Consider the following 144,179-nt stretch of genomic DNA (forward strand, 5'->3'; position numbering starts at 1 on the left):
CTCCAGATGTCAACCCCATAGAAAATCTTTGGAGGGAGTTGAAAGTCCGTGTTGCCCAGCGACAGCCCCAAAACATCACTGCTCTAGAGGAGATCTGCATGGAGGAATGGGCCAAAATACCAGCAACAGTGTGTGAAAACCTTGTGAAAACTTACAGAAAACATTTGACCTGTGTCATTGCCAACAAAGGGTATATAACAAAGGATTGAGATAAACTTTTGTTATTGACCAAATACTTATTTTCCACCATAATCTGCAAATAAATTCATTAAAATGTGATTTTCTGGATTTTTTCTCATTTTGTCTGTCATAGTTGAAGTGTACCTATGATGAAAATTACAGGCCTCTCTCATCTTTTTAAGTGGGAGAACTTGCACAATTGGTGGCTGACTAAATACTTTTTTGCCCCACTGTACATTTGATTTGAGACTAGTCAGGATCAAGGGAAAGATGAACGGAGCAAAGTACAGAGAGATCCTTAAAGAAAACCTGCTCCAGAGCGCTCAGGACCTCAGACTGGGCCAAAGGTTCACCTTCCAACAGGACAACGACCCTAAGCACACAGCCAAGAGAGCACAGGAGTGGCTTCAGGACAAGTCTCTGAATGTCCTTGAGTGGCTCAGCCAGAGCCCAGACTTGAACCCAAGCGAACATCTCTGGAGAGACCTGAAATCAGCTGTACAGCAACGCTCCCCATCCAACCTGACAGAGCTTGAGAGGATATATATGAGAGGATCTGCATCGAAGAATGGGAGAAACTCCCCAAATACAGGTGTGCCAAGCTTGTAGCGTCATACCCAAGAAGATTCAAGGCTGTAATCACTGCAAAAGTGCTTCAACAAAGTACTGAGTAAAGGGTCTGAATATTTATGTAAATGCAATATTTTAGTTTTTTTTTAAATTATACATTTGCAAACATTTCTAAAAAACTGTTTTTGCTTTGTTCCTTTGGGGTATGGTTTGTAGATTGATGAGGGGGAAAAAACTATTTAATCTATTCCAGAATAAGTCTGTAATGTAACAAAATGTGGAAAAAGTCAAGGAGTCTGAAAACTTTCCGAATGCATTGAATTGTCAAGGGGGCAGCAGGTAGCCAAGTGGTTAGAGTGTTGGACTAGTAACCCGAAAGGTTGCAAGTACAAATCCTTGAGCTGACAAGGTACAAATCTGTCGTTCTGCCCCTGAACAAAGCACTTAACTCACTGTTCCTAGGCTGTCATTGAAAATAACACTTTTTTCTTAACTGACTTGCCTAGTTAAATAAAGGTAAAATACTGTGGAGGTATTGGAAATAAGACTTTGTTCCTGAAATAGGGTCACAGCAGAGCCGTTGCACATGTCTTTGTTTTAGGGATAGCGGAGGAAATGGAAGGAAACGTTGGTTGCTTGTTTCTTTATAGTCCTTTATTTTTCTCTCTCTTGCTTTCTTTGTTTGTCTCTTCCCTTTTCTCTCTCTTTCACATTTTTCTTTAGAACTGGAACTTTCTTACTTTCTTTCTGTCATCAGATGTGTATTTTTCAGCATTGGATGGTGTTTAGACTCTCCAAACGACTCCAACAGACTCTAATCTATACCAAGCTCTGCTTGTAGCAGTCTGGTTGTTACATGAGGCAGAGAGTAATGCAGCTTGTCCCAGCCTTTAGAAAACAGTCTCTGAGCCACAGCACTGAATCCATCACGTTATTGTTCTGCTGTGATGGGTCTTCATGGGGGAGTGTGTGTGTGTGTGTGTGTGTGTGTGTGTGTGTGTGTGTGTGTGTGTGTGTGTGTGTGTGTGTGTGTGTGTGTGTGTGTGTGTGTGTGTGTGTGTGTGTGTGTGTGTGTGTGTACATATGTAATATCTGATGTTACACTTCTTCATTTCAATAATGTGCTGACTAGGTATACACAGTGGGCATTTCTGCCACATTGACTGACTTTCCTGTGAGGGTATTATGCACCATGTACCTACAGTAGGCCTGGTTGTGTTGTCTGCTATGACCAATGTATTATTATTCCAATCTCTCCCTGAACCCAAGTCAAAGAGATACAGGCTGCAGAATACACCATTTTGGATTGGGAGGAATGTTTACTTCAAGAATTTAGTTTGCTGCTGTTGGATTGCATTGAATTAACCAACTAAAGGAAATGTGCCCAAGTTAGCATTTTGTCATTGATATTAGCTCATGTTTGAACTGTCATAATCTTTTAAAGCATATAGTTGCCCTCACAATACTAAGAGGAAACATAAGCCTACTAAGGGGATATACTAAGGGGATACATAGGCCTACTAAGGGGATATACTAAGGGGATACATAGGACTACTAAGGGGATATACTAAGGGGATACATAGGCCTACTAAGGGGATATACTAAGGGGATACATAGGCCTACTAAGGGGATATACTAAGGGGATACATAGGACTACTAAGGGGATATACTAAGGGGATACATAGGACTACTAAGGGGATATACTAAGGGGATACATAGGCCTACTAAGGGGATATACTAAGGGGATACATAGGACTACTAAGGGGATATACTAAGGGGATACATAGGACTACTAAGGGGATATACTAAGGGGATACATAGGACTACTAAGGGGATATACTAAGGGGATACATAGGCCTACTAAGGGGATATACTAAGGGGATACATAGGCCTACTAAGGGGATATACTAAGGGGATACATAGGCCTACTAAGGGGATATACTAAGGGGATACATAGGCCTACTAAGGGGATATACTAAGGGCATATACTAAGGGGATACATAGGCCTACTAAGGGGATATACTAAGGGGATACATAGGCCTACTAAGGGGATATACTAAGGGCATATACTAAGGGGATACATAGGCCTAGGCAGGTAGCCTAGTGGTTAGAGTGTTGGACTAGTAACCAGAAGGTTGCAAGGTTGAATCCCTGAGCTGACAAGGTGAAAATCTGTCATTCTACCCTTGAACAAGGCAGTTAACCCACTGTTCCTAGGCTGTCATTGAAAATAACAATTTGTTCTTAACTAACTTGCCTAGTTAAATAAAGGTAAAAATGTAGCTCTGTGCACAAATAATGATACACACACTTGTGTGATGGTGCTTTTTATTCATAGTCCTACTATATGCAGCTATGCTGCTTGAATGCAGTCCACATACATGAAAGCACTATTATACACTTGCCATAATAACAGCTATCGTTTATTGCATGGGGGAAGTGGATTAAGTCTATTTCAACACAGTCGGGATGAGAAGTTTTATTTTTTGGCTGCAATCTCTCCCGCACTCTGTCATCTCCTACTCTCCACTGCAAGTGGAGGAGCTCAGAATGATGGAGGAAAGACTGGGGCATAACCCACCTCGGCATTGTGAGGGACTGGAAGCTCTACTCAAGACTCTCTCACCAGTTTTGGTCTTTAGAGTATACAACCCCATACTATTTCTGGAAGTTTCCTGCAGACGTTATGGCCGATAACAAAAAGACTGCAAGAAAACCTTTGCATTTCAAGGAAATAAAACTTCCTAATTTCAAACACTGATATACTAAGGCTTACTGTTTTGCTCTTGTAGAAGAGACGAGGAGATGTTGGAAAAGGAGAGCAGAGAGGAGGAGAGGGCCCGTTGCTGTGAGATGCTCCACTTCTTCATAGTAATCGTCACCTCCTGTCGGAGTGAACAGCCAGTGAAGAGGTCTGTCTGTCTGTCAGAGAGTGATAGAGAGGTGCTAGGACAAAACAGGCTGTGAAATTGGCTCCTGTTCACACTTTGCCAAAGCAAAACTCCTTCAGATAAATGAAAGACGGGAGCGAGACAGTTCATCGCATAGCTCCCTGGGAAATGAACTCTAAACGGAACATTTGTGGCTCTCAAGAGGAGAAAGAAGATCTCCTTTCTGAATGATCTCCTGTAAGTACTGGACTGCGGTGTACAAATTGACGGAGTGAATACACGTGCCTAAATTATTTCATGGTTTTAAAATCCCCACACTCTGTGCTTTTGGCTATCTATCTAGTGAAATACATAGAGAAGCTCTGGCTCTGGTTCATTTCCACTGACAGGTAAAGAGCTTCTTTGGAGATAGGGCAAAAGACTTCTGGGGTGAGAGAGTGGGGTGAGAGAGTGAGGTGCAGGAAATTAGGTGGAGGAGAGAAAAATTATCACTTTCATGCATGACTGACTCCGCAGCCGTAATGAATTGAATGGAATAAACCTTTGATTAAAAACCTGAAATTAAAAACCTGAAATTTGCCAAGAAAAACAGACGAGTGGAATCGTTTTCTTTTGAATCTGAGGCTGAAAGCGTTTTAACGATACAGCCTATAGGATTTTACTGCAGTGCACTCATCAGAGCAAGTAATAGTAGGCCTTGGTTTAAAAGCGAACATGTAATGAAATGTCAGTAGTTACTGTATATTTGACTGTGTGTGTGTGTGTCAGTGTGTGTGTGTGTGTGTGTGTGTGTGTGTGTGTGTGTGTGTGTGTGTGTGTGTGTCTACAACATACAGTGGCAAGAAAAAGTATATGAACCCTTTGGAATTACCTGGATTTCTGAATAAATTGGTCATCAAATTTAGACAAACATAGTGTGCTTAAACTAATAACACATAAATTATTGCATTTTTCTTGTCTATATTGAATACATCATTTAAACATTCACAGTGTTGGTTGGAAAAAGTATGTGAACCCCTAGGCTAATGACTTCTCCAAAAGCTAGTTGGAGTCAGGAGTCAGCTAACCTGGAGTCCAATCAATGAGATGAGATTGGAGATGTTGGTTAGAGCTGCCCTGCCCCATAAAAAACACTCACAAAATTAGAGTTTGCTATTCACAAGAAGCGTTGCTTGATGTGAATGATGCCTTGAACAAAAGAGATCTCATAAGACTTAAGATTAAGAATTGTTGACCTGCATAAAGCTGGAAAGGGTTACATAAGTATCTCTAAAAGCCTTGATGTTCATCAGTTCATGGTAAGACATTGTCTATAAATGGAGAAAGTTCAGCACTGTGGCTTCCCTCCCTAGGAGTGGCCATCCTGCAAAGATGACTGCAAGAGCACAGCGCAGAATGCTCAATGAGGATAAGAAGAATCCTAGAGTGTCAGCTAAAGACATACTGAAATCTCTGGAACATGCTAACATTTCTGTTGACGAGTCTACGATACGTAAAACACTAAACAATAATGATGTTCATGGGAGGACACCACTCAAGAAGCCACTGCTGTCAAAAACAAAAAACGTTGCTGCATGTCGGAAGTTTGCAAAAGTGCACCTGGATGTTCCACAGCGCTACTGGCAAAATATTCTGTGGACAGGTGAAACTAAAGTTGAGTTGTTTGAAATGAACACACAACACTATGTGTGGAGAAAAAACGACAGCACACAAACATCAAAACCTCATCCCAACTGTAAAGTATGGTGGAGGGAGCATCATGGTTTGGGGCTGCTTTGCTGCCTCAGGGCCCGGACAGCTTGCTATCATCAAAGGAAAAATGAATTCCCAAGTTTATCAAGACATTTTGCAGGAGAATGTTAGGCTATCTGTCCGCCAGTTGAAGCTCAACAGAAGTTGGGTGATGCAACAGGACAACAACCCAAAACACAGAAGTAAATCAACAACAGAATGGCTTCAACAGAAGAAAATACACCTTCTGGAGTGTCCAGTCAGAGTCCTGACCTCAACCCGATTGAGATGCTGTGGCATGACCTCGAGAGCAGTTCACACCAGACATCCCAAGAATATTGCTGAACTGAAACCGTTTTGTAAAGAGGAATGGTCCAAAATTCCTCCTGACTGTTGTACAGGTCTGATCTGCAACTACAGAAAACGTTTGGGTGAGGTTATTGCTGCCAAAGGAGGGTCAACCAGTTATTAAAACTAAGGGTTCACATACTTTTCCCACCCTGCACTGTGAATGTTTACACAGTGTGTTCAATAAAGACATGAAAATGTATAATTGTTTGTGTGTTGTTAGTTTAAGCAGACTGTGTTTGTCTATTGTTGTGAACTAGATGAAGATCAGATCAAATTTTAAGACCAATTTATGCAGAAATCCAGGTATTTCCAAAGGGTTCACATAGTTTTCTTGCCACTCTGTTTGTACATGCATAGAGCTGGCTACGCTATTTGATTGAGAGTCACTGGCTGTATGCTCACCTATCCAGTCCTGACTGTATACCAGTCCCATGTTATCTAGATTACCATCTTCCTGACTGTGTACCAATCCCATGCTATCTAGTTTACCACCCTCTTTAGCACAGTAGCCACAGGCTTCCCTGAGAAAAAGTGCAGCAGCATAATGAATAGTGTTTCGCTATCGCTCCTCCTCGCTACTGTATCCTAATGGGATCATTAGCATTGTAATGCCATGCGATTTGTGGACATCCTGTCGGGTAGCATCCTTAGTCAAGAATGAATCAATTACTGTAGGTAGACAGTGGAGGTAGATGCAACACAATGTACTGTGGAAATGCTGTTAGATGTATTTAAATACTGTACACATCTCTCTTTCATATGGCCTTTCGCCTCAACTCTCTGGTTACCATTACATGTCTGAAAAGTAAATGAATGCTTTGTCTCCACTAGGGAATCTGTACTGCAAGTTTGATGCTTTCAGATATTTTCCCTACGTCTTTCTACAGGTGGATTTAAAGGGATATATAACTCCTCAAGCCCCTTAAAGCCCCATAACACCCAACGAATAGAAAAGATAACCAGGAAATTATATGGTGCTTATCTTTTCCCATTGATTTGGGATCATGGTATATAGCTGGATCTACACAACAGATGGCCAGGGACGTGAACTTTATTTCAAAATAATACCACCTTTTGAGGTCTGAAAACATTTGACAAATCTTGTTTTTGGAGTGTAATGTTCCTCTAAGGTCATCGTACTTCCACTGACCACAGGTTGACTAATGGATATGTAATCACGACCGCAGGTTGACTAATGGATATGTAATCACGACCACAGGTTGACTAATGGATATGTAATCACGACCGCAGGTTGACTAATGGATATGTAATCACGACCGCAGGATGACTAATGGATATGTAATCACGACCGCAGGATGACTAATGGATATGTAATCACGACCGCAGGATGACTAATGGATATGTAATCACGACCGCAGGTTGACTAATGGATATGTAATCACGACCGCAGGTTGACTAATGGATATGTAATCACGACCGCAGGTGACTAATGGATATGTAATCACGACCGCAGGATGACTAATGGATATGTAATCACGACCGCAGGATGACTAATGGATATGTAATCACGACCGCAGGTTGACTAATGGATATGTAATCACGACCGCAGGTTGACTAATGGATATGTAATCAGGTTGACTAATGGATATGTAATCACGACCGCAGGTTGACTAATGGATATGTAATCATGACCGCAGGATGACTAATGGATATGTAATCACGACCGCAGGTTGACTAATGGATATGTAATCACGACCGCAGGATGACTAATGGATATGTAATCACGACCGCAGGTTGACTAATGGATATGTAATCACGACCGCAGGATGACTAATGGATATGTAATCACGACAGCAGGTTGACTAATGGATATGTAATCACGACCGCAGGTTGACTAATGGATATGTAATCACGACCGCAGGTTGACTAATGGATATGTAATCACGGTTGACTAATGGATATGTAATCACGAGCAGGTTGACTAATGGATATGTAATCATGACCGCAGGATGACTAATGGATATGTAATCATGAGCGCAGGTTGACTAATGGATATGTAATCACGACCGCAGGTTGACTAATGGATATGTAATCATGAGCGCAGGATGACTAATGGATATGTAATCATGACCGCAGGATGACTAATGGATATGTAATCACGACCGCAGGATGACTAATGGATATGTAATCACGACCGCAGGTTGACTAATGGATATGTAATCAGGTTGACTAATGGATATGTAATCACGACCGCAGGTTGACTAATGGATATGTAATCAGGTTGACTAATGGATATGTAATCACAACCGCAGGTTGACTAATGGATATGTAATCAGGATGACTAATGGATATGTAATCACGACCGCAGGATGACTGATGGATATGTAATCACGACCGCAGGTTGACTAATGGATATGTAATCACGACAGCAGGATGACTAATGGATATGTAATCACGACCGCAGGTTGACTAATGGATATGTAATCACGACCGCAGGTTGACTAATGGATATGTAATCAGGTTGACTAATGGATATGTAATCACGACCGCAGGTTGACTAATGGATATGTAATCACGACCGCAGGTTGACTAATGGATATGTAATCACGACCGCAGGTTGACTAATGGATATGTAATCACGACCGCAGGATGACTAATGGATATGTAATCAGGTTGACTAATGGATATGTAATCACGACCGCAGGTTGACTAATGGATATGTAATCACGACCGCAGGTTGACTAATGGATATGTAATCACGACCGCAGGTTGACTAATGGATATGTAATCACGACCGCAGGTTGACTAATGGATATGTAATCAGGTTGACTAATGGATATGTAATCACGACCGCAGGATGACTAATGGATATGTAATCACGACCGCAGGATGACTAATGGATATGTAATCAGGATGACTAATGGATATGTAATCATGACCGCAGGATGACTAATGGATATGTAATCACGACCGCAGGATGACTAATGGATATGTAATCAGGATGACTAATGGATATGTAATCATGACCGCAGGATGACTAATGGATATGTAATCACGACCGCAGGATGACTAATGGATATGTAATCACGACCGCAGGATGACTAATGGATATGTAATCACGACCGCAGGTTGACTAATGGATATTGAATCACGACCGCAGGATGACTAATGGATATGTAATCACGACCGCAGGTTGACTAATGGATATGTAATCACGACCGCAGGATGACTAATGGATATGTAATCAGGTTGACTAATGGATATGTAATCACGACCGCAGGTTGACTAATGGATATGTAATCACGACCGCAGGTTGACTAATGGATATGTAATCACGACCGCAGGTTGACTAATGGATATGTAATCATGAGCGCAGGTTGACTAATGGATATGTAATCATGAGCGCAGGTTGACTAATGGATATGTAATCACGACCGCAGGATGACTAATGGATATGTAATCATGAGCGCAGGTTGACTAATGGATATGTAATCAGGTTGACTAATGGATATGTAATCATGACCGCAGGTTGACTAATGGATATGTAATCATGAGCGCAGGTTGACTAATGGATATGTAATCACGACCACAGGTTGACTAATGGATATGTAATCACGACCGCAGGTTGACTAATGGATATGTAATCATGACCGCAGGTTGACTAATGGATATGTAATCACGACCGCAGGTTGACTAATGGATATGTAATCACGACCGCAGGATGACTAATGGATATGTAATCACGACCGCAGGTTGACTAATGGATATGTAATCACGACCGCAGGTTGACTAATGGATATGTAATCACGACCGCAGGTTGACTAATGGATATGTAATCACGACCGCAGGTTGACTAATGGATATGTAATCAGGTTGACTAATGGATATGTAATCACGACCGCAGGATGACTAATGGATATGTAATCACGACCGCAGGTTGACTAATGGATATGTAATCACGACCGCAGGTTGACTAATGGATATGTAATCACGACCGCAGGTTGACTAATGGATATGTAATCACGACCGCAGGATGACTAATGGATATGTAATCACGACCGCAGGATGACTAATGGATATGTAATCACGACCGCAGGATGACTAATGGATATGTAATCACGACCGCAGGTTGACTAATGGATATGTAATCATGAGCGGTGCTAGCAGAATATACTATCAATGTGAGAGTCTAATATCAGTCATTAAATATAGATGAGAGGTCTATGATATGCAAATGTCAGTAATACAGATCAGATTGGGTTTTGATTAATGTGTCAAATGAGGTTGCTTAGTGTCACGTCCTGACCATAGTAAGATGTTATTTTCTATGCTAGAGTAGGTCAGGGCGTGACAGGGGGTGTTTTGTATTTTTCTATATTTTGTATTTCTATGTTGTTTTTTTGCGGATGATCTCCAATTAGAGGCAGCTGGTCCTCGTTGTCTCTAATTGGAGATCATACTTAAGTAGGGTTTTTTTCCACCTGTGTTTGTGGGTAGTTGTCTTCTGTTTAATTTATGTACCTGCGCTTTTGTTTTTCTCTTTGTTATTTTTCCTTTAGTGTTTTCAACACGCTGCGCTTTGGTCCCCTCTCTACGACAGTCGTTACACTTAGTGACTGATATTGTCACGACACCGACGGATGGTGGCGCCCCTCCTCGGCCGGGCGGAGCTCGGCGGTCGTCGTCGCCGGCCTACTAGCTACCATCGATCACTTTTTGTTTCACTTTCTGTTGGTTAGGTCTAGGTAGGCACGCACCTGTTTTGGGTTAGTCATTAGTAGGGGGGGGTTATTTAGTTTAGCGTAGATTGTCTGTGTTTGTGCGTGATTGTGTTTCCTGTCCGGTTTATGTGCTATAGGAACGTATGTTGGTTTTCCTCTGCCTGTGGTTGATTTCATTGTGTACACCACCGCAGAATAATTTAAGGGCTGCGTCCCTATATATTTTTTGGCGACCACCTCCAGTTTTTCTTGAATAAAGAAGTGTGGTCAAGAACTCTCTGTCTCCTGCGCCTGACTCTACCTCTCCTGTTTTTCCGAGCCAGCCCGTGACAGATATATAGAAGCTCGGTCAATGTGTACAGATCATCACAATAAATACATTCATGGAGCTGACCAACTATTGGGAATATGTCTGTTCGAGGCATTTTAGAGCCTTTTACAATTATAACTTTAATGACTACTCCTTTTATATAATGTCATCCACTGAATACAGACATTGAATACAGGAACTGTAGTTCTCTTGCTGCCTCATGTACATTCATGAAAGGCACTGTGGAGTAAGTCTAAGAAATACAAGCAACGTGCTGTGCACAGTGTGCAGTCTGAACAATGTTGACATGATTATGAAATACTGTAGGAAGAGCTTTACCCCATGAATGGTAATTATAGCCTGACCTTTAGAAAACATAAAGCTTTGAACATCTGCAAGTTGCAACTTTGAACATCTTGATTTACAATATCACTGCTTTATCTGAAATAAAATCAGTGTGCTTGCGACTTGCTATACTGTCAGAATGAATGAGCATGTTTGTTGTGACGTCTGGGTAAACGAACTCAAGAATATTGGAGGGTAATTAGTGGACTGTGTGTGTGTGTACGTGTGTGTATGTCTTGTCCATATTTCTCGACTTTGCGTCCGGATGGGACCATGCAACACTGATTTAGCACAATACGCGTAATGAGTTTGGTTTGGCCAATTAGAAACCCTAATCCGCGTGGTATGAGAACACAGAACGGCCAATCTCAGCGTAGACAGGTGATTAAAGTGTTCCGTGATCACCATATTGATTGTGAGGAGCACTTTGATGTCCCCAGAGGCCTATTTCATTGAAGTGTTACAGGAATGTATAGGAATCTATAGAGAAAGAAGACACTGCTCAATAAGGATGTTCAACTGTTCCAATTGTTTCATTTAATTGAGGATCAAGAACACAGAATCTTTTTTTCACAGTGAACTACTGTGACTCATCACATACGCTGCTGTTACTTTTCATTATCTACCCTGTTGCCTGGTAACCTTTATCCCTACCTATATGTACATATCCACCTCAATTATCTCGTACCCCTGCACATCGACTCAGTACTGGTACCCCGTGTATATAGCCAAGTTATCATTACTCACTGTGTATTTATTCCTTGTGTTATTATTTTTCTATTATTTATCTTGTTTTCTCTCTGCATTGTTGGGAAGGGCCCGTAAATAAGCATCTCACTGTTAGTCTACCTACACCTCTTGTTTACAAAGCATGTGACAAATCAAAATGTTACATAGTAGCGGATATGAGTTATATACAGTACCAGTTAAAAGTTTGGACACACTTACTCATGTGGTGGTTAATTTCTGTATTATCAAATGAGGAGAGACAAACTTATCACACAAGTCAGAGTTATACTTAAACTAAATCTTCAATAGTGAGAGCTTTGCAATAGCAATTACTTGTCAACGATACACCCTTTTCTAATGGTCCGTTGAGAGTCACAACACAATGGCTACTGAGATCTTTTATAGCAAAGATCCACCCCCTAGTCGACATAAACCACAGATATTAGGAACAGTTCACAAAGTGAGACTTTATAAATGAGAAAGGAGTATCCCATAGCCAGATAGCATTTGCTATAAATTATCATTCAGTTTGGCCCATAAGATGAGGTTGCTATCTTGTTCCTGTTACTCCTAGCACAAAAACACCAACTCATCCAATGGCATAAATCAATTGTCAACTCCAGACACTACCACACACATCCCCCAAGGCCAAAGGAGGGAGTGACTGGCACACAAACATTGTGGAAACCAGTAATTGGTTCCCCATTAATCACGCCATTAAGAGTCCAAAGGGATACATTCTAATAACAAGTAAATCACATAAGCATATTATGCAGATAAGACATCTTAATTATCTATGTTACCCAACTAATTCTGATTCATCCGCCACACTCATTCAAGGGTTAATCTTTATGTTTTATTATTGTCTACATTGTAGAAAAATAGTGAAGACATCAAAACTATGAAATAACACATATGGAATCATGTAGTAACCAAAAAAGTGTTAAACAAATGGAAATATATTTTAGATTTTAGATTCTTCAAAGTAGCCACCTTTTGCTTTGATGACAGCTTTGCACACTCTTGGCATTCTCTCAACCAGCTTCATGAGGCAGTCACCTGGAATGCTTTTCAAAAAGTTTTGAAGGAGTTCCCACATATGCTGAGCACTTGTTGGCTGCTTTTCCTTCACTTTGCGGTCCAATTCATCCCAAACCATTTAAATTGGGATGAGGTCGGGTGATTGTGGAGACCAGGTCATCTGATACAGCACTCCATCACTCTCCTTCTTGGTCAAATAGCCCTTACACAGCCTGGAGGTGTGTTGTGGGTCATTGTCCTGTTGAAAAACAAATAATAGTCCCACTAAGTGCAAACCAGATGGAATGATGTATCGCTGCAGAATGCTGTGGTAGCCATGCTGGTTAAGTGTACCTTGAATTCTAAATAAATCACTGACAGTGTCACCAGCAAAGCACCCCCACACATCACGCCTCCTCCATGCTTCACGGTGGGAACCACACATGCAGAGATCATCCGTTCACCGACTCTGCGTCTCACAAAAACACGGCGGTTGGAACCAAAAATCTCAAATTTGGACTCATCAGACCAAAGGACAGATTTCAACCGGTCTAATGTCCATTGCTCGTGTTTCTTGGCCCAAGCAAGTATTTTCTTCTTATTGTGTCCTTTAGTAGTGGTTTCTTTGCAGCAATTCAACCATGAAGGCCTGATTCACGCAGTCTCCTATGAACAGTTGATGTTGAGATGTGTCTGTTACTTGAGCTCTGTGAAGCATTTATTTGTGCTGCAATCTGAGGTGCAGTTAATTGCGGATTTCTGAGGCTGGTACTGTAATTGTAATGAACTTATCCTCTGCAGCAGAGGTAACTCTGCATCTACCTTTCCTGTGGCGGTCCACATGAGAGCCAGTTTCATCATAGCGCTTGATGCTTTTTGGACCTTGAAGAAACTTTAAAAGTTCTTGACATTTTCCAGGTTGACTGACCTTCATGTCTTAAAGTAATGATGGACTGTCGTTTCTCTTTGTTTATTTGAGCTGTTCTTGCCATAATATGGAATTGGTCTTTTACCAAATAGGGCTAGCTTCTGTTTGCCAACCCTACCTGTCACAACACAACTGATTGGCTCAAACGCATTAAGAAGGAATGAAATTCCACAAATGTACTTTTAACAAGGCACACATGTTAATTGAAATGCATTCCAGGTGACTACCTCATTAATCTGGTTGAGATAATCCTAAGAGTGTGCAAAGCTGTCATGAAGGCAAAGGGTGGCTACTTTGAAGAATCTCAAATATAAAGTATATGTGTATTTGTTTAACACTTTCTATGGTTACTAAATGATTCCACATGGGTTATTTCCTTTTTTTGATGTCTTCACTATTATTCTACACTATTATTTCAGTAAAAAATAGTAAAAATAAAGAAAAACCATGAAATAAGTAGGTGTGTCCAAACTTTTGACTGGTACTGTGTATCAGGACAGTTGGACACTGATTGGTTTTGCACGCAGTCATAAGAATTCTAGTACATACTGAATCATATATCTGTGTGCATTAGTTAAATTGTTCTCTCATTACTGCATTTGCCATGCTCTATAGGTCATGCCATAAAAAGTCTTAGCTCTAATATGATTTAAGTGTACTTTGAAAGGCATTGACAATAAATCAGCTTTTATGATGAAGTAGTGAATATTGACTATGCATACATTTGATTTCTTCCTTGATACAATTCCAACAGGTACTCCAGCCAAATCCTGACTTCTTTTCAACATTTTAACCAGTGGAGGCTGCTGAGGGGAGGATGGCTCATAATAACGGATAGAATGGAATGGAATCAAACACATGGAAACCATGTGTTTGATGTATTTGATACCATTCCACCCATTCCGCTCCAGCCATTATCACGCGCACATCCTCCCCAATTAAGGTGCCACCAACCTCCTGTGATTTTAACCTTTCAAAGTCCTATATCTATGTTCCATTAAAATATAATTAATTTATCTTACTTACCTCGACACTTCTCAACTTTCTGTTGCAGGTTTTGCTCAACACCAATGATGCAGTTCACTTCAATCCACTTTATTGTAGTGTTAGCATAATGATATCCTTTTTGAAATATTTCTTAAGGCTTTACAGAATACACCCTTGTATGTAATAATACAAGCACCACTTTTACTTCAGTGCGTGCCATGTTGCGTTATGCTATGTGGGGCAATGTAAAGTCCATCTGTTCCTTGTTTGGTGATGTTCTTTGTGCAGCCCATTTCCTATTGTTTGTCTGATGGAGATTCTAATGATGATGCATTGTCACACAATCAGCCATCGATCTGAATGGGGAACCCTTTCAGACAGGCAAAATTGCCATGAAAATTGCTGTCATCAATTATTTCCGTACAACTACAACTACATGAGCTGGTTCTGGGTTTGATCTGCTATGGGCAGTTTCCAGACATAGTCAGACATAGGACGATAGGATAGGACAATGCATGTCTTTTTTCAGTGAATTACATTCAAAGATGTTCCGTTGTTATAGCCACATTGAAGCAGAACAGATTAATGTTCTCAAAGAGGCACAGTATTCAAAACCTCTCTCTCTACTGAGTGGAATGATTGGCCGAGGTAAAATATAAATCCCAAGATGTTCAAAATAAACCAGCCTACGACAGTGACAGTGGACTTTCTCAGCAAGCAGCCTGATACATGATCTTTCCAAGGGGGTTATAGCACAATGCTCTCAAGCTGAGGTACTCTGTTATTATTAAGTGAATCACTAGAGGGAAACAGACAACATGAAAACATAGAGGAGCTTTTCAATTCCACCACGTCACCTCACCTGTCATCACCCCTCCTCTGTCCTCTGTCCCAGTTTTCAGTTAGAATGTGACTACTTTGAAAAGTGTGTATATTTAGATATTTACACTCCTATTCACAAAATAGTTCAGACATTCATTGATATAGGCTAGTCTAACTACAGCGAAGGAAAAACTTAAGCACTATGCTTATGCATAATTTGTAATAGCCTATTATGCTAATATGCACCCTCCATCATCAGTGGCAATGTTAGCATGTCAATCTTGGTGGGGCAAAACACATTTTTTGGGGGGGATGCATGCCAGCAAAGCCACTACACAACACAACACTAAACAATTAATTGCACAATAACGGTGACAAAAGGTGCCCGCAAACGTTTAGGACCTACCTGAAGCTGTCCCGACACCTTACCACCGCTACACCTGGCTATCAGCGGAGCCTTGTCTGGCAGTGAAACAGTTCATTCAGCCTCATTTACTGCCTTTTTAAAAAAACATAGCGGATATGGCTGACTTGCTTAAACAAATGTGGTTTCTACTGACAATTGAGATGTACAAACTATGGCATAAGGGTACGATGAGCGGATAAGAGGCAATCCGTAATTTCGATTAAGACATTAATGAGCTAGCTAGGACGGACGTAGTCAATATAACTATTTGTTTAGCACTTTTGAAATGTACAGTGACAGAATTCAGAACATGGGCCGTTCTTACAGTATTCTCCCTGTACACCAAGTCAGAACCATAGGATAAATAAAAGGGGTATATACGCAGACAGTGAAAGCTCGTACAATATTCGATGAGGAAATGTCTCTAAAACAGGCTACCACCAAGTCAGAACAGTAGGCTAAGTTATGAGGGGGAAAAGGACCAAATTATTAGGGTGAGGGCACATGGGCTACTAACAGCTTCCTACATAACATACACTTAGTATTACTTTCTTAGCTACAGTATACATATCTCCCTGACAAGTTACATCATTTATGCAGCAGCATACAATACATTTTTGTTGTGCTATGCTCACTTGAACAGCAAAGTGGCGCGGTGGTCCTTCTTGTAGGCAAATTTTGTCATCAAACTGGATTTATGTCATCTCTGGATTTATGGTGCTTTCAAGACAACTGGGAACTCTGAAAAAAACAAGGTTGAATCATGACGTCAGTGATCTTGAGGTCGGAGCTCTAGAAAGAGCCCGAGTTCCCGACTTGGAATTCCGAGTTGGATGAACTTTCAAAACGTATTTTCCCAGTCAGAGCACATCATTTTCCAAGTTTCCAGTTGTCTTGAACTCACTGAAGTCTGAGATTGCCCAGTTCCGAATGTTCAGTTATTTTGAACGTGGCAGAAGTCATGGCCAATGTATTCAACCTTTTCTAGACCAAGGTGTTGCATGTGAATGTCGATCATTTTAAGCTTGGAAAAGAGACCCTTAAACCCAGACTTTAACCACACACCTTTTCCACTGAATAGCAGGCTGGTGATTGCTTTGCAACACTTGCAGTTAGCCACTGATTCCTTCCAAACCAGTCATTGTTGAATTTGCGATTTCCAACTTGTTGTGTAATATTTATGTCTAATGACCGATGAGCACCGTTATGATTTATCTATATTTTCTCTTCATATGACAATGATTGAAAAGGATTTGCCAGTAGATTGTCGACTTGATTCCTGATGATGACTGATTGTCTAGCTTGTTATTTGATCATTACAATCAAAGCTACGGTAGATATAACATGATTTGACATCATTTTATTTGTGACCTTGAGCCTTCTTGGATGGGCATTTCTAATATAAATCTATGGCAGCACCAATGGGCTTGAAGTTTTAGAACTCATCCTGTAGATTTTGCGGAGACGTAGTGTCCCCATGAGTGACAGAACACTGAGCCAATCACGGCGCAGCTAGAGAACATTACCAACCCCTATGCTCTGTATGTTCTGCTGGCTGCCCCTCCCACCACCACAGAAAGCACGGAGCTAGACTGAAACACCTGCATTTTGGAGCTGCTTTACTCAAGAAAGCAAAAAAGAGACCATGTTTGTATGCGGCTTTATTAACCCAATTATTATTATTTATTTATTTACATTGTTTGTAAACTGATATGTGACTAGTGTTAATGCCAAAATAACATGCAAAACAGGCGACAATAAAAATATATATATACATATTTATTTTAGCTAAACAGGTGGGGCTCAAAACAGATGGGGCTGCACCTGCCCTGAATGACGGGTCGCCACTGCCCATGATAAATAATAATGTAAACTGTTTCTCTGCTGGGGCTGTGCAATGCTGTAATCTACTATTCTGTCTCAAGTTATTTCGAAAGGCTAGAAGAAGAAGAATTTTTTGCCAGAGAAAGAGATATTTGAATAGATCATCTTCTAATATCAAAGGATATGGTCAGTTTCAGTTTTAATCACACACGATTTTTCATGATATAATGTTATGCACGTGGTCAGTTTAAATGGCACAGTTCAATTGCAGCGGAATAGCGGCTTTTTAAATACTTGGGTTGACGTCATTAAACTTTTCAAGAAGCGGTGCGCGCTGCCTGCGTTTGTGAAGAGAGACGGAACAGAGCCGTGCATGAACGAGAGAGCTGGGCGACAAGGAGACCGTACAAAACAAGGAATCTTTCACTTCATTCGGTGGGTTAATGTTTTCTCTCTCTCTTTTCTCTGTAGCATATTAGGAAAAGGGGGAATACATAGGCTACTTTTTTTGTGCAGACTTTTAAGTTTTCCAATGAGTTAACATTGTTAGTTATATATAGGCTATGGCAATTTTGTTTCATTGAATTGTTGGTTCGATTAAACTGAACACAATGTCTGCTGTTTTTGACTGCGCTGCGTTAATATACGCGCTGTTTTTGTTATGCCGGGATTTATTGCTGAATGGATTCTGCTGGAATAGGCTACATTGCGTTTTTACTTCCTTATTTGTCCAACTATGGCAGGTGTCGTTTAAGCGATATTTCATGACTGACTTGAGACACGTTCTTAGAAGAGCTATACGCGTCCTTATTTTAAATACTCAGTATTTACAAATGTGTTAACAGCCAGAGTTAAAAGAAACAACGTTGTACTGTATGTCAAGTACTGAAAAAGGGGGTTCATTTGTAGAACGGGCGAGCAATTAATGTAAACTACTTGGGTCACATGTAATGTTTCAATAGCTATAGGCTATGTTCAATACACAGGTTTTTTTTTAAAGACCTTAATGTATTTCTAAGGGAGCATCTTCTTTTTAGCAAGGTTTGTAATGTACTGGTGTGTGAGCAGATCTGGCCATTCTAGGTCACTGTGGGTTATTGTGTTCCACAACATTTTAATAGAGCAAAACGTTGTATTTTAAGTATGTCTCTCTCTTCCCCCATTGTTTGACTGAAGCAGAGCTGGCCCGTGACGATAAAAGTTCTGCTTGAGGCAAGAACTTGAATTAGAAAATGTTCCCTTAACTGTATTCACCCAATGAGAATGTTCTCTTTAACCCCAAGGATAAGGCTTTATAGCAGAAGTTAAAACAGCCAGCAGGAAAAATGCAGAAAGAGGAAATGATAATGAAGAGTTCCAGTGCTCTAGACATGGAGCTTTGCAGCACCATGCTGTGCTAGCTGATATCTGCAACAGTCCTACACACTAATAGACAGAGTGCTGCTTCTCCACTTTCTAACCGAACCACATTAAACGCTCCCCTCTCTAAAGCTGCCGAACTTCACTTTGTTGATGCCAGGACTGCTTTACTAGAGTCCACATGGACCACACTGGTTAATCAATCAATCCAATCAATCAATCAGTCAAATGTATTTATAAAGCCCTTTTTACATCAGCAGTGCTTATACAGAAACCCAGCCTAAAACCCTAAACAGCAAGTAATGCAGATGTAGAGACATGGTGGCTAAGTCTAGTTTTTACCTTTTTAATCAGCGACTGGTTCAGAATAAACTTAGTTTTGTGGGCTGGCTCTATGGCCAATTTATCAGACAATTAGGCTACAAGGAGTTATTGATACCAGCAGAAAACTCAGACAAGCACTGGAGTCGAACACTACATTTATTTACAGATATTGTATGCTGCTACTGTTAGTACAGTCCCTCACTGTCACATGGAATCAGTGCTCTGCTTTGTCTTGTGCTGAGGATGGCACCTGCTGCTGGACCCCTGTTTCTCCTCTCTTTATAATCATTAGCAGTACTCTAAGGCTCAAGTGAACCTGAAGCGGTGGCCAGGGCAATCCCATGCTGCTTGGTTAGCGCCTCACTGTCAAATTAAACTCCTCGTTTGCTTCGTGGTCTGTCCTGACCACGGAGACGTCAATCCACCTCCCCTCTACAAACACACATTTCCAGGCATCTCCCAGGGGTTGTAGTGACCTTTTTCCCCTGAGGCCCCTTCCTACTTCCTGTGGGGCTTCTGATGCTGCTGGATCTACCTGCTGCTCTCTAGGAGAAGAAGCGTCACACAATTCTGTCTGTCTGACAGCAGCACCCTACTCAGCTGTCAGAACACATTGATTCCCAAAGCAGGAGGAAGCTTAAGCACCCTGTGAAGAAGTTGCAACTCAAGTGAATCCATAGTAATACCTACTGGCTAGTTATGGCTCTATACTTTTATGTAACAGCATTCATTTCTTCCATATTAAGGTGGACTTCATAGACCAGTAAATGGATGCTGTTTTTACAGCGCAATACACCACATAGCTCCATTATACTTGTCTGGACTTGCAGGCTGTACTATACTGTAGTTTTGGCATTCTCATTAGAAGGATAGCGGTTTAATTTGCTGAGCTTGATTAAGTGTTATTTCATAAACTGATATTAATTACGGGCCGCTGTACAGTTTGGCGATCAATGCTCTATAATGAAGATGCTTATGCTAATTAATTGGTCATATCGACTGGTGAGAGACTCGTTCTGAAATGAATGATAGTAAGAGTGATGCTCGATGGTGTCTGGCCAGCAGCCAATTTGAGCACCCGTATTAAACGACTTTCTCACTGAAAAGTATTTTGTCACCCAGCCCAGAGAAAATGGAATCAGATCAGTTTGTATTGAGACTGTTTGGTCATGAAGGCCTAGAAGGCCTATTTCTGTGTGCTTGAATCTGTTTTTTCCTGATTGGAAAGACGTGGCTAGTGTTAGTCAGCAGTATCTATATCTCTGAGTGATTTCTTTGAACATTTTGAAGTAAAAAAAAAAAAAGATTGACATCACACAGCGCTGTTAATTCAGACTCCATACTCAAGTTCTAATATTTAGTTCTTTGCTCATATAGAACAATTTGTGACTGGCCATAGAAATATGATCTAGAGATTCTATTTCTATGTGATTGGCTCTCTTTCTAGAGTCTGGAGAGAATTATGCTTCTGCATATAAATTATAGACATTTATTCATCTCCATTTTCCACTTCATTGGAAAGCTTTATTGATTAAAAAAACGAGCAGCACAAAATGGGACATTTCTCATTTGATATGAATTGACTTGTTTTAATGGCGGCAGCATCTCATTAAAAACGCCTCAACTTCCTTCAGACTCATTCATTATGGAGACTGCTGCAAGTTTTTTGAAAATGTCAGTTTAAATAGTTATTTAAAGTTAAAGAAATCAAAGTTCAAAACAAATCTAATAAACTTTTTTTAAAGTACTCAAAAAGGTTCCACCAGGCTCAAAGTTCATTGCCTTTAAAACTAATTCCGTAAATAAAGACAAACTCTGCATCGATTTGATTGAATGAGTCCCCAGAACTCTGTGGCTCCACATTGACCCTGCTTTAGGGAAATACAATGAGTGTTTAGACTTGACTAGTTCACCATCCATGCATGAATGGAATTGGATGTCGTTTTCCAGTTAGCTTATGCGACTATGTTGGGTTTCCCAGTGAGTGCTTTGAATTAGATTTGAATTCCACAGTAGGCCGACATCACTGTCATGCACATATTTCACTGTCTGGGAGACAGTATGTAGACTGATCTGCTCCAGAAGTCAGAAGTGTAACATTTATGCAATAAATAATGAGGAACTGTATGTAGCGTGTGTATAGTGTGTTCAGCCCGTCTGTTTTCTTACGCATACTTTTGATACATAAACATTGTATCGATCATAAAAGATAAGCTATATATCAATGTTTAATATCGGAGGAACTAACATGCAGTAATTAAGCAATAAGGCACGAGAGGATGTGGTATATGGCCCTTGGTATATGACTCTTTTCACGATGCAACGCGGAGTGCCTGGATACAGCCCTTAGCCATGGTAAATTGGCCATATACCATAAACCCCCGAGGTGCCTTATTGCTATTATAAACTGATTACCAACGTAATTAGAGCAGTAAAAATAAATGTTTTGACATACCCATGGTATACAGTCTGATATACCACGGCTGTCAGCCAATCAGCATTCAGGGCTCGAACCACCCAGTTTATAATGGTGACTAATGTTGCTTTCTCTCAGTCTCGACCATAGTTGTCAATGAGGTATGAGCGCAATACTATTGTTCTACTACTGTATCCTTAATCATTCAAATCAAGAGAATATGTTGAATCAAATCTTTATTTGAAGTGCATTTTAAATTGCAACACACTTCACATTAAAACAACCAAATGAAGGAGAAATTACCTGTTTTTAATATTGGTGGTTTCCAGTCACCAGTGTAATGATCTAATTCATCCTCATGGTATAGTGAGTCCCTGTACACTGCTCAGTCATAATTCTCTCCTGAGACAGAAGCACATTAATCTCCTCGTTGCTTTGGTTTGGCAGGTGTCCTTCCTATGACACACACAGATTAGTGATTTAAATAACTCCATGTATTTGTGTAGAGTGGGCTAAAAAGACCGTGTCCCAAAGTAGGCAGAGAAAACAAATGAAATGGAAACATTGACAGAGAGAGTAATCTGTTAGAACATTAAACTGGCCACTTCACTCTTGTTTTATATTGTTAAGAACAGTTCTAATTGTTTTGTTAGTGAGCATATTGAGTCTGTGGTCCCACTTTGCTGTAGTCCAATTGGCTTTTCTTCTAAACAGGTCGGCCATATTGTTTGAGTGGAAAAGCCTGAAACCCCAAATCCTGCCCTCCTTTCACTCATATCATTCTAACCAGACTGTTTTTCTTCTAGTGTCTTCAGTATGAAGATGATGATCCTGACCAGACTGTTTTTCTTCTAGTGTCTTCAGTATCAAGATGATCCTGACCAGACTGATATTACTCTAGTTTCTACTGTATCAGATGATCCTGACCAGACTGATATTGCTCTAGTTTCTACCGTATCAGATGATCCTGACCAGACTGATATTGCTCTAGTTTCTACCGTATCAGATGATCCTGACCAGACTGATATTGCTCTAGTTTCTACCGTATCAGATGATCCTGACCAGACTGATATTGCTCTAGTTTCTACCGTATCAGATGATCCTGACCAGACTGATATTGCTCTAGTTTCTACCGTATCAGATGATCCTGACCAGACTGATATTGCTCTAGTTTCTACCGTATCAGATGATCCTGACCAGACTGATATTGCTCTAGTTTCTACCGTATCAGATGATCCTGACCAGACTGATATTGCTCTAGTTTCTACCGTATCAGATGATCCTGACCAGACTGATATTGCTCTAGTTTCTACCGTATCAGATGATCCTGACCAGACTGATATTGCTCTAGTTTCTACCGTATCAGATGATCCTGACCAGACTGATATTATTCTAGTTTCTACCGTATCAGATGATCCTGACCAGACTGATATTGCTCTAGTTTCTACCGTATCAGATGATCCTGACCAGACTGATATTGCTCTAGTTTCTACCGTATCAGATGATCCTGACCAGACTGATATTGCTCTAGTTTCTACCGTATCAGATGATCCTGACCAGACTGATATTGCTCTAGTTTCTACCGTATCAGATGATCCTGACCAGACTGATATTGCTCTAGTTTCTACCGTATCAGATGATCCTGACCAGACTGATATTGCTCTAGTTTCTACCGTATCAGATGATCCTGACCAGACTGATATTGCTCTAGTTTCTACCGTATCAGATGATCCTGACCAGACTGATATTGCTTTAGTTTCTACCGTATCAGATGATCCTGACCAGACTGATATTATTCTAGTTTCTACTGTATCAGATGATCCTGACAAGACTGATATTGCTCTAGTTTCTACCGTATCAGATGATCCTGACCAGACTGATATTACTCTAGTGTCTTCAGTATCATGATGAATACCTACTCTTTCTTTGATACACACTCTACCCCTGCATCAAATGCTTAAATAAAGTAAAGAGGTACTTGAAATGGAGATATGGCCAGCAAGATGGATGGCAGAGCACTATGGAACACTTCTCTAGGACACTCAGGGAAGAGGAACAAAAGAAGTTCATCCTTGAGCTGAGTCATGTGCATATGATGTACTAGTGTTGTAAAAAGGAACTCTAAGGGCCAGACATCGTACTTGGGAGTCTGAAGTACAATGATGTTTCATCCAGTGTTGCTGTAGTTCTCCAGGTACAGGCTAGATTTAAGTTTAGCCCCCAGTGGTTTAATGTAGGATCTCGGCAGAGGGGGCTCTGACCCAAGACCCATTCATTAGAGTGCAACTTCTCTTTGAAGCACATATGATGACCTAGGAATGTTGAACTTTAATGATTGGGGAAAAAGCTGACCTTAGACCAGAGTGCTCTGATTGGTTTCCCCTCTGCCTGAGGAGTGAGGAGGGCTTAAGGTTGGGATCTGGGTAGAGAAAACTGATCTAGGGTCAGTTAAATGTTTTCTTCTCTCTTTGAAGAATGAGATGGGCCAGGAGTGTTCTCAGTCGTATGACTTTAGGGTCACATTCCCCTTATGACGCTACATGACCAGAAGTATGTGGACACCTGCTCGTCGCACATCTCATTCTAAAATCGTGGGCATTAATATGGAGTTGGTTCCCCCCTTTGCTGTTATAACAGCCTCCACTCTTCTGGGAAGGTTTTCCACTAGCTGTTGGAACATTGCTGCGGGGAATTACTTCCATTTAGCCACAACAGCATTAGTGAGGTCGGACACTGATGTTGGGCAATTAAGCCTGGCTCGCAGTCGACGTTCCAATTAATCCCAAAGGTGTTCGATGGAGTAGAGGTCAGGGCTCTGTGCAGGACAGTCAAGTTCTTCCACACCGATCTCGACAAACCATTTCTGTATGGACCTCACTTTGTGCACGGGGGCATTGTCATGCTGAAACAGGAAAGGGCCTTCTCCAAACTGTTGGAACAAAGTTGGAAGCACAGAATCATCTAGAATGTCATTGTATGTTGTAGCGTTAAGATTTCCCTTCACTGGAACTAAGGGGACTAGCCCGAACCATGAAAAACAGCCCCAGACCATTATTCCTCCTCCACCAAACTTTATTTGGTATTATGCATTGGGGCAGGTAGCGTTCTTCTGGCATCTGCCAAACCCAGATTTGTCCGTCGGACTGCCAGATGACGAAGCGTGATTCATCACTCCAGAGAACACGTATCCACTGCTGTGTGGCCTACCACTTTGCGTCTGAGCCGTTGTTACGACGAGATGTTTCCACTTCACAATAATCGCACTTACAGTTGATCGGGGCAGCTCTAGCAGGGCAGAAATTTGAAGAAAAGACTTGTTGGAAAGGTTGCATCCTATGACGGTGCCATGTTGAAAGTCACTGAGCTCTTCAGTAAGGCCATTCTACTGTCAATGTTTGTCTATGGAGATTGCATGGTTGTGTGCTCTATGTATACACCTGTCAGCAACAGGTGTGGCTGAAATGGAAAAATCCACTCATTTGAAGGGGTGTCCACATACTTTTGAGTATATAGTGTATCTCCCAGCACCCACCTCACCCAGACCTCTGTTTGCAACACTGGGTGGGGACCACTGCTTCACAGAAAAACACTGAGGGTGCACTTCAATAGCCATAGCTTGGCAGTGTGTGGATACAGACCAGGGTAATGTTGAGGTATGGGCAGGTCTAAAATAGATCAAATGACTTCACAGTGCTGTATTTGTATTGATGAATGATTAGATCTGTTATTCTGTTCATAAAATAGGACATTACGTGATACACCAGATCAGTATCTCAGCAATTACAATGCTTGTTTTAGACTGGGTGGTGTGCGTGTTGCTCAATTTCCTTTCGCGTTGGAGAAACAGGAAGGGATTTCCGGGGGCTGACAGAAATGGGACTTGGGTCTGATTTTCACCAATATCCCATTTGCCTGTCTACTGCAGGATATAAAATCCATCTTATCATGGTCTGTCTGTGTGCTTTGATCCAGTTAATGGATATCAGTGGCTTGGTAATGTTTCACAATAGTCTCATATACTGCTTTCACATAGGATTTATGTTATTTTGTCTGTAAAAAAAAATTGGGCAAGGTTTATATGAACCTCTAACAAACAGGCCCATTTTTACCACATTCTTGCCTGCATATACCTTTTAAACCTCCGTTGTGGTGGTTATAGTGGGGGTAGTGGTGTGCAGATGTGGGTGGGAATCTATTTGAATAAATCCATTGAATACTGTATACACCATGACATTTGTTTAGGCAGGTCCTAAGAAACATAAGACTAATAAAATGTATTTTCAAAACAATAGAATGGCATATTTTGAGTTTGTTACATCCAAAATAATGAAATCAATAGTTATTATTTTGTTCATTAAATAGACAAGACACACCGACCGGATCAGTCAACACACATATTTTGTAGTATGAATATAATGAAATATAACAGAATAAAATACTACTAATATCTTTCCCACCTAACATCCGTCACAGCAACGTGTGTAACCGCTGTCATATAAAAAGGGATATTTTGAAACAGAGCCCGAGGCAAGCCCATTCTTTTTTGATCCGATTAGTAAATAATAGCAATCTATATTTTCAAAAGTATGTGAATCTCATGTTCATATTTCACAACCTCTGCAGGCTTTTGGAGTTGCCTTTACACTATCGAGCAAAATAATAGGCCTACGCTTGATTTAGGCTACATTATAGCATGCTAAATGTTTCTGATCAGTGATTTAGGCTACATTATAGCACGCTAAATGTTTCTGATCAGTGATTTAGGCTACATTATAGCATGCTAAATGTTTCTGATCAGTGATTTAGGCTACATTATAGCACGCTAAATGTTTCTGATCAGTGATTTAGGCTACATTATAGCATGCTAAATGTTTCTGATCAGTGATTTAGGCTACATTATAGCACGCTAAATGTTTCTGATCAGTGATTTAGGCTACATTATAGCATGCTAAATGTTTCTGATCAGTGATTTAGGCTACATTATAGCACGCTAAATGTTTCTGATCAGTGATTTAGGCTACATTATAGCATGCTAAATGTTTCTGATCAGTGATTTAGGCTACATTATAGCACGCTAAATGTTTCTGATCAGTGATTTAGGCTACATTATAGCACGCTAAATGTTTCTGATCAGTGATTTAGGCTACATTATAGCATGCTAAATGTTTCTGATCAGTGATTTAGGCTACATTATAGCATGCTAAATGTTTCTGATCAGTGATAGCTATACCACCTCCACTTATTTGCCCAGCCAGAGAATTAACCACATGTACAGACCGAGATTGCGTGAAACAAAATCGCATCGATTGGCAGAAAAACGTGTAGGTTAAGGAACACATAGTTAGTCATCACTTGTAGGCTATTTGCTGCTGTTTTTCATTAAATGAACATGACATCCACTGTCCCACTACTAACTTTACCATCGAATCTATATTCAGATGGGTTGATGGAAATGGTGTGTGTTTTCAGTGCATGTAGACTACAGTATGTCCAACAGAGAACACAGAACACTGCTCAAACAGAGCCCTTCTCCTTTGATCTCGTTGGCTGTTGTCCGTCAGTCTGTCAATGTAGTCCAGCGCAGAATCCGCAGGGTTCTAAGGCATTGTTGGATTTGGAATGTGTGACTGTTCAGGCCAGTGGAAGCCTTGTGTATGGAATCTGCTGTGTGATTGTCTTGGTAACGGGCTTAGTTGAGCTTGGTGTTTGTGCAGGAGCTAGATAGCAGGGGCTGGAATAGGACTTTGGTTGGAGCCTTGGCATCCATTAGGAGCTCAATGTTACTGTCCTCCTTCCAACTCAATGGGTTTCTGTCGTGTTCCTACTGCAGTTATACACTACAGTATAACTGAAACATGAGTCCTTCTGGCATACGTACCGGCCAAAAAGGGATTCTCTCTCGCTCCTGCTTTTGAATTGTTTGTATTTTCCTGTCCACTCTGACGAGGGGTGAGTTTATGCGTGATCGATATTCGGCTGGAGTGGGAAGGAACTGCATTACCGAGATATGATAGTGTAATAAAGCTGTCATCTCTGTGGTAAATGTGTTATGGAAAGCATTGTGGCTGGAGAAGACAAAGGAAGCAACCAACGCTGTGTTATGTAGGCACAGAGATAAATGACCTGGTGAAGCTACAGTTTCTTACAGTTAGCTTTTTATAAGGAAAATATAAATCTATTGTGTGGAGAAATACAGAGCTATATATAGCCTTAGTTTCCCCCTCACAGTGCTACCTTACTGTAGAGTCCTTTTTATTGTTCATCTAGACAAGACAGGTATGATACGTCTGGCATATTGATTGGTCTCAATGCTTATATCCGAATTTAATATTATTGGGGAAATATTAGTTTGCATAATAAACATGTTTGCATAATAAACATGTAATAGAATCCCCCTAAATAGTCTACATACAGTACAAGTACTTTATATTCCAGTATAACTGGCCAAACACCATCCGTCAAGATAACTGACCAACATTTGTAAACAAAGGCGAGAAACATTATTTTCATTGTTTGGTGTGTGTCGCCCCCCCCCCACTGTGCTTAGAGAGGGTTTTATATTACTGTGTTATTAACAGTGCTTAACAGTGGAAATATAGGTCAATCTCTACAAAACCAGACTCTTTCCAACGCTCTAGACATGATCATAAATCCTGTTTTGAATAGCTTACTTGTCAATGTTTAAGGTGGCTTATGAATCATCATTGTAAGGGAAAGGGATAATTGAGGTAAGTTGAAGTTAGGGTTATCGCTAGGGTGAGGGTTGAGCTGGGGTGTGGATATGAAGCTGGGGTGTGGATGTGAATCTAGGTTTAGGGTTGAGCTGGGGTGTGGACATGAAGCTGGGTTGAGCTGGGGTGTAGACATGAAGCTGGGGTGTGGACATGAAGCTGGGTTGAGCTGGGGTGTGGACATGAAGCTGGGGTGTGGACATGAAGCTGGGGTGTGGATGTGAATCTAGGTTTAGGGTTGAGCTGGGGTGTGGACATGAAGCTGGGTTGAGCTGGGGTGTGGACATGGAGCTGGGGTGTGGATGTGAATCTAGGTTTAGTGTTGAGCTGGGGTGTGGACATGAAGCTGGGTTGAGCTGGGGTGTGGACATGAAGCTAGGTTTAAGTATCTGCTTCGACTTATCTTGACTGTCTTCAGGTGACATGGGTAATCGATCAGTTCTGTGTAGAATGGCTCTGGCAAAAAACAATTTTTCATACAGAAGTGTACCTAAAGATTTTCTCTGACTTGCACCATCCAATTACATTTATTAAAAGGGAATTTTCTGTCCAGAACCATTAATCTGTTAAGAAGTAGACAGTTTTGTCATTATAAATGAGAGACTTGTGTGTTAGAAGGTGCAAAGAGAGGGTCTGGCTGGGTGTATTTCCAGGGTCCCCTGAGGGGGTTGACCGGCTACAAGGAGCGGGCCTGGCTGGGTAGGTTACATGGTACTGGCCACAGGAAGGGCTTTGGTTGCTTGGCACAGACTTATCTACCCCCAGACAGAGCACTGCAGATCAGTCTTAACAGCAATAGGGGATGTCTCAATTGGAAAATTGTCCTCTGTGCTGAGCTGTTGTTTTCAGAGATGCAGCACAGGTAAACCAATAAAGGTATTCATGGGGCCTGGAGTGTTCTGGTCCATGTTGGAGTGTGAGGGCAGAGTGGATGAACCAACAGGCTCCGATACGACAGCTTCTACCACCAGGCCATCAGACTGCTGAATAGATAACCCTAGCTGTCTGCCTGCACAGACCTGCACCTTATAGACTCTTTCCACTCTCACTACACATCCAACCCATACACACACTTAAACACACAAACACCCACACTTAAAAGTGATTCATACTTTTAAACAACATCAACAGAGACATTGCTTAACCAGGACAACCCGTTTCTGGATCAGATTCCTCCCATGTAGAATGTGCTCCAGGACAACACGTTTCTGGATCAGATTCCTCCCATGTAGAATGTGCTCCAGGACAACAGGTTTCTGGATCAGATTCCTCCCATGTAGAATGTGCTCCAGGACAACAGGTTTCTGGATCAGATTCCTCCCATGTAGAATGTGCTCCAGGACAACAGGTTTCTGGATCAGATTCCTCCCATGTAGAATGTGCTCCAGGACAACAGGTTTCTGGATCAGATTCCTCCCATGTAGAATGTGCTCCAGGACAACACGTTTCTGGATCAGATTCCTCCCATGTAGAATGTGCTCCAGGACAACACGTTTCTGGATCAGATTCCTCCCATGTAGAATGTGCTCCAGGACAACACGTTTCTGGATCAGATTCCTCCCATGTAGAATGTGCTCCAGGACAACAGGTTTCTGGATCAGATTCCTCCCATGTAGAATGTGCTGCAGAATACACATAAAGAAGAAATGAAGATGGAGCCAGTCATTTCTCTCTCCACACTGTTAACTTGCATTGCTGCCTGATTGATCGAATGGACACACAAATCATTTCTCACTGCCTTAAAAACCATACGCTCCATTAAGAGTATTAGAATGTATACAGCTATGAGAAATGTGTCTAATGTATCTTCCATCACACACAAGCTAAATGATGGGTATGTCAGGAGAAGGGGATAGTGAACCTTAGCCTACTCCCTGTTTTTGTCTTTTAAGCTTGTCATGCAAATAACTGTCAAGTCTCCTGTCAGAAGCTGATATGAACACCAGCCCTGTTTTCACATTACTGAGACGTCTCCTGTCAGAAGCTGATATGAACACCAGCCCTGTTTTCACATTACTGAGACGTCTCCTGTCAGAAGCTGATATGAACACCAGCCCTGTTTTCACATTACTGAGACGTCTCCTGTCAGAAGCTGATATGAACACCAGCCCTGTTTTCACATTACTGAGACGTCTCCTGTCAGAAGCTGATATGAACACCAGCCCTGTTTTCACATTACTGAGACGTCTCCTGTCAGAAGCTGATATGAACACCAGCCCGGTTTTCACATTACTGAGACGTCTCCTGTCAGAAGCTGATATGAACACCAGCCCTGTTTTCACATTACTGAGACGTCTCCTGTCAGAAGCTGATATGAACACCAGCCCTGTTTTCACATTACTGAGACGTCTCCTGTCAGAAGCTGATATGAACACCAGCCCTGTTTTCACATTACTGAGACGTCTCCTGTGGGACATTGTGAACTGTATGGATAAGCACAGTTAAATGTTTCTGAGAGTTTTGTCTTTGAAATGGGGGGAGAGGGCGAGCGAGCGAGCCATATATGTCCCTATAGCCGCTTTCCCTCAACCTCAACCTCGTCCTCTCCCCCCTCCCCTCAACCTCGTCCTCTCCCCCCTCCCTCGTCCTCTCCCCCTCCCCGCCCGCTCGCGCTCTCTCTCCCCGCCCGCTCGCGCTCTCTCTCCCCGCCCGCTCGCGCTCTCTCTCCCCGCCCGCTCGCGCTCTCTCTCCCCGCCCGCTCGCGCTCTCTCTCCCCGCCCGCTCGCGCTCTCTCCCCCCTCTGCTGTCATCCAAGCTGCTCCTACTTGTTACTACGCAAGAACAGACGGCCCAACAATCCTTTTCTTTCCTTCTCCTTTCTGTTGTTCCAAATGGAGCTCTCTTGAGTGTGTCAGTTAGTGAGCATTCTTTAGTCCTGTCATGTTCCCTGATTGGTCACATAGATGTAGGATTGTAATTTGATCACCCTTTTCAAGGAGAACTTTGCTCCAATGCATGACATTTAAAACTAGCAGTGTATTTGAGGTTTAAAAAGGCTTCTGAAGTTTGTAATTTCCACTTTTAAATTTCAGACTTTAAATTTATCAACCCCTACAAAAATGTCCATGAATTATAATCCACATAATAATTCACATTTCCTCTTGCTGCAGGATTTCTTTTCCTGCTTTAGCAAACAGGCTCAAATTTAAGATCCGACATACAGGTCTTTATTTAATTGCAGTCCGGTACAGTATGTGTTACATTAATACCAAGGTCAAGGAGCTGAGTATGTCTTATGGTAATGGTATAGCTGGGATATGTTCTCCCTTGGTTAGAAAAATATGTACTCATTCGTAACAGTGCCATCTTCGGCTTTGACAAATGTTTCTCAGAGTACTGAACTTGCAAAGTTCTTTCTTTCTCTCTTTTTCTTATCCACTGGAAGTAAAAAGCAGGACCACAGTTTTAAACTTAGTTTAGTCTGTCCTTGCCCTCGAGGGCTTGTATTTTCTCAGCCTCTGAGAGAACCACTTCCCCTAGGAAATCAGTGCTTGACAGTAAAATATGGTCACATTATCAATGTCTCGGTCTGGCATTCCGTGGGTAGAAGTCCTTATCGTGCAAAAACAGTCATGAAGATTAGAGTGAAATTATTAAAAAGGGTTTAAGCCTTAACGGTTCACCGGGAATCACTCAGTGAGATTTATAGACCTGCCTCATTATACTAGAGTGCTTTGTCTTGTCGTCTCACACACACACACACTTCTCTACAAAGCAACAAAACGACTAGCTCAAGAACTTTGAGAGCGGCAGACATCAGTCATGGCCTCAAATCAACTTCACATTGCTCAACTTCACATAGCATAAAGGCACAGGCCACCCCAAAACAACAGAACTACACTTCCCCCTCCAACCCATGGCAGCCATTGCCACATAACCTATCAGAAAGGAGAAGAGAAAAGAAAACAGGCCATATTGTTTGAAACACCCTCCTCGCCGCCTCGCACTTGAAACTGTCAATCGGATTTGGAATTTCCGCATGACTAAAGTAAGGTTGTGTCCCATAGGGCTCTGGTCAATAGTAGTGCACTATATAAGGAATAGGATGCCGTTTTGAGACGCAGTCCAAGTAATTAGTGTGAATGCTATTCTAATCTGGCTAATAAATGATCACAGTAAAATAGGTTAGTTAGAAGGGGTCAGTCTGCAGTTTCCAGCCCTATCCCTCAGCCTTTTTACTGAAACAGTGGTGGGGTAACTGCTTTGTTATTGTTTCAATTGCAGATTGCCCCTTTAAGGGGATCTGAGTACCTCCTCTCTGGGAGTAGCTATGAATCTAATAGCCTTCATTAGTTGGAATGGGTCCCCGATGGACACAGTGTTATCTTCCTAGGTCACACATTAGTTTCCAGGAAGTGTCTGGATCATTATTTGAGTAGACAGTAGAGGCTAAATCCTAACTTCCACTTAAGCTGAATTTTCACTTAGTCATGCATTGATGTCAATGGGAGACTGAATATACATTTGACCCCAGTGGAATTTAGGATTCTTGCCTATGTGTGAACATTTTCTTGATGACTAACAAATAGGTGAAAAGTATTTGAGAGAACCAACCGATGTCTTTGAATTCTCTTCAGTTATGTCAATTGATTCTGTCAATGGGTTTTCAAACTATGCATGTCATAGCATGTTTTACACTTCCTGGGTTTGTAGGATTGTCTTTTGACATTTCTTGCAGTCATCGGTGCCATGTAAGGCCAATTATTTTTAACTGTAGTGGTTGCTATGTGACAGCCATAAGCAGTGATGGCCTCAATCACCCTGGCCCTGTTTTATTCTGAGTGAGGACAGACTAAACTCAGCTCCCACCAAAACACGTTCCCCCTAATGTAAATTCCCTGTGCAGCGTGGAGATTTGATCCATGGATCCCTATAATGGAAGACACTTTTAATAAGATTAGTTCCTGAAGGAAGAAGTCACACTTTTTTTCTCTTTTTTTTCTCGTAACTTTAAAATGGCTTCCTGTCTGTATTTTCAATTTAGTTTTATCTGGTGTTACCATGCATCCATGGAAATCTAATTACACTTCCATTATAGTCCATGTGCCACATTAAAGTATTATTTCTTGATAAAACCAGCATGTAAATTGAAAGTTGTTCACTCTCTAAGGCTTTGAGAGGATGGATAATATTACTTTGACACTTACCAATGGAAGTGCATGATGGAAGTCCATTTTAATGAATCCTTTATGGGTTTATATGGTGTTGGATTGTCAGTGTATGACTGACATGTTATTGAATTGATGACTGATTTCTGAGGTTGCCTCTTCATATGCGTGTAATGATGACTCATTCATTTCTTCCCGTGGCCCTTAACTGAATTGCTTACAGTGTACAATACACTCAATCTGCAATAAGTGTATTTTTGAAACTTCTGTACATGTTTTTCATGACAAGAATATCTACAATATGACATGTCTTGGCTACAGCCAGTGTAATCATTTTTTACATGAGGTGTAGTCTCACCAAGAACAATGAACTGTGACGATGTCACCCATTGAAAGAAATTACAATAACTGACCCTTGACCCTATGAGAAGGTAGGTTCTTTAGCCATCACTATTCTTTTTCAAAATCAATATTTTGTCTCCTTTGTGTCCGTTGTTAGACCATGCATTGATTCTAGCCTGTGGAGCTTAAGTCCATGTTGTTATTTTGAGTCCGACTGTGTTGCCCTTAATTCTTCATCTCAGATCCTGTTAGATTATGTCCCAACAAGACCAAAACAAAGCTGCTTATACAAAGCTAATATAACACATATATTAGATGTAGTTAAACCTGTCTGTCTATCTGTGCCATGACATTTTCTAAAGTGTAATTTAAATAAAAGCATGAGGTCATTTCACAGAGGTTGGCGACAGTTTTAGTTTCAGGGAGGAAAGACTTTTCTCTATCTAAGAAGATGGAGGAGAAACCATATGAACTAAAGTCTCCACTGCATACAGATGTAGGATGTATATTTGATCACCCTGTTGCAGGACAACTTTCCTGCATTGTAGGATATTTTCAACTTTTAGTGTATTTGAGGTTAAAGTCTTCTGGAGTTTGTCATTTCCACTTGGACATTTCAGACATGATTTTTCCCTTACACAAAATGTATCAACCCCTAGAAAATTGTGCATGAATTACAATTCACATTTCATGTTGCTGCTACATTATTTTCCATCTGTAGCAAATTGGCTCAAATAAAGATCCTACATTTGTACCTGCATCCACAGCTCTCAGAAGTCTCCGTCCTAAGATCTTAGTAAAAAGGTGAGGAACGTGGCAGTACGTTGAGAACTGGAGCTTCTTGCAGCATGTCAGCCTTCTCGCCTTTTAGCTCCATCAGGCTAAGAAGCTGTAGCTGGTGAGGAATATAGGAAGACATTCCAGTTACACAAGAGTTTATGGCTGATATAGGGATTTTCCACTTACAAGTTATACTGAACATGATAGTGGCCTTGGTTATACCGTTGGTAACTTTGATGGTAACGTCCATGGTGTGAGACTGTTCAGCTGAGTCACCACCAAGCCTCACTACTTTACATCTCATGCACTTGTCATATAGGGAAGTGAAATCATGAAAAATGATAGAAACCTCTGACCTAATCGTTTAAACTGGTCTGGCGATATGGAATATGATACATTCACAAGCAGACTGTTCACTAGTGTTACTCAAGGCAACATATTTATTTTTGCAATTGTTTTAACCAAGGGATATTGTTGTTTTTCTGTGGGATGACTGGGTTTAAGGCATGACCGTTTTAAGTCGAGCGCTGGCTAAAGCTTAGCATGGCTTGAATGATTGGATCAGGGATAATCGTATAGAGGAATGCATTCTAAAGGCTGAACATTGTTTTTGGTAGAAGCAGAAATGTATTGGAAGACATGTATTGCATGTATTATTCTGTGTGTGTGTGTGTGTGTGTGGTTTGCCACTAGGTGCATCCATGTGAATGAAGGTCACAATAGTCCTGTCCTGTCTCCAACCCATATTTCCTTTACCTCCCAACATCAGACCAAACCTCAATCTAGCTCCTGTTTCCTTTACCTCCCAACATCAGACCAAACCTCAATCTAGCTCCTGTTTCCTTTACCTCCCAACACCAGATCAAACCTCAATCTAGCTCCTGTTTCCTTTACCTCCCAACACCAGACCAAACCTCAATCTAGCTCCTGTTTCCTTTACCTCCCAACACCAGACCAAACCTCAATCTAGCTCCTGTTTCCAGTCATTTAGCTTCACATTGATCTCTCTGAGTGTCTCAAATAGCTCCCTATTCCCGACGTGGTGTACTACTTTTGACCACGTGCCATAAGGCTCTGGTCAACAGTAGTGCACTGAATAGGGTGCCATTTGGGACCCTGATCTCTCTTTTCCCAGCCATCCCTTAATCCACAGCCCCTCAGTCAGTCGTTCAATGTCCTTGACCTTGACTTTGTTGTTTTGTCCCTCCAGGCTCCTGATCCACTGCAGAGCCGTGGTCTCAGTACCACCAGAGAAGCCATCGCAGTATGAACCGAGCTTTCAACAGGAGAAAAGGTAACAGCTCACTGTATTCATTGAGTGCATTTGAAATAACACCAGGTTTCTTATACACGAACCGCACAGTCTTTTGAAAGCATGTTGACCTCAAGTACTTACACACTGGGCAAGACCTCGTTGAATCAATGTTGTTTCCACGTCATTTTTTAAATCAAATTTAATGTGATGACATGGAATCAAAGTGAAAAACTGGATTGATACAAATAAATCGATGTAAGGGCTTTTTATTTATTTAAAAAAAATATGTTTAACCTAAATCCGATCACATTTTTTGGGTTTGATTTCACGTTAGTTGACAACTGAACCAAATGTAAATCAAACTTTGCCATTGAAATGAGGTCTGTGTCCAGTGGGTAGAGACATTTCATGCTGTAGTTCTTTATGGAATGTATGTGTTACTTACAGAACATAATGTAAAGGCCATTTGTACCTACTCAGGTCAATTTAATTCCTGATGAACAAATGTCTCAATTCTCTCATCTCTTCATTAGTGTCTCTCTAGTCGTGTTTACACTTACATGCGACTTCTGCTATCATAATACGAAGCTCGCATTGAAAAGACTGATCTAGATGCACAAAAGTGGCTTTGTCGTCAGATTGTGTTCAGAGCTGTCTGACCACTTCAGGAGGTGGTCAGGGCTGCGTTGTGTGCAGATTTCTCCTCAGTCTGGACGCAATCAGGCTACCGAAACGCATAGCGTGGGCGACGTCATCAGCACTCCTCCCACAAGTCTCCAGAAAATGTGTGTTTTGGGACTGAGAGGCACCGTTTCATTACAACGTTGGAGGAAATATGCTCCTAGCATGTAGGGAACCTGTTTGCTGGCCTCAGTAATGGTATCCCTCTAGCTAATATTTAGAAAAAATATTTGGCTAGAGTTATGCTAACTCGTTTGCAGTCCCTTCAGCGTTTCTCGTTAGCTTGCTGGCTAGCTACAATAGTTAGCTACTGCCGTCAGCTGTTGTGGCGTTATCATATTTAGCCTATTCCACCGTTTGTAGGATGCATACCTGATATTGAATATTGTGCGGGAACGGACACAATGTGGACACATTTTAAATGTAGACAGACGCACAACGTGTTTGGAATTCCATAATCAGAACTCCATTATCAGAATACAAAATCTGAATGAACTGTCAAGTCTAGACACAATCTCTCTCGCTTGCGCTCCCACGCTCTCTAAACTGCAAAAAGTCTAGACATGGCTGGTTACGTCTGTCAGTGGGCTGATACAGGTGTCTCTGACCTGATGTTTTACTAGACTAGCGACTTTGCTCCTTTCCTAATATGCATGCATATACGCCGCCTCTGGCCTCCGATGCTCCACAATCTTTACCTCGCCACCAACGTCTGCCCAGAGTTTCTCACTTAGTAGTCGCAGCAGTAGCTGGGTTTGGTGGTCTGAATATTTCATTAGGATGCTGTGAGGCACATTCTATTCTGTTGCGTCAACTCCACTCTACAAATGTCCACTCACTTTCCTGCTCCTCATTTTAAACATCCATAGTTGTGCGTGTGTGTGTGTGTGTGTGTGTGTGTGTGTGCTGGATCTTAAAGCAGCCTCTACCCGTCCATCCACCTAGTATTCACCCCTGTTGTGTTGACAGTATTTCCAGGATAAGTTAGCAGACAGACACATTGTTACTCTAAAACAGTCCCATTTCATGTACACACTTTTAAAAATTTTATTTGTTTATTGTTAATTTTGTAATTTGTGATGTCTCCTATCTCAGAGACAGATTTCCATAGAGAACATCTGATGCAGACAGGGTCTCCAAATGGGCCCCTGTCTCATTTGAGACACTGTCTTTACAGCCTTTACTGTTGGTCGGAAACTGTAGAGACACATTGGCACTGAATGTGATTAATCAAGGTGAATGAAAAGTATCTAGTATTTTCTGAGAACTATTCATTAGGCGTGGCTGTTCAATCCATACCTTGCAGTTAGTGTATATTATCACCGTCAAAGTGAGAAAGAGTTGGAGTAAAATGAGGCTGTGTGCTTTCCTACCAGAAAAAAACCCACAATGCATTTTCTTTATATCTGAACCACAAACACCACTGTCTTGCTTCCCTGTTATATTCATTTACATTACTATTCCAGATCAACTTACAGTACAATCACATTCAGTGCCAATGTGTCTACAGTAGGAAAAACAAGCACATTTCCACCTGACTGAATGCGTTTCTCTTACACTAATACTGCCTGATGTGTTCATTTACATTCAGTACAAAACATTAAGAACACCTTCCTAATATTGAGTTGTCACTATATGGAGGTTACACCAATACTACCTGACCTCTATATGGAGGTTACACCAATACTACCTGACCTCTATATGGAGGTTACACCAATACTACCTGACCTCTATATGGAGAATACACCAATACTACCTGACCTCTATATGGAGAATACACCAATACTACCTGACCTCTATATGGAGGTTACACCAATACTACCTGATGTATCCCTCTTCATGGAGGTAAAATGTGTTTTCGCTCTCTTTGTGACCTTTTGGTAATCCCCATGGTTCTGTATGGAATGTGGAAGGAAGGCTTGTGCACATGGGGAGCAGTAGCCTTTGATGTTGGAACTCAACTCAGTGGGGCCACTGGTCTAATGCCAATGCTAAAAATGTCTGTGGTTATGCTCACCTGTTATGTGAAGGTTAACAGACACAGGCCTAATCGTTGATGGCATGTAGATACTTCCTGATACAAGACACTAGTTCCTCTTGTTGCATTAATGAAGATGAACAGAATCACAGCAAATGCATCATTGGTTTAATTATCAATGTTCCCTTTTTTTATATAATTTGTTTGTTCTACCATCACTTTGTTTATCTAATCATGTAGCTTATAGATGCTGCAGACACTTTCTGGGGAAGAAGAACCCAGTTCAGACCAGTTCTAATCCTGTATCTGTTTAAGGCTTGGATGGAAAATAATTGTATACATGTTTTAAAACTTAAATATGTAACTTTTTCTGTATCAAATTTCAATAAATGTATGTACGGTTTCAACCTTCATTCATTCATTTATTCATTTGTTTGTTTCAGATAAATCTGGAGGGATGACACCCCCCGAGGCTTTGGCCAAGAATCACATGGCGTACAATGTCAAGGTAGGATCTTCTAATTACACTTCCGCCTGCGTTGAGCTCACAGAGGTGAATAGCACCATCTACTGGACAGAAAATGATGTTCCGTTTTATCCTGTTGCAGTTCCTTGGCGTAACAGAGGTTGACCAACCAAAAGGCACAGATGTCATAAGGATTGCAGTGAGAAAGCTGAAGGTATGCTCTTAAGAATTTTCCCCAGTACTCAAACAATTCTGATTTTATAGGACCTTAGATTTGTCACTGTCATAACATACCATCCAAGCCACTGCCTGTTCACCCCGCTATCATCCAGAAGGCGAGGTCAGTACAGGTGCATCAAAGCGGGCACCGAGAGATTAAAAAAACAGCTACTGTATCTCAAGGCCATCAGACTGTTAAATAGCACAGAGGCGGCTGCCTAAATACAGACTTGAAGTCATTGGCCACTTTAGTAAATGGAACACTAATCACTTTAATGTCACTTTTAATTTAATGTTTACTTATCTTGCATTACTCATCCTATATGTACTGCATTCTATACTATTCTACTGTATCTTAGCCGATGCCGCTCTGACATTGCTCGTCCATATATTTAAATATTCTTAATTCCATTCCTTTACTTGGATTTGTGTGTATTGGGTATAAGTTGTGAAATTGTTAGATATTACTGCACTGTCGGAACTAGAAGCACAAGCGTTTCGCTACAACTGCAATAACATCTTCTAAACACGTGTATGTGACCAATAAAATTAGATTTGGATTTGACGTTTCAATCCTGCAGTTCCAAAGGCATATCAAGAAATCAGAGGGACACAAAACACCGAAGGTGGAGCTGCAGGTATCCATCTACGGAGTGAAATTATTAGACCCCAAGACCAGAGTAAGTCCACTGTGAGGTCCTCATAATAGGCCAGATTATTAGACCCCAAGACCAGAGTAAGTCCACTGAGGTCCTTATAATAGGCCAGCATCATTGGGTCTTTTGTGAAGAATAAACTCACCAAGCAGTCAGCCCTTACTAAAGCGGTCTCTGTCTTAATAATTTTTTTTATGAGTAGAATTAGATGCAGCTCATTTATCTTCATTCATTATAGGATGTACAGCACAACTGTCAGCTTCATAGGATATCCTTCTGCGCGGACGACAAAACGGACAAGAGGATATTCACCTTCATCTGCACAGAGCCAGAGACCAAAAAACACATCTGTTATGTGTTCGACAGTGAAAAATGTGTAAGGAAAAAGTATAATTTAGTGTCTGTGTATTTCATGTGTTTTTATATGGATTCTTTAGAGGTTATAATAACCTCCTATGAATCTTAGATGTCAATTTACCAGACGTTAGTCCATAGTACAGTGAGGGGGAAAAAGTATTTGATCCCCTGCTGATTTTGTACGTTTGCCCACTGACAAAGAAATAATGAGTCTATAATTTTAATGGTAGGATTATTTGAAAAGTGAGAGACAGAATAACAACAAAAAAATCCAGAAAAACGCATGTTATAAAATGATTTTAATGAGGGAAATAAATATTTGACCCCTCTGCAATACATGACTTAGTACTTGGTGGCAAAACCCTTGTTGGTAATCACAGAGGTCAGACGTTTCTTGTAGTTGGCCACCAGGTTTGCACACATCTCAGTAGGGATTTTGTCCCACTCCTCTTTGCAGATCTTCTCCAAGTCATTAAGGTTTCGAGGCTGACGTTTGGCAACTCGATCCTTCAGCTCCCTCCACAGATTTTCTATGGGATTAAGGTCTGGAGACTGGCTAGGCCACTCCAGGACCTTAATGTGCTTCTTCTTGAGCCACTCCTTTGTTGCCTTGGCCGGGTGTTTTGGGTCATTGTCATGCTGGAATACCCATCCACGACCCATTTTCAATGCCCTGGCTGAGGGAAGGAGGTTCTCACCCAAGATTTGACGGTACATGGACCGTCCATCATCCCTTTGATGCGGTGAAGTTGTCCTGTCCCCTTAGCAGAAAAACACCCCCAAAGGATAATGTTTCCACCTCCATGTTTGACGGTGGGGATGGTGTTCTTGGGGTCATAGGCAGCATTCCTCCTCCTCCAAACACGGCGAGTTGAGTTGATGCCAAAGAGCTCCATTTTGGTCTCATCTGACCACAACACTTTCACCCAGTTGTCCTCTGAATTATTCAGATGATCATTGGCAAACTTCAGACGGGCATGTATATGTGCTTTCTTGAGCAGGGGGACCTTGCGGGCGCTGCAGGATTTCAGTCCTTCACGGCGTAGTGTGTTACCAATAGTTTTCTTGATGACTATGGTCCCAGCTGCCTTGAGATCATTGACAAGATCCTCCCATGTAGTTCTGGGCTGATTCCTCACCGTTCTCATGATCATTGCAACTCCGAGGTGAGATCTTGCATGGAGCCCCAGGCCGAGGGATATTGACAGTTATTTTGTGTTTCTTCCATTTGCGAATAATTGCACCAGCTGTTGTCACCTTCTCACCAAGCTGCTTGGCAATGGTCTTGTAGCCCATTCCAGCCTTGTGTAGGTCTATAATCTTGTCCCTGACATCCTTGGAGAGCTCTTTGGTCTTGGCCATGGTGGAGAGTTTGGAATCTGATTGCTTCTGTGGACAGGTGTCTTTTATACAGGTAACAAACTGAGATTAGGAGCACTCCCTTTAAGAGCGTGCACCTAATCTCAGCTCGTTACCTGTATAAAAGACACCTGGGAGCCAGAAATCTTTCTGATTGAGAGGGGGTCAAATATTTATTTCCCTCATTAAAATGCAAATGAATTCATAACATTTATAACATGCGTTTTTCTGGATTTTTTTGTTATTCTATCTCTCACTGTTCAAATAAACCTACCATTATAGACTGATCATTTCTTTGTCAGTGGGCAAACATACAAAATCAGCAGGGGATCAAATACTTTTTTCCCCCACTGTATGAGGTCACCATGTTTTGGAAGCATTACTGAATTCATCCTAACTAGTTGTTTCAGGTTTAAACAGGTGTTAGAGGTTTTATTTTTAAGCTAATAGTTCTGAAAATAGCGGTCAAGAGCAGAAAAGGTCCCCGAAAAACGTGTACTACATCATATATGTACAACACGTCAGAGGGTACTTTCACTAGATGTTTGAGGATACCCATGATGCACTGAATTGCAGGCAGAGGAGATCACTGTCAGCATTGGTCGAGCATTTGACCTGGCGTATAGAAAGTTTCTGGAGTCTGGCGGGAAAGATGTGGAGATGAGGAAACAGATCGGCAGTCTGCAGAAAAGAGTAAGTCTGCGTTCATTCTACAGTGGACTAATGTTGATCAGAACTCTCTGGTGCACTATTTAATCATGGAATGTAGTGCCACATCCTGACATAACTAGAGCATGAAAAAGGCCTAACAAAATGCGACCTCTTAGATTATGATCTTGGCTTGTGTTTGTTGACTTTAGATTCTGGAACTGGAAACTGAAAATTCCAAGTTGAAAGAACGACTTGAAGATCTAGAGGATCACATGGCAGATTGTCAAGGCTCACCGGTAAATTAGCTACTAATCTAACAGTTTCTGTCTCGCACTAATCCCTAGAAATGTCTGCCGAAACAATACCTTATCTTACTTCCTGACATCAGTGATAACAAATCACTACCCGTTTTCTTCTTTCTCTGGCTGATTTCTCCTCAGCTTCTACACTTGAACTCTTCTAACGAGGCCCACATGCTGCCGAGTCCCTCGTCTATGTTCTGGGGTGACAGTGTCAGCCTGAACGCCCTTTCCTTTCTAGAGATGTCCTCTGTGGGTCTAACCCCAGCCAGCTCTCCACACTCCAGTATCTCCGCTGGTCTACTAACCCCTCCACCCAGTAAACCTACCCAGCCCAGGCTACCGCAGCATTATGGATGTTGCTTACCTCGACCGCGAGTAAATAGCTACCTCTCTCTGGCTTTTCCTTACTACGCTGCTAGAAGAAATTGTGCTATAGAGAAGCAAAAGGGTTCTATGGTTCACTTCATAATCACAGAAGCGCCCTTATTTTAGACAGTGTATTATGTAGGTGTGTGTGTGTGATTTTATGACTGTAGCCTTAGTACGACATCCAGCTCCCATTCAACAGCTTTGTATTTGCTTGTTTTCCCCCCCTCAGGCATGGAGCACCATATCCAGGCGTCCCCCGACGGATGTTTTCGACATGGTTCCATTCTCCTCAGGGTCTCCTATGGCAAGGAAACCTGCCATCAATGGGTCCTCTCCTCCTCCTCCCTCCTTTTCCCCTCCTCCACCTCCTCCACATGTTTTCCTGAAAGAGAGAGGTGACTACTCTGCCGCACTATGCTCCTTTTTACATTATGTCGTAATGAAATTGATTGATAAACTGTTGTATGCAATTGCATAAATACTAATACAAGTTGTTCAATTAACAATTGCACACATACAGTATGCTGACTCAACTCCTGTCTTCCCCCTCTCTGCTGTGTATTTTCCCTCGCTCCCTCATCCTTCCATCTCTCCCCTCCAACAGGAACAGATATTTTGGGGGCGGAGCCTTTTGACCCGTTCCTCTGCAACACATCCTTTCCTCCTGACGTCCAATCTAAACTGGATGAAATGCAGGTGTGTACATTCAACTGTAGGAACAGCAGTGTTTCTAGAGCGAGTCTTTGTAATGCTCATATTTACCTTAAGGGGCATATTACCTATAATGCCAAAGTACACAGGCATTATGTGCTCAGTCACTGGTGTAAGTAATAGCATTGCCTCTAAACAAATATAGCAACGCTCTACCATTATGCTGATTAGATGTTTATCAAAGGTAAAATACTGTATGCTTTGGCTGTGTTCCAATCGACATGGATTCTGCCTTTAGAATGGGACACAGCCTTTCTAGAGTTTATACTGGACCCGTCTTATAAGAGTTGAATGTTCATCTTGTCATTGTTGTAATGCCGTATATTGTTTACATGGTCTGAGTAAATATTTTACATATATTAAGTATAAATTCAGCAAAAAAAGAAATGTCCCTTTTTCAAGACCTTGTCTTTCAAAGATAATTCTTAAAAATCCAAATAACTTCACAGATCTTCATTGTAAAGGGTTTAAACACTGTTTCCCATGCTTGTTCAATGAACCATGAACATGCACCTATGGGATGGTTGTTAAGACGCTAACAGCTTACAGGCAGTAGGCAATTAAGGTCACAGTTATGAAAACTTAGGACACTAAAGAGGCCTTTCTACTGACTCTGAAAAACACCAAAAGAAAGATGCCCAGGGTCCCTGCTCATCTGTGTGAACGTGCCTTAGGCATGCTGCAAGGTGGCATGAGGACTGCAGATGTGGCCAGGGCAATAAATTGCAATGTCGTTACTGTGAGACGCCTAAGAGCTACAGGGAGACAGGACGGGCAGCTGATCGTCCTCGCATTGGTAAACCACATGGAACAACACCTGCACAAGATCGGTACATCCGAACATCACACCTGCGGGACAGGTACAGGATGGCAACAACAACTGCCCGAGTTACACCAGGAACGTACAATCCCTCCATCAGTGCTCAGACTGTCCGCAATAGGCTGAGAGAGGCTGGACTGAGGGCTTGTACGCCTGTTGTAAGGCAGGTCCTCACCAGACATAACAGGCAGCAACATCGCCTATGGGCACAAACCCACCGTCACTGGACCAGACAGGACTGGCAAAAAGTGCTCTTCACTGACGAGTCGCGGTTTTGTCTCACCAGGGGAGATGGTCGGATTTGCGTTTATCGTAGAAGGAATGAGCATTACACCGAGGCCTGTACTCTGGAGCGGGATCGATTTGGAGGTGGAGGGTCCGTCATGGTCTGGGGTGGTGTGTCACAGCATCATCGGACTGAGCTTGTTGCCATTGCAGGCAATCTCAACGCTGTGCGTTACAGGGAAGACATCCTCCTCCCTCATGTAGTACCCTTCCTGCAGGCTCATCCTGCCATGACCCTCCAGCATGACAATGCCACCACACACAGAATGAGCAGTATGGCTGATTTCCTGCAAGACAGGAATGTCAGCGTTCTGCCATGGCCAGCGAAGAGCCCGGATCTCAATCCCAATGAGCACGTCTGGGATCTGTTGGATTGGAGGGTGAGGGCTAGGGCCATTTCCTCCCCCCCCAGAAATGTCCGGAAACTTGCAGGTGCCTTGGTGGAAGAGTGGGGAAACATCTCACAGCAAGAACTGGAAAATCTGGTGCAGTCCATGAGGAGATGCAGTGTAGTACTTAATGCAGCTGGTGGCCACACCAGATACTGACTGACTGTTGATTTTGACCCCCCCCCCACACACACATTATTCCATTTCTGTTAGTCACATGTCTGTGGATTGTTTATGTCTCAGTTGTTGTCTCAGTTGTTGAATCTTGTTATGTTCATACAAATATTTACACATGTTAAGTTTGCTGAAATAAACGCAGTTGACCGTGAGGATGTTTATTTTTTTTGCTGAGTTTATAATCTAACAAGATTATGACCCACAGTTCATCTAACTATATACACTGCTCAAAAAAATAAAGGGAACACTAAAATACCAATCCTAGATCTGAATGAAATTATCTAATTAAATACTTTTTTTTTTTACATAGTTGAATGTGCTGACAACAAAATCACACAAATAATCAATGGAAATCCAATTTATCAACCCATGGAGGTCTGGATTTGGAGTCACACTCAAAATTAAAGTGGAAAACCACACTACAGGCTGATCCAACTTTGATGTAATGTCCTTAAAACAAGTCAAAATGAGGCTCAGTAGTGTGTGTGTGTGGCCTCCACGTGCCTGTATGACCTCCCTACAACGCCTGGGCATGCTCCTGATGAGGTGGCGGATAGTCTCCTGAGGGATCTCCTCCCAGACCTGGACTAAAGCATCCGCCAACTCCTGGACAGTCTGTGGTGCAACGTGGTGTTGGTAGATGGAGCGAGACATGATGTCCCAGATGTGCTCAATTGGATTCAGGTCTGGGGAACGGGCGGCCAGTCCATAGCATCAATGCCTTCCTCTTGCAGGAACTGCTGACACACTCCAGCCACATGAGGTCTAGCATTGTCTTGCATTAGGAGGAACCCAGGGCCAACCGCACCAGCATATGGTCTCACAAGTGGTCTGAGGATCTCATCTCGGTACATAATGGCAGTTAGGCTACCTCTGGCGAGCACATGGAGGGCTGTGCGGCCCCCCAAAGAAATGCCACCCCACACCATGACTGACCCACCGCCAAACCGGTTATGCTGGAGGATGTTGCAGGCAACAGAACGTTCTCCACGGCATCTCCAGACTGTCACGTCTGTCACGTGCTCAGTGTGAACCTGCTTTCATCTGTGAAGAGCAAAGGGCGCCAGTGGCGAATTTGCCAGTCTTGGTGTTCTCTGGCAAATGCCAAACGTCCTGCACGGTGTTGGGCTGTAAGCACAACCCCCACCTGTGGACGTCGGGCCCTCATACCACCCTCATGGAGTCTGTTTCTGACCGTTTGAGCAGACACATGCACATTTGTGGCCTGCTGGAGGTCATTTTGCAGGGCTCTGGCAGTGCTCCTCCTGCTCCTCCTTGCACAAAGGCGGAGGTAGCGGTCCTGCTGCTGGGTTGTTGCCCTCCTACGGCCTCCTCCACATCTCCTGATGTACTGGCCTGTCTCCTGGTAGCGCCTCCATGCTCTGGACACCATGCTGACAGACACAGCAAACCTTCTTGCCACAGCTTGCATTGATGTGCCATCCTGGATGAGCTGCACTACCTGAGCCACTTGTGTGGGTTGTAGACTCCGTCTCATGCTACCACTAGAGTGAAAGCACCGCCAGCATTCAAAAGTGACCAAAACATCAGCCAGGAAACATAGGAACTGAGAAGTGGTCTGTGGTCACCACCTGCAGAACCACTCCTTTATTGGGGGTGTCTTGCTAATTGCCTATAATTTCCACCTGTTGTCTATTCCATTTGCACAACAGCATGTGAAATGTATTGTCAATCAGTGTTGCTTCCTAAGTGGACAGTTTGATTTCACAGAAGTGTGTTTTGACTTGGCGTTACATTGTGTTGTTTAAGTGTTCCTTATATAATCTAACTGTAGATTGTAACCTACAGTATTTAATCTTATTCTCTCTCTTCACTGTGCAGCGTCAGCGACGGTTAGTTTACTCTCACCTATGTATGCTTCACAATGCCATCACATCTTTTTTTTCCCATGAAACATGCATTCACATTTTCACTGAGGTCTGCCTCTATTTGAATGTTTGCATCACTCATAAATCAATTATGTTCATAGAGGCCAACTGTCATAAAGTACATTATGATTGTAGCATACCATGTTTGCTCCCAGCCTGCTGGTCCTAGTCCTGCTAATTTCCTATCAATTAGCCATCATGTGTCTAGGATACTGCCCCGTAATTACAGCATTACTCATTGTTATATAGGACACACTGCTCTAGACTTCTGTAGTCTCTGGTTGGATCACTGACCTGTGTGTGTGTGTGTCTGTCTCTGAAGGAGGGGTTCAATATGGGACTAACCTTGGAGGGCACCATCTTCTCTCTGGACCCAGTGGACAGTTGATGCTGACCCCAACGCGACCCTAACATGGACAGTCGATGCTGACCCCAACGCGACCCTAACATGGACAGTTGATGCTGACCCCAACGCGACCCTAACATGGACAGTTGATGCTGACCCCAACGCGACCCTAACATGGACAGTTGATGCTGACCCCAACGCGACCCTAACATGGACAGTTGATGCTGACCCCAACGCGACCCTAACATGGACAGTTGATGCTGACCCCAACATGGACAGTTGATGCTGACCCCAACATGGACAGTTGATGCTGACCCCAACATGGACAGTTGATGCTGACCCCAATGCTTTCCTTTTGTAGACATAATTTAATTTGTAAAGAAGTATTTGTATAAAATCAACATTTCTGGGACTATACGTTGGGACTATTTGCATTGGTTTAAATGGTGACCAATGTCATGATAAATGCACTGCAGTGGATGACTATTTTTCTACCCCATAAATAAAATGTATGTGTAATTGTTTTGTTTGTGGGGGGTGCATTGCCTTTCGTGATTGTCATTTGGATTATTGTACAGTCATTAAATGTGATTAGTGGTTGGTAAGATTGGAAGACCATTAGCTCATTGACTTCATCTCATTTTATGGACGCATGCCCTTCCTTGCACTTTAACAAATATTTTGCACCAGGAAGCTCTTTTTAAAAGACTTTTTACCTTTCATTGTTGTTCGTCGATAAACGTTGTAGCGGTATTGGTTAGAGAGGTAAAGATATGTTTGGCGCCAGGCAGGTATTAACCCTGGGAATGAGAGTGTGCGTGTTCAAAGACAAAACAAATAAAGCCTTAATATGTCCAAAAATCTTCTTGGCCAAATGTCAAGTCAATACTGTTCAAACAAATATACAAACTCACACAACCTCGCCTCCCTTTCACCCTCCTGCTGTGTTTCCGGTTGAATTGGACCGATTTACAAGTTCTCTCTCTGAAAAATGTAGTTTGTTTAATCTGTCATAAGGTTCCATAATTTTGTCCACACAGGGCATCTGAACACACAAAATACATTTATGATTTATTACATGTTGGGTATTTAACTTTTGTACACCTGTGTTCCCGGTCATTAGAAATGAATGGGTGAGACTACAATTAGTGTATGAAATTGAGTTCAGGCACATGCCCATTCATCAGATGGACACACTTCTCCCAGACCCCCACATTCACGCCAATATATACCAGGGACCCTTGCACACATCAACAACTGACTCCCCGCGAAGCATCTTTACCCATCGCGCCACAAAAGCCGCGGCCCTTGCAACGCAAGGGGAAACCCTACTTCAAGTCTCAGAGCGAGTGACGTCACTGATTGAAACGCTATTAGCGCTCACCACCGCTAACTAACTAGCCATTTTACATTGGTTATACTGACAAGTCTCTCAAAGCACTTCATGATGGCAGAAGTGAGTGCTAGTCATTTAGTTCAGTTGCCTCTGCCTTCTTGGATACAGGAACAATGGTGGGCATCTTGAAGCATGTGAGGATAGCAAACTGGGATAGGGAGAGATTAAATATAAACACACCAGCCAGCTGGTCTGTGCATGCTCCGAGGACGTGGCTAGGGATGCCGTCTGGCCCGGCAGCCTGCAAGGGTTAACATGTTTAAATGTCTTACTCACGTCGGCCACAGAGAAGGAGAGCCCACAGTCCTTGGTAGCGGGCCGCGTCGGTGGCACTGTATTATCCTCAAAGCGGGCAAAGAAGGTGTTTAGTTTGTCTGGAAGCAAGAAGTCGGTTTGTCACCTGTAACAAATCACAGTATTCTATGATAAACTGCATCTAACGGCTTTAATGAAGTAACAGTTGCATTCATATAGTTTGTCGGCATAGTCTAGCGCAGGCCTGGGCAACTCCAGTCCTCGGGGCCTGATTGGTGTCACACTTTTGCCTCCGCCCCAGCTAACACACCTGACTCCAATAATCACCTAATCATGATCTTCAGTTTAGAATGGAATTAGTTTAAATCAGCTGTGTTTGCTAGTGATTGATGAAAGGTATGATCCCATTCAGGCTCCTGAGGACTGGAATTGCCCAGGCCTGGGCAGGGCCATAGTCTACGGCCATAGTCTAGACCAGGCCTGGGCAGGACCATAGTCTACGGCCATAGTCTAGGACCGATAGGAACATCGACTGAATAATCTGCTTTCTACTATTTAGTGAGAGGCAGGACCTATTTCTATAGAAGAAGCACATTTTTATAAGTCTCTATAAAAACACTAATCGGTGTTAGAATATTAAACTCCGCCTACCCGGTGGACCTGGAGATCTGTGGCTAAATGGAGTGCTACTACTGTGCTGGCCAATCGGATAACTTTTAAAACCAGAGAGAGACTGTCAAAGAAAACGACAAAGAGAAGCTGTTTTTATGAGTGAGTTCATATATACGTGTTATTCAACACTATTACAAATCATACGACGTGCTTCTCTCTACTTCCACTGGCGCTGCATGAAGAGTAGCCAAGTGTATCAATAGCCCTGCGTTTTTGTTATTAACATCTCGTCGTGTTTATGTTCATGTCGAGGAGTATTTCACTTTCTCTGGTCATGGGAACAACATGAAGTTCTGCCTGAGGCGACTTGATTTTCGCCATCAAGTGGAAGACTGTGTCCCTTCTATCTGGTCAGGCTCAGTGGAGGAAAGGAAGGAGAGATCAGGGACTGTGAGCGGCGGACCTTCTGCTGCTCTCTCCCTCCCTCCACTGAGACTAATGCCGTGTTCAAAACAACTGGGAACTTGGAAATCTCCGACTCACAACTCCAGTGCGCTCAAGACAACAGTGAACTCGGAAGAAAACGAGATCTGACTGGGGAAGCTCGTTTTGAACGGTCATCCAACTCAGAGACTCGGGCATCTTTGTAGAGCTCCGACTTTCCAACCCGAAGTTTACAGACGTCATGATTTGACCTTGTTTTTTTTCAGAGGACCCAGTTGTCTTGAAAGCACCACGACCATCACATGCAGATACCATCAGTACAGTAAAATAAAAAAGCTAATTATTAGCCAATTATTTCAATATATGCTCAGCTGTGCCTCCCAAATGCTACACCAACTGATCTATTTTCTTATCAAAGCTTGAATTTTGAAATATAATATGGTCTGAGAAGAACAATATTGGCAGGCCAGGCATATAGTCAATATGCTGTGATAATGTATTAGGCCTACTGCACAAACCTCATTCCTACAGAACTGGTTTTATTCGATTAATGTTACATGTTTTAAGTCATGTTGAAAAAAGAATCTGAGCTGTAGATCTCGGCTTGCTTTTTGACTGCGAAAGTGATCTTGGCTCAGAAAAGGTTGGTGACCACTGACTTATAACAACAGATGAAATAAATATATGATGGAGAGAGAATGGGTGAGTTGATGAGTGAGGTTAAGAGAACGATGCATAATTATGTAATCACCAATTGTGAATGAAGAACAGGTGTGGTGGTTAATTTCTTTACTATCAAATGAGGAGAGACAAACTTATCACACAAGTTTGAGTTATACCTAAACTAAATATTTATTTGCTTATTAATAAGGGAGCAGGTCAATACAACATACACATATAAAGTGAATCGAATGCGTGCTCTACGATAATGATGGCTGGTCAACGAATCACCCTCAGATGATTTGTTGAGAGTCCCGAGACAAAGGTACAAAGACCTTTTATAGTCAAGATACACCCCTTTCAGTCTACATGACAAACAACAGATGTATGGAATGGGTCACAAGGTTAAGATTTGTATGAAAGATACTTATAATTCACAGCAGACAGTATCTGATGGAAAAACAGTTATCTTTGTATAGAGACCAAGGTCTGGCCCTGGGGTCATCTCTCCCTGGTACCTTATAGAACAGAAACATTAACTCATGATCTAGAATGCGGTCTCTTTAGGTTTTATCACCCAAAAGACATCATACATCTCCTGTCTGTTAAATCTCCCAGAGGCCCACTTTCAGGTCACACAGACACAATATAGTTATTAGAACCCTCTATTCTGTTGCATAAAACAACCATTTGATGCAATTACAGTATTAAATCAATCTTGCAATTTTGCTCTCACACAGGGCAGAACATTATATTATATTGATCCATTCTAATTCTAATCTTTAAATGGTATGTATTCTATCAGTCCACCGAATCAAAGCAGTCTTAGCAATCTACTCTGGCCTACTCGGAGTAGGCTACATAGTGAGAGCTTGCGTAATTGTACAATATCAACATCGTGCAGCAATCTACTCTGGCCTACTCGGAGTAGGCTACACAGTGAGAGCTTGCTTAATTGTACAATATCAACATCGGCAGCAGGTTATCAGTCTTAGCAATCTAGTGTCGGAGAATGTGGTGATGAGGCTTGTGGAACCTTACCTTGGCAGGGGGAGGAATGTCACCGTGGACAATTTCTTCCTTTATTGGCAACAAGTTGCTTACAAAGAAAACAAGTCTGGCTGGCACCATGAAGAAAGTGAGATGGGAGCTCCCTCCCTTTGCGCAAAATACTCCACAAGTGCTGAAGAATGACAAGATGACAGGGACACAATAAAGAGAAAACAGGAGACTTTTACACACTACAACCAAACAAAGTATGTCAACGTGTGGCAAGCAAGTGAAAGTTGGGAAGATTTTGTCATCTGTTAGAACAAGGGATAACAGCTTAATGAAATACAACTCATGCCATTGGTGAATACACACAAGCACAAGCTGACAATAATTGACTATTTTTGACTGCTGTCATGTGATACTTATACTCATTATAATGCCATTATTGAGTTTCACTATTTATCAAGGCCACTTGACCCTTATAATGATGCTTAGGCTACTGATGTTGTCATCATTTGACCGTGCATCTTGACTGGTCTGGGTGGTTGAGGTATTTTACTTTTTATTTCGTTTTTATAAAAATAAGCTGTTACCATGTTCCAACGCATATGCTTTCTGTTTCATAGTTTTAACAAAGTCACTCCACATGAAATTGATGTAACGCTTGAATGTTTGTGTTTTTGTGTTTTTTAGTTTGTACATACAGCCTACAGTGACAAACTAATGAAAATGCAATTGTGTTATTTAAAATAAAATAAAAATTGTATTCTGTTGTTACCCAAGGCCTTCATAAACACAACCAAATGATTATTTTTGCTTTGGCATACTGTATATAAAATGTATTAATTACACTGTTAGAATGTTGCTGTCAGAATGACTGCTCATTAGTTTAAAGGGGGACCTTGTGGCCCAGCAGTTATAGTGTTAATGTAAGCTGTGTTGATTGGCCGTCAGAACCCCCCTTCATTCTCCTGGAGATGTTGAGAAGAAGAGCAGCACGGTCATCTGGACCAGAGCCTGAATCTCTTGACTGCCCCCCTGATACTCCTGACAACAGAGAGATGAGAGACTCCCCCACAGCCCCACTGACTGACAGAACAGACCAGGAGGTGGAGGATCACACAGCCAACATGTAACTATGGAGATATCAGGATATATGTTTGGGGTGGACCAGATGGATTAAGCTGATTGAAAGCCAGTTTGCCTTGATTTTCCCTGTCTGATTGTTCAGTGCATCACTGTTAATATCCCTGTCAATGTTTTGATTATGACAGGGATAGTGAGGATGTTGTGATGATGATGATAATGTTGTTGTTGTTATCATCGTTGATTGTTGATTGTGACATGATCCTCCTATAGGTCTCCAACAGATCAAATGGCTGACGTGCACCAATCCAGGAGTCAGAAATGGAAAGTGGTTTTGATCATCCTGTGTCTGTCTGTCACAGTATCTGTCACACTGTCTTCCCCATTGGTGACTTTCAGGACCAACTCTACTCAAGCTCACTCCCTTCCTCCACCTGTTCTCTCTACCTGCCCTCTTCACACAGCCAATGAGACTATAACACCAGTTAAGGGTTCAACTCATCTAATGGTGTCTGCATACCAGGACCACAGGGAAGGGGGAGCCACGCGCATCATTGCCATGGTCAACAGAGACCGACCCATGTCTCTGTACTGTGTGTTGTGCTGCTCAGGACACGCCCCCCAGGTCGCTCCAGCTGCTGTCGTAACGCACAGCGTCCACTATGGTTACCCGTATGTGGCCGCAGACATGCTTTGCCTCGAAGAACCAGGATGCCACGCCACGCACGTCACTCTCGGCACATCCCTCGACATCCAGGACACCCTCAACCGGACATTTCTGAGCATCCAGAACCGGGAGAGACGGGAGGAGGACTTCCCCTTTTACCTCACCGTGTGCATGTCCAACAGTTTGTCCAGACCATGGAGTTTTACAAGCTCCTGGGGGTGCGGAGGGTTGTCCTCTACCTCACCAGCTGTGGACCTGATCTGGAAAAGGTCCTCCAGTACTACGCAGAGGAGGGCACTCTGGAGGTGATTGGCTGGCCCATCAACCACTTCCTCAAGCCCTCTACTGGGTGGGAGCTGGAAGGGGATATCCCCCTCAACAGCCAGCTGACCATCATGAACGAGTGCATCTACATGAACATGTACAGGTCACGGTACGTCCTCCTGGCTGACGTTGATCAGCTCCTGGTCCCGGCCTCACACAGCTCTCTTCTGCCCCTCATGGAGGACCTGCAGGGGCAGCACCCCGACACAGCCGTGTTTCTGATGGAGACGCACAGCCGGTACTGCAACGCAAGACCATTCCGCACGGAGGAGGAGCTTGTTCTTGAAGAGGACTTCCGCTCCTACAAGATGGGGTTCAACCCCCGTCTGGTGCTGCAGACGGCCATGTTTGAGGTGACACAGAGCTATGGGTACTCTGTCAGGGTTCCGTCCGACGTGTAAGATAATGCAGGTGAAAGAGGCTCAGAGCGAAAGCTGGACCAATGAATTTGGAGATTATCTTGTGCCCTCTGTCGATGAAGTTTTACAGAAATTAGGAATTCAGACATCTCCTTGGGAGCGTGTAGTACTGTAGTTGGTTAAAACTTTTCCAACGTTTTGCATTTGATAGAGATGAGAGAAACAGTGAACTGTTACTTGCCTCTGATCTTCAGTCTATGTTGTTCCACTCAACCCTGAACTTTTCTTATTGTTTGGATGTGTGGTCATTTTTCCTGGGGGAATTGGACTTAATGAATTATGCCTATAATTGTTACTGCTTGTTCTAAACTTTCTTACAGTTTTTAATGCTGACTTTAATGTAAAAGCTCTTGTAAGATTTATTAGCATGACAAATAAACACAACTTTTTTTAAAATCAAGATGCCATGTTCATCTACCGTTGTGCTCTAACACATCGGCACCCTTCCACTTTACAATGGAGTACAATAGAGCAGAATTTTGTGGTTTCTATTTTCAAAACTGGTTGAATGTCTATTTTGACCCTGTAGGCACCTGCAACTTATCACCTCTAGTCCAGGCCATTTGTGTGAAAAATCTAAATTTCAGTTTATAATTATTTTCTTGGTCCTGTGCAGTTATAAATCAAACATAAACACATGTGAACACCAAATGTTTTTTCACTTTCAACTTATTTTTTTGAAGAAATAGTGAATCTTGTATGTGTGCCAATATATTAGAGCACAACTGTATAGATGATAATCAAGGAAGAGCATCTATATCCCTCTAAACAATATTGGCTGTGTGAAAGTTGACCGACTAGGATTTCTATGTAAACTGTCATTATATCCTTCTTTAATTACACATTAGACAGTATTTTAATAAAGAAATCGAACATAAATAGTCTGTGTGCTCTTGTTAATTTTTCCTTCTGGGATTATGTCTTTCTTTTCTAATTGGTGAAATCTCCCCAATTTGTAATTCCAGGGGTGCCACTTTCACTGGGGACGGGGGGGCACACCTTCTGAAATTGCTAAAGAAATATAAATATTATTGCGCCCCTGCGTAATTCAAACACTGTTATTAAATGGAAGGGATTTGTTCTATTTATCCTGACCTGAACCTTAAACCAGATTGACTGAAAAGGGCATGAGATTCATTTTATTGGGTGTAACACCATCAGTCGAAAGAAGAAAATATCATAATATCAATAATAAACAGGAATAATAAACATGTGAAGAGCAACTGACATTCTTATGTTGAATTTACATTAGAAAAAGGAATAGAATTGTTGTTGTTTTGTCTCTACATCAAGTGACAGTACATCTATTTAGTGGCATTCACTGAGAAACTGGTAAAGAAATGTATGATGGAACGTCATACGACACTGACACATAAGTTCCATAAATTGTTTTCAACAAACTTAAACCTTCAGGCCCTGAAACTCCATTATGACACAATCTTCTTAATACAATTCACCTGCATTCCTCAATAGTAATTACTACCAGTACCATTGCACTAACAACTTTAGTTGTTTCTTGGAAAGAAGCAATAAATATTTTAGTAGCAGGCAGGACATATACTGTACTGTAGTTTCTCCGCCCTGCCTTTATGTACAAAGCTGATTGCTTCAGCAGGTAGTCCAAGAGTCTTGGGAATGTTTAACCCTTTGGAGGAGAATGGACGACAACATTCCAACCGATTCTAATTGATGACATCACAAGGGGTTGTTCATTATTAGTTATTGAACTGAAACTTAATTCTTCAAGGGGCAATCTTTTAAATTACTGATATATAGCCATTGATTCTTGAAGAATGTAACTAAAAAGTGAGTGCTTTTTTGTTGTTTGAAATCCAGATTGCCTCTTTAAACAGAATTGAGGATGGCGTTCTAAAAAATTCACTCCTCGTAGGGTTAAATAAATCCATCCATCCACGTGTGTTGGGTTTAGGAGAAACACACAGGTCCGATGTCCAGGCCAAACTCCTGGTCCTCCTTGCCTATGTCCATGGGGGCCAAGTCTACGATAGGTAGTCTGGCTGGCGTCTGAGTTCTGTACTCAATCACAGTCTTGCCCCAGTCTCCATTCGATTTCTGCAGACACAGGAGAAGAAGACATACCGTAGCTATACTTCTGAATACAACTCCTTGTCCAATACAACGTAAACAAGTAAACAATAGGACAGAACCACATAATCAGATGATTATGAAGGCATACCTGTAGGAAAGCTTGTATACTTATTTTAAATGTATGTAGTTCTGTCCTTGTGATGTACTTGTCTCTTAATGTTCTTTATTATATCATGTTTTATGTGTTGTGTGGACCCCAGGAAGAGTAGCTGCTGCTTTAGCACTAGCTAATAATACAATACTAAATACTAAAAGACAGGGTGGGTAGGCTTTTGTTCCCACTTCCCAGACCAATTTTGGCACACCTGATTCAAACATTCAACAACGCATGTAGGTAGATGGTTGATTGGTTGGTTGGTTGGGCGGGCGGGTAGGTAGGCAGGCAGGCAGGTAGGTATAGATAGGTAGTAGGGCTGTGGCGGTCATAACATTTTTTCAATCACCATGAGGTGAGTTTTTAAAAGCACATACTGTTTTTATATTTTTTTTATGTGATTTTCGATTGCATTTGCCATGATGTCAGAGTGGTTGGAGGGACAATAGAGCCCTGAGTACCAGACCATTAGGACCTGATGGAGGGACAATAGAGCCCTGAGTACCAGGCCATTAGGTCCTGATGGAGGGACAATAGAACCCTGAGTACCAGGCCATTAGGACCTTGTGGAGGGACAATAGAGCCTTGAATACCAGGCCATTAGGACCTGAAGGAGGGACAATAGAGCCCTGTGTACCAGACCATTAGGACCTGATGGAGGGACAGTACAAGACCATTAGGACCTGATGGAAGGACAATAGAGCCCTGAGTACCAGACCATTAGGACCTGAAGGAGGGACAATAGAGCCCTGAGTACCAGACCATTAGGACCTGATGGAGGGACAATAGAGCCCTGAGTACCAGACCATTAGGACCTTATGGAGGGACTATAGAGCCCTGAGTACCAGACCATTAGGACCTTATGGAGGGACAATAGAGCCCTGAGTACCAGGCCATTAGCGAACTGATGATAGTTAGCGAGTTGGGTACTCCTAATGCATGTCCAGAGTGCATAAGAAGATATTACCATGACTCAACTGTCAAGCTGAATTTTACTGCTGTCATGACTGCCGGTGTGGCGGTAATAGGGCCACCGCAAAAGCCATAATAAGTAGGTAGGTACACTATATACAGAAGTATGTGGACACCCCTTCAAATTTGTGGATTTGACTATTTCAGCCAAACCCATTGCTGACAGGTGTATAAAATCAAGAACACAGCCATGCAATCTCCATAAGTAAACATTGGCAGTAGAATGGACTTACTGAAGAGCTTAGTGACTTTCAATGTGACACCACCTTTCCGACAAGTCAGTTCGTCCAATTTCTGCCTTGATAGAGCTGCCCCGGTCAACTTTAAGTGCTGTTATTGTGAAGTGAAAACGTCTAGGAGCAACAACGGCTCAGCCATGAAGTGGTAGGCCAAACAAACTCACACTCGGACCGCCAAGTGCTGAAGCCCGTAGCTCGTAAAAATCTTCTGTCCTCGGTTGCAACACTCAAACTGCCTCTGAAAGCAATATCAGGCCAAAAACTGTTTTTTCGGCAGCATCATGAAATGGGTTTCCATGGCCTAGCAGCCGCACATAAGCCTAAGATCACCATGCGCAATGACAAGCGTCGGCTGGAGTGGTGTAAAGCTCACCGCCATTGGACTCTGGAGCAGTGGAAACACGTTCTCTGGAGTGATGAATCACGCATCGCCATCTTTCAGTCCGACGGACGAATCTGGGTTTGGCGGATGCCAGGAGAGCACTACCTGCCCCAATGCATAATACCAACTGTAAAGTTTGGTGGAGGAAAAATAATGGTCTAGGGTTGTTTTTCATGGTTTGGGCTAGGCCCTTTAGTTCCAGTGAAGGGAAATCTTAACGCTATAGCATACACAGACATTCTAGACAATTCTGTGCTTACAACTTTTTGGCAACAGTTTGGGGAAGGCCCTTTCCTGTTTCAGCATGACAATGACCCCATGCACAAAGCAAGGTCCATACAGAAATGATTTGTCGAGATCGGTGTGGAAGAATCTGACTGGCCTGCACAGAACCCTGACCTCAACCCCATCAAACACCTTTGGGATGAATTGGAATGTCGACTGCGAGCCAGGCCTAATTGCCCAACACCAGCGCCCAACCTCAATAATGCTCTCGTTGCTGAATGGAAGCAAGTCCCCGCAGCAATGTTCCAACATAGTGGAAAGCCTTCCCAAAAGAGTGGAGGCTGTTATAGCAGTAAAGGGGGGACCAACTCCATATTAATGCCCATGATTTTGGAATGATATGTTCGACGAGCAGGTGTCCACATACTTTTCGTAGATGTAGGTAAAGGTATGTATAGGTAGGTAGGTATACTATAGGTAGGTATGTATAGGTAGGTAGGTATACGTAGGTAGGTATACTATAGGTAGGTAGCTATAGGTAGGTAGCTATACTATTGGTAGGTAGCTATAGGTAGGTAGGCATACTGCAGGTAGGTAGGTAGCTATACGTAGGTAGGTATACTGCAGGTAGGTAGGTAGCTATAGGTAGGTAGGTAGGTAGGTAGGTAGGTAGGTAGGTGGGCAGGCGGGTGGGTAGGTAGGCAGGCAGGCAGGTAGGCAGGTAGGTAGGTAGGTAGGTAGGTGGGTGGGTGGGTAGGCAGGCAGGTGGGTAGGTGGGTAGGTAGGTGCAGGCAGGCAGGTAGGTAGGTGGGTGGTGGAGGTAGGTAGGTGGGTAGGCAGGGAGGTAGGTGAGGTAGGTAGGTGGGTGGCAGGTGGGTAGGTAGGTAGGTAGGTAGGTAGGTAGGTGGGTGGGTGGGAGGTAGGGAGGGAGGCAGAAGTAGGCACATGTAGTGGTTAGAAGTAGGTATAGGTAGGTAGGTAGGCAGGCAGGTAGGCATGTATACTGTAGGTTGAAGTAGGTATAGGTAGATATACTGTAGGTTGAAGTAGGTATAAGTAGGTAGGTAGGTATACTGTAGGTAGAGGTAGGTAGGTACAGTAGGTATCCTGTAGGTAGAAGTAGGTGTAGGTAGGTAGGTAGGTAGGTAGGTAGGTAGGTAGGTAGGTAGGTAGGAAGGTCGAAGTAGGTATAGGTAGGTATACTGTAGGTAGAAGTACGTATAGATAGGTAGGTAGGCAGGCAAGTAGGCATGTATACTGTTGGTAGTGGTAGGTATAGGTAGGTAGGTAGGTAGGTAGGTAGGTAGGTAGGCAGGCAGGTGGGCTTGTGTACTGTAGGTAGTGGTAGGTATAGGTAGGTATACTGTAGGTTGAAGTAGGTATAGGTAGATATACTGTAGGTAGAAGTAGGTATAAGTAGGTGGGTAGGTATACTGTAGGTAGTGGGAGGTAGGTACAGTAGGTATCCTGTAGGTAGAAGTAGGTGTAGGTAGGTAGGTAGGTAGGTAAGTAGGTAGGTAGGTAGGTAGGTCGAAGTAGGTATAGGTAGGTATACTGTAGGTAGAAGTACGTATAGATAGGTAGGTAGGCAGGCAGGTAGGCATGTATACTGTTGGTAGTGGTAGTTATAGGTAGGTAGGTAGGCAGGTATACTGTAGGTTGAAGTAGGTATAGGTAGATATACTGTAGGTAGAAATAGGTATAGGTAGGTAGGTAGGTAGGTATACTGTAAGTAGAGGTAGATAGGTACAGTAGGTATCCTGTAGGTAGAAGTAGGTGTAGGTAGATAGGTAGGTAGGTAAGTAGGTACAGTAGGTATCCTGTAGGTAGAAGTAGGTGTAGGTAGGTAGAAGTAGGTGTAGGTAGGTACAGTAGGTATCCTGTAGGTAGAAGTAGGTGTAGGTACATACAGTAGGCATACTGTAGGTAGAAGTACACCACCGGTCAAATGTTTTAGAACACCTACTCATTCAAGGGTTTTTCATTATTTTTACTATTTTCTACATTGTAGAATAACAATGAAGACGTCAAAACTATGAAATAACACATATAGGAACATGTAGTAACTAAAAAAGTGTTAAACAAATCAAAAAATATTTTATATTTGAGATTCTTCAAATAGCCAATCTTTGCCTTTATGACAGCTTTGCACACTCTTGGCATTCTCTCAACCAGCTTCACCTGGAATGCTTTTCCAACAGTCTTCAATGAGTTCCCATATATGCTGAGCACTTGTTGGCTGCTTTTCCTTCACTCTGTGTTCCGACTCATCCCAAACCATCTCAATTTGATTGAGGTCGGGTGATTGTGGAGGCCAGGTCATCTGATGCATCACTCCATCACTCTCCTTCTTGGTAAAATAGCCCTTACACAGCCTGGAGGTGTGTTGGGTCATTGTCCTGTTGAAAAATAAATGATAGTCCCACTAAGTGCAAACCAGATGGGATGGCGTATCGCTGCAGAATGCTGTGGTCGCCATGCTGGTTAGGTGTGCCTTGAATTCTAAATAAATCACAGACAGTGTCACCAGAAAAGCACCCCCACACCATAACACCTCCTCCTCCATGCTTTACGGTGGGAAATACACATGCGGAGATCCGTTCCCCCACACCACATCTCACAAAGACACAGCGGTTGGAACCAAAAATCTCCAATTTGCACTCCAAACCAAAAGAAAAGTTTCCACCGGTCTAATGTCCATTGCTCGTGTTTCTTGGACCAAGCAAGTCTCTTCTTATTATTGGTGTCCTTTAGTAGTGGTTTCTTTGCAGCAATTTGACCATGAAGGCCTGATTCACACAGTCTCTTCTGAACAGTTGATGTTGAGATGGGTCTGTTACTTGAACCCTGTGAAGCATTTATTTGGGCTGCAATTTCTGTGGTTGGTAACTCTAATGAACTTATCCTCTGCAGCAGAGGTAACTCTGGGTCTTCCATTCCTGTGGCGATCCTCATGAGAGCCAGTTTCATCATAGCGCTTGTTAGATTTAGTCACGTCCCGACCAGTATTAGGGATTATTTGTAATTGTAGTTTGGTCAGGACGTGGCAGAGGGTATTTTGTTTATGTGGTTCGGGGTGGTGGTTTATTTAGTAGGGTGTTTGGTTAGTTAGTTCCGGGTTATGTTCTGTGTTAGTATTTCTATGTTCTTTCTGGTTAGTTGTATATCTATCTCTAGTTAATTGGGGTTGGACTCTCAATTGGAGGCAGGTGTTTTCTAGTTGCCTCTGATTGAGAGTCCTATATATGGGTATGTGTTTGGTTTAGTGTTTGTGGGAGATTGTTTCTTGTTTTGCTTTGTGTGAATGACAAGACTGTCTAGTTCGTTTGTGTTTTTGTATACGTGTTTATTTTGGTTTTTCCCTTCTTCGTCTGTAATAAAGAAGATGAGTATACACTTCCCTGCTGCATTTTGGTCCTCTCCTTACGACAATCGTGACAGTTTTTGTGTCTGCACTTAAAAAAAACATTCAAAGTTCTTGTTATTTTTCGTATTGTCTGACATTCACGTCTTAAAGTAATGATGGGCTGTCATTTCTCTTTGCTTATTTGAGCTGTTCTTGCCATAATATGGACTTGGTCTTTTACCAAATAGGGCTATCTTCTGTCTACCCCCCTAACTCTGGGTCTTCCTTTCCTGTGGCGGTCCTCATTGGCTCAAACGCATTAAGAAGGAAAGAAATTCCACAAATGAACTTTTAACATGGCACACCTGTTAATTGAAATGCATTCCAGGTGACTACCTCATGAAGCTGGTTAAGAGAATGCCAAGAGTGTGCAACGCTGTCATCAAGGCAAAGGGTGGCTATTTAACACTTTTTGGGTTACATGATTCCATATGTGTTATTTCATAGTTTTGATGTCTTCACTATTATTCTACAATCTAGATAATAGTAAAAAATAAAGAAAAATCCTTGAAGGAGTAGGTGTTCTAAAACTTTTGACCGGTAGTGTAGGTGTAGTTAGGTAGGCAGGTATATTGTAGGTAGAAGTAGGTGTAGTTAGGTAGGTAAGCATGTAGCTAGGTATACTGTAGGTAGAAGTAGGTAGGTAGGCAGGTATAGGTAGGTTGGCATAGGTTGGTAGGTAGGTATACTGTACTGTAGGTATAGGTAGGTAGGCATAGGTAGGTAGGTATACTGTACTGTAGGTAGAAGTAGGTACTGTAGGTAGGTAGTTAGGTGACTTACGGAGCAGCCATCCTCCAGGACAGTGTATCTGAGGTGGGAGTTGCCCTGAACCTTGACCTCCTGTCCGTTGGAGCCCTTGAGGATCAGAGCCTTCTTCAGGTTGCCTGTGGCTCCATCATTCACGGCCACGCTGTTCTTGCAGTGGTAGGTGACATTCTGGACACCCTCCTTAGAAAGCAGGCGGATCAGCCTCATCTGAATGGTTATGGCGTTGGGCAGCTCCTCCTTGTTGCCGTAGCTAAACTGGAATCAGAAGTTTATTGAAAAAAAGTATTTCACAGGGACACTATTGTACATTAATCAGCATTTCAGTTTTTACATCAATGTTAGAAAAATACACCTGGAGGTGTAACAGTTTTTCACAAACATCTCCAGCTATTTTTCTGACAGAAAGAAGTCTTCAATTGCTATATAATCAAGGCAGCAGAGGATCTATGTTTTTAAAGCAGTATTGTGCTTGGTAAATTTATTCTACAGTATGGTAGCTGGTTTATTCATAGAAGCAGTTGGCCACTTTAGAGGTATCCACAATGTAAAGCTATCATCTATATACTTGTGTTCATTGAATAGACATCGGGTATATTTTATATACTCACTTTAGTTCCTCCATTCATATTTGCTCCAAACCAGACAGGTTTGCTGGCAGTGGGAGTGGATTTGGTCCACCATGTTTTGCGAGGGATGCTGGCTGAGATGGGGTGGGCTGAGATGCAGGTCTCACCAGTCTCCATGTTGCAGAACACCTTGATAACATCCTTGGTACTTCCCTGGTTGGGGTCCAGCCAATAGTCTCCTGGACATGGAAAGACCAAGTATCAGATCATACAGTAGATGCATATCAGCTACCTCATCATCTATTAGACACACGGACTCCACTTGTCAATAAAGTTAATATCACCTAACGAGTACATCCATCCATTAATTCATCTATAACACCCTAACTACGTCGCAGCAAATCAAAAGCTTGAGTAAAGAATAGGCAAGACAAAAAGCAGTTAAAAACAAGAGAAGAAGACACAGTTTGTGGTGAGAAGTGGACCTACTGGTCTTTTGAGCAGTTAAAAACAAGAGAAGAAGACACAGTTTGTGGTGAGAAGTGGACCTACTGGTCTTTTGAGCAGTTAAAAACAAGAGAAGAAGACACAGTTTGTGGTGAAAAGTGGACCTACTGGTCTTTTGAGCAGTTAAAAACAAGAGAAGAAGACACAGTTTGTGGTGAAAAGTGGACCTACCGGTCTTTTTAAGGGGGTGGCACTGCTTGATGTCCTGGCAGGTTTTGGCGGGGTTGGCCTGGCTGCCATCGGGGCACTTCATGTTCTGCAGGTTTCCACTGAGGCTCTTCAGTGTGGTCTGGATGCCCTGGTCTGCCCCGAGGACGGTCGAGGCATTATTTGGACGCGCCTCATCCTCGTTGAACTCTGGAGGGGGATGGGGGCCGGAGTCTTCCCAGTTGGACTCTGGAGGGGGTTGAGGGGGGGCTGATTCATCCCCGTTAAACTCTGGGGGTGGAGGTGGTCCATCCTGGTCCTCGCCGTAGTCGTAGTCGAAGGAGCTGCTGAAGCCGAACATATCAGCCCCAGCAGTGGGAGGGCCAGGGGTCCCTGGGGGACCAGGGGGACCAGCATCCCCAGGAGGCCCCTGGGAAAGAGGAGAGAAGTCAAGAAACAGGTATGTTAATGTCCTTTGATATGCCATGTCTGCTTGTTGGCTTTTTTTGCATTAGAAACACTGAATGTGTCACAGGTATGATTTATTTGCATGCTTAATCTAACAAGCAATTATTTTGGAGAAGCAATTTATCAACATCCATAGCCTGGTTTGTTCTGACATCCAACCAGCATAATGACAACAGAACCACTAGTCTCTAACATCTCACCTGAGGTCCGATGTCTCCACTGGTTCCTCTTGATCCAGGGGAGCCCATGGGCCCGGTCAGCCCGATTTGTCCATCACCTCCTGCGGGGCCAACCACACCAGGGGGCCCCTGATGAGAAACACAATGGGATTTATAAAGGGAAACAAACAGCACACACAAATTGACCATTATACTGAGGCATTGACAGCTTATTCAGTGTACTTACTCTCTGTCCAGTAGGTCCTACAATTCCTCGAGCTCCAACATCCCCAGATTGTCCCTACAAACAGAAGGCCATTGGTTAGCCTGTTATTGGCTGACATAATTAATAATAAAAGCATTTCATTGATTTTGCCAAGTTAATACGATTTTCCATAAATTAAATGACAGATTATGCCTTTTAATAGTGCTTGGTCAGTTTTTACTCACAGTTGTCCCAGGTAAGCCTTGCAATCCAGTGAAGCCTCTGTGGCCTTTCTGCCCTCTCTCTCCTTGGTCTCCTTTGGCTCCCCTGTCTCCCTGTGGCCCTTGAGGCCCCTAGGATAAAAAAAAGACATGAACATTTGCTGTAAATGACTGTGAGCAGATTTATCCAGATCAACACTCACTGAGACTAATACAACATGGGTTTACTGGTCTGTCAATAGATACAGCTTCCTGAGTCAGTAGCATAGGTTCATGTTAGTGCTGGACACCAATATTGAGAATTCAATATGATTCCGATATCGTTTGATATCGATATGAGCAGGGCATATCGTGATAGCGGTTCTGTAGGCACAGAACCCTCTCACAGGCTCTTCAGTATACTTCACTGCCTGTTGATGGGCGATCAAGTCGTCAAAGACTACAACCCCCCAAGCCATAGACTATGGCTACTACTATGGCTACTACTTCTCTGCTGCCGCACGGCAAGAGACACCGGTGCATCAAGTCTGAAACCAACAGGCTCTTGAACAGCTTCTATCCCCATGGAATACGACTGATCAACAGCTAACAAAATAGCTACACAGACAATCTGAGTTAACTCTGTATCTTTATTGACCTTTTATTTAAATCTTTGCACTGTCTCTGCACACTCACAGGGACCTACACACTCACACTCACTGTCACTCCAACACACACACACACACACACACACACACACACACACACACACACACACACACACACACACACACACACACACACACACACACACACACACACACACACACACACACAAACACACACACAAACACTCACTCCATCATCTGCACACTCACACATAATATGCACATACATTTATACTGACTCTACATACCTACTCACATGCAAGCTGCCACTACTCTGTTCAACTTATATCCTGTTGCCTGGTCATCTTACCCCTATACATATCTACCTCCATCACTCCAGTATCCCTGCACATGTAAATATGGTATTGGAACTGACTTTTTAAATATTTCCTGTATACAGTATAGTGTGCTTACTTACTTTATTGTGTATATCATATTTCTTATTCTTATTTCTTGTTTTTTTTCTTCCTAGTAATACATTGTTATCAATTATTGCGCTGTTGGGTTTTGAGTTTGCAAGACAGGCTTTTCACTGCATGCGACATTAAAACTTGGAACGGGCTTCCCATTGTATTCGAACTGGTTTGGTAGGTTAGGACCACAGGCATTCACACCTGACCCAATGGGCAATCAGCAAGCAGCTGTCTGAACTTTACAAAGCCATGGAAGTGCAATGTTACTCAACTGTTTCGATGCTATTCATTCAAACCGATATGATACCAATATTGGTTCGGGAAAAAAGTAAACAGATTTAGCATATCACTAGTTTATACAGTATGTACTAATCAACAGACTAATCTACTACCACTAGTAGTGTGTACACTACTTCATCAAAAGCCATACTACTACCACCAGTAGTGTACTCTACTTCATCAACAGGCATACTACTACCACCAGTAGTGTACTCTACGTCATCAACAGGCATACTACTACCACCAGTAGTGTACTCTACTTCATCAAAGCCATACTACTACCACCAGTAGTGTACTCTACTTCATCAACAGGCATACTACTACCACTAGTAGTGTACTCTACTTCACCAACAGGCATACTACTACCACTAGTAGTGTACTTTACTTCATCAAAAGCCATACTACTACCACTAGTAGTGTACTCTACTTCACCAACAGGCATACTACTACCACTAGTAGTGTACTCTACTTCATCAAAAGCCATACTACTACCACTAGTAGTGTACTCTACTTCATCAACAGGCATACTACTACCACTAGTAGTGTACTTACTTCATCAACAGGCATACTACTACCACTAGTAGTGTACTTACTTCATAGGAAATGTAAGCGAGGTGTTCTTACCAGCTTCCCCCGGATCCCTGATTGTCCCTGGGGTCCTGGAGGCCCTTTAGCACCCTAGTGTTGAAAAACAAAAAAACAATGTCAAGAGAAATCAAATCAAACAACCTGAAATCAGTTTACTACTACCAACCTTGTCACATCTACTCAGAGCATGACAGCTCTTAACCCTGAAACATTACATTTTTACATTTAGTCATTTAGCAGACTCATCCAGAGAAGACAGTAGTGAGTTACAGTAGTGAGTTACAGTAGTGAGTGCATACATTTCCGTACTGGGTTTTGACCTCAAACACTGTAGACTCCTATGACCTCTAACGCCATAAGGGTCTACAGTCATGTCTCAAGGCTAGAAGGCTCTGAACGTTGGTGTGGCAAAACTATGCGATGGCATTGTGGCAATGTCCAGATTACTCACATGGTCTCCTCTCTTCCCAGGGACACCAGAGGTCCCGACTGGACCAACAGAGCCATGAAGCCCCGGAGTTCCAGCAAGACCCTCAGCACCAGGATTCCCTCTATCTCCCTACAGACAGACAGACAGACAGACAGACAGACAGACAGACAGACAGACAGACAGACAGACAGACAGACAGACAGACAGACAGACAGACAGACAGACAGACAGACAGACAGACAGACAGACAGACAGACAGACAGACAGACAGACACATTTTCTGGTGAAATGGTTTGATCACACATTTCCATAAAGTTTCTTGTCCATCTGTAGCTGTGTCTTACCCTGGCTCCTATAAGTCCATCCTTGCCAGGTACCCCATCAGACCCAGCATTACCCTGTAAAGACAGATCGCTGCATTAAGTTTACCTGTGCTGTATAGTACAGTATCCTTCAGTTACAGTAAAGACCTGCTTTTCAGGGGAACTATTATAATTCCCACATTCCCACTGTTTTAATCCACAGTTGGTTTAATGGAAATGTGTTCACTGAACCCACAGACAGAACAGTCATGGGTCAATTAAGTGAAAACACATACCGTAAGACCAAGGTCCCCTCTTGGTCCGGTTGCCCCTGGTAACCCGACTGCACCGACAGCGCCCTTGCCTCCCCGAGTTCCGGGGGCACCTGATTTTCCGGGTGCACCCTGGGAAAATAAGTGTGACATCACTGGTCAGGACACAAATGGAAAGTGTATGAGTGTACTGTATATCTGACTGAGTCTTGGATTGGGACTCTGTTCAGTGTATAATGATACTACTCTCAAGGCTATAGAAATGAATGGTGAATGTGAACTTGAGTTTCATACGTACAGCAGTACCGGGGGGCCCAACCATCCCGCTCTCTCCTCTGACTCCAGGTATGCCCACAACACCTCGCTGTCCTGAGATGCCTGCTGGTCCCGCCGGCCCATCAGGGCCCTGTCAGAAACAAAGACCATCCCATTGGCCAATGGTAACTTCAGATATTTCCTAGTCTAGCAAAATAAGTATAGAGTAATGGAGGATGGCAGAGAAGTCTCGCTCTGTAAACCACTTTGAACGATACAGCTAAAACTTTTACTTCTGTAACTCTCTCATATTTACCCCTGGTCCATCCTCTCCAGGCTCTCCCTTGTCTCCTGGGGCACCTGCTGGGCCCGGGGCCCCTCTCTCTCCTACACGCCCAGGGCCTCCATTCTCGCCTCTAAGTCCAGGAGTACCTGCCTTCCCTGGGGTACCAATGTCTCCAGGCGCCCCTACCTCACCCTGGAAGAGAGGAAAGACAGCGTGAGTACTGGAATAACATATTTCACTATAATGCTCTATGTTCTATGGTTTATGAAATCATTTATTCGTGATCTCATAGGTATAAAGTGATTTGATTGGTCGATAGTAGGATTAACTCACAACGGAGCCTGCTGGACCAACTCCCCCAGGGAATCCTGGGAAACCAGATCCACCCTGAAAATGACAATTGAAATTCTTATCAGAAAATATCAACATACTGTACTACGTATTCAGTGAATTCCCTGGAAAAGCATTCCTACTCTGTGCTGAGTAGCCATGATCAGGTCTATTTATACAGTAAATACCATGGTGAAGTGTTTGTATGGATTCTCCAGCAGTTATACGTCACCCTCAGTACGACTCACTCACCGCGGCCCCTTGTGTTCCTCTGGCCCCCTTTAGTCCAGTCACACCAGCAGGACCCTGGGAACCAAGTTTACCAGCTGTTCCTTGGAGTCCCTGTGCTCCAGCCTCACCCTTCTGACCCCTCTCTCCTGGTTCACCTTTGACCCCGGGTTGCCCATCGGGACCCTGCGAAGAGTCGGACACAATGACCATGATTACTGGGCAGATTCATCGCCATGCGAAACGACTTCCAAGTCTCACCATGGATATAGTTACTATGTGGTTATATAGAAATGGTTATTGACTTTGACCATTACTGAAATGTTTATTCCACATTATACAGGAGGATGTTTGCAGCGTAATCTGTTCAGACAACACCTGTAACAACACCAAGCCAAGGTTGACAAATTAACAGAGCGTCAAGGGACACAATACAACAGGGCAGGGGCCTGTCATAGCTGACACTATTGGGTGTGACAGACCCCCACATTGTTTGAAAGCCACTCACAGGAGACCCAGGGAATCCTACTGCACCGGTTGGACCAGGCTCCCCAGAAGCTCCCTATAACAGATGTTGGGTCAGAGGTCAGTACAGAGGTATATGAGAACTATTAACAGTATGTTGCAATTGTCTTTTTTTACTATGGGACAATTGTACACAAGACAACTTACAGTATTGTGTGAATAATTTTACAAAATGAATCGCAGTACTTACGGCCACTGCTCTCGCTCCCCGACGTCCAGGGGGGCCTTTAGGGCCGGCCTCTCCCTAAACCAAACAAATATAATATATTGTCTGGGTATCTGTGGTAGATACTGAGGCCTTAATATGGATAGGTGTTTTCTGCAACAGTGTATGTTCATCTAGTCTGTCTGTCTAAGTGCTGTTGGTGACTGTATGCTGGATGCTCCTTTAGGGTTTAGGCAGGGTTACTGTTTAAGCACTTTGTGACAACTGATGATGTAACGAGGCCTTCATGAATACATTTGAGTGAGTGAGTGAGTGAGTGAGTGAGTGAGTGAGTGAGTGAGTGAGTGAGTGAGTGAGTGAGTGAGTGAGTGAGTGAGTGAGTGAGTGAGTGAGTGAGTGAGTGAGTGAGTGAGTGAGTGAGTGAGTGAGTGAGTGAGTGAGTGAGTGATTGCTTTACCTTATCACCATTGAGCCCAATGCCTCCTGTTGGTCCAACTGGACCAGGAAGTCCCTTCAAATGAAAAACAAACAGGATTTCAAATATACTATAACTTGCTGTGAACAACTTACTATGGTTGTGAAACCAATGAAACTAGAATGTGCATCAAAAGGTCACTACACTCCACCCAGGGCTAAAAGTGGTTATGATGACGTCACTACATTTTGACATATTCAACTTGAACCTAACAGAATTTTGTTGTGGGTGACATTTTAAGATGTTATTTTTGCTTAAATCCTTGATGTAATCCATTTAGGTGACTCAGAAAGGTATGTGTAGACATGCATGTGTAAGGTAAATCTCACCCTGGGCCCGTCGTTTCCAGCAGTACCCTCGGTTCCTTTCTCACCAACTGAACCCTAAGGAGAGAAGAGGGATCAGCAGAACAGGACTGCAGAATAAACCCTCACCCACCCAGTTATAGCATGGAATACACCACTCTGAAGGGTTACAACTTGTAGTTCCTTCTAGTGTCTTGGACTCTGGAGGTACTTTGTGGACTTAACCAAGTTTTGGTTGATATTTTCCCCTCCAACACAGATACTTACCACATCTCCTTTAGGACCAGGAGAACCAGGGACACCCCTCTCCCCTGGCATCCCCTGCAGGCCTGCAGCCCCTATGTCCCCAACGGTTCCTTTAGTTCCAGACCCACCCTGGGGGAAGAACACACACAGAGACAACTCTCATATCATGTTTGTGGGAAATAACATGGATATATGAGGTTATCATTACATTGTTCATCTGCATTAGGCCTCCATCATGGGAGAGATATCATTTGACAACCTGGTTAAATGAATGAATGAATAAAGACACAAATAAATAAATACATATTTTAAAGGGATGTGCTATAGTACTTACCTTTGGTCCCTCTGGTCCTGGCCCCCCTGAAATACCTTTGGGCCCCGGTAGTCCGTTAGTTCCCACATCACCTCTCTCTCCTGGGATGCCACGCTCACCCTACGATACAATCATACAATCACCCACTGGTCAGCTACAAACAACATCTTTACAGCACTGTATGTTATAAACAGGGCCTTGTGTTTTAGTTATCATGTCACATGACCTGGATTTTAAGCTTTTCCAGAAATTAGAATTAGACCAAAAATGAAAGCAATTGTCTGAAGATGGTGCTGGACCATCTGACATTTAAAAAATGGGACAGTTTGATGAAAAAGCTTTACATAACGATTAAAATCCAGGTCATGTGACATGATTAACAAAAACACAGTGCCAAAGTTATAAACCTTATTTTACTAGTGAAGATAAGGACTGAACTCAAACAAAACCGCATTGGGAAAAAAGCTGCATTTTGCCACATGATAGGTTTCCGTTATGTATTAGGTAATTGTACTTCTGTATTGAAAAAATATGATTATGATTTCAGTTGGAAGATGCATTTTCTCTGCAGAGGGGCAGGGTTACTTTTCACCTATTGCGGGTTGTATTCAAATGGGCATCAAATGGATAGATAAATCAGCTGTTAAGATGGCTTACCCTTGGCCCTGTGAGACCAGCAGCCCCTCCCTCTCCAGCGATACCCTGGGAATGACAATACCAAAAACATTTAATCAATACAACAGACAGGCTGTTTCAATCCCCTATTCCACCTTCCTTACTGTCCAATCCCCTTCCCTGACACACTTCCTGTATTTATACTTATGATACATTTTTATTATATTCTACTGAGTTAATTTCCTTATTATTTTTGTATTCTTATCTTTTACAATTTCTTATTGTTGTCACATTGTCGAGAGGGAACCTGCAAGTAAGCATTTCGACTGTGTATACCATGTGTATCGTGGGCATACGACAAATCAACTACAACTTGTTTACACAGGCAGCCTAATTTTGATATTTTTCCACTAATTGGTCTTTTGACCAACCCGAACAGCAATTTTGCCAAGAAGCAGGTTGACGTTTATGGGCCAGATCGAAAGTCAAAATTGGTGATATATCATAAAAATGTATGAAAACAAAAATGGTCTTAATTTAAGGTTAGGGTTAGGCAAAAGGTTAGCATTGTGGTTAAAGTTAGTTTAAAATAAGATTTTCTGACTTTGTGGCTGTGCCAGCAAGTAACTACCCTGCAGAGCTGCCTCCAGAACAGGAGTCATCCCAATAAATGCCAACCTGCTATCAATGATAGGGTAAAATATCAGAATTGTGCTTCCTGTGTAAATGCAGCATTAAATAACCCTGAAACGTTGATGAACCTGATAGTCGTGTTGTATATCTATACCTCAACTCAAAAACATTTCTAGATTCTTACTGTAGATAATGAATGGACTGTGTTTCGTTATGTTGGCAGACTCATGGCTGGTTAATATGTGCCTTTGTTTGGTCCATTGCAGGCAAAGGCATACATACCCAGTCATGAGTCTATCAACATAACAACATTTAGTTCATTATCTAAAGAAATAACCTATTGTTGAAATGTAACATAAATAAGCTGTAAATATACCAACTGTAAATAGAGGTTATTGTATGTCACAGTCGGGCATGATGTCATACCATACCTCAGCACCTGGTTTCCCAGACTCTCCAGGTGGACCAGCAGATCCAGGTAGACCCTAAAATACATCACACCATTAGAGTTCTCATTTCCCCTTTACTGATTAGTACTATCACTAGTCTCTATTCTAGTAAATACAAGGTCAATAAATCCCATGTGAAACAGCATACCTGAAAGCCATTCATACCAGGAGGTCCTTGCTCGCCTCTCTTCCCTGCAACTCCCTAAAAGAAGTCAAGTATGGACAGGAAAACCAGCAACGGTTTAAGCTTACCATAACCCCATACAGTATTTAATGTTTAAACTGTGTTGGTATGTATCGTTTAATTGGAACATATTAATCAGATACTTACTGCTGGACCAGCAGTGCCACCAGCGCCCATCTCTCCAGCTTTCCCATTAACCCCCTGTATGAGAAACAGTCCTCAGTGGTCAGTGTGTACAATGAGGTACTACAGCAGAATTCTACCAGCTTACAATGGGAGAAAGCAGAGAATGGAAACTGAAAATGTTTTATTTAAGCAATAAGGCCCGAGAGGGTGTGGTACATGGCCAATATACCACGGCTAAGAGCTGTTCTTAGGCACGGCGCAAGGCGGAGTGCTGGATACAGCCCTTAGCCATGGTATATTGGCCATATACCACAAACCCCCGAGGTGCCTTATTGCTATTATAAACTGGTTACCAACGTAATTAGAGCAGTAAAAATAAATATTTTGTCATACCCGTGGTATACAGTCTGATATACCACAGCTGTCAGCCAATCAGCATTCAGGGCTCAAACCACCCAGTTTATATTTGGAAATGAACCAGTTTGAGGTGCAGTTCGACCACCTACAACATCATATTTGAACCCCTGATGAGTGTAGTGTACTTACCCTCTGTCCTGCAACACCTGGGGTCCCCACTTCTCCTGTCTTACCAGGGTCTCCCTGTGAGGACAAATGAACAATGATCCACAATCACAATAACATGTCAATGTTTCCCTCTTCTTATATCATATAAGTAGCATTCCAGTGTCTCTCCTGACATTGTATGGTCCATGGTAGACACATTCAAACAACTACAGTATTTCATTCATCATTCTAAATGTGATGGGTTTAATGGAGCTGGTTCTACTGTACATTGTGGAAAGGAACACACACACATGATCGCCATAAAGTGCTGGTTACTCACAGTAAAGCCTTTTGGTCCAACGACACCCATGGTTCCAGCTGGACCTCTGGTACCATCTGACCCTGCTGGACCTGGTCCCCCATCCTCTCCTCCTCCTCCCTGAGAGAGAGAGGGATGGGGGAGAGAGAGAGACAGAAACAGAGGTAGGTTCACATTTGGCCTGTCTATAGATAAAAACATGTATTATACACTCCCCTGCGTATTTAATGTTTCTGAACCCTTCTACATTAATGTGGATGCTACCATGATTACGGATAATCATGAATGAATCATGAATAATGATGAGTGCGAAATCTACAGACACACAAATATCATACCCTCCCAAAATGCTGACCTATTGTAATGATGAGAGGTTAGGATGTTTGGGGGCCTGATCTTTGTGCATCTGAAACTTTCTCACTCATCATTCATTCAGGATTATCCATAATCATGGTAGCATCCACATTAATGCAGAAGTGTTCAGAAACATTCGATTCTTATTTACAGTAAAAGAGACTCCAAAATGACACAATACATTATTTACCATTCATTTCTATTGGGCATAACATAATCTGAAACACAACCAAAACAAACTGCAAATGCATCCAACAAGACTGTAGAGTCATTGCGTGCTAGGAATATGTGACCAAATACTAAACTTTTGACCTAATTTAATGTACTATAAGTGAATATGTCCAAATACTTATGACCCCTTCAAATGGGATACTAGATACATAAAGTGCATTCATTTCAAAACGGTAAAACAGATACCGGTATGTATGAAATCACCTCATATAAAACATTTCAACTCAAATTGACTCCCGAGTGGTGCAGCGGTCTAAGGCACTGCATCTCAGTGCTAGAGGCGTCACTACAGACCCTGGTTTGATCCTGGGCTGTATCACTACTGGCCATGATCGGGAGTCCCATAGGGCAGTGCATAATTGTCCGGGTTAGGCGAGGGTTTGGCCGGTGTAGGCCGTCATTGTAAATAAGAATTTGTTCTTAACTGACTTGCCTAGTTAAATAAAGATGAACAAATCCAAAATGCTGGAGTATAGAGCCAAATTAAATGTCTTAACATCACTGTCCAAATAAATAGGCAGGGGAGTATATATAAACTCAGAAAAAAAAGAAACGTCCCTTTTTCAGGACCTTGTCTTTCAAAGATTATTCGTAAAAATCCAAATAACGTCACAGATCTTCATTGTAAAGGGTTTAAACATTGTTTCCCATGCTTGTTCAATGAACCATAAACAATGAATGAACATGCACCTGTTACAGACGGTAGGCAATTAAGTTCACAGTTATGAAAACTTAGGACAATAAAGAAGCCTTTCTACTGTCTCTGAAAAACACCAAAAGAAAATGCCTAGGGTCCCTGCTCATCTGCGTGAACGTGCCTTAGGCATGCTGCAAGGAGACATGAGGACTGCAGATGTGGCCAGGGAAATAAATTGCAATGTCCGTACTGTGAGACGCCTAAGACAGCGCTACAGGGAGACAGGACGGACAGCTGATTGTCCTCGCAGTGGCAGACCACGTGTAACAACACCTGCATAGGATCGATACATCCGAACATCACACCTGAGGGACAGGTACAGGATGGCAACAACAACTGCCCGAGTTACACCAGAAACGCACAATCCCTCCATCAGTGCTCAGACTGTCCGCAATAGTCTGAGAGAGGCTGGACTGAGGGCTTGTAGGCCTGCTATAAGGCAGGTCCTCACCAGACATCACCGGCAACAACGTCTCCTATGGGCACAAACCCACCGTCGCTGGACCAGACAGGACTGGCAAAAAGTGCTCTTCACTGATGAGTCGCAGTTTTGTCTCACCAGGGGTGATGGTCGGATTTGCGTATATCGTCGAAGGAATGAGCGTTACACCGAGGCCTGTACTCTGGAGCGGATCAATTTGGAGGTGGAGGTTCCGTCATGGTCTGGGGCGATGTGTCACAGCATCATCGGACTGAGCTTGTTGTCATTGCAGGCAATCTCAATGCTGCGCGTTACAGGGAAGACATCCTCCTCCCTCATGTGGTACCCTTCCTGCAGGCTCATCCTGACATGACCCTCCAGCATGACAATGCCACCAGCCTTACTGCTCATTCTGTGCGTGATTTTGTGCAAGACAGGAATGTCAGTGTTCTGCCATGGCCAGCGCACAGCCCGGATCTCAATCCCATTAAGCACGTCTGGGAACTGTTGAATCCGAAGGGTGAGTGCTAGGGCCATCCCCCCCAGAAATGTCCCTGAACTTACAGGTGCCTTGGTGGAAGAGTGGGGTAACATCTCACAGCAAGAACTGGCAAATCTGGTGCAGTCCATGAAGAGGAGATGCACTGCAGTACTTAATGCAGCTGGTGGCCACACCAGATACTGACTGTTACTTTTGATTTTGACCCCCCCCCCCCTTTGTTCAGGGACACATTATTCAATTTCTGTTAGTCACATGTCTGTGGAACTTGTTCAGTTTATGTCTCAGTTGTTGAGTATTGTTATGTTCATACAAATATTTACACATGTTAAGTTTGCTGAAAATAAATGCAGTTTACAGTGAGGGGACTTGCTGAGTTTATAGATAGATAGATAGATAGATAGATAGATAGATAGATAGATAGATAGATAGATAGATAGATAGATAGATAGATAGATAGATAGATAGATAGATAGATAGATAGATAGATAGATAGATAGATAGATAGATAGATAGATAGATAGATAGATAGATAGATAGATAGATAGATAGATAGATAGATAGATAGATAGATAGATAGATAGATAGATAGATAGATAGATAGATAGATAGATAGATAGATAGATAGATAGATAGATAGATAGATAGATAGATAGATAGATAGATAGATAGATAGATAGATAGATAGATAGATAGATGATAGGGGAGTATATATATATATATACACTGCTCAAAAAAATAAAGGGAACACTTAAACAACACAATGTAACTCCAAGTCAATCACACTTCTGTGAAATCAAACTGTCCACTTAGGAAGCAACACTGATTGACAATAAATTTCACATGCTGTTGTGCAAATGGAATAGACAACAGGTGGAAATTATAGGCAATTAGCAAGACACCCCCAATAAAGGAGTGGTTCTGCAGGTGGGGACCACAGACCACTTCTCAGTTCCTATGCTTCCTGGCTGATGTTTTGGTCACTTTTGAATGCTGGCGGTGCTTTCACTCTAGTGGTAGCATGAGACGGAGTCTACAACCCACACAAGTGGCTCAGGTAGTGCAGCTCATCCAGGATGGCACATTAATGCGAGCTGTGGCAAGAAGGTTTGCTGTGTCTGTCAGCGTAGTGTCCAGAGCATGGAGGCGCTACCAGGAGACAGGCCAGTACATCAGGAGACGTGGAGGAGGCCGTAGGAGGGCAACAACCCAGCAGCAGGACCGCTACCTCCGCCTTTGTGCAAGGAGGAGCAGGAGAAGCACTGCCAGAGCCCTGCAAAATGACCTCCAGCAGGCCACAAATGTGCATGTGTCTGCTCAAACGGTCAGAAACAGACTCCATGAGGGTGGTATGAGGGCCTGACGTCCACAGGTGGGGGTTGTGCTTACAGCCCAACACCGTGCAGGACGTTTGGCATTTGCCAGAGAACACCAAGATTGGCAAATAAGCCACTGGCGCCCTGTGCTCTTCACAGATGAAAGCAGGTTCACACTGAGCACGTGACAGACGTGACAGAGTCTGGAGACGCCGTGGAGAACATTCTGCTGCCTGCAACATCCTCCAGCATGACCGGTTTGGCGGTGGGTCAGTCATGGTGTGGGGTGGCATTTCTTTGGGGGGCCGCACAGCCCTCCATGTGCTCGCCAGAGGTAGCCTGACTGCCATTAGGTACCGAGATGAGATCCTCAGACCCCTTGTGAGACCATATGCTGGTGTGGTTGGCCCTGGGTTCCTCCTAATGCAAGACAATGCTAGACCTCATGTGGCTGGAGTGTGTCAGCAGTTCCTGCAAGAGGAAGGCATTGATGCTATGGACTGGCCCGCCCGTTCCCCAGACCTGAATCCAATTGAGCACATCTGGGACATCATGTCTCGCTCCATCCACCAACGCCACATTGCACCACATACTGTCCAGGAGTTGGCGGATGCTTTAGTCCAGGTCTGGGAGGAGATCCCTCAGGAGACCATCCGCCACCTCATCAGGAGCATGCCCAGGCGTTGTAGAGAGGTCATACAGGCACGTGGAGGCCACACACACTACTGAGCCTCATTTTGACTTGTTTTAAGGACATTACATCAAAGTTGGATCAGCCTGTAGTGTGGTTTTCCACTTTAATTTTGAGTGTGACTCCAAATCCAGACCTCCATGGGTTGATAAATTGGATTTCCATTGATTATTTTTGTGTGATTTTGTTGTCAGCACATTCAACTATGTAAAGAAAAAAGTATTTAATAAGATTATTTATTTCATTCAGATCTAGGATGTGTTGTTTAAGTGTTCCCTTTATTTTTTTGAGCAGTATATATATATATATATATATACATATATATATTTCCTGACTCATGTCCACACACCATTGGTCCTTGGTGTCCCTCAGGACCCTGGGAGCCGAGAAGACCCGACAGACCCTGAGGAAAGAAAAGGGAGGATTTTAATAAAATGTTGACTCTTTTTTAGCGGTTCTGTTCATGTACTTCTCATGTCTTTTTCATCTAGGATCAACATGAGCGTGATGATCACCACAAAGGAATATTCTTCTGTGATAGAGAATGCTGACGAGAGGTAGAGGTGTGTTATCTCACCCGTGCCCCTGGAAGACCTGGCTCTCCAGTGCGTCCTGGGTCACCATCGGCACCTTTGGCACCAGATGACCCACCCAGTCCTCGCTCACCTTGGGCACCCTGATCACAGAATGGAGTGTAGCGTTTGAATGGCATAATATTATTATTCAATAGACTTATTCTATAGATTCAAAGAGAAATCAACCTACCTTTTGACCAGGTAACCCATCCTGACCAGGAAAACCTCTACTGCCAGGAGCACCCTGGAAATTACAAATTGGTTTTAATAGAATTTGCTAAAGGGTTTTGATTTTAATCAAATAATTCTGCTGTTACGGAATGTACTGAGGAAAGAGAGAGAGAAAGAGAAAGAGAGAGAGAGAAAGACAAGAGACAGAGACAGACAAAGTTCTTGTAGTGAGTGAAAGAGCTGATTTACTCTCTCTCCATTGGGTCCAGCGGCACCTGAAGTCCCGGCGTCACCCCGTTCTCCCCTCCTCCCCTCCTCTCCCATGGGACCCAGCGCTCCATGATCACCAGGTGCACCCTGCAATGATGTCATAATCAAACAAGATGGCTGCCACATCATACATTAGTGTTTGTTATATTTTACTGTATGGCCTTTTAAGCGAACCATAAAATGAATTGAATATATTGTTGTTGCAGTCAACTTCGGGTGTGGATAAACTTACTTGTCCCTAGGAGCATCAAACTGCTCAACATGCACTAAGCACTTTAAAGCTGGCCTAGACTGAAGGAAGAGCCAAGTGGAAAATGTTGCTACCCTTGATGTTGTCTTTAACTCATTGCTCGATAATGCAAGAGACATTTATGTCAAAGGCCAAATAAATGAACTAAACATGCTGAAGTTTAGAAGGCTCAGATAGACATGCACCCCATTTAGAAAGAAACCAGCGCCAGCATAACCTGCCTTTCTATTTAACCTGCCTTTCAACACAACCTGCCATTCAACATAACCTACCATTCAACATAACCTGCCATTCAACATAACCTGCCATTCAACATAACCTGCCTTTCAACATAACCTGCCTTTCAACATAACCTGCCTTTCAACATAACCTGCCTTTCAACATAACCTACCTTTCAACATAACCTGCCATTCAACATAACCTGCCATTCAACATAACCTGCCTTTCAACATAACCTGCCATTCAACATAACCTGCCATTCAACATAACCTGCCTTTCAACATAACCTGCCTTTCAACATAACCTGCCTTTCAACATAACCTGCCTTTCAACATAACCTGCCTTTCAACATAACCTGCCATTCAACATAACCTGCCATTCAACAAATGCATGTGGTTGCTACTGTACATTATTAAACCATGGAATTAGAGGGACATTCATTATGACGGGTTGTATATCTTACAGATTCTCCTTTGAATCCAGCCTCTCCTTTGAATCCGGGAATGCCTAAATCACCCTTGTGAGAAGAGAGGAATATGATGGATAGATGTTTCACATGACATTGTTTTTCAAGTCTACTGACAATGTACGATCTCAAGGTTTGAGAACTAGCTTTTCCGGCCGGCGTTATGAACATGTAGCCATATGATAGCGTTTTAACTGGAGCATGGAAACCAGCAGTAGTTTCTATGACCTTTCTAACATAGCTACGGACCTGACAACCATTCTTGATCCAAACAATGAAATGAGTGGTCAAAATTAAACAACAAATCTCTTACCAGTTGGCCCTTAGGCCCGGGCAGTCCAGTGGTTCCCTGTGGTCCGGGGGGCCCCACGGGGCCAAGCAGTCCAGTCAGACCCTGGATACCTGGAGCTCCCTGGGGTAGAAATCACATCATTATACCTAAAATAGGTATCTAACCTGTGTTCACCCATTGACATCAATACATGACTTATCTTACAGGACAGGCTGTAGCCTTTTGTCTCTTTGACTCTGTGACTCTGTGCCAGGGCCCATTCTAACAGGACAGGCTGTAGTCTACTGTCTCTTTGACTCTGTACCAGGGTCCATTCTAACAGGACAGGCTGTAGTCTACTGTCTCTGTGACTCTGTACCAGGGTCCATTCTAACAGGACAGGCTGTAGTCTACTGTCTCTTTGACTCTGTACCAGGGTCCATTCTAACAGGACAGGCTGTAGTCTACTGTCTCTGTGACTCTGTACCAAGGGTCCATTCTAACAGGACAGGCTGTAGTCTACTGTCTCTGTGACTCTGTACCAGGGTCCATTCTAACAGGACAGGCTGTAGTCTACTGTCTCTGTGACTCTGTACCAGGGCCCATTCTAACAGGACAGGCTGTAGTCTACTGTCTCTGTGACTCTGTACCAAGGGTCCATTCTAACAGGACAGGCTGTAGTCTACTGTCTCTGTGACTCTGCACCAGGGCCCATTCTAACAGGACAGGCTGTAGTCTACTGTCTCTGTGACTCTGCACCAGGGCCCATTCTAACAGGACAGGCTGTAGTCTACTGTCTCTGTGACTCTGCACCAGGGCCCATTCTAACAGGACAGGCTGTAGTCTACTGTCTCTGTGACTCTGCACCAGGGCCCATTCTAACAGGACAGGCTGTAGTCTACTGTCTCTGTGACTCTGTACCAGGGCCCATTCTAACAGGACAGGCTGTAGTCTACTGTCCAGACAGCATGGCATGTGGGGGCCAACACCCTATTACATACTTTCAAGGATTTTACATAATACATAATAATGAGTAATACATCATCAGATATTAATATTTGGAATATTGGAAGGTGAGAGATACATTAGATTGAGGGGAGGAGAAGGGAGTAGCTGAACAAGGAGATGAACAAGGAGAGATGAAAGTGGGTGGAGTTATACATACGGATGGTCCTTTGGCTCCGGCAGCTCCCTCTGTTCCTGTTGGACCCTACAGAAATCAACATGTTTTTAAGTCATTTATCTAAACTTAATTTAACCCGACAAGTCAGTTCAGCGTAAAATTTACTTTCAATGGACGTTTCAATCAGAAACCAGATTCAGCAACATTTTCAGTGAATCAATCTACACCCTGAAGTGGTGAGTTGTTGATAGTACAGTTACCGTAGGTGTAGAGATTATTAGCATCATGAATTAGCCAAACACCTGAATTCCCATAGCTCCAGCCAATCCCACGCGTCCGGCCTCCCCTCTTGGTCCTTGCTGGCCCCCTGTCCCTCGTGCTCCTGGGGGCCCTGGTTGCCCCTGGAGACAACAGTGTCACAGTCAGAGTGTGTTTACATGCACTCTAATCAACCGTTGTTGAACAGATGCATAGCTCATAATGAATAAAACACCCTCATCAAAACACCCTCATATAAACATCTTTATCGGAATAGAGTAATCCGAATGGGCCTGTTTAGAATGAAATGTAATTCTGAGGGGGAAGGACTGGGTTATACGTTTGAGTAACCAATATTTAGGACATGGCTGGTGTGAAGAAGAGGACTGTGCTCCATCAAAGTATATTAAAGAATGAACAGTACTCACCTTTATACCTGGACTACCTGGGAATCCTAGAGCTCCAGTGATCCCCATAGGACCCTAGAATCACATCACATCCAGGATGGTTGGTTGGTACAGTAGGCTGCATGTCATCCACACCTGGGGCTGTATCCAAAATGGCCCCTTATTCCTTTCACTATATAGACACTATATAGGAGATAGGGAGCCATTTTGGACACACATCTGGTGTTGGTTAGTACTGGAAACATCACTTTTGCCCAGTTAACATTACTGCTGATTTGTAAATGTATAACACATTTATACTGGCTTTCAGGAAAATAGTGTATTTTGAGTAGATACAGTGTTGCTTTTCATTTGTTATATTGCATTTGTAATACTGATTTGTGTATCATAATAATTTGATCTGAAGGGTGATGTTTTGTTGGATGTTAGAGGTCGTACCTGTGGTCCTGCTTTCCCAATATGTCCAGATTCACCACGTTTCCCCTGTATGGAGAGAGATGCACAACTGAAAGAAGATTTAACAAATTCACCTCTATCATCTCATCATCAATGCACATCACCATAGGACAGTGGCAGAATAGGCTGTCATTGTAAGTCAGGATGTCATTGTAAACAAGAATTTGTTCTTAATTGACTTGCCAGGATAAATAAAAAATAAAAACAAAGGTTACAGCATGTGTCACTGATAAGCCAAAACAAAACATTTTGAACCTACATATAAACCAATGATGCCACATGTTGAATAAGAACTGACCTCAGATCAATTTAATTCAGGTGGGCAATCAATGGATTGAAGAGACGGAGCTGTGTAATGTAGAGTTATAGGTCAGAGGTCAGAGGTAGTCATATCTCTCTTACCACAGGTCCAGTTGGGCCACTCCTTCCTCTCTCCCCTTGCATTCCTGCTGGACCCTAAAATATACAGTATCATGTTTCACATAATATTACACTCCCTCACTAACAGATTGGACACATATCAGAGTATTTAGAGCTATTGGTGCATGTGAGTAACACGTATTACAATCATATAATCATTTATTATCAATTAACTAATTGATTATGACCTACCGCAGGACCAGGGGGCCCCATTCCACCAGGAGTACCTGATGGGCCCTGTAAAATAACACAGAGAGAGAGAGTCACGATATGTGCAGCAATTTCAAACAGAAACAGATCACTTTTAGATACTAACCATGCGAAGCAGCACAAATATAAAGATATGCATGATGATGAGTTTACCTTTGACCCAGCAGCACCAGATTGACCTCTCGCTCCTAGAAGACCTGCATGACCCTGTTGATGAAACATTAGCTCATTAGTTCTGATCAGGTCTGTTCTAGGCTCTAACGAATCTCACAGAAGTTCATAACAGCACAGTGCCAAGTTAACCACTTAAAAAAATTTACAAAAATGTACATGCAGCCATGCTTCAAACTACAGTACATAGATATGAGCATTGTGATCATTGTGTTGCTGCTGACCTTAAGGCCTTTCAGTCCAGGGTGACCTGGCAGTCCTGGGAAACCTCTGGGACCCTGGAAATCACCACATTTAATCACTGTTTAACTTTCACATTTATAAGTACATACAGTGGCCCCATTAAAACAACAGTCTATTCTAATTGTGGATTATTGTTCATTGGTTTTACTCACAAAATGAAGACTATTCAAGTTTAGGTTGAAGGCAATGGTACCTGCTTTCTTAACTAAGTATAGTTGGATGGGAGTGGATGGGAAAATAAAGCACATCCATCCACAGTCTTACAACTCACTCTAATCATATGGAAATTGTTGTAAGTGGTATAATCAAAATCTTGAAATGTCTATCATAAAAGAAGTGTGTAATTAATTGTGTTTTTGCAAATGCCTTTGCATTCAACACTGATTTGATCTGCAGTGACAGAGAAATATATCTAATGCAGATAATTGGTTGTTTGAAGGCTTACAGATAGTTGGTTTTCAGATGAAAGACAGTTTGTTACTTACGGCAGATCCAGCGGCTCCTTTATCTCCGGCTATTCCGGTTGGGCCAGGTTCTCCCTGTGAAGGGAAAACATCACATTCACATAACATTCTCAGCTGCTAGAAGACATTACAGTACAAGTAGGTAACAAATAGTTGTAATTTTCCCTTACAAAAAAAGATTGCAATTTTGAAACTGCAGTAAAAGTGCAGTAACTGCAGTCAACTGTGGAATTTTGGATGCAGTGATTGCAGAATAACTGCAGTGTACTGCAGTTGAACTGCAGTTATACTGCACTGTAACTGCAGTTCAACTGCAAAATTACTGCAGTAAAAAAAAATGAGATTTATTTTGGACGCAGTATTTTCAGCCTACTACCGTTATACTGCATTCTAACTACAGTAATATTACAATGTACTGCAGTTATACTGCACTCTGACTGCAATATGTTTTCATAAGGGTTCAACAGATGAACAGCACTTCAGAAAGGTAAACAAACAGCACTCCAACATAATGTCAAACTGATTTTGGATATGTGTGTAAGCCTAAATGTTCCATGCACTAAAGGTTGATGTAGAACAAAGGTTCAAAAATAACATCTCCATGTTGGGTTCACTTATGTGAAATACCAGAGAAGCTGCTGTTTGGAGGACATATTGCCACGGTTCGTCTCGGCCTTCAAACCAAGCCAATATATCCTCCAAACACCAGCTTCAAAGGCATTACCACCCGTTGTATAATCCTGAACAAAGGTGTGTTAGGCACTTTAGTGTTGTCTAATAGTCAAGAGGTTTAATTGACACTTGGTATTCTACAATCTCCGATAAAGGTTGTAAAATAAATGAGTTAATGACACATGGCATGTGAGAGCAGAGTTAGACACACCAAGGTATTGGTGCTAGTGTAGTCTGCACTAACACGTTTTTCAACCGGCGCCTATTGAAGAAAGTATGCAGAGCTACCTGCAATCTACATTAGCAACAAGATATTACACTTACATAACATTTGTATCTGTTTTGATCAGTGGCAAGTGGCATCCATGGTCTTTGGCTGTGTCCTACATACTTTGGCTTGTCTACTACTTACTAAAACAATATTCGGTGCAATCAATCAATCAATCAATCAATCAATCAATCAATCAAATGTATTTATAAAGCCCTTTACATCAGCTGATGTCACAAAGTGCTGTACAGAAACCCAGCCTAAAACCCCAAACAGCAAGCAATGCAGATGTAGAAGCACGGTGGCTAGGAAAAACTCTAAACTAATCTTACTACATACTATGAAGGAACATATGCAGAAAGCAACCAATATCAACATACTAGGCTCATTCATACTGAGAAGATGTCATATCTAATGCGGGTTGTTCCTCACCACTGGCCCTACGGGTCCTGGTCAAAAGTATTGCACTATATAGGGAATAGGGACATGGCCTATGTCTGTTGGAGTGTAGAGTACTTACATCTGGTCCTGGTTTCCCTGGTGGGCCCTCAGGTCCTCTGTAACCAAAGCCACCCTGTATAAAAACAACATGTCCAATCACACACAGTCAATAAAACATATAGCTTTGGTATAACACCTCAATACAGTGTGTGATTGGTAGATATTGGTGTAACACATCAATACAGTGTGTGATTGGTAGATATTGGTGTAATACATCAAGACAGAGTGTGATTGGTAGATATTGGTGTAACACATCAAGACAGAGTGTGATTGGTAGATATTGGTGTAATACATCAAGACAGATTGTGATTGGTAGATATTGGTGTAACACATCAAGACAGAGTGTGATTGGTAGATATTGGTGTAACACATCAAGACAGAGTGTGATTAGTAGATATTGGTGTAACACATCAAGACAGAGTGTGATTGGTAGATATTGGTGTAATACATCAAGACAGAGTGTGATTGGTAGATATTGGTGTAATACATCAAGACAGAGTGTGATTAGTAGATATTGGTGTAACACATCAAGACAGAGTGTGATTAGTAGATATTGGTGTAACACATCAAGACAGAGTGTGATTGGTAGATATTGGTGTAACACATCAAGACAGAGTGTGATTGGTAGATATTGGTGTAACACATCAAGACAGTGTGTGATTGGTAGATATTGGTGTAATACATCAAGACAGAGTGTGATTGGTAGATATTGGTGTAATACATCAAGACAGAGTGTGATTAGTAGATATTGGTGTAATACATCAAGACAGAGTGTGATTGGTAGATATTGGTGTAACACATCAAGACAGAGTGTGATTGGTAGATATTGGTGTAATACATCAAGACAGTGTGTGATTGGTAGATATTGGTGTAACACATCAAGACAGAGTGTGATTGGTAGATATTGGTGTAACACATCAAGACAGAGTGTGATTGGTAGATGTTGGTGTAATACATAAAGACAGAGTGTGATTGGTAGATATTGGTGTAACACATCAAGACAGAGTGTGATTGGTAGATATTGGTGTAACACATCAATATGGTGTGTGAGAGTGTAGCGGAGGTGGTTCAGTGATCCAAGCTGGTGTGATGATGATAACTTTGCCTGAGAACTGAAGACTTGCGTTAGCTCCCTGAGATAATGTCTAAACCAGGAAGATTAGAGTCAGTTGATTCAGCTGCGGGATGATTTTTTATTGAGCTGATGGTCAGGAACTTAATTACAAATAATTTGTGGACTACAAATTGACCGCAAGAAGCCCAAACAGATATAATATTTGACAAAAAAATTATAATTTCTAAACGTGCATACATTTGTATATGATCACAAACTGTTTAACTCTATATTGTGCGTGCGAATACTTTGGAACCGATTTCTGATTTCTGTGGACCGCCAGTTGGGGAACAATGGCCTAGGCCCTTTTTTTGTTGAGGTAGCTCCCTGTGCTAATGCCTAGGCTTTAGCTCAATGGGCTAACAGTCTTCAAGCATGTAGGTGACCGGGATTCAAACCCAGTCAAAAAAGCATCAGAGAGATGACTGATGCAGAGATTATGCATGGTTCTTACCATGGATCCTGGGTCTCCAATGTCTCCTGGGGCCCCCTGTCCCCCTGTAGGGCCCTACGAGACAGGGAGGAAAAGGAAATGATCACATATCTGTCTGTTTACTTACAGAAATGGTCTCCAGTAAGAATTGATGTCTGAAAGGTAGATATAGTCGACCATCTTTGACTTACTGGTTGACCAGACGGTCCAGGAGGCCCTCTTGGTCCTGCCTCACCCTAAAATATACATGGAGAGAACATACAGACACAGAGTAATGAGTAATGTAGGCACAAACGTAAATGAACTGTCGTTCAATCAAGCCCGCCAAAGACAATGTATAAGACAGGATGCAGCTGGAACGGAGCAAATGGAATGGCATCAAACACATGGAAACCATGGAAACCATGGAAACCATGAAACTAATTCCACTCCAGCCATCAACACGAGCCTGTCCTCCCAAATTAAGGCAACACCAGCCTCCTGTGGTGCATACTCTACCATATGTATTTCCTTGTTGACAATCTACTGCCCATGGACACACACACTTAGCAAGGACTACCAGTCAATGAGGTTGTCAGGGACTTTTTTGTATAGGACAGCAGATTTAATAGTAATTCACCCTGTTGCCAGACATCATCCCCATCATCCCAGGTGATTTAATAGTAACTCACCCTGTTGCCAGATATCATCCCAGGTGATTTAATAGTAACTCACCCTGTTGCCAGATATCATTCCCATCATCCCAGGTGATTTAATAGTAACTCACCCTGTTGCCAGACATCATCCCCATCATCCCAGGTGATTTAATAGTACCTCACCCTGTTGCCAGACATCATCCCCATCATCCCAGGTGATTTAATAGTAACTCACCCTGTTGCCAGACATCATCCCCATCATCCCAGGTGATTTAATAGTAACTCACCCTGTTGCCAGACATCATCCCCATCATCCCAGGTGATTTAATAGTAACTCACCCTGTTTGCCAGATATCATTCCCATCATCCCAGGTGATTTAATAGTAACTCACCCTGTTGCCAGATATCATTCCCATCATCCCAGGTGATTTAATAGTAACTCACCCTGTTGCCAGATATCATCCCCATCATCCCAGGTGATTTAATAGTAATTTACCCTGTTGCCAGACATCATCCCCATCATCCCAGGTGATTTAATAGTAACTCACCCTGTTGCCAGACATCATCCCCATCATCCCAGGTGATTTAATAGTAACTCACCCTGTTGCCAGATATCATCCCCATCATCCCAGGTGATTTAATAGTAACTCACCCTGTTGCCAGACATCATCCCCATCATCCCAGGTGATTTAATAGTAACTCACCCTGTTGCCAGACATCATCCCCATCATCCCAGGTGATTTAATAGTAACTCACCCTGTTTGCCAGATATCATTCCCATCATCCCAGCTGATTTAATAGTAACTCACCCTGTTGCCAGATATCATCCCCATCATCCCAGGTGATTTAATAGTAACTCACCCTGTTGCCAGACATCATCCCCATCATCCCAGGTGATTTAATAGTAACTCACCCTGTTGCCAGATATCATCCCCATCATCCCAGGTGATTTAATAGTAACTCACCCTGTTGCCAGATATCATCCCCATCATCCCAGGTGATTTAATAGTAACTCACCCTGTTGCCAGACATCATCCCCATCATCCCAGGTGATTTAATAGTAACTCACCCTGTTGCCAGACATCATCCCCATCATCCCAGGTGATTTAATAGTAACTCACCCTGTTTGCCAGATATCATTCCCATCATCCCAGCTGATTTAATAGTAACTCACCCTGTTTGCCAGATATCATTCCCATCATCCCAGGTGATTTAATAGTAACTCACCCTGTTGCCAGATATCATTCCCATCATCCCAGGTGATTTAATAGTAACTCACCCTGTTGCCAGATATCATCCCCATCATCCCAGGTGATTTAATAGTAATTTACCCTGTTGCCAGACATCATCCCCATCATCCCAGGTGATTTAATAGTAACTCACCCTGTTGCCAGACATCATCCCCATCATCCCAGGTGATTTAATAGTAACTCACCCTGTTGCCAGATATCATCCCCATCATCCCAGGTGATTTAATAGTAACTCACCCTGTTGCCAGACATCATCCCCATCATCCCAGGTGATTTAATAGTAACTCACCCTGTTGCCAGATATCATCCCCATCATCCCAGGTGATTTAATAGTAACTCACCCTGTTGCCAGATATCATTCCCATCATCCCAGGTGATTTAATAGTAACTCACCCTGTTGCCAGATATCATCCCCATCATCCCAGGTGATTTAATAGTAATTTACCCTGTTGCCAGACACAATCCCCATCATCCCAGGTGATTTAATAGTAACTCACCCTGTTGCCAGACATCATCCCCATCATCCCAGGTGATTTAATAGTAACTCACCCTGTTGCCAGATATCATCCCCATCATCCCAGGTGATTTAATAGTAACTCACCCTGTTGCCAGACATCATCCCCATCATCCCAGGTGATTTAATAGTAACTCACCCTGTTGCCAGACATCATCCCCATCATCCCAGGTGATTTAATAGTAACTCACCCTGTTTGCCAGATATCATTCCCATCATCCCAGCTGATTTAATAGTAACTCACCCTGTTGCCAGACATCATCCCCATCATCCCAGGTGATTTAATAGTAACTCACCCTGTTGCCAGACATCATCCCCATCATCCCAGGTGATTTAATAGTAACTCACCCTGTTGCCAGATATCATCCCCATCATCCCAGCTGATTTCTCACCGAAGCCTGCAGCCATTTGAGAGACCAGCTGACCCTGGGGGAGAGAGGAGGACAGTCATTCATTCATTATCACCAAGGTGTGGAAGTTCTTCAATGGTGACCACAGACAGGTAGTCGCCTCCGTATGAAGAGAATAGGTGCAGTGACCTCCCCCTCAACTGGACAGGTACAATGAAAAGAGGGATAGAAAAGGGTTGGAAGTTCTGAGCTCTCCCTACAAGCCCCCAAGTCTCTTTATGTTACTTACTTGACGTTTTGGGGTGAAAATGATTTCAGGTACAGCAAGCACATTCGGCCAAAAAGCTATACAAAATACAAAATGGCTTTTTTTCCCCCAAAACCAACCCTTTCAGTCAGTTTACTAACAAGTGTAAGGAGGAAAAGCACTTTTGACCAGAAATGAAGGTTACAGACTGCACCAGTGAAGTGTCAGGCTGGGGAGACAAACAGACAAACTCACCCCAGGGTGTGAGGGCTGGCCGGGGGATCCTGGCTCACCAGGGTTCCCTGGGACTCCTGGTTCCCCGTCGATGCCAGCTGGGCCCTGTGAACCCTGGATTTTAGGAAACATATACAAACTCATGAGTGACAGTATTGAACGTCACTACTAGAGAGATGATTCAACATGTCTACCAGATTCAACATATAAAGGTATTGAAGAGCAGTGAGTTAGCTCAGGATAGTTTGTTAGTCCCAGGTCACATTGAATCGCAGTATTGTAACACGCTTCTCTAGATGTAAATGTCATTGTGTTAGACATACTTTTCTGCCCTTGAAACCAGTGTATCCTCTGTTCCCCTGAGCTCCGGGAGGACCCTGGAACATTGACACAGATAACAAGAAAGCATGATCCCTTCACATCATATGTTAGATTAGCAGTAGTGTCTTCCCACTGTAGCTGTGGAAAGAGACTGCAGTAGAAGCATCAGGTAACCCTCCTTGGTTACTGACACTCTATAGTACCATCTAGTGTGGTAAAGGGAATCTGACTGAACCTCAAACACTATGCTCATTGTAATGGCTGGAATAGAACCAATGGAACGGAGTCAAACACGTTGTATCCATGTGTTTGATGTGTTTGGTACAGTTCCATTCATTCAATTCCAGCCATTACAATGAGCAGCATGAGAAACTAACACAATAATGTCAAATATGTTGACTTATGAAGGTTTTTTTTACACAAAAGAAATGTCTACAGAGTGCTCACCATTGGTCCAGGTTGACCTACTGGCCCCACGACCTGGAAACAAAAAACAAACAAAAACAGTTGTTCAGCTATAAAACGTTTTTGATAACAGTTGTCATAATAGGTGTCAAAAGTCACATGAATTGTTGATTAACAGATGCACTGTCTCTGAGATGTATGAACACAGACTTACATAAGGGATATCACCAGGTTCGCCTTTCTGACCCTGGAAATCAAATGCATCAAATAACAATGTGACAATCAGCTCAGCTATTCAGGTAGCCTGGTTCCAGATCTGTTTGTGTTCTTGCCAACCCCATTGCTCATGGTCAAGCCAAATATGACAATGAGTGACAAGGAGTTGGCATGACAACACAAACAGACTGGCATTCAGGCTAATATTCAGTAGTGTGTCCAAGTAAAAATTGTAAAACCGAAAATTGAGAATATCTTTTATCATTACTCACCTTGAACGCCATCATTTCTTTGAGGAAGGGAAAGGAAGAAATCAGATTCTAATGTAGATCTTTCATCCTTAATTTGACATGTGATCTTCAATGACTTGATACTGTGTTATATGTTGAAACACTATGAAATCTAGAACATTTTCCCCTCTTATCATCAGTCAGTGAGACACCTCCAGGGAATCCAAACTTAATCGCTACGTTTCACACTTGGATTTCCATGCAATACCTTGCAGTCACAGTCCGTCTGAGGTAATGATGTAGACATGTGAGCCCCACCCTTTAGACATATAATTCATATATATATGTTTAAGCATGCATGCATGTATGTATGTATGTATGTATGTATGTATGTATGTATGTATGTATGTATGTATGTATGTATGTATGTATGTATGTATGTATGTATGTATGTATGTATGTATGTATGTATGTATGTATGTATGTATGTATGCATATTTATTTATATGTAGATGTATATATATGTATAAAATGTATCTCACCTATCCTCCTGTTAGCGCTGGAGAAGCTGTCACACACAGGGCAGCACTCTCCCTCAGGGATGGTCACCTTCTCACAGTTCCCCACCATCTCACACTGCACCTCCTCACAGATGGTGGTTCCACTGTCACACACACACACCCTGCACGGCTCTGGGGTCCACATGTCGTTGTGGGCGTACACCTGCCCGTTGTCCCTGCAGGTCTCATCCTTCTTCTCCTCTACAGAGTCATGGAGATTGAAGAACAGAACATGAATCAGACGTAGGTCCTATTAGAAAATACTGAGAGAACTGAGGGATGTTGTGAGACTGTAATTAGAATGTTGTAAGAAAGGTAACAACACCATTAATAGAACACCATTCCATCATAACCATAAGGAATAATTATCTTAGCAGGCACTTGAAACTGTAAAACATGGATCAATGTAATGTGGTGAGAATGTAGTCACCTGTTTTGATCTTTGGTAGCAGATTATCCCAGGTGGTAACCTGCTGGCCCTGGGTACCTGAGGCCTCAGAACACACAGGGCAACATTCTCCCTCAGGGGTGCTGGTTTCCTTACAGTCTAGGTCTTCACATCGGACATCCTCACAGGTAATAGTCCCCAGGTCACACACACAGATCTTACATGGCTCCGGGTTCCAAATCTCGTTGTTGCTGTAGACTTTGCCGTTTTCGGCACAGCTGTCTTCGTGCCCTGCCAGAGCAAGTAAACAGCATTTACACACGTATCTTTACATGTTATGTCCTCAACCCATATGAGGTAAGAGGTAGAGTAACCCCCTACAATAACACTAGGAAACACCACCACCATGTTTCTGGGATTTTCAGAGATGACAAAAAGCTTGAATGACCATTTCTGGCCAATAGAATCAAGGGGATGTTTAGGAGGCCTGATTAGGGATGAGAGTTTTTAAGGACCATGTGACCTGATGAGTGTCCATGGGACTAAATTATTAGTATTGTAAATTGTGTGTTTCTTCTATGGCCACTAGGTGGCAGACTGAAGAGAGAGAGAGCACTGTCCCAGAGTGGGACAATCTCACGTTTACTATAATGTGGACAATGTGGTGTTGGTGTCATTGTGTTTAAGTACACGTCCGAAATTCTGTTAAATCAAGTATAGCTCACTTGCCACAAACTCGCCAATGAGTGAAGCGTTCAGTTTAGGGTTTTTATGAAGAATGTAACACATTAACACCGTCTCAGATTGTCCCCAGGATAGAATGTCCTGACCTACTCTTTATGTATCTTGGTGCAGCAGCTCCACACAACTATCATTTTCAGTGAAGCTACTCATTGTCAAAATGTGAAGTTAAATGTTTTTCCTCCAGTGTGTAATTATGAATCTTGGAAAAAGCTCATACCAAGGATGTAGTTGCGTAGGGCGATTGCTCACCATAAGAGCAATTTCACAATTTTCTATGACAAAATAGGAAGTTCGTCATTATAAATCATTACGTTACTTAGCAAAATTACATCTCCCCACTTGTCATTTGAAGTTGTAAATTCTAGGCCTACATCTAAATATAGTTGACATAAGTACTGAGTAAGACAGTGACGTCATGTAAGTCAAAACCAGTAATATAGACTAAGAAATCAGACTTTCCATTCAGGTTCTGGGCTGGATGTTATTTTTGTACTTTTATAAATAGGTGCCTACATTGCTCTTCCCACTTCAATGAGATCCCTAAGACTAAAGTTCACTGACGATAAGAGGAAGATGTTATACAGCATGGTCGATGACACAGAACAAAAGCTCTTTTCACAATTCATCTGGGAATCTGGGAAACATCGCTCCAATACAGATGCTGCCAGGAAGCAAAAAACAACCCAAGCATTTCCCATGGCATTATCTAGGCGGGGTCGTGCCTGTTGGAAACGGGGTCATGTCTGTTGGAAACAAAGGGAGTGAAACTGGGAGAAACACTGACCACCTGCTGCAGTACTATATGTAGTATAATTGCGGAATCTCACTTTTATAAACTTAGCCAGTTTTATATGAAAAACTTAACTTGTAAGTACTCATTATGTGGGCGAGCGTCTCCCCAAGAGAGAAGCTACTTTTCAAAAGCAGGAGTTATTTCAGGGAAAACCACAACGGCCTGTATTATAGGTTATGCTTAGCATGTGCCTGTGGCTGAGCTGTATTTCTGACCCAGCCATGAGAGGCCACACCCAGCTAACTCCACAGCCATGGAATCTAAACGCTTCATCATATGGACCAACTCCCATTTGCAAAATGTTATAACATTATTAAGTCAGCTGTACTCCAGTGAATAGTGTAAATGAATCAATAATATGTATATTGACTTCACCAACCAGGGTATTATTATTAAATCCATTATGTTCAGAGTTTTGATCACTATAAAAGTGAGGCCTGTGGTTACTGTAAATTGAATCCATTTGTCGTTTGCACATGGACCATAACACCATTCCTCTTGAGTTAATTATCCAATATGGCCGCCTGCTATAGTTTCCCACTACACACTGACCTTCATGACACTGTGCTGCTCAGCTGTGAAGTCAGGTGAAAGTGATCTTGGTGTTATATTATCAAGCACTATCACACATAGTCCAATAGTATACTATTTTACAGCTAAAGAACATGGGGGAACATTTTGGAAAGTATGGTTTTCTTGTATTTTTCAATGTAGCATAAATCTGCTCAAACAACACACCACAGGAGGTTGGTGGCTCCTTAATTGGGGAGGACGGGCTCGTTGTAATGACTGGAGCGGAATCAGTGGAACGGTATCAAATACATCAAACACATGGTTTTAATGTGTTTGATACCATTCCATTTGCTCCGTTCCAGACATTATTATGAGCCGTTCTCCCCTCAGCAGCCTCCACTACAATACACCCCTCCCTTACTACACAATACCTGTGACTTTTTACACTAACACGTTTTCTATAGCAACATGGGCCTAAACCCCCGAGCAGCAAGTGTGACCTACTGGGTTTGAACTCAGGTTGCCTGCCTGCAACAAGTCTGCTTTCACCCGCTGAGCTAAAGCCTAGGCTTCAGCCTGGGGAGCTAACACCAGTCATCAGGGCCTTATCTATCTGGAGTTCAACTATCGGATAGGATTAAATACATAGATATAGAATGAATAGAACGGACAAATTATTGACTTGAATGGGGACTCCCGTTCTATTAGTTCTGTTTCTATGCATTTATCTTATCCGATAGATGAAATCCGGACAGATAACTTTTGAAAAACCGGGCCCAGGTGGCAGGCAAGGTTAGGCCTACTTATCACTTGATTGACCCATCGCTACACAAGCAGATACAAAAGTGGCAAGGAAAAGAATCCTTTGGAGAAACCAGGCTCAATAATATGTTTTGTTCACCACATCAGTAACTTACATTCTTCGCTGTTCAAAGACAGTATACTCCTAAAGTGATATGGGCTTTGTGGATGCCAACAGCATGAAGCATATTCATACCCAGCATGCATCATTTCACTGGGTGTGTCCAGTCACTCTCTGGCAAACCCCTAACCAAAATAAGTGGCCTGTTTTGGTCTGTCCCCACATCATTATGGCCATGTTGCTCTACAACCCTTCATTCTGCCTCAGCCTTGCACTGAAATAGCCCTGCCAGCCAGTCAGCCAGTCAGTCAGCCAGTCAGTCAGTCAGCCAGTCAGCCAGCCAGCCAGTCAGCCAGCCAGCCAGTCAGCCAGCCAGCCAGCCAGCCAGTCAGCCAGCCAGCCAGTCATGCACACAACACCACTTTAACACGTAGTCTGTCTAAGAGGGATATATCTTTGCTGAATGCAAAAATAGTTTCCATTATTGTAATAAGAATTTGTTCCTAACTGACATGCCTTGTAAAAACGAAATAAAAATATGGATTCTATCCATGTATGTATGTTTGTATCCAGACATAATTTCTGAGAGAACCTATCCCATTAGTTTTATTTGAACACTTTATTTACTCTCTTGTAAAAAGCTACAATGTGAACAATGAGAATATAGCATCCATTAAAAGTGTTTGTTTTATTTTCCGTTTTTGGGTGTGATGTTGAGTGCAAGGCCAATGTGGTCCAGAGACTGGGTGGCCTGTAAACTGGACCAAACCTGCTGTGGGTGAGAGGTATGATGGTACTTATAAAACAAACCTCTTCCTACAGTAAAAAAAAATACATTTTAGTACTTTATATTTCATTGTGAGAAAATAATTGTGATATTGAGGCCTATAAACGAAAACACAAACTTAAAACTAAAAATTATGGAAAATAAAAGAAAGGTATTAGAAAGACAGAAAAGGAAAGGAAATATCAACATTGCTTATACAACACCTATAAATGTTCAGTAAGGCCCATAAAAGTGTTGCATCCTCTCATTGATATGCTTGATCTATCCTGAGAAGAGTTGCAACAGTAGGGCATATTACTCTAAATGTTCGAGTACTTTACCAGTAAACTAACAGAATGTTGGTAACTTTCATATCAGATGACATCTAGGGGCCTTTTTGGGTACTTCAGATTATCACAGGTGTCTGTAATTATATCTGTCCCTCTGTGTGGCTTATCACATGTAAAATATATATAATATATATATATATATATATATATATATATATATATATATATATTGTCTAATAAGATTATTTTTTAAATAAAAAAATGGAATGACAAAACTGTAAAACATTATCCGAAATATAAACCATCACCTTAGTGAATACCATTTGTGTTAATGAGGGTTGTTCCAGCATGAAATATTATTTATATATTTTTACACACTTTTATTTATTTTACTATGTCAAAATGTCTATGTTGTAAATGTTTTGTGGCCAAACTGGTGGCAGTTGTGAAAAAAGACAGTAGTTGGAAGAGATGCAGAGTTAATGCCATTGTTGGTTAGAGGATTTTTTCATGAATTATGCTCTTTCTCTTGAACCATATGGTCTATCCACTAGAAACTCATGGACAATATGGACACAGATATAACAAATTAATACTATATATGAATATATTTTTTTTAATTATTCAAGTATAAATCACCAAAGTTACCATAGATTGCCATAGATCACTGAAGATTCCAGTAACTTTGTTATATTACGGGTAGCTTTGCAACCCTAATCCTTTGTTCCCAGAGGGACTTTTCAAAATGTGTTTCTTGTAGACTCAAGATCTCCATGGAAAAAAGTAATTCCTGTACTCTGCTGCAGTTCTGTGGAACGGGTTACCAAGCTGCCTGAAAACTCTGTCTTCAGAGAATAGCTTTAAGGTGTCACTTAAAAAATATCGGAGAAATAGTATGTCGGTGTGATTAGAGGTATTCTTTGATGAGGCAACTCCTAAACGGGCACCTATGTGCTGTTGATAAGGTTGATATAGTAGTAATTGATTATACTGTTGTTTTTAAATTGCATTGTGTGTGATGTGTCAATCTTGACCACCTGCCATCTACCTGCTGAAGAGGACCACAATAGTCCGCCACAGTGGACGCATCATAATACCCATAAAACATGTTTTTTTCGCCATTAATTTTTCACATTGTGAATTCTACAATAAATTCTAATGAATTGTGTGTTTGGGGTAGGCTTAGCTTGGCATGACGTTTTGATAGCCATGTAATTCTCTCTTGGACAAGGTGAGTTTTATCAATTATTCAATTCAATTTACTCAAAAAATTGTTTTAATGCTAATTAATTATGAAAGTTACCTTGGCTGAGAGAGATTTGCGCGGCTATCAAAACGTCACACCAGGGTGAGCCTACACCAAACACAGACCAGGTTATGAAAACGTCACACCAGGGTAAGTCTACATGAAACACAGACCAGGTTATGAAAACGTCACGCCAGGGTAAGTCTACATGAAACACAGACCAGGTTATGAAAACGTCACACCAGGGTAAGTCTACATGAAACACAGACCAGGTTATGAAAACGTCACGCCAGGGTAAGTCTACATGAAACACAGACCAGGTTATGAAAACGTCACGCCAGGGTAAGTCTACATGAAACACAGACATTATATGAAGTATGTTTATGTATATAATGTTGTCTGCTCCTGGCGCAGCCTACTACTTCTAATTATTAAATAAATGAAATCAATCAATAAAAAAAATTTGAACAGAAAGTTAAACACATGAGCAATTCATATCACTCAGTACAAGCCATAGCAATCAACACAATCATCCGTCAGTCAGACCATAAGTCATGCAGTGCAGCACCGTCCACTCACCTAGCTTGACATCCTGGCTGGTCACTGTCAATACCAGAACCAGAGATATAGCCAGACATAGAATAATCCTGGAGAGCACAGAGGTGGCCATGTCTGCACCTGAGACAGGCACCTTCCCAACACACGTACAGGGCAGAGAGGAAGACGAGAGGAGAGGAGGATGAGAGAGCTAGGCTAGCGTTGCAGTGCACAGTACCATCCAGTAATATCCAAGTAGCCTTGAGAAGAGAAAAGAACTGCCTGAACTAGACCAGAGAAACTGTCTCTCTCTCTCTTTCGCTCTTTCTCACTCTACTTCTCACTCTCTCTCTACTTCTCTCTCTCTTGCGCCTCTCTCTCACTCCCTCTTTTAAAGGGTTGTCTAACCTCTAATTGTCTTCCTTTTTTCCTGTGCTCTCAGTCTCAGACAGCCAGCATTCAGCAGATTACTGAAAATAGAATCAGTTACTGATTACAGATGACATTACAATAACAGTAAAAGGCCCTATATATAGGATGTCATATGTGTCATCCTAGAGCTTGTAAAAGAGCTGTCTTGACTAATCAAAAATGTATTTTGGACACAAAAATCCTGATGAATGTCTGTATTAAAATGAGAAGGGTTGGATATTAAAATGATTAAACAATAAATCCTGAAGGGCCAAACAAATCAAAACACCAGCAAACACACCAGAGGGACGTCATGTATTCTGAGATGTCAAGGCAGCCATTTTACAGCAGAAGGCTTGGAAACGCTCACCAGCTCCACAAAAAAGGCTCCCCAGTAGTTTCTCTGGATTTACTTGAAATTGTAAAGGCATTCACAGAAGTTTATTCATTCCATGTCCCCATATGGTCATTTGCACAGTAATACTAATTTTTGTCCTGCTTGTCTTATCTCTATAATAGCCTACCTGGGTAGTCATTCTGACCTTCAGAAAGGACGTTCTATTCTTGGTCAGTGTTAATGGACCAGTGTGAATACAGACATAGTTTACACTGTGGAAACCACACCCATTTCCCACTTTTTAAAAAGTCTCATAAATAAACAACATTACTTTTAATTTCCGAGGCAAACAGCTAAATTACAAGGAAGGCAAGGCAAGGTCATAACATAACATATCCTGTATGATCTTTGGGTGGGGAAAGCCTTGGTCTAGAAGTATTAAACTCCCTGTAACATGTATACTAGTCTATTATTGGTCCCAGATACAACCACAAGAAAAGTACATTTGAACATAGACACCACAAGGACCACCACTCTTCTTGCTATTTGTCACAACACAGGAACCAGATGTTTCACATGCTACTCTGGTATTTGTTTCATTAGTCCATTGTTGATATAGTCCCGAGTGGCACAGCGGTCTAAGGCACTGCATCTCAGTGCTTGAGGTGTCACTACCGACACCCTGGTTCAAATCCAGGCTGTATCACAACCGGCTGTGATTGGGAGTCCCATAGGACAGCACACAATTGGCCTACATCGTCCGGGTTTGGCCGGTGTAGGCCGTCATTATAAATAAGAATTTGTTCTTAACTGACTATCATAGTTAAATAAAAAAATGCATGTCAGCAATCATGTTTTCAAGATATATAACTTTCATCATGTGATGTTGAATGTATCGTATTTCTGTATTATGAAAGTTAAATATCTTGAAAACTTGATCGCTGACATGCAAAACATTTTGGGACTATATCAACAACATTTGGGACCACACCAATAGATAGCTTTTGGGTGGAGTAAGGTGATCAGATGTGATCAGATTCCCTAACCAGCTACAATTAAACTATTTCTACCTTACTTCCACTGATATCTCTGTTCAGCACTTAGGGCAGAATTATTGATAGACATCTAGGGCCTCAAAGACAGAGTAGCACAGGAAGTACTACATAACCCATTGGTGAGCTCACTGGTCACATGACAGGAAGAATGAAGGCAACTACCTGTCCAATCACATTATGGGACAGCTTGTCCCCATATCCCCTTACATGGTGTCTCCATTATTCATTAGCCCTGAGCCCTGAGCTACACAGCTGAATGACTCTACTTGTTTGAGAGACATCTATTCAGAACAACTGTCCACCTGTGCAGAACTTCCCAATGTGAACTCACCAAAGAGAAGAAAAAGAGAAGAATAAACTTCTTTAATACAGTAAACTAAAGGATTTGCCTGGACAGCGGACACTTACAGTATACCTGTTACTGCCGTGCATGTCCAGCAGTGACTCCTGCACCCGTCTGCTGTTTCTTGGTCACCGGAATGTTTGCTGCGGCGACTAAGAACTTTGTGAAGCAGGTGGGAGACACAGGTCTGTTGATCCCCGTACCGAGCCTGAGTGAGGCTGACCGCTACCAACCCCTCAGCCTGGTCACCAGGAAGAGGAAGAGACACTTCTGGAAGAAAACCAAGTATGCCTCAACCCCCTTCTCCCTGAAAGACATCCTGGTGGGGGAGAAGGAGATCACAGCAGGTAGAGTCCAGTGAGAGGAGGAATGCATGTTTATCAGCAGCTATTAACGCTTATGTCATTCATTATAGTGCATTATGAATAGCTTATAATGCATTATAACTGTTATAACTGTCTCTCTCTTTGACAAAGTAAAGCATGACCGTCATGTGTTTTCTGCAGATGTAAAGCTGGTCTCATACAATATCAGATGCCTTTAACAATGCTTTTTATTCCATTCAAACAGGGGTGTCGTCGTACCAGCTCCTGAACTATGAGGACAAGTCTGACGTGGCCCTGAACGGCAGATTAGGGAACCACCTGATGAACGACGTGGGGTTCAACATCAGTGGTTCAGACTCTGTGGCCGTCAAAGCCTCCTTTGGGATCGTCACCAAACACGAGGTGGAGGTCCCAACTCTACTCAGGGAACTCAACTCCAGGTACACTGCAGGTGGTGGAAAATAGCTTTGATTTTATTCTATTGACTTCTTGTTTCTGATAAGATATGACCAAGGGTCACAAAGGTGATGACAAACTACTAATATGTCAGGTTAGTTAATATATAACTACGATGGGGCCTCCCGGGTGGCGCAGTGGTCTAAGGCACTGCATCACAGAACTAGCTGTGCCACCAGAGATTGTGGGTTTGAGCCCAGGCTCTGTCGCAGCTGGCCGTGATTGTGAGGCCCATGGGGCGGCGCACAATTGGCCCAGCGTCATCCGGGTTAGGGAGGGTTTGGCCGGCAGGGATATCCTTGTCTCATCGTGCACTTGCAACTCCTGTGGCGGGCCGGGCGCAGTGCACGCTGACCAGGTCGCCAGGTGTACGGTGTTTCCTCTGACACATTGGCTTCCGGGTTGGATGGGCATTGTGTGAAGTAGCAGTGCGGCTTGGTTGGGTTGTGTTTCGGAGGATGCACGGCTCTCAACCTTCGCCTCTCCCGAGTCCATACGGGAGTTGCAGTGATGAGACAAGACTGTAACTACTACCAATTGGGGAGAAAAAAAGGGGTAAATTAATAAATATATGATTAAATGTCATTATTTTGACATTTCGAGAGCTTGGGACTATTGGTTCTATCTGTATTTTAGTCAACATGTAGTTATTGAAACAGCCTTGTTCTGTTCAGTGTTCTCTACCTATACAGGAGTCTAAATACCTCAATTCATGTTAAGTTAAAAAGAATACAAGATAAAAGTAGTTCAAACTACTCATTCAAACCAATGAGGGTTCAGAACTTTAAAGCCAATTATCTCAGAATCATCTTTTTGCAGATAGAACCAAGCTGTCGATATTCTAATGAGACCATGTTGGTTGTACATACTGTATATTACACCTGGACAGTAACAGTCTTTCTGACCCAGGTTTATGTACTGGTTTCTTCCACTATAGGAAAGTGGATCTTGATCACTGTCTGATTCGTCAGTCCAAAGAAAGTGGGCGGAGCGTTCTCTGCGTTGTCACGGAGAGCATCCGTACGACGCGTCAGTGTTCTCTCACTGTCCACGCTGGCATGAGACGGACGACTATGAGGGTAAACGTACACCTACAGTACACACACAGTACACACACATACAGTACGCACACCTACACACCATACACACACACCTACACACCGTACACACACCGTACACACACACCATACACACACGGTACACACACACATACAATACGCACACCTACACACCGTACACACACACCTACACACCGTACACACACCGTACACACACACCATACACACACGGTACACACACACATACAATATGCACACCTACACACCGTACACACACACCTACACACCGTACACACACCATACACACACACCTACACACCGTACACACACCGTACACACACACCATACACACACGGTACACACACACATACAATACGCACACCTACACACCGTACACACACCGTACACACAAGGGTACACACAAGGGTACACACACCTACAAACATACAGTACACACACACAGTACACACACCTACAATACACACACCTACACACCACACTCTCTCTCACATATACACACACACACACACACACACACACACACACACACACACACACACACACACACACACACACACACACACACACACACACACACACACACACACACACACACACACACACACACACTGTACAGTACACACAGAAACACCTGACACCTGACACTGTTAGCAGGTAATGGTTGAATGGATGAATGCCCTGTCTCACCTATCTGACTGGTGTTCTACAGTTTCAGATTGATGATGGTCGAAACCCCAAAGGTCGAGACAAGGCCATAGTGATCCCAGCTCACACCACCATCGCATTCAGCATCTTTGAACTGTTTGTTCGATTGGATGGACGACTTGGTGAGACAACCACAACAAACACACAGACACAATTACACTTGACCACAATGTCTGTCTGTCTGTCTGTCTGTCTGTCTGTCTGTCTGTCTGTCTGTCTGTCTGTCTGTCTGTCTGTCTGTCTGTCTGTCTGTCTGTCTGTCTCAATCTCACACACACACACACACACACACACACACACACACACACACACACACACACACACACACACACACACACACACACACACACACAAATATAGTTCCCCTTCTCCTGATCAGATATCTGCGTAAGCCCTGAGTCGTCAGGCGGATTTGAGAAGGAGCTGATCAGAGAGCAGCTGGGAGGTTTCATTGGTCGATTCTCTATGGGACGGCTACGCAGGTTCCTGTCTGGGATTGTGTACGGAAACCCCTTCAGAGCAGGTGGGAACCTTCTTTCATCTCTTAACCTTTTACTGCAGTGGGCTGAATCAGGGTCACAGAGTGATTCTTGGTAGTCTTAAACAAATCTACTTTGAAACAAAAGTATCCACCTCACACACATGGTTATGGGCTTCAAAAAAGAAGACACCTGTACCATGTCAGATATAGAGATGAAATTCATCCCAAAATTATACTTTAAATACATCATAGAAGACTGAAATATAACAAAACTGTTTGACATATACGAAACACAGGATTTTCTGTGTTTAAAAAAACATTAATTATGAAATTCTGAAAAATATGAATGAGGCCACTAGGTCATTTGACTGCAGGAAAGGGCTACCAATTATTAGCTACCAATTATTATTAGGCTACCAATTATTATTAGGCTACCAATTATTAGCTCGATATTGTTGAGAAGAATATACACACAGGGATCCTAATAAAATACCAATAAAGAGTATAAACATATATAAACACAAACCAGTGGAGGCTGGTGGGAGGAACTATAGGAGGAGCGGGTCATTGTAATGGAATAAATGGAACGGAGTCACACGTGGTTTCCATATGTTTGATACGTACCATTAATTCCATTCCAGCCATTACAATGAGGCCGTCCTCCTGTAGCTCCTCCCACCAGCCTCCACTGACACAAATGCTAGTAAAAGCACAGGGTAATGTAAAGATAATGAGTGAAAACAAAATAATCCATGCACATTTTCCCATGTTCCAGTGACACTCTTATCCTCATCCTTCCATTCCCCTACTCAAGACGACAGGACGTTTGAGGAGCTCACCCACACCCACTCAGACACCTACATGGACGACGTAGTGACAGACTACTACGAAAAGGCAGCCAGCATGACGGACGTCTCCACCGCCTACCTGAGAGGGGACTCCCACTCCCGTGTCAACCTCCTCAACCACAACATCCCCAAGGGCCCCTGTGCCCTGTGTGGCCGGGGCCAGACACCGAGGGAGACGGTCTACGGCTGTCTGGAGTGCTCCTCCGGCGGGCACAAGTACGTCAGGCTACACGTGGTACCTTGCTTCGACCTGTGGCACAAGACACTCAGCTGAAGAGATGGACTCAGGAAGAGAGAGGGAGAGAGGTCTGAGTTCATCCCTGATTAGGCATACAGTACCTAACTAATAGCTCTGTGCCATACTGACAGTCAGAAAACTGGGTCTGGCCTCTGTCTGTAGTACTGTATCTTATCTGGAGCTGCCCTCCCCTCCCCCTCAATGGATCCTCCCAAGTGACTCCCTCCGTTAGTCTACATTAGTCTACTCTATTCCATCTCTATTCCAACTATTTCATCTACACTTGACCTGTGTTCTGTGTTCTTGTTCTGTGTGAAGCAGGTGCCAGAGTCACACAAGCACAACAGGAGTATGTGAATTATTCAGACAAGGTATTAAAAATGGACAAGAGGATCGTGTGAAGGAAAAAGGCCTTGAAGTTTCTGAGGCACGGTGTAGAAGAAAACACAGCCTCCTTGTTTTGGCCTCATTCTGCTGGTTTCAAAGTGTGTCATCAGGTCTTTTGGGTCATCACCTGACGTTTAGTGTTTGTAGTGGGGTGTTTTGACCTCATCAGATCAGTGGGACATTGTAATGGTGAAAAGATAGCGAAGAGGCTGAAAATCTACATTCATACTGCCATGGTTACATGACATGGATTCTCCTTTGTTGTTATGTTTTAGTGACATTTCGTTTTATATGGCTGGATTATTTATTTTTAAATAAAGATTAAGGCTTTCTCTGTAGCATAGACTGTATCTCTGTAGACTCCTCACATGTACAGTACATGGATCTTTCTGATTGGACGCTAGAGGGCTCTGTAAACATATCCAACAACTGTGGTTCCTGACAAAAACCACAAGGTGTCGATAAAGACCAACTCCTAGTTTCTTCTCCAGCTACCACCACTCTATTACTGAACTTTCTTTATCAAGTTGATTTATCAAGGTAGAAATTGGAGATGCCACAGCAGAGAACCGCTGGAGCTCAGTGGGATTATAGTATAGGTTTCACTGTCTTACTGGTACACATAGAACAGGCCAAGCCCCTTCTCCCTTCCTCCATTCTGAATTGGTCATGAATAAGTCCAGGATGATTATTGGTCATGAATAAGTCCAGGATGGTAATTGGTCATGAATAAGTCCAGGATGGTAATTGGTCATGAATAAGTCCAGGATATTAATTGGTCATGAATAAGTCCAGGATGGTAATTGGTCATGAATAAGTCCAGGATGGTAATTGGTCATGAATAAGTCCAGGGTGATAATTGGTCATGAATAAGTCCAGGATGGTAATTGGTCATGAATAAGTCCAGGATGGTAATTGGTCATGAATGAGTCCAGGGTATTATTGGTCATGAATGAGTCCAGGGTATTACTGGTCATGAATGAGTCCAGGGTATTATTGGTCATGAAGGAGTCCAGGGTATTATTGGTCATGAATGAGTCCAGGGTATTACTGGTCATGAATGAGTCCAGGGTATTATTGGTCATGAATGAGTCCAGGGTATTACTGGTCATGAATGAGTCCAGGGTATTACTGGTCATGAATGAGTCCAGGGTATTATTGGTCATGAATGAGCCCAGGGTATTATTGGTCATGAAGGAGTCCAGGGTATTATTGGTCATGAATGAGTCCAGGGTATTACTGGTCATGAATGAGTCCAGGGCGATAATTGATGAATGAGTCCAGGGTGATAATTGGTCATGAATGAGTCCAGGGTGATAACTGATGGATGAGTCCAGGGTGATAATTGGTCATGAATGAGTCCAGGGTGGTAATTGGTCATGAATGATCCCAGGGTATTATTGGTCATGAATGAGCCCAGGGTATTATTGGTCATGAATGAGCCCAGGGTATTATTGGTCATGAATGAGTCCAGGGTATTATTGGTCATGAATGAGTCCAGGGTATTATTGGTCATGAATGAGTCCAGGGTATTATTGGTCATGAATGAGTCCAGGGTATTACTGGTCATGAATGAGTCCAGGGCGATAATTGATGAATGAGTCCAGGGTGATAATTGGTCATGAATGAGTCCAGGGTGATAACTGATGGATGAGTCCAGGGTGATAATTGGTCATGAATGAGTCCAGGGTGGTAATTGGTCATGAATGAGCCCAGGGTATTATTGGTCATGAATATTATTGGTCATGAATGAGCCCAGGGTATTATTGGTCATGAATGAATCCAGGGTGATAATTGGTTATGAATGAGTCCAGGGTATTATTGGTCATGAATGAGTCCAGGGTATTATTGGTCATGAATGAGTCCAGGGTGATAACTGATGGATGAGTCCAGGGTGATAATTGGTTATGAATGAGTCCAGGGTATTATTGGTCATGAATGAGTCCAGGGTATTATTGGTCATGAATGAATCCAGGGTATTATTGGTCATGAATAAGTCCAGGATGGTAATTGGTCATGAATGAGCCCAGGATGGTAATTGGTCATGAATGAGTCCAGGGTATTATTGGTCATGAATGAGTCCAGGGTATTACTGGTCATGAATGAGTCCAGGGTATTATTGGTCATGAATGAGTCCAGGGTATTATTGGTCATGAATGAGTCCAGGGTATTATTGGTCATGAATGAGTCCAGGGTATTACTGGTCATGAATGAGTCCAGGGCGATAATTGATGAATGAGTCCAGGGTGATAATTGGTCATGAATGAGTCCAGGGTGATAACTGATGGATGAGTCCAGGGTGATAATTGGTCATGAATGAGTCCAGGGTGGTAATTGGTCATGAATGAGCCCAGGGTATTATTGGTCATGAATATTATTGGTCATGAATGAGCCCAGGGTATTATTGGTCATGAATGAATCCAGGGTGATAATTGGTCATGAATGAGTCCAGGGTGATAACTGATGGATGAGTCCAGGGTGATAATTGGTCATGAATGAGCCCAGGATGGTAATTGGTCATGAATGAGTCCAGGGTGATAATTGGTCATGAATGAGTCCAGGGTATTATTGGTCATGAATGAGTCCAGGGTATTATTGGTCATGAATGAGCCCAGGGTATTATTGGTCATGAATGAGCCCAGGGTATTATTGGTCATGAATGAGTCCAGGGTGATAATTGGTCATGAATGAGTCCAGGGTGATAACTGATGGATGAGTCCAGGGTGATAATTGGTTATGAATGAGTCCAGGGTATTATTGGTCATGAATGAGTCCAGGGTATTATTGGTCATGAATGAGTCCAGGGTATTATTGGTCATGAATGAGCCCAGGGTATTATTGGTCATGAATGAGCCCAGGGTATTATTGGTCATGAATGACTCCAGGGTGATAATTGGTCATGAATGAGTCCAGGGTATTACTGGTCATGAATGAGTCCAGGGTGAAAGTTGGTCATGAATGAGTCCAGGGCGATAATTGATGAATGAGCCCAGGGTATTATTGGTCATGAATATTATTGGTCATGAATGAGCCCAGGGTATTATTGGTCATGAATGAATCCAGGGTGATAATTGGTCATGAATGAGTCCAGGGTGATAACTGATGGATGAGTCCAGGGTGATAATTGGTCATGAATGAGTCCAGGGTATTATTGGTCATGAATGAGTCCAGGGTATTATTGGTCATGAATGAGCCCAGGGTATTATTGGTCATGAATGAGCCCAGGGTATTATTGGTCATGAATGAGTCCAGGGTGATAATTGGTCATGAATGAGTCCAGGGTGATAACTGATGGATGAGTCCAGGGTGATAATTGGTTATGAATGAGTCCAGGGTATTATTGGTCATGAATGAGTCCAGGGTATTATTGGTCATGAATGAGTCCAGGGTATTATTGGTCATGAATGAGCCCAGGGTATTATTGGTCATGAATGAGCCCAGGGTATTATTGGTCATGAATGACTCCAGGGTGATAATTGGTCATGAATGAGTCCAGGGTATTACTGGTCATGAATGAGTCCAGGGTGAAAGTTGGTCATGAATGAGTCCAGGGCGATAATTGATGAATGAGTCCAGGGTATTACTGGTCATGAATGAGTCCAGGGTGAAAGTTGGTCATGAATGAGTCCAGGGTGATAATTGGTCATGAATGAGTCCAGGGTATTACTGGTCATGAATGAGTCCAGGGTGAAAGTTGGTCATGAATGAGTCCAGGGCGATAATTGATGAATGAGTCCAGGGTGACAATTGGTCATGAATGAGTCCAGGGTGAAAGTTGGTCATGAATGAGTCCAGGGTGAAAGTTGGTCATGAATGAGTCCAGGGTGAAAGTTGGTAATGAATGAGTCCAGGGTGAAAGTTGGTAATGAATGAGTCCAGGGTGATGATTGGTCATGAATGAGGGAGATAAACAGGACTATCTTTAGGATCACATCTGATTACCTGTCACTGTGAAAAAGTATAATCCTGAATGATTCAGTCATCATGTGTTAAGTGAGTGATAGAATGAATCCCACTGGGAAAGACATGACAGCAAGGGGATGAAGAGAAGGATAGAGGTCTGGAGAAATGGACAGATGGGACGTGACAGAGACCTGGGCTGTGATGATGTACTGTGAAGTCATGTGAGTTCTATAATTATATCTCCTATCTAAACTAATCTAATACTTCTGAGAGGGACGGACGGACGGACAGACGGGGCAGAGTCACATGGATCTGCTTAGACAGGACACATTCTTGCAGGCAACACACACACACGCACGCACGCACACACACACACACACACAGAGAGAGAGACCTACTACACACAAAAACACTATCATGCAGGGCTCCATGTGTGGGTGAATACACACAGACACACACAAACACATGAGTATAGCACGAGTATAGCACGAGTATAGCACGAGTATAGCACGAGTATAGCACGAGTATAGCACGAGTATAGCACGAAAGAAAGAGAATGTGTGTGTAGACTAGAGAGACAACATAGAACGAATAGGGAGAGGGAGAGGGAGAGGGAGAGGGAAAGGGAGAGGGAGAGGGAGAGTGTGAAGGAGAGGGAGAAGGAGAGGGAGAGGAAGAAGGAGAGGGAGGTGGAGAAGGAGAGGGAGAGTAAAAAGGAGAAGGAGATGGAGAGTGTGAAGGAGAGGGAGAGTGAAGGAGAGGGAGAAGGAGAGGGAGAGGAAGAAGGAGAGGGAGGTGGAGAAGGAGAGGGAGAGTAAGAAGGAGAAGGAGAGAGAGAAAGAGAAGGAGAGGGAGAGTGTGAAGGAGAGGGAGAAGGAGAGTGTGAAGGAGAGGGAGAAGGAGAAGGAGAGTGTGAAGGAGAGGGAGAAGGAGAAGGAGAGTGTGAAGGAGAGGGAGAAGGAGAGGGAGAGTGTGAAGGAGAGGGAGAAGGAGAGTGTGAAGGAGAGGGAGGAGAGGGAGAGTGTGAAGGAGAGGGAGAAGGAGAGGGAGAGTGTGAAGGAGAGGGAGAAGGAGAGTGTGAAGGAGAGGGAGGAGAGGGAGAGTGTGAAGGAGAGGGAGAAGGAGAGGGAGAGTGTGAAGGAGAGGGAGAAGGAGAGGGTGAGAGTGAAGGAGAGGGGGAGTGTGAAGGAGAGGGAGAAGGAGAGGGAGAGTGTGAAGGAGAGGGAGAAGGAGAGGGAGAGTGTGAGGGAGAAGGAGAGGGAGAGTGTGAAGGAGAGGGAGAAGGAGAGGGAGAGTGGAGGCTATTGGATAGTGGGGATCAAACATCAGTGTTAATGGAAACTCACGGCTCCCTAATGTGTGATGAATCTGGAACACACATCAGTGTTAATGGAAGCTGACGGCTCTCTGACGTGCGATGAATCTGGAACACACATCAGTGTTAATGGAAGCTGACGGCTCTCTGACGTGCGATGAATCTGGAACACACATCAGTGTTAATGGAAGCTGACGGCTCTCTGACGTGCGATGAATCTGGAACACACATCAGTGTTAATGGAAGCTGACGGCTCTCTGACGTGCGATGAATCTGGAACACACATCAGTGTTAATGGAAGCTGACGGCTCTCTGACGTGCGATGAATCTGGAACACACATCAGTGTTAATGGAAGCTGACGGCTCTCTGACGTGCGATGAATCTGGAACACACATCAGTGTTAATGGAAGCTGACGGCTCTCTGACGTGCGATGAATCTGGAACACACATCAGTGTTAATGGAAGCTGACGGCTCTCTGACGTGCGATGAATCTGGAACACACATCAGTGTTAATGGAAGCTGACGGCTCTCTGACGTGCGATGAATCTGGAACACACATCAGTGTTAATGGAAGCTGACGGCTCTCTGACGTGCGATGAATCTGGAACACACATCAGTGTTAATGGAAGCTGACGGCTCTCTGACGTGCGATGAATCTGGAACACACATCAGTGTTAATGGAAGCTGACGGCTCTCTGACGTGCGATGAATCTGGAACACACATCAGTGTTAATGGAAGCTGACGGCTCTCTGACGTGCGATGAATCTGGAACACACATCAGTGTTAATGGAAGCTGACGGCTCTCTGACGTGCGATGAATCTGGAACACACATCAGTGTTAATGGAAGCTGACGGCTCTCTGACGTGCGATGAATCTGGAACACACATCAGTGTTAATGGAAGCTGACGGCTCTCTGACGTGCGATGAATCTGGAACACACATCAGTGTTAATGGAAGCTGACGGCTCTCTGACGTGCGATGAATCTGGAACACACATCAGTGTTAATGGAAGCTGACGGCTCTCTGACGTGCGATGAATCTGGAACACACATCAGTGTTAATGGAAGCTGACGGCTCTCTGACGTGCGATGAATCTGGAACACACATCAGTGTTAATGGAAGCTGACGGCTCTCTGACGTGCGATGAATCTGGAACACACATCAGTGTTAATGGAAGCTGACGGCTCTCTGACGTGCGATGAATCTGGAACACACATTGATTAGAAGAAAATGGGATCTTTGGCACCGGAGACCACACTAACAGGGGAGTGACAGAGACCAAACTAACAGGGGAGTGACAGGGACCAAACTAACAGGGGAGTGACAGAGACCACACTAACAGGGGAGTGACAGAGACCAAACTAACAGGGGAGTGACAGGGACCAAACTAACAGGGGAGTGACAGAGACCACACTAACAGGGGAGTGACAGAGACCACACTAACAGGGGAGTGACAGAGACCACACTAACAGGGGAGTGACAGAGACCACACTAACAGGGGAGTGACAGAGACCACACTAACAGGGGAGTGACAGAGACAACACTAACAGGGGAGTGACAGAGACCACACTAACAGGGGAGTGACAGAGACCAAACTAACAGGGGAGTGACAGAGACCACACTAACAGGGGAGTGACAGAGACAACACTAACAGGGGAGTGACAGAGACCACACTAACAGGGGAGTGACAGAGACCACACTAACAGGGGAGTGACAGAGACCACACTAACAGGGGAGTGACAGAGACAACACTAACAGGGGAGTGACAGAGACCACACTAACAGGGGAGTGACAGAGACCACACTAACAGGGGAGTGACAGAGACCACACTAACAGGGGAGTGACAGACCACACTAACAGGGGAGTGACAGACCACACTAACAGGGGAGTGACAGAGACCACACTAACAGGGGAGTGACAGAGACCACACTAACAGGGGAGTGACAGAGACCACACTAACAGGGGAGTGACAGACCACACTAACAGGGGAGTGACAGAGACCACACTAACAGGGGAGTGACAGAGACCACACTAACAGGGGAGTGACAGACCACACTACAGGGGAGTGACAGAGACCACACTAACAGGGGAGTGACAGACCACACTAACAGGGGAGTGACAGAGACCACACTAACAGGGGAGTGACAGAGACCACACTAACAGGGGAGTGACAGACCACACTAACAGGGGAGTGACAGAGACCACACTAACAGGGGAGTGACAGACCACACTAACAGGGGAGTGACAGACCACACTAACAGGGGAGTGACAGAGACCACACTAACAGGGGAGTGACAGAGACCACACTAACAGGGGAGTGACAGACCACACTAACAGGGGAGTGACAGAGACCACACTAACAGGGGAGTGACAGACCACACTAACAGGGGAGTGACAGAGACCACACTAACAGGGGAGTGACAGACCACACTAACAGGGGAGTGACAGACCACACTAACAGGGGAGTGACAGACCACACTAACAGGGGAGTGACAGACCACACTAACATGGGAGTGACAGAGACCACACTAACAGGGGAGTGACAGAGACCACACTAACAGGGGAGTGACAGACCACACTAACAGGGGAGTGACAGAGACCACACTAACAGGGGAGTGACAGACCACACTAACAGGGGAGTGACAGACCACACTAACAGGGGAGTGACAGAGACCACACTAACAGGGGAGTGACAGAGACCACACTAACAGGGGAGTGACAGACCACACTAACAGGGGAGTGACAGACCACACTAACAGGGGAGTGACAGAGACCACACTAACAGGGGAGTGACAGAGACCACACTAACAGGGGAGTGACAGAGACCACACTAACAGGGGAGTGACAGAGACCACACTAACAGGGGAGTGACAGACCACACTAACAGGGGAGTGACAGAGACCACACTAACAGGGGAGTGACAGAGACCACACTAACAGGGGAGTGACAGAGACCACACTAACAGGGGAGTGACAGAGACCACACTAACAGGGGAGTGACAGACCACACTAACAGGGGAGTGACAGAGACCACACTAACAGGGGAGTGACAGAGACCACACTAACAGGGGAGTGACAGAGACCACACTAACAGGGGAGTGACAGACCACACTAACAGGGGAGTGACAGAGACCAAACTAACAGGGGAGTGACAGACCACACTAACAGGGGAGTGACAGAGACCACACTAACAGGGGAGTGACAGAGACCACACTAACAGGGGAGTGACAGAGACCACACTAACAGGGGAGTGACAGAGACCACACTAACAGGGGAGTGACAGAGACCACACTAACAGGGGAGTGACAGAGACAACACTAACAGGGGAGTGACAGAGACCACACTAACAGGGGAGTGACAGAGACCAAACTAACAGGGGAGTGACAGAGACCACACTAACAGGGGAGTGACAGAGACAACACTAACAGGGGAGTGACAGAGACCACACTAACAGGGGAGTGACAGAGACCAAACTAACAGGGGAGTGACAGAGACCACACTAACAGGGGAGTGACAGAGACCACACTAACAGGGGAGTGACAGAGACCACACTAACAATGGAGTGACAGAGACCAAACTAACAGGGGAGTGACAGACCACACTAACAGGGGAGTGACAGAGACCACACTAACAGGGGAGTGACAGAGACCACACTAACAGGGGAGTGACAGAGACCACACTAACAGGGGAGTGACAGAGACCACACTAACAGGGGAGTGACAGAGACCACACTAACAGGGGAGTGACAGAGACCACACTAAAAGGGGAGTGACAGAGACCAAACTAACAGGGGAGTGACAGAGACCACACTAACAGGGGAGTGACAGAGACCACACTAACAGGGGAGTGACAGAGACCACACTAACAGGGGAGTGACAGAGACCACACTAACAGGGGAGTGACAGAGACCACACTAACAGGGGAGTGACAGAGACCACACTAACAGGGAGTGACAGAGACAACACTAACAGGGGAGTGACAGAGACCACACTAACAGGGGAGTGACAGAGACCAAACTAACAGGGGAGTGACAGAGACCACACTAACAGGGGAGTGACAGAGACAACACTAACAGGGGAGTGACAGAGACCACACTAACAGGGGAGTGACAGAGACCACACTAACAGGGGAGTGACAGAGACCACACTAACAGGGGAGTGACAGAGACCACACTAACAGGGGAGTGACAGAGACCACACTAACAGGGGAGTGACAGAGACCAAACTAACAGGGGAGTGACAGACCACACTAACAGGGGAGTGACAGAGACCACACTAACAGGGGAGTGACAGAGACCACACTAACAGGGGAGTGACAGAGACCACACTAACAGGGGAGTGACAGAGACCACACTAACAGGGGAGTGACAGAGACCACACTAACAGGGGAGTGACAGACCACACTAACAGGGGAGTGACAGACCACACTAACAGGGGAGTGACAGAGACCACACTAACAGGGGAGTGACAGAGACCACACTAACAGGGGAGTGACAGAGACCACACTAACAGGGGAGTGACAGACCACACTAACAGGGGAGTGACAGAGACCACACTAACAGGGGAGTGACAGAGACCACACTAACAGGGGAGTGACAGACCACACTAACAGGGGAGTGACAGAGACCACACTAACAGGGGAGTGACAGAGACCACACTAACAGGGGAGTGACAGACCACACTAACAGGGGAGTGACAGACCACACTAACAGGGGAGTGACAGAGACCACACTAACAGGGGAGTGACAGACCACACTAACAGGGGAGTGACAGAGACCACACTAACAGGGGAGTGACAGAGACCACACTAACAGGGGAGTGACAGACCACACTAACAGGGTAGTGACAGAGACCACACTAACAGGGGAGTGACAGACCACACTAACAGGGGAGTGACAGACCACACTAACAGGGGAGTGACAGAGACCACACTAACAGGGGAGTGACAGAGACCACACTAACAGGGGAGTGACAGACCACACTAACAGGGGAGTGACAGACCACACTAACAGGGGAGTGACAGACCACACTAACATGGGAGTGACAGAGACCACACTAACAGGGGAGTGACAGAGACCACACTAACAGGGGAGTGACAGACCACACTAACAGGGGAGTGACAGAGACCACACTAACAGGGGAGTGACAGAGACCACACTAACAGGGGAGTGACAGACCACACTAACAGGGGAGTGACAGACCACACTAACAGGGGAGTGACAGAGACCACACTAACAGGGGAGTGACAGACCACACTAACAGGGGAGTGACAGAGACCACACTAACAGGGAGTGACAGACCACACTAACAGGGGAGTGACAGACCACACTAACAGGGGAGTGACAGAGACCACACTAACAGGGGAGTGACAGAGACCACACTAACAGGGGAGTGACAGACCACACTAACAGGGGAGTGACAGAGACCACACTAACAGGGGAGTGACAGAGACCACACTAACAGGGGAGTGACAGAGACCACACTAACAGGGGAGTGACAGAGACCAAACTAACAGGGGAGTGACAGACCACACTAACAGGGGTGTGACAGAGACCACACTAACAGGGGAGTGACAGAGACCACACTAACAGGGGAGTGACAGAGACCACACTAACAGGGGAGTGACAGAGACCACACTAACAGGGGAGTGACAGACCACACTAACAGGGGAGTGACAGACCACACTAACAGGGGAGTGACAGAGACCACACTAACAGGGGAGTGACAGAGACCACACTAACAGGGGAGTGACAGACCACACTAACAGGGGAGTGACAGACCACACTAACAGGGGAGTGACAGACCACACTAACAGGGGAGTGACAGAGACCACACTAACAGGGGAGTGACAGAGACCACACTAACAGGGGAGTGACAGACCACACTAACAGGGGAGTGACAGAGACCACACTAACAGGGGAGTGACAGAGACCACACTAACAGGGGAGTGACAGACCACACTAACAGGGGAGTGACAGAGACCACACTAACAGGGGAGTGACAGAGACCACACTAACAGGGGAGTGACAGACCACACTAACAGGGGAGTGACAGAGACCACACTAACAGGGGAGTGACAGAGACCACACTAACAGGGGAGTGACAGAGACCACACTAACAGGGGAGTGACAGAGACCACACTAACAGGGAGTGACAGAGACCACACTAACAGGGGAGTGACAGAGACCACACTAACAGGGGAGTGACAGAGACCACACTAACAGGGGAGTGACAGAGACCACACTAACAGGGAGTGACAGAGACCAAACTAACAGGGGAGTGACAGAGACCACACTAACAGGGGAGTGACAGAGACAACACTAACAGGGGAGTGACAGAGACCACACTAACAGGGGAGTGACAGAGACCAAACTAACAGGGGAGTGACAGAGACCACACTAACAGGGGAGTGACAGAGACCACACTAACAGGGGAGTGACAGAGACAACACTAACAGGGGAGTGACAGAGACCACACTAACAGGGGAGTGACAGAGACCACACTAACAGGTGAGTGACAGACCACACTAACAGGGGAGTGACAGAGACCACACTAACAGGGGAGTGACAGAGACCACACTAACAGGGGAGTGACAGAGACCACACTAACAGGGGAGTGACAGAGACCACACTAACAGGGGAGTGACAGAGACCACACTAACATGGGAGTGACAGACCACACTAACAGGGGAGTGACAGACCACACTAACAGGGGAGTGACAGAGACCACACTAACAGGGGAGTGACAGAGACCACACTAACAGGGGAGTGACAGAGACCACACTAACAGGGGAGTGACAGACCACACTAACAGGGGAGTGACAGAGACCACACTAACAGGGGAGTGACAGAGACCACACTAACAGGGGAGTGACAGAGACCACACTAACAGGGGAGTGACAGAGACCACACTAACAGGGGAGTGACAGACCACACTAACAGGGGAGTGACAGAGACCACACTAACAGGGGAGTGACAGAGACCACACTAACAGGGAGTGACAGACCACACTAACAGGGGAGTGACAGAGACCACACTAACAGGGGAGTGACAGACCACACTAACAGGGGAGTGACAGAGCCACACTAACAGGGGAGTGACAGAGACCACACTAACAGGGGAGTGACAGAGACCACACTAACAGGGGAGTGACAGACCACACTAACAGGGGAGTGACAGAGCCACACTAACAGGGGAGTGACAGACCACACTAACAGGGGAGTGACAGAGACCACACTAACAGGGGAGTGACAGAGACCACACTAACAGGGGAGTGACAGAGACCACACTAACATGGGAGTGACAGAGACCACACTAACAGGGGAGTGACAGAGACCACACTAACAGGGGAGTGACAGACCACACTAACAGGGGAGTGACAGAGACCACACTAACAGGGGAGTGACAGAGACCACACTAACAGGGGAGTGACAGACCACACTAACAGGGGAGTGACAGAGACCACACTAACAGGGGAGTGACAGACCACACTAACAGGGGAGTGACAGAGACCACACTAACAGGGGAGTGACAGAGACCACACTAACAGGGGAGTGACAGAGCCACACTAACAGGGGAGTGACAGAGACCACACTAACAGGGGAGTGACAGAGACCACACTAACAGGGGAGTGACAGACCACACTAACAGGGGAGTGACAGACCACACTAACAGGGGAGTGACAGAGACCACACTAACAGGGGAGTGACAGAGACCACACTAACAGGGGAGTGACAGACCACACTAACAGGGGAGTGACAGACCACACTAACAGGGGAGTGACAGAGACCACACTAACAGGGGAGTGACAGAGACAACACTAACAGGGGAGTGACAGAGACCACACTAACAGGGGAGTGACAGAGACCAAACTAACAGGGGAGTGACAGACCACACTAACAGGGGAGTGACAGAGACCACACTAACAGGGGAGTGACAGAGACCACACTAACAGGGGAGTGACAGAGACCACACTAACAGGGGAGTGACAGAGACCACACTAACAGGGGAGTGACAGAGCCACACTAACAGGGGAGTGACAGAGACCACACTAACAGGGGAGTGACAGAGACCACACTAACAGGGGAGTGACAGAGACCACACTAACAGGGGAGTGACAGAGACCACACTAACAGGGGAGTGACAGACCACACTAACAGGGGAGTGACAGAGACCACACTAACAGGGGAGTGACAGAGACCACACTAACAGGGGAGTGACAGACCACACTAACAGGGGAGTGACAGAGACCACACTAACAGGGGAGTGACAGACCACACTAACAGGGGAGTGACAGAGACCACACTAACAGGGGAGTGACAGAGACCACACTAACAGGGGAGTGACAGACCACACTAACAGGGGAGTGACAGAGACCACACTAACAGGGGAGTGACAGACCACACTAACAGGGGAGTGACAGACCACACTAACAGGGGAGTGACAGAGACCACACTAACAGGGGAGTGACAGAGACCACACTAACAGGGGAGTGACAGACCACACTAACAGGGGAGTGACAGACCACACTAACAGGGGAGTGACAGACCACACTAACAGGGGAGTGACAGAGACCACACTAACAGGGGAGTGACAGAGACCACACTAACAGTGGAGTGACAGACCACACTTACAGGGGAGTGACAGAGACCACACTAACAGGGGAGTGACAGAGACCACACTAACAGGGGAGTGACAGACCACACTAACAGGGGAGTGACAGAGACCACACTAACAGGGGAGTGACAGAGCCACACTAACAGGGGAGTGACAGACCACACTAACAGGGGAGTGACAGAGACCACACTAACAGGGGAGTGACAGAGACCACACTAACAGGGGAGTGACAGACCACACTAACAGGGAGTGACAGACCACACTAACAGGGGAGTGACAGAGACCACACTAACAGGGGAGTGACAGAGACCACACTAACAGGGGAGTGACAGACCACACTAACAGGGGAGTGACCAGACCACACTAACAGGGGAGTGACAGAGACCACACTAACAGGGGAGTGACAGACCACACTAACAGGGGAGTGACAGAGACCACACTAACAGGGGAGTGACAGAGACCACACTAACAGGGGAGTGACAGAGACCACACTAACAGGGGAGTGACAGAGACCACACTAACAGGGGAGTGACAGACCACACTAACAGGGGAGTGACAGAGACCACACTAACAGGGGAGTGACAGAGACCACACTAACAGGGGAGTGACAGAGACCACACTAACAGGGGAGTGACAGAGACCACACTAACAGGGGAGTGACAGAGACCACACTAACAGGGGAGTGACAGAGACCACACTAACAGGGGAGTGACAGAGCCACACTAACAGGGGAGTGACAGAGACCACACTAACAGGGGAGTGACAGAGACCACACTAACAGGGGAGTGACAGAGACCACACTAACAGGGGAGTGACAGACCACACTAACAGGGGAGTGACAGAGACCACACTAACAGGGGAGTGACAGAGACCACACTAACAGGGGAGTGACAGAGACCACACTAACAGGGGAGTGACAGAGACCACACTAACAGGGGAGTGACAGAGACCACACTAACAGGGGAGTGACAGAGACCACACTAACAGGGGAGTGACAGAGACCACACTAACAGGGGAGTGACAGAGACCACACTAACAGGGGAGTGACAGAGACCACACTAACAGGGGAGTGACAGACCACACTAACAGGGGAGTGACAGGACCACACTAACAGGGGAGTGACAGAGACCACACTAACAGGGGAGTGACAGAGACCACACTAACAGGGGAGTGACAGACCACACTAACAGGGGAGTGACAGAGACCACACTAACAGGGGAGTGACAGAGACCACACTAACAGGGGAGTGACAGAGACCACACTAACAGGGGAGTGACAGAGACCACACTAACAGGGGAGTGACAGAGACCACACTAACAGGGGAGTGACAGAGACCACACTAACAGGGGAGTGACAGAGACCACACTAACAGGGGAGTGACAGAGACCACACTAACAGGGGAGTGACAGAGACCACACTAACAGGGGAGTGACAGAGACCACACTAACAGGGGAGTGACAGAGACCACACTAACAGGGGAGTGACAGAGCCACACTAACAGGGGAGTGACAGAGACCACACTAACAGGGGAGTGACAGAGACCACACTAACAGGGGAGTGACAGAGACCACACTAACAGGGGAGTGACAGAGACCACACTAACAGGGGAGTGACAGACCACACTAACAGGGGAGTGACAGAGACCACACTAACAGGGGAGTGACAGAGACCACACTAACAGGGGAGTGACAGAGACCACACTAACAGGGGAGTGACAGAGACCACACTAACAGGGGAGTGACAGAGACCACACTAACAGGGGAGTGACAGACCACACTAACAGGGGAGTGACAGAGCCACACTAACAGGGGAGTGACAGAGACCACACTAACAGGGGAGTGACAGAGCCACACTAACAGGGGAGTGACAGACCACACTAACAGGGGAGTGACAGAGCCACACTAACAGGGGAGTGACAGAGACCACACTAACAGGGGAGTGACAGAGACCACACTAACAGGGGAGTGACAGACCACACTAACAGGGGAGTGACAGAGACCACACTAACAGGGGAGTGACAGAGACCACACTAACAGGGGAGTGACAGACCACACTAACAGGGGAGTGACAGAGACCACACTAACAGGGGAGTGACAGAGACCACACTAACAGGGAGTGACAGAGACCACACTAACAGGGGAGTGACAGAGACCACACTAACAGGGGAGTGACAGACCACACTAACAGGGGAGTGACAGAGACCACACTAACAGGGGAGTGACAGAGACCACACTAACAGGGGAGTGACAGACCACACTAACAGGGGAGTGACAGAGACCACACTAACAGGGGAGTGACAGAGACCACACTAACAGGGGAGTGACAGAGACCACACTAACAGGGGAGTGACAGAGACCACACTAACAGGGGAGTGACAGAGACCACACTAACAGGGGAGTGACAGAGACCACACTAACAGGGGAGTGACAGAGACCACACTAACAGGGGAGTGACAGACCACACTAACAGGGGAGTGACAGAGCCACACTAACAGGGGAGTGACAGAGACCACACTAACAGGGGAGTGACAGACCACACTAACAGGGGAGTGACAGAGCCACACTAACAGGGGAGTGACAGAGACCACACTAACAGGGGAGTGACAGAGACCACACTAACAGGGGAGTGACAGAGACCACACTAACAGGGGAGTGACAGACCACACTAACAGGGGAGTGACAGACCACACTAACAGGGGAGTGACAGAGACCACACTAACAGGGGAGTGACAGAGACCACACTAACAGGGGAGTGACAGACCACACTAACAGGGGAGTGACAGAGACCACACTAACAGGTGAGTGACAGAGCCCACACTAACAGGGGAGTGACAGAGACCACACTAACAGGGGAGTGACAGAGACCACACTAACAGGGGAGTGACAGAGACCACACTAACAGGGGAGTGACAGAGACCACACTAACAGGGGAGTGACAGAGACCACACTAACAGGGGAGTGACAGAGACCACACTAACAGGGGAGTGACAGACCACACTAACAGGGGAGTGACAGAGACCACACTAACAGGGGAGTGACAGAGACCACACTAACAGGGGAGTGACAGACCACACTAACAGGGGAGTGACAGAGACCACACTAACAGGGGAGTGACAGAGACACACACTAACAGGGGAGTGACAGAGACCACACTAACAGGGGAGTGACAGAGACCACACTAACAGGGGAGTGACAGAACCACACTAACAGGGGAGTGACAGAGACCACACTAACAGGGGAGTGACAGAGACCACACTAACAGGGGAGTGACAGAGACCACACTAACAGGGGAGTGACAGAGACCACACTAACAGGGGAGTGACAGAGACCACACTAACAGGGGAGTGACAGACCACACTAACAGGGGAGTGACAGACCACACTAACAGGGGAGTGACAGAGACCACACTAACAGGGGAGTGACAGAGACCACACTAACAGGGGAGTGACAGAGACCACACTAACAGGGGAGTGACAGACCACACTAACAGGGGAGTGACAGAGACCACACTAACAGGGGAGTGACAGAGACCACACTAACAGGGGAGTGACAGACCACACTAACAGGGGAGTGACAGAGACCACACTAACAGGGGAGTGACAGACCACACTAACAGGGGAGTGACAGAGACCACACTAACAGGGGAGTGACAGAGACCACACTAACAGGGGAGTGACAGAGCCACACTAACAGGGGAGTGACAGAGACCACACTAACAGGGGAGTGACAGACCACACTAACAGGGGAGTGACAGACCACACTAACAGGGGAGTGACAGAGACCACACTAACAGGGAGTGACAGAGACCACACTAACAGGGGAGTGACAGACCACACTAACAGGGGAGTGACAGACCACACTAACAGGGGAGTGACAGAGACCACACTAACAGGGGAGTGACAGAGACCACACTAACAGGGGAGTGACAGAGACCACACTAACAGGGGAGTGACAGACCACACTAACAGGGGAGTGACAGAGACCACACTAACAGGGGAGTGACAGAGACCACACTAACAGGGGAGTGACAGACCACACTAACAGGGGAGTGACAGAGACCACACTAACAGGGGAGTGACAGACCACACTAACAGGGGAGTGACAGAGACCACACTAACAGGGGAGTGACAGAGACCACACTAACAGGGGAGTGACAGACCACACTAACAGGGGAGTGACAGAGACCACACTAACAGGGGAGTGACAGACCACACTAACAGGGGAGTGACAGACCACACTAACAGGGGAGTGACAGAGACCACACTAACAGGGGAGTGACAGAGACCACACTAACAGGGGAGTGACAGACCACACTAACAGGGGAGTGACAGACCACACTAACAGGGGAGTGACAGAGACCACACTAACAGGGGAGTGACAGAGACCACACTAACAGGGGAGTGACAGAGCCACACTAACAGGGGAGTGACAGAGACCACACTAACAGGGGAGTGACAGAGACCACACTAACAGGGGAGTGACAGACCACACTAACAGGGGAGTGACAGAGACCACACTAACAGGGGAGTGACAGAGACCACACTAACAGGGGAGTGACAGAGACCACACTAACAGGGGAGTGACAGACCACACTAACAGGGGAGTGACAGAGACCACACTAACAGGGGAGTGACAGACCACACTAACAGGGGAGTGACAGAGACCACACTAACAGGGGAGTGACAGAGACCACACTAACAGGGGAGTGACAGAGACCACACTAACAGGGGAGTGACAGACCACACTAACAGGGGAGTGACAGAGACCACACTAACAGGGGAGTGACAGAGACCACACTAACAGGGGAGTGACAGAGACCACACTAACAGGGGAGTGACAGAGACCACACTAACAGGGGAGTGACAGAGACCACACTAACAGGGGAGTGACAGAGACCACACTAACAGGGGAGTGACAGAGACCACACTAACAGGGGAGTGACAGAGCCACACTAACAGGGGAGTGACAGAGACCACACTAACAGGGGAGTGACAGAGACCACACTAACAGGGGAGTGACAGAGGCCACACTAACAGGGGAGTGACAGAGACCACACTAACAGGGGAGTGACAGACCACACTAACAGGGGAGTGACAGAGACCACACTAACAGGGGAGTGACAGAGACCACACTAACAGGGGAGTGACAGACCACACTAACAGGGGAGTGACAGACCACACTAACAGGGGAGTGACAGAGACCACACTAACAGGGGAGTGACAGACCACACTAACAGGGGAGTGACAGACCACACTAACAGGGGAGTGACAGACCACACTAACAGGGGGTGACAGACATCACACTAACAGGGGAGTGACAGAGACCACACTAACAGGGGAGTGACAGAGACCACACTAACAGGGGAGTGACAGACCACACTAACAGGGGAGTGACAGACCACACTAACAGGGGAGTGACAGAGACCACACTAACAGGGGAGTGACAGAGACCACACTAACAGGGGAGTGACAGACCACACTAACAGGGGAGTGACAGAGACCACACTAACAGGGGAGTGACAGAGACCACACTAACAGGGGAGTGACAGAGACCACACTAACAGGGGAGTGACAGAGACCACACTAACAGGGGAGTGACAGACCACACTAACAGGGGAGTGACAGACCACACTAACAGGGGAGTGACAGAGACCACACCAACAGGGGAGTGACAGAGACCACACTAACAGGGGAGTGACAGACCACACTAACAGGGGAGTGACAGAGACCACACTAACAGGGGAGTGACAGAGACCACACTAACAGGGGAGTGACAGAGACCACACTAACAGGGGAGTGACAGAGACCACACTAACAGGGGAGTGACAGAGACCACACCAACAGGGGAGTGACAGAGACCACACTAACAGGGGAGTGACAGAACCACACTAACAGGGAAGTGACAGAGACCACACTAACAGGGGAGTGACAGAGACCACACTAACAGGGGAGTGACAGAGACCACACTAACAGGGGAGTGACAGACCACACTAACAGGGGAGTGACAGAGACCACACTAACAGGGGAGTGACAGAGACCACACTAACAGGGGAGTGACAGAGACCACACTAACAGGGGAGTGACAGAGACCACACTAACAGGGGAGTGACAGAGACCACACTAACAGGGGAGTGACAGAGACCACACTAACAGGGGAGTGACAGAGACCACACCAACAGGGGAGTGACAGAGACCACACTAACAGGGGAGTGACAGAGACCACACTAACAGGGGAGTGACAGACCACACTAACAGGGGAGTGACAGAGACCACACTAACAGGGGAGTGACAGGGACCACACTAACAGGGGAGTGACAGAGACCACACTAACAGGGGAGTGACAGAGACCACACTAACAGGGGAGTGACAGACCACACTAACAGGGAGTGACAGAGACCACACTAACAGGGGAGTGACAGACCACACTAACAGGGGAGTGACAGACCACACTAACAGGGGAGTGACAGAGACCACACTAACAGGGGAGTGACAGAGACCACACTAACAGGGGAGTGACAGACCACACTAACAGGGGAGTGACAGACCACACTAACAGGGGAGTGACAGAGACCACACTAACAGGGGAGTGACAGAGACCACACTAACAGGGGAGTGACAGAGACCACACTAACAGGGGAGTGACAGAGACCACACTAACAGGTGAGTGACAGAGACCACACTAACAGGGGAGTGACAGAGACCACACTAACAGGGGAGTGACAGAGACCACACTAACAGGGGAGTGACAGACCACACTAACAGGGGAGTGACAGAGACCACACTAACAGGGGAGTGACAGAGACCACACTAACAGGGGAGTGACAGAGACCACACTAACAGGGGAGTGACAGAGACCACACTAACAGGGGAGTGACAGACCACACTAACAGGGGAGTGACAGAGACCACACTAACAGGGGAGTGACAGAGACCACACTAACAGGGGAGTGACAGAGCCACACTAACAGGGGAGTGACAGAGACCACACTAACAGGGGAGTGACAGACCACACTAACAGGGGAGTGACAGACCACACTAACAGGGGAGTGACAGAGACCACACTAACAGGGGAGTGACAGAGACCACACTAACAGGGGAGTGACAGACCACACTAACAGGGGAGTGACAGAGCCACACTAACAGGGGAGTGACAGACCACACTAACAGGGGAGTGACAGAGACCACACTAACAGGGGAGTGACAGAGACCACACTAACAGGGGAGTGACAGACCACACTAACAGGGGAGTGACAGAGACCACACTAACAGGGGAGTGACAGACCACACTAACAGGGGAGTGACAGAGACCACACTAACAGGGGAGTGACAGAGACCACACTAACAGGGGAGTGACAGACCACACTAACAGGGAGTGACAGACCACACTAACAGGGGAGTGACAGAGACCACACTAACAGGGGAGTGACAGAGACCACACTAACAGGGGAGTGACAGACCACACTAACAGGGGAGTGACAGACCACACTAACAGGGGAGTGACAGAGACCACACTAACAGGGGAGTGACAGACCACACTAACAGGGGAGTGACAGAGACCACACTAACAGGGGAGTGACAGAGACCACACTAACAGGGAGTGACAGAGACCACACTAACAGGGGAGTGACAGACCACACTAACAGGGGAGTGACAGACCACACTAACAGGGGAGTGACAGAACACACTAACAGGGGAGTGACAGACCACACTAACAGGGGAGTGACAGACCACACTAACAGGGGAGTGACAGAGACCACACTAACAGGGGAGTGACAGAGACCACACTAACAGGGGAGTGACAGAGACCACACTAACAGGGGAGTGACAGACCACACTAACAGGGAGTGACAGACCACACTAACAGGGGAGTGACAGAGACCACACTAACAGGGGAGTGACAGAGACCACACTAACAGGGGAGTGACAGAGACCACACTAACAGGGGAGTGACAGAGACCACACTAACAGGGGAGTGACAGAGACCACACTAACAGGGGAGTGACAGACCACACTAACAGGGGAGTGACAGAGACCACACTAACAGGGGAGTGACAGACCACACTAACAGGGGAGTGACAGAGACCACACTAACAGGGGAGTGACAGAGACCACACTAACAGGGGAGTGACAGAGACCACACTAACAGGGGAGTGACAGAGACCACACTAACAGGGGAGTGACAGACCACACTAACAGGGGAGTGACAGAGACCACACTAACAGGGGAGTGACAGAGACCACACTAACAGGGGAGTGACAGACCACACTAACAGGGGAGTGACAGAGACCACACTAACAGGGGAGTGACAGAGACCACACTAACAGGGGAGTGACAGACCACACTAACAGGGGAGTGACAGACCACACTAACAGGGGAGTGACAGAGACCACACTAACAGGGAGTGACAGAGACCACACTAACAGGGGAGTGACAGAGACCACACTAACAGGGGAGTGACAGACCACACTAACAGGGGGTGACAGACCACACTAACAGGGGAGTGACAGAGACCACACTAACAGGGGAGTGACAGAGACCACACTAACAGGGAGTGACAGACCACACTAACAGGGGAGTGACAGAGACCACACTAACAGGGGAGTGACAGAGACCACACTAACAGGGGAGTGACAGAGACCACACTAACAGGGGAGTGACAGAGACCACACTAACAGGGGAGTGACAGAGACCACACTAACAGGGGAGTGACAGAGCCACACTAACAGGGGAGTGACAGAGACCACACTAACAGGGGAGTGACAGAGACCACACTAACAGGGGAGTGACAGAGACCACACTAACAGGGGAGTGACAGAACCACACTAACAGGGGAGTGACAGAGACCACACTAACAGGGGAGTGACAGAGACCACACTAACAGGGGAGTGACAGAGACCACACTAACAGGGGAGTGACAGAACCACACTAACAGGGGAGTGACAGAGACCACACTAACAGGGGAGTGACAGAGACCACACTAACAGGGGAGTGACAGAGACCACACTAACAGGGGAGTGACAGAGACCACACTAACAGGGGAGTGACAGAGACCACACTAACAGGGGAGTGACAGAGACCACACTAACAGGGGAGTGACAGAGACCACACTAACAGGGGAGTGACAGAGACCACACTAACAGGGGAGTGACAGAGACCACACTAACAGGGGAGTGACAGACCACACTAACAGGGAGTGACAGAGACCACACTAACAGGGGAGTGACAGAGACCACACTAACAGGGGAGTGACAGACCACACTAACAGGGGAGTGACAGAGACCACACTAACAGGGGAGTGACAGACCACACTAACAGGGGAGTGACAGACCACACTAACAGGGGAGTGACAGAGACCACACTAACAGGGAGTGACAGAGACCACACTAACAGGGGAGTGACAGACCACACTAACAGGGGAGTGACAGAGACCACACTAACAGGGGAGTGACAGAGACCACACTAACAGGGAGTGACAGACCACACTAACAGGGGAGTGACAGAGACCACACTAACAGGGGAGTGACAGACCACACTAACAGGGGAGTGACAGAGACCACACTAACAGGGGAGTGACAGACCACACTAACAGGGGAGTGACAGACCACACTAACAGGGGAGTGACAGAGACCACACTAACAGGGGAGTGACAGACCACACTAACAGGGGAGTGACAGAGACCACACTAACAGGGGAGTGACAGAGACCACACTAACAGGGGAGTGACAGACCACACTAACAGGGGAGTGACAGACCACACTAACAGGGGAGTGACAGAGACCACACTAACAGGGGAGTGACAGAGACCACACTAACAGGGGAGTGACAGAGACCACACTAACAGGGGAGTGACAGACCACACTAACAGGGGAGTGACAGACCACACTAACAGGGGAGTGACAGAGACCACACTAACAGGGGAGTGACAGAGACCACACTAACAGGGAGTGACAGACCACACTAACAGGGGAGTGACAGAGACCACACTAACAGGGGAGTGACAGAGACCACACTAACAGGGGAGTGACAGAGACCACACTAACAGGGGAGTGACAGGGACCACACTAACAGGGGAGTGACAGAGACCACACTAACAGGGGAGTGACAGAGACCACACTAACAGGGGAGTGACAGAGACCACACCAACAGGGGAGTGACAGAGACCACACTAACAGGGGAGTGACAGACCACACTAACAGGGAAGTGACAGAGACCACACTAACAGGGGAGTGACAGAGACCACACTAACAGGGGAGTGACAGAGACCACACTAACAGGGGAGTGACAGAGACCACACTAACAGGGGAGTGACAGAGACCACACTAACAGGGGAGTGACAGAGACCACACTAACAGGGGAGTGACAGAGACCACACTAACAGGGGAGTGACAGAGACCACACTAACAGGGGAGTGACAGAGACCACACTAACAGGGGAGTGACAGAGACCACACTAACAGGGGAGTGACAGAGACCACACTAACAGGGGAGTGACAGAGACCACACTAACAGGGGAGTGACAGAGACCACACTAACAGGGGAGTGACAGACCACACTAACAGGGGAGTGACAGAGACCACACTAACAGGGGAGTGACAGAGACCACACTAACAGGGGAGTGACAGACCACACTAACAGGGGAGTGACAGAGACCACACTAACAGGGGAGTGACAGACCACACTAACAGGGGAGTGACAGACCACACTAACAGGGGAGTGACAGAGACCACACTAACAGGGGAGTGACAGACCACACTAACAGGGGAGTGACAGAGACCACACTAACAGGGGAGTGACAGACCACACTAACAGGGGAGTGACAGACCACACTAACAGGGGAGTGACAGAGACCACACTAACAGGGGAGTGACAGAGACCACACTAACGGGGAGTGACAGACCACACTAACAGGGGAGTGACAGACCACACTAACAGGGGAGTGACAGAGACCACACTAACAGGGGAGTGACAGAGACCACACTAACAGGGGAGTGACAGAGACCACACTAACAGGGGAGTGACAGACCACACTAACAGGGGAGTGACAGAGACCACACTAACAGGGGAGTGACAGACCACACTAACAGGGGAGTGACAGACCACACTAACAGGGGAGTGACAGAGACCACACTAACAGGGGAGTGACAGAGACCACACTAACAGGGGAGTGACAGACCACACTAACAGGGGAGTGACAGAGACCACACTAACAGGGGAGTGACAGAGCCACACTAACAGGGGAGTGACAGACCACACTAACAGGGGAGTGACAGAGACCACACTAACAGGGGAGTGACAGAGACCACACTAACAGGGGAGTGACAGACCACACTAACAGGGGAGTGACAGAGACCACACTAACAGGGGAGTGACAGAGACCACACTAACAGGGGAGTGACAGACCACACTAACAGGGGAGTGACAGAGACCACACTAACAGGGGAGTGACAGACCACACTAACAGGGGAGTGACAGAGACCACACTAACAGGGGAGTGACACAGACCACACTAACAGGGGAGTGACAGACCACACTAACAGGGGAGTGACAGAGACCACAGTAACAGGGGAGTGACAGACCACACTAACAGGGGAGTGACAGAGACCACACTAACAGGGGAGTGACAGGGACCCCACTAACAGGGGAGTGACAGACCACACTAACAGGGGAGTGACAGACCACACTAACAGGGGAGTGACAGAGATCACACTAACAGGGGAGTGACAGAGACCCCACTAACAGGGGAGTGACAGAGACCACACTAACAGGGGAGTGACAGACCACACTAACAGGGGAGTGACAGACCACACTAACAGGGGAGTGACAGAGATCACACTAACAGGGGAGTGACAGAGACCACACTAACAGGGGAGTGACAGACCACACTAACAGGGGAGTGACAGAGACAACACTAACAGGGGAGTGACAGAGACCACACTAACAGGGGAGTGACAGAGACCACACTAACAGGGGAGTGACAGGGACCACACTAACAGGGGAGTGACAGAGGCCACACTAACAGGGGAGTGACAGGGACCACACTAACAGGGGAGTGACAGAGACCACACCAACAGGGGAGTGACAGAGACCACACTAACAGGGGAGTGACAGACCACACTAACAGGGAAGTGACAGAGACCACACTAACAGGGGAGTGACAGAGACCAGACTAACAGGGGAGTGACAGAGACCACACTAACAGGGGAGTGACAGAGACCACACTAACAGGTGAGTGACAGAGACCACACTAACAGGGGAGTGACAGAGACCAAACTAACAGGGGAGTGACAGAGACCACACTAACAGGGGAGTGACAGAGACCACACTAACAGGTGAGTGACAGAGACCACACTAACAGGGGAGTGACAGAGACCACACTAACAGGGGAGTGACAGAGACCACACTAACAGGGGAGTGACAGAGACCACACTAACAGGGGAGTGACAGAGACCACACTAACAGGGGAGTGACAGACCACACTAACAGGGGAGTGACAGAGACCACACTAACAGGGGAGTGACAGAGACCACACTAACAGGGGAGTGACAGACCACACTAACAGGGGAGTGACAGAGACCACACTAACGGGGGAGTGACAGACCACACTAACAGGGGAGTGACAGACCACACTAACAGGGGAGTGACAGAGACCACACTAACAGGGGAGTGACAGAGACCACACTAACAGGGGAGTGACAGACCACACTAACAGGGGAGTGACAGGGACCACACTAACAGGGGAGTGACAGAGACCACACTAACAGGGGAGTGACAGACCACACTAACAGGGGAGTGACAGACCACACTAACAGGGGAGTGACAGAGACCACACTAACAGGGGAGTGACAGAGACCACACTAACAGGGGAGTGACAGACCACACTAACAGGGGAGTGACAGAGACCACACTAACAGGGGAGTGACAGAGACCACACTAACAGGGGAGTGACAGAGACCACACTAACAGGGGAGTGACAGACCACACTAACAGGGGAGTGACAGACCACACTAACAGGGGAGTGACAGAGACCACACTAACAGGGGAGTGACAGAGACCACACTAACAGGGGAGTGACAGACCACACTAACAGGGGAGTGACAGGGACCACACTAACAGGGGAGTGACAGAGACCACACTAACAGGGGAGTGACAGGGACCACACTAACAGGGGAGTGACAGAGACCACACTAACAGGGGAGTGACAGGGACCACACTAACAGGGGAGTGACAGAGACCACACTAACAGGGGAGTGACAGACCACACTAACAGGGGAGTGACAGAGACCACACTAACAAGGGAGTGACAGAGACCAGACTAACAGGGGAGTGACAGAGACCACACTAACAGGGGAGTGACAGAGACCACACTAACAGGGGAGTGACAGAGACCACACTAACAGGGGAGTGACAGAGACCAAACTAACAGGGGAGTGACAGAGACCACACTAACAGGGGAGTGACAGAGACCACACTAACAGGGGAGTGACAGAGACCACACTAACAGGGGAGTGACAGAGACCACACTAACAGGGGAGTGACAGAGACCACACTAACAGGGGAGTGACAGAGACCACACTAACAGGGGAGTGACAGAGACCACACTAACAGGGGAGTGACAGACCACACTAACAGGGGAGTGACAGAGACCACACTAACAGGGGAGTGACAGAGACCAAACTAACAGGGGAGTGACAGAGACCACACTAACAGGGGAGTGACAGAGACCACACTAACAGGGGAGTGACAGAGACCACACTAACAGGGGAGTGACAGAGACCACACTAACAGGGGAGTGACAGACACCACACTAACAGGGGAGTGACAGACCACACTAACAGGGGAGTGACAGAGACCACACTAACAGGGGAGTGACAGAGACCACACTAACAGGGGAGTGACAGACCACACTAACAGGGGAGTGACAGGGACCACACTAACAGGGGAGTGACAGAGACCACACTAATAGGGGAGTGACAGACCACACTAACAGGGGAGTGACAGACCACACTAACAGGGGAGTGACAGAGATCACACTAACAGGGGAGTGACAGAGACCACACTAACAGGGGAGTGACAGACCACACTAACAGGGGAGTGACAGGGACCACACTAACAGGGGAGTGACAGACCACACTAACAGGGGAGTGACAGAGACCACACTAACAGGGGAGTGACAGAGACCACACTAACAGGGGAGTGACAGGGACCACACTAACAGGGGAGTGACAGAGACCACACTAACAGGGGAGTGACAGAGACCACACTAACAGGGGAGTGACAGACCACACTAACAGGGGAGTGACAGGGACCACACTAACAGGGGAGTGACAGAGACCACACTAACAGGGGAGTGACAGAGACCACACTAACAGGGGAGTGACAGACCACACTAACAGGGAGTGACAGACCACACTAACAGGGGAGTGACAGAGACCACACTAACAGGGGAGTGACAGAGACCACACTAACAGGGGAGTGACAGACCACACTAACAGGGGAGTGACAGGGACCACACTAACAGGGGAGTGACAGAGACCACACTAACAGGGGAGTGACAGGGACCACACTAACAGGGGAGTGACAGAGACCACACTAACAGGGGAGTGACAGGGACCACACTAACAGGGGAGTGACAGAGACCACACTAACAGGGGAGTGACAGAGACCACACTAACAGGGGAGTGACAGACCACACTAACAGGGGAGTGACAGAGACCACACTAACAAGGGAGTGACAGAGACCAGACTAACAGGGGAGTGACAGAGACCACACTAACAGGGGAGTGACAGAGACCACACTAACAGGGGAGTGACAGAGACCACACTAACAGGGGAGTGACAGAGACCAAACTAACAGGGGAGTGACAGAGACCACACTAACAGGGGAGTGACAGAGACCACACTAACAGGGGAGTGACAGAACCACACTAACAGGGGAGTGACAGAGACCACACTAACAGGGGAGTGACAGAGACCACACTAACAGGGGAGTGACAGAGACCACACTAACAGGGGAGTGACAGAGACCACACTAACAGGGGAGTGACAGACCACACTAACAGGGGAGTGACAGAGACCACACTAACAGGGGAGTGACAGAGACCAAACTAACAGGGGAGTGACAGAGACCACACTAACAGGGGAGTGACAGAGACCACACTAACAGGGGAGTGACAGAGACCACACTAACAGGGGAGTGACAGAGACCACACTAACAGGGGAGTGACAGACACCACACTAACAGGGGAGTGACAGACCACACTAACAGGGGAGTGACAGAGACCACACTAACAGGGGAGTGACAGAGACCACACTAACAGGGGAGTGACAGACCACACTAACAGGGGAGTGACAGGGACCACACTAACAGGGGAGTGACAGAGACCACACTAACAGGGGAGTGACAGACCACACTAACAGGGGAGTGACAGACCACACTAACAGGGGAGTGACAGAGATCACACTAACAGGGGAGTGACAGAGACCACACTAACAGGGGAGTGACAGACCACACTAACAGGGGAGTGACAGGGACCACACTAACAGGGGAGTGACAGACCACACTAACAGGGGAGTGACAGAGACCACACTAACAGGGGAGTGACAGAGACCACACTAACAGGGGAGTGACAGGGACCACACTAACAGGGGAGTGACAGAGACCACACTAACAGGGGAGTGACAGAGACCACACTAACAGGGGAGTGACAGACCACACTAACAGGGGAGTGACAGGGACCACACTAACAGGGGAGTGACAGAGACCACACTAACAGGGGAGTGACAGAGACCACACTAACAGGGGAGTGACAGACCACACTAACAGGGGAGTGACAGACCACACTAACAGGGGAGTGACAGAGACCACACTAACAGGGGAGTGACAGAGACCACACTAACAGGGGAGTGACAGACCACACTAACAGGGGAGTGACAGACCACACTAACAGGGGAGTGACAGAGACCACACTAACAGGGGAGTGACAGAGACCACACTAACAGGGGAGTGACAGAGACCACACTAACAGGGGAGTGACAGACCACACTAACAGGGGAGTGACAGACCACACTAACAGGGGAGTGACAGACCACACTAACAGGGGAGTGACAGAGACCACACTAACAGGGGAGTGACAGAGACCACACTAACAGGGGAGTGACAGACCACACTAACAGGGGAGTGACAGACCACACTAACAGGGGAGTGACAGAGACCACACTAACAGGGGAGTGACAGACCACACTAACAGGTGAGTGACAGACCACACTAACAGGGGAGTGACAGAGACCACACTAACAGGGGAGTGACAGAGACCACACTAACAGGGGAGTGACAGGGACCACACTAACAGGGGAGTGACAGTGACCACACTAACAGGGGAGTGACAGTGACCACACTAACAGGGGAGTGACAGACCACACTAACAGGGGAGTGACAGACCACACTAACAGGGGAGTGACAGAGACCACACTAACAGGGGAGTGACAGAGACCACACTAACAGGGGAGTGACAGACCACACTAACAGGGGAGTGACAGACCACACTAACAGGGGAGTGACAGAGACCACACTAACAGGGGAGTGACAGAGACCACACTAACAGGGGAGTGACAGAGACCACACTAACAGGGGAGTGACAGACCACACTAACAGGGGAGTGACAGACCACACTAACAGGGGAGTGACAGACCACACTAACAGGGGAGTGACAGAGACCACACTAACAGGGGAGTGACAGAGACCACACTAACAGGGGAGTGACAGACCACACTAACAGGGGAGTGACAGACCACACTAACAGGGGAGTGACAGAGACCACACTAACAGGGGAGTGACAGACCACACTAACAGGGGAGTGACAGAGACCACACTAACAGGGGAGTGACAGGGACCACACTAACAGGGGAGTGACAGAGACCACACTAACAGGGGAGTGACAGAGACCACACTAACAGGGGAGTGACAGAGACCACACTAACAGGGGAGTGACAGGGACCACACTAACAGGGGAGTGACAGACCACACTAACAGGGGAGTGACAGACCACACTAACAGGGGAGTGACAGAGACCACACTAACAGGGGAGTGACAGAGACCACACTAACAGGGGAGTGACAGAGACCACACTAACAGGGGAGTGACAGAGACCACACTAACAGGGGAGTGACAGAGACCACACTAACAGGGGAGTGACAGAGACCACACTAACAGGGGAGTGACAGAGACCACACTAACAGGGGAGTGACAGAGACCACACTAACAGGGGAGTGACAGAGACCACACTAACAGGGGAGTGATAGACCACACTAACAGGGGAGTGACAGGGACCACACTAACGGGGGAGTGACAGACCACACTAACAGGGGAGTGACAGAGACCACACTAACAGGGGAGTGACAGACCACACTAACAGGGGAGTGACAGAGACCACACTAACAGGGGAGTGACAGAGACCACACTAACAGGGGAGTGACAGAGACCACACTAACAGGGGAGTGACAGAGACCACACTAACAGGGGAGTGACAGAGACCACACTAACAGGGGAGTGACAGAGACCACACTAACAGGGGAGTGACAGGGACCACACTAACAGGGGAGTGACAGAGACCACACTAACAGGGGAGTGACAGAGACCACACTAACAGGGGAGTGACAGACCACACTAACAGGGGAGTGACAGAGACCACACTAACAGGGGAGTGACAGGGACCACACTAACAGGGGAGTGACAGAGACCACACTAACAGGGGAGTGACAGAGACCACACTAACAGGGGAGTGACAGACCACACTAACAGGGGAGTGACAGACCACACTAACAGGGGAGTGACAGGGACCAAACTAACAGGGGAGTGACAGACCACATTAACAGGGGAGTGACAGAGACCACACTAACAGGGGAGTGACAGACCACACTAACAGGGGAGTGACAGAGACCACACTAACAGGGGAGTGACAGAGACCAAACTAACAGGGGAGTGACAGAGACCACACTAACAGGTGAGTGACAGACCACACTAACAGGGGAGTGACAGAGACCACACTAACAGGGGAGTGACAGAGACCACACTAACAGGGGAGTGACAGACCACACTAACAGGGGAGTGACAGAGACCACACTAACAGGGGAGTGACAGAGACCACACTAACAGGGGAGTGACAGGGACCACACTAACAGGGGAGTGACAGACCACACTAACAGGGGAGTGACAGAGACCACACTAACAGGGGAGTGACAGACCACACTAACAGGGGAGTGACAGAGACCACACTAACAGGGGAGTGACAGGGACCACACTAACAGGGGAGTGACAGAGGCCACACTAACAGGGGAGTGACAGGGACCACACTAACAGGGGAGTGAAAGGGACCACACTAACAGGGGAGTGACAGAGACCACACTAACAGGGGAGTGACAGAGACCACACTAACAGGGGAGTGACAGAGACCACACTAACAGGGGAGTGACAGAGACCACACTAACAGGGGAGTGACAGAGACCACACTAACAGGGGAGTGACAGAGACCACACTAACAGGGGAGTGACAGAGACCACACTAACAGGGGAGTGACAGAGACCACACTAACAGGGGAGTGACAGAGACCACACTAACAGGGGAGTGACAGAGACCACACTAACAGGGGAGTGACAGAGACCACACTAACAGGGGAGTGACAGAGACCACACTAACAGGGGAGTGACAGAGACCACACTAACAGGGGAGTGACAGAGACCACACTAACAGGGGAGTGACAGAGACCACACTAACAGGGGAGTGACAGAGACCACACTAACAGGGGAGTGATAGAGACCACACTAACAGGGGAGTGACAGAGACCACACTAACAGGGGAGTGACAGACCACACTAACAGGGGAGTGACAGAGACCACACTAACAGGGGAGTGACAGAGACCACACTAACAGGGGAGTGACAGAGACCAAACTAACAGGGGAGTGACAGAGACCACACTAACAGGGGAGTGACAGACCACACTAACAGGGGAGTGACAGGGACCACACTAACAGGGGAGTGACAGAGACCACACTAACAGGGGAGTGACAGACCACACTAACAGGGGAGTGACAGACCACACTAACAGGGGAGTGACAGAGACCACACTAACAGGGGAGTGACAGAGACCACACTAACAGGGGAGTGACAGAGACCACACTAACAGGGGAGTGACAGAGACCACACTAACAGGGAGTGACAGAGACCACACTAACAGGGGAGTGACAGAGACCACACTAACAGGGGAGTGACAGAGACCACACTAACAGGGGAGTGACAGAGACCACACTAACAGGGGAGTGACAGAGACCACACTAACAGGGGAGTGACAGAGACCACACTAACAGGGGAGTGACAGAGACCACACTAACAGGGGAGTGATAGAGACCACACTAACAGGGGAGTGACAGAGACCACACTAACAGGGGAGTGACAGACCACACTAACAGGGAGTGACAGAGACCACACTAACAGGGGAGTGACAGAGACCACACTAACAGGGGAGTGACAGAGACCAAACTAACAGGGGAGTGATAGAGACCACACTAACAGGGGAGTGACAGAGACCACACTAACAGGGGAGTGACAGACCACACTAACAGGGGAGTGACAGGGACCACACTAACAGGGGAGTGACAGAGACCACACTAACAGGGGAGTGATAGACCACACTAACAGGGGAGTGACAGACCACACTAACAGGGGAGTGACAGAGATCACACTAACAGGGGAGTGACAGAGACCACACTAACAGGGGAGTGACAGAGACCACACTAACAGGGGAGTGACAGACCACACTAACAGGGGAGTGACAGAGACCACACTAACAGGGGAGTGACAGGGACCACACTAACAGGGGAGTGACAAAGACCACACTAACAGGGGAGTGACAGAGACCACACTAACAGGGGAGTGACAGACCACACTAACAGGGGAGTGACAGAGACCACACTAACAGGGGAGTGACAGACCACACTAACAGGGGAGTGACAGAGACCACACTAACAGGGGAGTGACAGAGGCCACACTAACAGGGGAGTGACAGAGACCACACTAACAGGGGAGTGACAGAGACCAAACTAACAGGGGAGTGACAGAGACCACACTAACAGGGGAGTGACAGAGACCACACTAACAGGGGAGTGACAGAGACCACACTAACAGGGGAGTGACAGAGACCACACTAACAGGGGAGTGACAGAGACCACACTAACAGGGGAGTGACAGAGACCACACTAACAGGGGAGTGATAGAGACCACACTAACAGGGGAGTGACAGAGACCACACTAACAGGGGAGTGACAGACCACACTAACAGGGGAGTGACAGGGACCACACTAACAGGGGAGTGACAGAGACCACACTAACAGGGGAGTGATAGACCACACTAACAGGGGAGTGACAGACCACACTAACAGGGGAGTGACAGAGATCACACTAACAGGGGAGTGACAGAGACCACACTAACAGGGGAGTGACAGAGACCACACTAACAGGGGAGTGACAGACCACACTAACAGGGGAGTGACAGGGACCACACTAACAGGGGAGTGACAGAGACCACACTAACAGGGGAGTGATAGACCACACTAACAGGGGAGTGACAGACCACACTAACAGGGGAGTGACAGAGATCACACTAACAGGGGAGTGACAGAGACCACACTAACAGGGGAGTGACACAGACCACACTAACAGGGGAGTGACAGGGACCACACTAACAGGGGAGTGACAGAGACCACACTAACAGGGGAGTGACAGAGACCACACTAACAGGGGAGTGACAGAGACCACACTAACAGGGGAGTGACAGAGACCACACTAACAGGGGAGTGACAGAGACCACACTAACAGGGGAGTGACAGAGACCACACTAACAGGGGAGTGATAGAGACCACACTAACAGGGGAGTGACAGAGACCACACTAACAGGGGAGTGACAGACCACACTAACAGGGGATTGACAGGGACCACACTAACAGGGGAGTGACAGAGACCACACTAACAGGGGAGTGATAGACCACACTAACAGGGGAGTGACAGACCACACTAACAGGGGAGTGACAGAGATCACACTAACAGGGGAGTGACAGAGACCACACTAACAGGGGAGTGACAGAGACCACACTAACAGGGGAGTGACAGACCACACTAACAGGGGAGTGACAGGGACCACACTAACAGGGGAGTGACAGAGACCACACTAACAGGGGAGTGACAGACCACACTAACAGGGGAGTGACAGACCACACTAACAGGGGAGTGACAGAGATCACACTAACAGGGGAGTGACAGAGACCACACTAACAGGGGAGTGTCACAGACCACACTAACAGGGGAGTGACAGACCACACTAACAGGGGAGTGACAGAGACCACACTAACAGGGGAGTGACAGAGACCACACTAACAGGGGAGTGACAGAGACCACACTAACAGGGGAGTGACAGAGACCACACTAACAGGGGAGTGACAGAGACCACACTAACAGGGGAGTGACAGAGACCACACTAACAGGGGAGTGACAGAGACCAAACGAACAGGGGAGTGACAGAGACCACACTAACAGGGGAGTGACAGAGACCACACTAACAGGGGAGTGACAGAGACCACACTAACAGGGGAGTGACAGAGACCACACTAACAGGGGAGTGACAGACCACACTAACAGGGGAGTGACAGAGACCACACTAACAGGGGAGTGACAGAGACCACACTAACAGGGGAGTGACAGACCACACTAACAGGGGAGTGACAGAGACTACACTAACAGGGGAGTGACAGAGACCACACTAACAGGGGAGTGACAGAGACCACACTAACAGGGGAGTGACAGAGACCACACTAACAGGGGAGTGACAGACCACACTAACAGGGGAGTGACAGAGACCACACTAACAGGGGAGTGACACAGACCACACTAACAGGGGAGTGACAGGGACCACACTAACAGGGGAGTGACAGAGACCACACTAACAGGGGAGTGACAGAGACCACACTAACAGGGGAGTGACAGAGACCACACTAACAGGGGAGTGACAGAGACCACACTAACAGGGGAGTGACAGGGACCACACTAACAGGGGAGTGACAGACCACACTAACAGGGGAGTGACAGACCACACTAACAGGGGAGTGACAGACCACACTAACAGGGGAGTGACAGAGATCACACTAACAGGGGAGTGACAGAGACCACACTAACAGGGGAGTGACAGGGACCACACTAACAGGGGAGTGACAGAGACCACACTAACAGGGGAGTGACAGAGACCACACTAACAGGGGAGTGACAGAGACCACACTAACAAGGGAGTGACAGACCACACTAACAGGGGAGTGACAGAGACCACACTAACAGGGGAGTGACAGACCACACTAACAGGGGAGTGACAGACCACACTAACAGGGGAGTGACAGAGACCACACTAACAGGGGAGTGACAGAGACCACACTAACAGGGGAGTGACAGACCACACTAACAGGGGAGTGACAGAGACCACACTAACAGGGGAGTGACAGGGACCAAACTAACAGGGGAGTGACAGAGACCACACTAACAGGGGAGTGACAGAGACCACACTAACAGGGGAGTGACAGAGACCAAACTAACAGGGGAGTGACAGAGACCACACTAACAGGTGAGTGACAGACCACACTAACAGGGGAGTGACAGAGACCACACTAACAGGGGAGTGACAGAGACCACACTAACAGGGGAGTGACAGACCACACTAACAGGGGAGTGACAGACCACACTAACAGGGGAGTGACAGAGGCCACACTAACAGGGGAGTGACAGGGACCACACTAACAGGGGAGTGAAAGGGACCACACTAACAGGGGAGTGACAGAGACCACACTAACAGGGGAGTGACAGACCACACTAACAGGGGAGTGATAGACCACACTAACAGGGGAGTGACAGAGACCACACTAACAGGGGAGTGACAGACCACACTAACAGGGGAGTGACAGAGACCACACTAACAGGGGAGTGACAGAGACCACACTAACAGGGGAGTGACAGAGACCACACTAACAGGGGAGTGACAGAGACCAAACTAACAGGGGAGTGACAGAGACCACACTAACAGGGGAGTGACAGAGACCACACTAACAGGGGAGTGACAGAGACCACACTAACAGGGGAGTGACAGAGACCACACTAACAGGGGAGTGATAGAGACCACACTAACAGGGGAGTGACAGAGACCACACTAACAGGGGAGTGACAGAGACCACACTAACAGGGGAGTGACAGAGACCACACTAACAGGGGAGTGACAGAGACCACACTAACAGGGGAGTGACAGAGACCACACTAACAGGGGAGTGACAGAGACCACACTAACAGGGGGTGACAGAGACCACACTAACAGGGGAGTGACAGAGACCACACTAACAGGGGAGTGACAGAGACCACACTAACAGGGGAGTGACAGGGACCACACTAACAGGGGAGTGACAGAGACCACACTAACAGGGGAGTGACAGAGACCACACTAACAGGGGAGTGACAGAGACCACACTAACAGGGGAGTGACAGACCACACTAACAGGGGAGTGACAGAGACCACACTAACAGGGGAGTGACAGAGACCACACTAACAGGGGAGTGACAGAGACCACACTAACAGGGGAGTGACAGAGACCACACTAACAGGGGAGTGACAGAGACCACACTAACAGGGGAGTGACAGAGACCACACTAACAGGGGAGTGACAGAGACCACACTAACAGGGGAGTGACAGAGACCACACTAACAGGGGAGTGACAGAGACCACACTAACAGGGGAGTGACAGAGACCACACTAACAGGGGAGTGACAGAGACCACACTAACAGGGGAGTGACAGAGACCACACTAACAGGGGAGTGACAGAGACCACACTAACAGGGGAGTGATAGAGACCACACTAACAGGGGAGTGATAGAGACCACACTAACAGGGGAGTGACAGACCACACTAACAGGGGAGTGACAGACCACACTAACAGGGGAGTGACAGACCACACTAACAGGGGAGTGACAGAGATCACACTAACAGGGGAGTGACAGAGACCACACTAACAGGGGAGTGACAGAGACCACACTAACAGGGGAGTGACAGACCACACTAACAGGGGAGTGACAGGGACCACACTAACAGGGGAGTGACAGTGACCACACTAACAGGGGAGTGACAGTGACCACACTAACAGGGGAGTGACAGTGACCACACTAACAGGGGAGTGACAGACCACACTAACAGGGGAGTGACAGAGACCACACTAACAGGGGAGTGACAGACCACACTAACAGGGGAGTGACAGAGACCACACTAACAGGGGAGTGACAGGGACCACACTAACAGGGGAGTGACAGAGACCACACTAACAGGGGAGTGACAGAGACCACACTAACAGGGGAGTGACAGACCACACTAACAGGGGAGTGACAGAGACCACACTAACAGGGGAGTGACAGAGACCAAACTAACAGGGGAGTGACAGACCACACTAACAGGGGAGTGACAGACCACACTAACAGGGGAGTGACAGAGACCACACTAACAGGGGAGTGACAGAGACCACACTAACAGGGGAGTGACAGATCACACTAACAGGGGAGTGACAGAGACCACACTAACAGGGGAGTGACAGAGACCACACTAACAGGGGAGTGACAGAGATCACACTAACAGGGGAGTGACAGAGACCACACTAACAGGGAGTGACAGAGACCAAACGAACAGGGGAGTGACAGAGACCACACTAACAGGGGAGTGACAGAGACCACACTAACAGGGGAGTGACAGAGACCACACTAACAGGGGAGTGACAGAGACCACACTAACAGGGGAGTGACAGACCACACTAACAGGGAAGTGACAGAGACCACACTAACAGGGGAGTGACAGACCACACTAACAGGGGAGTGACAGAGACCACACTAACAGGGGAGTGACAGAGACCACACTAACAGGGGAGTGACAGACCACACTAACAGGGGAGTGACAGAGACCACACTAACAGGGGAGTGACAGAGACCACACTAACAGGGGAGTGACAGAGACCACACTAACAGGGGAGTGACAGACCACACTAACAGGGGAGTGACAGAGACCACACTAACAGGGGTGTGACAGAGACCACACTAACAGGGGAGTGACAGAGACCACACTAACAGGGGAGTGACAGAGACCACACTAACAGGGGAGTGACAGAGACCACACTAACAGGGGAGTGACAGAGACCAAACTAACAGGGGAGTGACAGAGACCACACTAACAGGGGAGTGACAGAGACCACACTAACAGGGGAGTGACAGAGACCACACTAACAGGGGAGTGACAGAGACAACACTAACAGGGGAGTGACAGAGACCACACTAACAGGGGAGTGATAGAGACCACACTAACAGGGGAGTGATAGAGACCACACTAACAGGGGAG

At 45.2% G+C, this 144,179-nt stretch overlaps 4 protein-coding genes across 10 annotated transcripts; 3 read left to right on the forward strand and 1 right to left on the reverse strand.

Moving 5' to 3' along the window:
* Positions 1-17,817: 17,817 nt before the first annotated feature.
* LOC106575687 (PTB domain-containing engulfment adapter protein 1) lies at positions 17,818-48,609 on the forward strand. Of its 4 annotated transcripts, none has more exons than XM_014152321.2 (12): positions 17,818-18,211; positions 36,047-36,130; positions 39,194-39,258; positions 39,359-39,430; positions 40,017-40,115; positions 40,330-40,467; positions 42,384-42,500; positions 42,668-42,754; positions 42,899-43,135; positions 43,359-43,524; positions 43,734-43,825; positions 47,723-48,609. In XM_014152321.2, the coding sequence occupies exons 2-12, from the start codon at positions 36,103-36,105 to the stop codon at positions 47,786-47,788; spliced, it is 1,167 nt and encodes a 388-aa protein (XP_014007796.2). In that variant the 5' UTR covers positions 17,818-18,211; positions 36,047-36,102; the 3' UTR covers positions 47,789-48,609. The 4 variants fall into 4 exon arrangements, with proteins under 4 accessions (XP_014007796.2, XP_045555250.1, XP_045555252.1 ...); XM_045699294.1 differs by lacking the exon at positions 47,723-48,609 and adding an exon at positions 47,354-47,692; XM_045699296.1 differs by lacking the exon at positions 42,899-43,135.
* A 1,536-nt stretch (positions 48,610-50,145) lies between these two features.
* On the forward strand, positions 50,146-55,472 carry LOC106575717 (uncharacterized). 2 transcript variants are annotated; one of them, XM_014152374.2, is made up of 3 exons: positions 50,152-50,168; positions 53,061-53,238; positions 53,466-55,472. In XM_014152374.2, exons 1-3 carry the CDS (start codon positions 50,165-50,167, stop codon positions 54,166-54,168), a joined length of 885 nt encoding a protein of 294 aa, XP_014007849.2. In that variant the 5' UTR covers positions 50,152-50,164; the 3' UTR covers positions 54,169-55,472. The 2 variants fall into 2 exon arrangements, with proteins under 2 accessions (XP_045555256.1, XP_014007849.2); XM_045699300.1 differs by having other exon boundaries at positions 50,146-50,168; positions 53,061-55,472.
* Positions 55,473-55,726: 254 nt separating this feature from the next.
* On the reverse strand, positions 55,727-98,583 carry LOC106575722 (collagen alpha-2(V) chain). 3 transcript variants are annotated; one of them, XM_045699297.1, is made up of 54 exons: positions 98,277-98,583; positions 92,526-92,774; positions 92,078-92,296; positions 91,578-91,594; positions 91,304-91,336; positions 91,132-91,164; positions 90,687-90,740; positions 90,385-90,477; positions 89,881-89,958; positions 87,325-87,369; positions 87,155-87,208; positions 85,606-85,659; positions 84,167-84,220; positions 83,663-83,716; positions 83,421-83,474; positions 83,250-83,294; positions 83,040-83,093; positions 82,620-82,664; positions 82,203-82,256; positions 81,819-81,917; positions 81,559-81,603; positions 80,436-80,534; positions 80,120-80,173; positions 79,167-79,274; positions 78,937-78,990; positions 78,749-78,847; positions 78,521-78,574; positions 73,984-74,082; positions 73,686-73,739; positions 73,161-73,214; positions 72,978-73,031; positions 72,812-72,865; positions 71,790-71,834; positions 71,154-71,252; positions 70,841-70,948; positions 70,598-70,651; positions 70,251-70,304; positions 69,818-69,871; positions 69,611-69,664; positions 69,127-69,288; positions 68,878-68,931; positions 68,575-68,736; positions 68,302-68,409; positions 68,028-68,135; positions 67,774-67,827; positions 67,451-67,558; positions 67,036-67,089; positions 65,097-65,204; positions 64,894-64,947; positions 64,689-64,796; positions 64,045-64,450; positions 63,409-63,605; positions 62,813-63,055; positions 55,727-56,675 (listed from the first exon to the last, which is right to left on the reverse strand). In XM_045699297.1, the coding sequence occupies exons 1-54, from the start codon at positions 98,365-98,367 to the stop codon at positions 56,529-56,531; spliced, it is 4,848 nt and encodes a 1,615-aa protein (XP_045555253.1). In that variant the 5' UTR covers positions 98,368-98,583; the 3' UTR covers positions 55,727-56,528. The 3 variants fall into 3 exon arrangements, with proteins under 3 accessions (XP_045555253.1, XP_045555254.1, XP_045555255.1); XM_045699298.1 differs by lacking the exons at positions 89,881-89,958; positions 90,385-90,477; positions 90,687-90,740; ... (4 more) ...; positions 92,526-92,774; positions 98,277-98,583 and adding an exon at positions 89,360-89,384; XM_045699299.1 differs by lacking the exons at positions 89,881-89,958; positions 90,385-90,477; positions 90,687-90,740; ... (4 more) ...; positions 92,526-92,774; positions 98,277-98,583 and adding an exon at positions 87,848-87,873.
* pjvk (pejvakin) lies at positions 98,366-104,549 on the forward strand. Its single transcript, XM_045700395.1, has 7 exons — positions 98,366-98,384; positions 99,243-99,284; positions 100,530-100,727; positions 100,951-101,146; positions 102,100-102,241; positions 102,951-103,068; positions 104,242-104,549. The coding sequence occupies exons 1-7, from the start codon at positions 98,366-98,368 to the stop codon at positions 104,547-104,549; spliced, it is 1,023 nt and encodes a 340-aa protein (XP_045556351.1).
* Positions 104,550-144,179: the final 39,630 nt, after the last annotated feature.

This window comes from Salmo salar, chromosome ssa17, assembly GCF_905237065.1.
Source record: "Salmo salar chromosome ssa17, Ssal_v3.1, whole genome shotgun sequence".
NCBI lineage: Eukaryota > Metazoa > Chordata > Actinopteri > Salmoniformes > Salmonidae > Salmo > Salmo salar.

Bases quoted from the DNA above. Each gene is read 5' to 3' on its own strand.
- LOC106575687 (XM_045699294.1), top strand. From the start codon at position 36,103: ATGAACCGAGCTTTCAACAGGAGAAAAG. The intron at 42,501-42,667 runs GTAAGTCTGCGT...TGTTGACTTTAG, and splicing joins TCGGCAGTCTGCAGAAAAGA to ATTCTGGAACTGGAAACTGA. The intron at 43,525-43,733 runs GTGACTACTCTG...CCCCTCCAACAG, and splicing joins TGTTTTCCTGAAAGAGAGAG to GAACAGATATTTTGGGGGCG.
- LOC106575717 (XM_014152374.2), top strand. The intron at 53,239-53,465 runs GTAACTATGGAG...ATCCTCCTATAG, and splicing joins GAGGATCACACAGCCAACAT to GTCTCCAACAGATCAAATGG.
- pjvk (XM_045700395.1), top strand. The intron at 100,728-100,950 runs GTAGAGTCCAGT...CCATTCAAACAG, and splicing joins GGAGAAGGAGATCACAGCAG to GGGTGTCGTCGTACCAGCTC. The intron at 103,069-104,241 runs GTGAGACAACCA...CCCCTACTCAAG, and splicing joins TCGATTGGATGGACGACTTG to ACGACAGGACGTTTGAGGAG.
- LOC106575722 (XM_045699297.1), bottom strand. From the start codon at position 98,367: ATGGCCACCTCTGTGCTCTCCAGGATTATTCTATGTCTGGCTATATCT. The intron at 73,032-73,160 runs GTAAGTATCTGA...GACTTCTTTTAG, and splicing joins GTGGCACTGCTGGTCCAGCA to GGAGTTGCAGGGAAGAGAGG. The intron at 67,090-67,450 runs GTGAGTAATCTG...TTTCAACACTAG, and splicing joins CTGGGAAGAGAGGAGACCAT to GGTGCTAAAGGGCCTCCAGG.